This window comes from Patagioenas fasciata, chromosome 17 (genome assembly GCF_037038585.1).
Source record: "Patagioenas fasciata isolate bPatFas1 chromosome 17, bPatFas1.hap1, whole genome shotgun sequence".
Classification (NCBI taxonomy): Eukaryota; Metazoa; Chordata; class Aves; order Columbiformes; family Columbidae; genus Patagioenas; species Patagioenas fasciata.
Window position 1 is genome coordinate 1876696 of NC_092536.1, and position 144179 is coordinate 2020874.

General features: G+C 41.6%; 2 protein-coding genes and 1 long non-coding RNA gene across 19 annotated transcripts; 1 reads left to right on the top strand and 2 right to left on the bottom strand.

Annotated features, from left to right (window-relative positions):
- Positions 1 to 208: 208 nt before the first annotated feature.
- On the top strand, positions 209 to 78667 carry RIMBP2 (RIMS binding protein 2). 17 transcript variants are annotated; one of them, XM_071815854.1, is made up of 25 exons: positions 209 to 346; positions 25246 to 25335; positions 31518 to 31640; positions 35049 to 35153; positions 37748 to 37798; positions 39026 to 39046; positions 41664 to 41868; positions 45468 to 45619; positions 47402 to 47478; positions 48049 to 48158; positions 48556 to 49365; positions 53017 to 53168; positions 53529 to 53996; positions 55986 to 56135; positions 57269 to 57427; positions 60081 to 60797; positions 62470 to 62587; positions 65600 to 65752; positions 68621 to 68805; positions 70912 to 71080; positions 73010 to 73075; positions 74070 to 74173; positions 74448 to 74519; positions 74598 to 74732; positions 77120 to 78667. In XM_071815854.1, the coding sequence occupies exons 4-25, from the start codon at positions 35052 to 35054 to the stop codon at positions 77306 to 77308; spliced, it is 4365 nt and encodes a 1454-aa protein (XP_071671955.1). In that variant the 5' UTR covers positions 209 to 346; positions 25246 to 25335; positions 31518 to 31640; positions 35049 to 35051; the 3' UTR covers positions 77309 to 78667. The 17 variants fall into 17 exon arrangements, with proteins under 17 accessions (XP_071671955.1, XP_071671948.1, XP_071671952.1 ...); XM_071815843.1 differs by lacking the exon at positions 209 to 346 and adding an exon at positions 21257 to 21330 and having other exon boundaries at positions 75278 to 77259; XM_071815838.1 differs by lacking the exon at positions 209 to 346 and adding an exon at positions 21258 to 21330.
- Positions 78668 to 78918: 251 nt separating this feature from the next.
- On the bottom strand, positions 78919 to 94755 carry PIWIL1 (piwi like RNA-mediated gene silencing 1). The gene is made up of 21 exons (XM_065851492.2): positions 94593 to 94755; positions 93856 to 93944; positions 91433 to 91583; positions 90689 to 90814; positions 90134 to 90348; positions 89409 to 89530; positions 88739 to 88819; positions 88105 to 88302; positions 87627 to 87738; positions 87008 to 87128; positions 86281 to 86398; positions 86039 to 86153; positions 84906 to 85093; positions 84231 to 84303; positions 83691 to 83891; positions 83327 to 83430; positions 82877 to 82947; positions 82195 to 82348; positions 81490 to 81618; positions 81064 to 81211; positions 78919 to 80450 (listed from the first exon to the last, which is right to left on the bottom strand). Exons 2-21 carry the CDS (start codon positions 93934 to 93936, stop codon positions 80334 to 80336), a joined length of 2625 nt encoding a protein of 874 aa, XP_065707564.1. The 5' UTR covers positions 93937 to 93944; positions 94593 to 94755; the 3' UTR covers positions 78919 to 80333.
- Positions 94756 to 116027: 21272 nt separating this feature from the next.
- On the bottom strand, positions 116028 to 116945 carry LOC139829299 (uncharacterized). The gene is made up of 3 exons (XR_011741748.1): positions 116778 to 116945; positions 116520 to 116657; positions 116028 to 116284 (listed from the first exon to the last, which is right to left on the bottom strand). It is a non-coding gene; the product is annotated as an uncharacterized lncRNA (long non-coding RNA).
- Between the last annotated feature and the right edge of the window lie 27234 nt (positions 116946 to 144179).

Consider the following 144179-nt stretch of genomic DNA (forward strand, 5'->3'; position numbering starts at 1 on the left):
TATTTATTCAGCAGGGCTGAATTTATTGGTTTAGATTGGTTTCTATTGTATGGAATGTATAATTAACCATCACTTTCTAGCAGGTGTTCGGGGTGCACGCAATGAAAATCATGTTAATGAAACGTGTTCTAGGCAGAGCAAGTGGTAGTCAGCTAGTACAGATGCAGTTTTAATAATCCAGCCGTTCGACTTGTTTTATTCTACACAGTTTGGAAATGCTCCATCATGTCTGCAGCCTGCAACATCACAGAAAATATTTGATCAGACCCAGCTTTTAGAAGACACACAGATTTCGAAGTCTCATGTCACCACCTTAAATCAAGAGCATCAACACTGGCAGTTTTTAGTAAGTCCTGTCTTTGCTTTTACTGTTTTATGGCAACGGATTGATGTAAAGAGAAGTCTGGTTTTGCAGTCCGTGCTGTGGCTGTTGGTCGGTCTGGTCTGTGTCTGCATGGGCACTGACACCAGGGAGCTGGGCTTTTCTGAGGAGACGTGTTTAGGAGATGGGGGTTTTAGCTCCATGATCTTTGTAGAAATAGATTTTCTGTTGATATCTTAGGATCTTGTAGAATCACAGTAGTACTTGGATAATATACATATTTACTTGGGACATAATTTAAGCATGAAATGGGAGTTTAAGAAACAAAGATGTGATGTAAATAGTAATTCTGTGCATCCAACATGAATACAACGGTGCAGGATCCAGTGCTGGATGGTTCTGATCAGCACATTCCCATCTGTCCTGGTGTGTATGTCCCCACGCTGAATTCCTAATGTCAGATTTTTTTCCGGTTGGATCTCAATTCTGATTTTCGGGCACCCTTTGCATTCAGGGAATGACTGAATGGAACGACTTCTCTTTGGTGCCACCTCAAGGCATATCAGGGACAAGAGGGTCATTAGGGGCAGTCAACATGGCTTCACCAAGGGGAAGTTGTGCTTGACCAACCTCATTGACTTCTATGAGGACATAATGAGATGGATGGATGATGGCAGAGCGGTGGACGTGATCTACCTTGGCTTGAGTAAGACTGTGTCTTTGGCTCCAGAGTCTGTTCTCACTGATTGGTCTGTCAATAATTAAGGGGAGCACAAGAAACCTGTTATAAATGGTTACCGGGTAGTAGTATCTTTCTGGGTAAAGGGTAAACTTGGAGCACCCAAAGAGCCTCTATTGACATCACTGTTGTGTACACAGTGTTGTAGTATGGATAGCGAGAGTGCTGGATACTCTGATGCCAGGATTAAAATTTCCTAACCAAATATTAAATAATGTTTATATCCTCCTGTAGTTACAGTTCTTGGGGGCTGAATTTTAACTTAGCACTCACTCCTGTTTAATTTTCAATGGATTGCCACAGCTATACCATCATTTACACTGAAGAAATAGGTGCGATTTTCTCCATTCTGGTGCTGTAGGTTTCAGCAGTGGTTTCACTGTCTTTCGGTAAACAGAGACCAAATTTTATATCTACGGACAAATGTTCCCTTCGTCTTTTGTCATTAGCTTTCTGTGTACATAAATATAAGAGCTTTGCAGCAGTTACCTGTTAGTTACCAGGCAACAGCAGCATTTGCAGGGCCTGCAGCTGCGGGGAATGACGCGCGGCTCCTGGGCTGGGAATTAAAGTGCTCTGAATTTTGAACGGAGGTTGATAAGAAGGACATTAGTGCGGGTATAATGCCACTTCCAGTGTGGGAGCAACATGTCAGCAGAGTTTCTATAACAACAGCAGTTTGCTGAGGTATAGCCCTCTAGCACATGTTCGTGATGGATGGAAAAATGGTAATTGCTTTGGTCTCCTGCAATACGTGGTTTTCTCTGCAATACACGCTGTACTCCGCTTAAACCTTTCTGCTGCTGTGCAAAGCAGGAATCTATCATGCTCCCCAAATATTCACTTGGATTTGTTATTACTGGCGTCAAAGCACTAGATGTTTGTAATAATAGGGAAAAATCTGCGCTGAAGGAAAAGAAAATAGTAAATAATTTGAGTATTGGATGCTATTCAGAGGTGGTTTGCAGTCTCTGGATGATAACTGAACAATAAGGCTGGATATTAGTATAATAATGAAAATCATGAGTGCTTCTGCTGGAAATATTGAGTATTTCACCTGGATAGTTGGCTCTATGAAGGGAATTTGATAAGGTTACCTGGATTCCCTGTGCACATGTGAGATTTTTATCAACGAAAGCAACAATATCCACAGCCAAAACCGGTATCAGCATGTTGAGAAATGCTGCCGTCAAATCATAATACATTTGAATTTTTATCTTTTTACATCTCTTCTGAGCATTTTTAACCATATGGCACTGAGTTCTATGAGCTATTTAAATAGTTTATTTCCCTTTACCATTCCATCATCAGTTTTCTCCTTCATATCAATAGAATGACTTAAATAACCTTTTATTTCTGATAATATTTTCTACGTTAACTGTTGCCAGTGCAAATGTAGAATTCTGGTTGATTCTGTTGATACAATGCCAGTGCAAGAAAAGCCTTTCCTATATGCAGGCTATGAAGAGAACTTCCATCAAAAATCGATCTTAATGTGGTTTTAAAAGCCCATTTTTTCTACTCAGAGTTGAAGCAGGTTGTGTACAGCTCTCTATAATGTACCTGGTGCTTGCTTGGTTGGTTCTTGAGTGTTTTTTTGTTCTTCTTCAAAAAGTAATAAATTCAGACACATTCAAACCATTGGTTCATGGTTACCTGAGAGGCAGTGGGTGGATGAGGGAAATGAGTCGTGCTCAGCATAGCAAGGAGATAATGAGCTACATAAATAATTAGCAACACATTTTAAAAATAGGCTCATATAGAGACAAAAGTATCTTGGCTCGAGTGCAGGGCCTCAAGGATGTAATTTAGACTATTCACGTCAGCGAGGCAAATATGATTTAAATCTTTCTCTCTGGAGGTCTTTAACATTCATAAAATGTGAAGTGTGCTCATAAAGGAGCAGAATTGGATTTGGAGCAAAACGCACTGAGGCCACTCGTGAACGTGTTCTGAAAGTTTGTGGTTCCTTGAGCAGTAATGGCATGGGTGGTGTGGCTGCCGTGGAGACTGGCAGATTCTTTCTAACAGCTGGAATTCCAGAAAACAATGCAATAGGTGTCTTCACCTGGAGAAGAAATGAATGCAAACGCTTAAAGATACTCTAACAGCTCTATCATTTCCATGAACAGAAGAAGAAACGCAACTCTGGACACAACCAGTGCTCCCAAAGAACAGAGGCAGCTCAGACATCAGTAAATAAGAACATTATGTATTAAAAGGATGTTGAATGTGGAAATTTATGAAAGACATAAATGTGGCAATAAGATCTACATATGGCTGTCACGTTAAGGAGCAGTGGATGCCATTGACACTTTAAATGGTGGTGTTCCCTTTTCTTAGCCTGACATGCGTACCCATCAGCAAAGACATTAGAGACCAAAGTCCAAAGAAACAGCGATTAGCATATTTTGAAGTTTCCTGCACTGACTGCTTAAATACGTTTATATTAATAGCAAGATGAGATTCCTCACGATGTTCTCTGCATGACAAAGGCTAAAAATAGTTTTATTAGAACTTTGGCTGCAGTTCTACCAAATTTTAACAGTTCGGGGGAAAGGAAAACACTTTTGAAGGGTTTTAATTAATGAGGTATGTGTTGTTGGTGGTGAGGTTTTTTTAAAGTATACCAAAATAACATGAAGAAATTGGGCCAAGCATGCTATTTTGTGCCTTTGGCATTTGGATGGTTTGCAGCTCAGCTTCCCACTTGAGACAGGGCTGGAACCACAACTTATGCATCCACGTTTCTCACATTCAGTACCTAAAGCATCATTCTATGTAGTGACTTAGTGCTGCTTTGGAGGTATTGTGTTCTGTTCTGTTTTGAGAATCAATAAGGGGGGAAGCTTTGAGGTTATTAAAGAAAAGTGAGGGGGACAGACTTAAAAAATGAAAGAATTAGAAAAGAAATAGGAAAAAAAAAGACAACAAAAAGCAGCATTTGAATGCAGCGGTAGCGTTGTGTCAGGTGTGATGCGCATATGGATGGGTTGCAGAATGGGAGACATAAGGATGGTTCATAATATTAGCAGGGGAAAGCAGTGGAACAGGTAAGCTGCTGCCAGGGCGTGGGGTTCAAAGCTCTTCTAGGAGTTTCCTCTGCGATATTTTGACAACCAATGGTAATTTGCAGGGAGTTTGGAATATTTTGGCCCAGCTAAACACCCCATGTGAGTAGCTTGTTCATATTCTTTGAAAGGCTGGAGCCTCCAAGATCATTAAAACCTGGTCTTGAAAGCTCAAGAGAAAAGCTTTTTCCCCCCTATTTCTGGCAGAACATATTATCTTTCAGTACTTAATTATCCTATCAGTTGGCTTCTAGCAGAAAAGGTGGATTGATTTACTTTTTAAAGAATATTCCAGATCTTTAAAATTTCAAAATTTTAGCAAATAAAGGGTCAGTTCGTAGCTAATTTTATCTTAACTTATTTTCAAAGTTTTAATCTCTTATTTCCATCTTCAGCTGTGGTCCTATAGAAAGAACTCTGTAAATCACACTACACACTGTAGGGAGAATTCTGAATAGAGCTGAAAGAATCATTTGTAGGTTAAAACTTTTTGTCTTTCTCTTTTTAAATTAACAGTTTTTTATATTTCAATTATGATTTCAAAAGATGAGAGAGAATGCGTTAGTTACGCGCTGGCCTGTATTTACGTGCTAATCTTGGTACTCATGCAAATACAGTTTTCTTTGGGAGATTTAGTTGGAAGAGGAGGAAAGAGTCAAATGTCTGCACCCAACTCCAGTCCAGGAACTGTAACTTCGTGATGTGAGTATTAATCTTGGATTAATCTTGGTAGCAGCAGTTCCTGATCACATGAGCAGAATCGTGGATGTGCTGGCTGCTGATGCTGTTATGGGTCTCTGAAACCTGGCTGCAGATGCACCAGGCTCTAGGGCAGCATTAGGCTCCAGACCTCCTTCCCAATTTCATAGCAAACTTGATTAAGCCATTAAATTGCAGATCATTGCTGACAGTAAATTAATTCTTAATCTGAGTCTTATTCTGCACTACATTGGGAGACTTTTGCCAGGAGGCCAGTGGCTTGAAAATGGGTAATTGAATTCTACTGTAAATACATTTATATCTACCCTTCTGCTTGCAGGAGCTGGCAAACAAGCGAGAGCCATTAATTAATACCTGTAATTTGATTTGGGGGAATAAGCTCTACTCCTGTCAGATTCTGAAATGTAAACCAAGGCTATGAAGGGGGGGAGTAAATAAAATGTAAGGAAAGCTGACCAAAATGTGTTCCTTGGAGAATCTGTTCTTCTTTCTCTCTGTAAAAATGTTGGCTGTTTGCAAATTTTGCAATACTTTGGTCTGAAGCCAATGTAGCAAAGTTAGAAAACCCCTGAATACGGGAACAGTAACAATAGTGACAAGATGTATTCTGGGCATTTCGCAATTATGTAATGAATCCCTTGTGACCCAATTTAACAAGTTCAGGAGGTAATTTCAGCAGGTTGATCATCTCTGCTGCACATCGGGATGTGCATTGGTTGTCACGCAAGGTTTTTATTGCTTGAAGGTTGTGTTCAAAAGTATCGGAAGGAAACTAGAGCCTTGCTTACCGGTGCTGTGTTAACACTATTCTCTTTCTGAAAAAAACTCAGTTTTCCTACTTTTCTTGCATAGTTTTTCCATTTCCTGAGAGTCGGACAATTAGGAGACTCACTTCTTGGTTACAGGAAGATGCCTCCTCATTCTCATTAAAGAGAAGCAAGCTCCTCCACATCAGTGGCTTATGATAAATAGCTTCTTATACCTATATAATTATAGGGTACTTCCAGTTCTCCAAATTGGTTTAAGCCCTTGGGTCCATATCCAAACAATGGAGGGAACAATCTTCATTGCTTTCTAGTACTCTTCTTAAAACTCTTTCCACCGTTTTGTAATTGTGTGGATAATTTTCTAGAAAAGTAGGACCAAGAAGCCCGTGGGGATGTTTTAACATCATTACTGACTGGCTGTCTTTAGCTGTGAGTCAATCTGAATTATACTCTAAGTATCTCTTGGCAACCTAATGACATTAGCCTGAGCCGTGTTGTGGTTCATTTACTCTTTTGTGGTGAACATTGCAGATAGAGCTGAGCTTTTGGAAACTTCAGTAGGAAAAAGGTTTTCTTGGCAGCAAACTTGTCTATAAAGTTTATCTGAAATGAGCAGGTCATAACAAATGGAAAATATCTGACAGCGGCAACACCAGGAAAACTTCAGTTTTCTGGCAAAAATCGTAAGAGAAAGAACTGTAGTTCAATAAAAAGGAATGTTGCTGTGCTTAATAAGGTTGAGAAACCCAGGCAAGGGTAGAATTAACTCGAAGATGTAGCATGTAAAGAGGGGTAAGTTGTTAAAATGCAAGCTGGGGCAAAGTCCTAACAGAGAGACAGGGAGAGAACATCGGTGCCCCTGGTTTAGGCAATAAATGGTGCATTTAATGATCTCCAGTGCCAATTAAACTTGTAGAAGTGCAATTTTTGTTCAAACCTATGGAGTCCCAAAGCATTCTGAGCTTAATCTCTTTTTTGCCTTTTAAACAGCATGATCATGAGAGGATACATGCATGAAAACATTGTCTTAGGTCTACATATTTTAGAGAGAGAATTTTATACAAATATGTATAGAAAATATAATCTATGAATACACGTGCATGTAATATTGCACATGTTTAAAATCCACAGTCTGAGATTTGTGGCTTTGCTCTCCAGTGTTATTAAAAATTTAACCGTGACTCCAGCTGAGACACTTTGCCATTTTGAGAGCAATGCAAATGTTAATAATTAAAAGCAATTAAGAAGTGTGCTAAAAGTCATGGAATTTTTATAGGCTGGTTGACTGAATAACAGACACTTAGATTATCTAGAGTGCCCAAGCATCACTAAACAAAGCCTTCTCCCACCCTACAAGTCCTGTAGCAATGAAATAACCTCTTTTGTCAATTTGGGAATCCAGCTGAGCTTTTGGAGTGAAATTATAAATCCCGATGCGTCCCATGATCACCGCGCTGTGGACGACTCCGAAGGAGCTCTTTCCTTCCAGAAATCCAGATGCACAGGATTCCAAGCAACAGATCAAATGTGAGGAAAATCCTGAATATGTTAAGCTTTATTCATCTGGTAGTGACCATGAAGTCTACACTGTCACCACATTTTACAGGGCTCAGTGCTCGGAAGTAAACCCTGCATTTCTAGCAAAGGGAATATTTTATCCCTTCTTCTGAAAGGACGCGGGAAGAGCTGAGAAAACAAAATGCCTCCTCCCCTCTCTGCGTCTAAAAATAAATTAATAAGTAAGATATGGCTTATAAATTAATCAATTTATGTTATCTTGAAGGAGCAAAATATTCTCTTAGCTCTTCACTTACCAAAGGCCAACGATGGGGTTAGTTCGGAAATCTGCCTGGATTTCCTCATGTCCTTGCAATGTCTGCACATCGTGTGAGCTCTGTCTGGTTTAATGCGTGTAATGAAACCTTTGCCAGCCTTGGAGTCAGAGTCTTGTAGATTGTGATTTAGAGAACACCAGATTTCCTGTGAACTGCAGTTTGTCTTCGGAAGTGTGTTTAACTGAGGGGGAAAATCTACTTTTGCGAAACATCACCAATACAGAAAATTAGGATGAGTTTTGCCCATCCTGCTCCGCTTTGCTTCTGTATCTTTGGGCTTTGGTTGGTTTGTTTTGTGAGCTTTTTCAGCTTCAAGTTTAGAATTGTATTGCAGTTCTGTTTCTTGGTTTCCAGCCGTGTGAGCGCAGCTTCTTGTCACACGAAGCCGATCAGATTGACAGATGAGCTGGGACATTCCCTTTACGAGATCTCAACTGTTCAGGTTCTGGAAATAGTTCTCCTGAAATAGGACTGCGTCCTTATTTATAAAATGAGTAAGACTGCAGTCCTCCCATGTAACAGCATTTTTAGCACATTACCATATAATTGAGTTTAAAACCAAGACAGTCCTTCAAGTCTGATTGGGAAACCTCTAGCTCTGGGAAAAGTAGCACCATATCTAGTAAGATGAAAAGAATAGCCAGGAAGGCACCGGAAAAATGTTGTTAAACCAGGTTTAGGTGGCTGGACGTCCCATGGCAGGTTAGCTGGGCATGCAATTTGATCCAATACTACGGGGCCTGAAGCCCTTTTATCTCAGGGTCAGTTTTAACCATGTGAAACTGGATTTTAATCTTGCTCTGTTAAGTTTCTCAATAGTTAGTTTTCAGTTTTCTTGAGTTGAGTACTTACCTGCCCTTACAGAAAAGAGGTAGTAAGCAGGAGAAACAATATCGTAGCATCTGTAACTCATTATCTATATTATGAGGTGTTTTTTTTTTCTTGTTGTGGCTATGTCCCGTTACATTTCTATGTTTTGATGGAATTCTTGTACTTCAAGTGACCTGCTATGTTGTTTAACCTAAGCAGCTGTAAATACACATGGTACATCAGCCTGACTTCATAAACCGATCTCTGATGAGTTAATCTACTTTGTTTTAGAAGACTTATAGCAACTGATGTATGGTTAGAAAGGACTCAGGTTGCATATTCAGTATCTCAATTGCTAAACCAGATCGCTGCTCTGCTGGAGTTTTGCCAAAGGTCTAGAGAACACTAAATGTGGGTTTGCTTAAAACTGGTACTGGAAACTGTTTTCGTTGGTAAGATGCTGCCTGAACCAACAGGACTCACCTGCCATAGTTTGCACCCTGGCTTTTCTTCAGTTCCAAATATCAAATGAGTGAATAAACGTGAGATAGTTATTTCTCCTACTGAAATACTTACCCCATTAGTCCCGTTTTTCATCTTTTCTTCAGAACACTGCAACAAAAACCTCAAGCAGGTTTGATTCAAGTGACGTTAATGTCTCCCACCCTGCAAACGCCTGCTGTGGTTCCGAAGCAGGATGAGAAATCAGAGCCTGGCTCGAGCTGGCCCAGCACATGCAGAGATCTGTGAAGAGACCGCAAGAATAGCGAAAAGAAGAATAACGATGGAAGCTATTGCTGAGCAAAATTCATTGTTTTTAGAATCCCTGTTCTCTTGGCTTACCCGGTTGAAAAGAGAAACCGTTCTGTGCCCATGTCCCTGCCCGGCACTGTGTGGTGTGGACATGCTGAGTATGGATAATAAAGTGTGGATAATAAATTATGGATAATAAAGGTTTTTCAGAAGACCGGAATTTGCCCGGTGAAGCGTTTTGTGCAGCTCTTGTAGTCACGGCAGATCCAAAATACTTGTGTGGCCTTGGCTTGTGTGTACATACGGATCCTTTAGTGCACAGAAAATGTATTGGAAATCTCGTCTCTGGGGTTTTTGTTTTATGTTCCCCCCACCCCGTCTGGATTGGTGCCCAGTCCTGTGAATCGTAAAGCCACAGTTTAAATGTGGAATGTGTTTGGCATTGTATATTTTATTCTGTATTCGCAGAATATCAAACATAGGTGAGGTTAAAACCTGTACATGATAAAAGCATGCAGACCACTGCGAATACTTTCTTATGATCAGGAATGATACTGTTAGCTGGTGGAGAATTGTCAGTGTATTGGAAGCGCACATTGCAGGGCTACTGAAAGTGGAATTTAAATGGATGTATGGCAATCTATTCTGTTGCCAACTTACTTGCTTGGTTGTTCGCTCTGGTCTCTTTCAGGTTTTAGAAGCTGAGAATTCAGTCCTCTGAAATTCCTGAAATCAAAGACTTAGTGCTCCCAGCATTCAGGTCGGCAAGGAACTGCCCTAGGGCAGCGGTGTCAGGTAGATTGTACTTAAAACAAGAACCTTTTCTTCCTTTCTTCTGCACAAAGAAGTTGGAAATGTCAAGTTTTTGTTCAGAATTCTAATAATACCATGACTGGGAAAGTCAAAATCCTCCGTGAACAGGAATATTACCCAAGAGAACTGTGTAGGTTTATCTGCAAAGCACTTTGTAGCTATGGATTGGATGACATTTAAGCACTAAATATTGTTATTTTGTGTTGTGATACAGAGCAAGTACCAATGAAAACAGTGAACTGCAGCAATGCAATTGTGCAGCTTCGTTTTTTTCCAAAGCTTTGGTGTTTGTGTTGGCTGAATTGGTGTTTAAAATGAGGAGCTGCCCAGAGGAGATTGTTGGTTTTTAATGTACATTTCACTGGACAGCAAAGCAATTAATTCCTAAATTTATAAATTACTCCCTACCACATTATAGCAGGATTAGACACATTTTGGCATTTCAGCAACTTCCAACACGCACTTTGTGCATGAGAAGAAATAATGAGATTTGACAATCTGGCAGAGAAAAATTGTTCAGAATGTGGATTGTTTTCCAGCCTGTCCAGGGAGCAGGACGGGGATTTGCAGATTCTCTGTGGCAGAGAGTTCATTGCCACAACATCCCCTTTGCCATCTTTCCTCTGCAGAGGCGAATCACCTCACTGTGGGCAATTTGGGACCCTCAGGGAAAAATGCTCCTTCATTTTGTGCGTGGGATTCAGCCAGCAATGGTCGGGAGCCTGAGTTGAGGAGACAGCATTAACTTCAATCCAGTCACTCTCAAAGAGAGAATAAAGCGATGTTAAGTCATTTGGTTAATTACGTAGTTAAGCCCCATTTAAGGTGATACAGCCTTGGCAGCATCAAGACTGAATTATGCTGAAAGCAGTAAAGAAAAGGGCCGGATTCTGATCCTCTGAATCAGGCGTGAAAACTGAATATAAAAGGTGCTGGCACTGAGTTTCCTTTCCTCTGGGTATATCAAGCATCATTGGCGTGGTCGAGGGCCACAGGAGTTTGCGTTTGGTTGAGCTCCCAGTCAAGTGGCAGTTTCCATTTTGACAAGGGCTGGGACAGAATTGGGAGTTTGAAGAAATGGAGTTAACAAGCTCCTCCAGCTGCCGCCTTTTCAGCAGAAAATAGAAGGAGGAAGGTAACACGGATTCCTTGGCTGGTTCCACTGGCCATAAGAGAGGTAACGCAACATTTCTCCCTTGTAGTTCAATTCCACTACACTTTAATAAACCACCCTAAGGCTCTATGTTTTTTCTCCTGACTCGTTTCCTGCTTTGTGAAGGGCTTCACGGGTCTGGTAAGCAGAACTGAACTCGGCATAGCTGCACGAAAACTGAAATGCCAGAGTGAAAGAAATGGATTAAGCAGATTATCTCCTATCATACTTCAAAGAATTTGAAGTGTAGGGGTTTAAAAAGCAATAACTTTATATTAAGATTTTTTTTTTAATGGAAGGTTATATTCATGACATACTGCCGATAAAGAATAATATTCTTTCCTTAAAAGAATTTCAGAGCGCTTTAAGACAATAAAGGAATGTCTTTACATATCTGCTTGGCCACAATGAGAAGAGTTTATTCTACACCTAATTCAAACGAATGACACTGATTTATTTCTAGTTCTTCTGTCCGTTCTTCACCATTTGGTAGTATTATGTGTGAAAGAAGGAAATATGTGAGGACTTTGTGCCTTCTGCCACATGCTGGTGTAGTGCTGGGAAGGAGGAGTAGAAGGGAAAAGAAATTGTCTTCTGAATAAATATCACTTCTGGCCTTCACAAGTTGTTCCAGACCAAATCTTTTCTTTGAGAATTAGCCAAAGATAGACAGGAAGAACAATCCTCTGAACTATAATAAGCATAATCGTCAGGATGCGATCTTAAAAATAATTTCCACCCTTAAATGTAGTGTAGATTGAAGGAGGAGAAAATGTGATTAGATCAGACGTGGAGGAGAAAGCCTGTAGCATCTTTTCCTATAGAATTCAATTTAGTCCTAATTTTCTGGAAGCTTATGAAATAGGACAACAGTAAACCACTAGTGGAGGGGAAGAGTGGCTAATAAAGGGATGTGCAAATCGAGGAGGAAGTCAGGTGTTTTGATTTTTGCCTGACATATTTTACAAGCTAATTGTTGTTTGTTTTTCACAAAATGCCTTAATTGCAAATTCCATTATATGCTTTAAGCTGGTAGCTAAGTGACTATTTTCCTTTGTTTACCACTTGCTGTATCCTTGACTCTGCCATGCAAAGTCCTCTTTCCTATGAGATGTTGCTATTGGGTATGTCGGGTCCTTTAAAACCCCTTAGTTTCACGTTGTTGAGGTTCACCAGGTTTTGAATACATGACTTTGAGTGTCCTGGGACCATATATGCAAAGGTAGAAATTCAAATTGATAAAAAGCTCATTTTGGTATTGTCTGCCATCTCTTGTCATGTTTTCCTTGTCTTATTTTTTTTTTAAGGAAAGTCAGGAGAACACATGCAGAAATGCAATTAATCTATTTCTAGCTTCTGCAAAAGTAAATGGAGTGACTGACTTATGCAATGCTTACACAAGGGTTTTGCACTCGCATTAACGAGTGCTAGCCTTTGCAAGTAGGAAGATAGTAGTTTATTATGGTGCTTGAGTTTGCATTCCAAAAAGCAGGTTTGGTCGCTGATTCCTATCACATAGGCTTCGCACCAAACTGGCACCAGAGGAGAGAAGGAATTGGCAGGAGTGTCCAAAGTTGTCCTTTAGTGAGCTGGAATGTAGGTTCACTGGCAGAGTGACAGACTCTTAAAGAAGCAGCAAAATTGTTAAATCATGTGTTCATGAGAGTCTCGGTTCGAGAGAGAGGAGCTGAAATCAGCACTTTACCTATGGAGGGTTGGAGCCTTAAATCAAAAGTGGATATGCATGATGAAATGCAAAGTATTTAATCAAAAGCAGCCTGTTTAGTCACAGCTTTTTGAGAATAAGGCCCTGATTTTCACTTATTTACACCGGATTTTCCACAATCATGTTTCCTCCATGTTGAAATGTGCATTAATGCTGAAATGCCAGCTCAGCAGAGGCCTCCTCGCAAACACAGAGATCATTTGCAGTGAGGGCCTAAGAACCGGTTCTCATGAATGTACTTTCTCATCAAAAAGTTGTTTTGAATATCACCTAGTTTGGTACTGACAGGCAATGGAAACACTTTAAATAGCCATTCCAGAGCTATATATTCTACATGATGAAATTTAGGAGAAATATTAATCGTTCTGAGCTATTATGCCTGTTAGAATGACAGACATTTAACTGGAGCAGGAGGATCTGTCAAGACATTTGATCTCTGGTACCTTGATGATCCCTGTTAATCACTTTTGCAGGCAGGTGTCAGTCCTCAGTAGACAGTTGGAAAAGAGAATCAGTGGTGTGAAACTGATCACAGAATCCCAGAATGTGAGGGGTTGAAGGGACCTGGAAAGCTCATCCAGTGCAATCCCCCATGGAGCAGGAACACCCAGCTGAGGTTCCACAGGAAGGGGTCCAGGCGGGTTTGAATGTCTGCAGAGAAGGAGACTCCACAACCCCCCTGGGCAGCCTGGGCCAGGCTCTGACACCCTCACCATGAACAAGTTTCTTCTCAAATTTAAGTGGAACCTTTTGTGTTCCAGTTTGAACCCATTCCCCCTTGTCCTACCATTGGTTGTCACCGAGAAGAGCCTGGCTCCATCCTCCTGACACTCACCCTTTAGATATCTGTAAACATGAATGAGTCACCCCCCAGTCTCCTCTTCTCCAGCTCCAGAGCCCCAGCTCCCTCAGCCTTTCCTCACACGGGTGATGCTCCGCTCCCTTCAGCATCTTGGTGGCTGCGCTGGACTCTCTCCAGCAGTTCCCTGTCCTTCTGGAACTGAGGGGCCACAACTGGACACAATATTCCAGGTGTGGTCTCCCCAGGGCAGAGCAGAGGGGCAGGAGAACCTCTCTGACCTACTGACCACCCCCTTCTAACCCACCCCAGGTCCCATTGGCTTCCTGGCCACAAGGGCCCAGTGCTGGCTCATGGTCACCCTGCTGTCCCCAGGACCCCCAGGTCCCTTTCCCCTACACTGCTCTCTAATAGGTCATTCCCCAGCTTATACTGGAACCTGGGGTTGTTCCTGCCCAGATGTGCATGTGCTGGTTTGTGGGCACACAAACCTTGTTAGTGAGGATGAGGTCCAGCAGTGCACCTCTTCTAGTCGGTTCACTTCATGAAAGTGCAGCCACATAGTATAGGATAACTCTTATTTTTTAACATTCTTTTTACATTTTTTGGTGGGTACCAATTTGGAACAGAGGACACAAGACAGTCTTTGTGATTGGTGTTTTTCAGTATATATCTTTTTTTTTCCTATTCTCAAAGTCTTTCTTGGGAACTTCCACAAAGCTTCAAATTTGCAGCTGCTGCAACAATTGATTTTTGTGAACTGAAAAAATTAAATATGACAAGCCCTAAAGCCAAATGTTATTAGCATTGGATTTATTTTCTTTTCGATCTTTAATTCAGCGTGAGAAATTTTCAACACTTAATTTAGTGAAGTGGAATACTATATTCCAGTGGTAGCAGGAATCCTGTACATTGTCTCACCATTTTCAGAGGTTTCCTTGAGTAGGGTTATTTTCACTGTCCAGAGTTGATGGGTTTTTTATTTCCCCTTTGTATATCATTTGATTCATTTTCAGTCGGTTCACAAATCAGAAGTGTTTTGCATCATTACTCCTCCTTTTTCTGTTTCCTTGCATAAGATTATTTGCTAATCAACTGGTATTTTACGCAGAAGGTGGATTCTGTGCTCTGATTACCCTCTTCCTGGGTGGTTGTCCTAATGGTGTTCAGACTTATGAGCTGTTTTCAGGTTATTTATATCTTAAATAGAAAACTTTGGTTCAACGCTAGCAAATGTACAAATCACGACAACAAATATTGTCTCTGGTTTTAACCAGGGCATAAAATAATGTGAATTTTCTATGAAGTGACAGCAAAAAAGATTTAAAAATATATATTCAGGATATGAGTAATGCATGCTCATATTAAAAGGTTTTTATGGGCAAAGAGAAATTGAGTTTCCCAGTGTTTAGATTGTTTCGAGTGACAGAAGGCAAAATCCTTGATTTTACACATCTCATTTAATAAGTGAGCAAGTGGCAACTCTCATCATGCTTCCCTAATGTGCCAAGGTTTTACCTTGGAAACAACTATGAACAAGTGTTATTTAGATTAATGCAGATGTCTTAAGTCCCAGAACGTCCTGGTCCAGCTCAGGGATGCGGTGACAGCAAAGCTGGAGACGGGAGCTGCGTGAAATCTCGCAGCAAGCAGTTAATTATTGACTTCTAAAGAATAAACCAAAATGTAAATATTGACTGATGTTACAGAGCACAAAAAGCTTCCCTGCCTCAGGTACTCAAGGAAGCACAAGCTGAGCGTGGCTTGCCACCCGTCCTTGTATAAATAATATGAATCATACCTTACCAAGTTACAGTTTGCAAGGGGTCGGGCGCAGGACCAGCCCACGGGTGGCCCTGGGAGCCACGTTCTCTCTGCCCATGTTAATTTATCATGTTAATTTAACAGCATGATGCGGTACAGCTTGAATGGGCAGAAGGAAGCTCCGGTTCTTTCTGCTTGCCTGTGTCATTAAGGAGGGAAGGTGGATGCAGCCGCACACACACAGGACGGCTTTCTGAGTAAGTGGGGCTGAGATACGTTCATTGCTACCGCATGTGACTCTAAGTAATGAAATAATTAGTGGTTTGAGACTGGGGGTAATTAGTCACGTCAAAACAAATTTAAGATTAATTGGCGATGCCAAATAATATGTTTGCTAAGCCTTGGAAATAGCGAAGAAATAAGTCTGATTGCAACTTTAATGCAGATTTCTAGCTGATGATTTCTGCCCTATCAAAAGCAGTCAGGACTCAGTTTGGATTCGTGTCGGTTTGATAAAGGGAAGAAATACTGGCAGGTTTGGATGAATTGCTTCAATATTCCAATGCTCTTAAGCAATTAGTTCCCTGTCTGAATTGAGACCTTGATAATTTAGTTTTCTTTTGATTTTATACTAAGCAGAGTAGTATATAAATATCTTCCTGGCAGCGTTAATTACATTTAGGAAAGAGAAGATAAGAAAAAGTACCGTGGCAAATGTATTGTTTGGCTTTTGTATTGTCTCTTATGTTAGCACAAAGTGCTTTGTCTGTGCTCTGCTCTCCTCAAAAAATGCCTGGAAAAACGGTCCTCAGAGACCACAGAGATGTAGGGCAGATTTAGGACAGCAAAATAAGAAATGGTGGTAGTTCTTAAAGGCTTAAAGACTTGTATGTTTGTGTAGAGCGGGATATACAGGGGGATTTTTGTGTTAGGATCTGTTTCTGACTCCACTCTCAAATTGCTGTTCAGTGCCAGTGATGCCCAAAGGGTTCAGTTTTCGGGGATGTCCACAACCAGCAGAGCAATACAGATTTAATGTTGTATTACGAGAGAAATCATCTAAAGTTTCTTTTTTTTCGGTTTGAAAACGACTTTGATTAATAGAACGAGGTACAGGGTGATTTCCTGTTGTTTGGAGCCCTGCGGATAGAAAGTGCATTTGTGATTTACCTGTGAGCTCCTTCTCCCTAACGAGGGAACGCGAAGTGTTGTTGCAGTCTCTGTAAATGGGGACGATGTGGCCTGAGGTGGGCACTTTCCTGTAGATCACCTTAATTAAGGAAGATTGGCTTGGACCACAGGAGGACTAACACACCGAATTATACAGCTTTTCTTAAAAATGCGGGTAGGGAAAGCAGTGGCCAGTAATACTTCGCTTTGATCAACTCATAAACTTTTTTTAGTGTTCATATATGTCACCTTGGCTTAACAGAAGATGAAGAATTGATTGTACAGTCTTACTTGAAGGCTTCAGTATTATCTGTTCTGAAAACAGAACTTCTGGAGCATGAAGAGCTGTTTTTGAACGATGCTTCTGCCATCTAACCCTTAACATTATTCAGCACCTTTTTCTTGTCTCTGTCTTGAAATGAAAAATTACCTCCTGTTTTCAAGTCACTTTTAAAAATTGTGCTAAACTTTGCATAGAGATTTCCAAAACGATGTCACATATCAATGTGAATTTCTGCCTAGCAAACTGCTCCGAGACAACTGAATAATTACTGATGTCACCAGAGTTTACTTTTTCCCTTTTTTAACATTTGCGCCTCTAAACGCGCTGCATAAAAAGATGCCGATCTATGAGAAGAAGCCCGTTTAGCTGGTAGAGCTGCGGTTGCTGTTCTGCTGGGGCTCAGCACGCTGCATCCTCAGTGCCACGGGCCCAAGTGCTCACCTGCTGGGCCACCGCGTTGCCATGGCAACCGTTGATCTTGTTTGCTGCTCTCTCCCGTCGTGCACGACAAAAATGAAAGCTTTTTGAGAAGCATTGGTGGAAGCTGATCTAGCTAATTGCATTTTAATGATCAGTGAAACAGAATAAGAAACGGCTTGCTCTGTTTCAATGAGAAATTCCTATTATAAGAAATAGCACAATGAATTGACAATTTAATCAAAGTGGGCAAGGTCTCTCCGCGAGCTCTTCCTATATAAATGTGTCTGCAACTGGTGTGTTGGCAGAATACTAAGCCCCATGGTCTTTAGAAGATCTCAAAAGGTATTCTACTGCGAGATCTTGCCATTTACCCGTCTTCTCTATACGTTCTGTTGCTGAGCAGATGGAGACCATAAAGCCTTAGTAGATCATTGAACAGACACTTTCTGTTCCCTTATCCCTAATGAGCTCCAGTGCTGATCAGAACAGTTTTCTTCGTGTTTTTTAGCTGGTGAATTTTGTTTGTTCTGCCACTGGTGAAACTGAAGTCAGTGGAAAATTTGGGTAGCAAGGTCCTAATGAATGATCGCAAAGTGATAGTGGAAATGCACACAGGTGCAGAAACCACTAAACCCACAGTATGTATTTTAATTATTTTAAAATATTCGATGCATTCGGATTGCCCTGCATAAATGAGTTAGATCTTTGACGCATCCGCTGGACACTAGGCAAAAAATCAATTTACTGCCAGTTGAAGATGTGAAACAAAACGTATGACAGTAAAATAAAAAGGATATATTTGCTAAGGGGCCGTAGAGATGTCTCATTAAGCTGGTGCCCCATCTTCAGCTTGGTACCAGTGTTCAAATGGGGTTAATGTTTAAACCATGCTGTGTTTCCTTTGTGCCTTCATACAAACCAGGGACCTTTTTGCTCCTTTCTCCCTTAGCAGTGATAATTGAAGGCTATTTTTTTCTTTCTCTTGTGTATAAGTTGCCCCTGAAGGAGCTGGAACTGTGCTATGGTAAATGAGTGTTTGACCCTCCCTCCGTGTCTCACATCCATGGGTTAATTTATTGTGGTGAGGAGTGAGTGTAAAAAAATAATTGAAAGAAAAACCTCTGGATAAATATCGATTTTTTGCTTCAGCCCACAAATCAAATTGATTAACTTTCTAATACCGTCTGAGGGAAAACACGGCTGTAATAATAATTTTAAGGCGGCAGAAGTGGGTTTTCGCTGTATCTTTGGCTGTGTTTGCCCTCAGCAGCTGGGTGTTATTTGACAGGTGGAACACGAACGTGCTTGTTTTTAAAGGAAATCCTCAGCAGCAGTTGTGTTAACGTGAGGTGAGGGGATCTTCAGCCTGCACCAAAACTAACGCACAGCTACATCAGGGACAGCTCTGTTGGTGGAGGGCTTACTTTGATATAAAGCTTCTATTAAAAATTACGCTATCAAAATAGTTTATATCTGGTCACTGATTAAAGCATTATCAATATTGCATAATTTTAGTTACTGGAACAGTGTTAGGCTGAAAGTATTAGTGTTAACACATATAAATAACTCATTATTGATGAGAACCGACCTCTCTCTCACCCCTTATTTTTCTTTGAAGTTGACAGGCCTAAAATTACCTTGAATTGATTCTTCAGTTATCAGCTATATATTTGTGTGCTACTTTTCCACAACAAGATTATGCATGATTTTGTCATTAAGGAATTCAGCCGTTATCCAATAATAACATTTTCATTGCAAATACTGAGAAGGTTTTAAAAGATGGTGCTGAAAACATGGATTATAGGATTGCCGTCTTTGCTGGTTGGGGTAGTTTGGTGCTTTCTGCAGAAGCCAACAAGAACAGGAGGTCAGAGGCTTCATTCCCTCTGAGTTGTAGCTGGAACGTGCAAAGACGTTTGGGCTTTTGCTTTTGGGTGCAGAGTTTAGTTGATGCGTTCCACATACCTCATAGAGGAAGCAAAGAACCTTAAAATACATACATAATAGCAAAGACTAAATGATGCTATCATGAGGAATGTCTTTATGATTACATCCTTCGGCCACAGTAGGTGTAAAGTCCACAAATAATGTCTGGAAGAGAGCTTGGATTTTGGTAATTCATTGTGAACAGCTGTAGCTTGAGTGTCTGCTGTGTTATATATTCATGATTATGGATACTATCATAAAACCATTGCACTTAGGTGTCTCTAAAGTTATCGCCTTACGCATTTTCATTATTAGAAGAGATGAGAGGGTCTTGTCATGGGACGTAGGCGAAGAAAATAAGATGGAGAGTGTGATGAACAATTTTCAGTGATGGCCATGGGCTGAGCACCGACAAATCAAATATGGTTACATCTGATTCTAAAACAGCGGAATCTTCCAGAACTTCAGCTGAATCAGATGTTGATCTGCCCTTTTCCTCTATGATCCTACAAAACACGGTAGTGGATTCTTTATCATGTAAACCAGGGTTCTTAGGGGGGTGACGGGTTTGAGGTGGCGGAAAAGATTGTGTGGACAAGCTATGAGAAATAATTGTGTGAAAAGCTGGTACTCCAAGGGACGAGACAGGAGTGTGAATGAAATGAGTTGGTAGCGCAAAGCTTGTTATCTTAAGAGTCTTATTGAAGCGAAAAATAATACCGTGCATTAATGGTTTGTGCTTCCTCCACAACATCTGGTCCTGGTTGCTGTGGTGCCAAGACACTGGTGGTTTCCAAGCCCAGTAAACTGCTGCAGTCCCTGCGTTCCTTATTTAAGCAGTGCTTTTGAAGAAGTGCTATTTTTATGTAGGGTTTCTTATCCTAAATTCAGCCTACTGATTAGAGAGGTTTGTTTCTTTTTGTTTTCTTTTTGTTAGAACAAAGCCTAATTTGCATGAAAATGTTCCTATTTTAAAAATTTCAGAAAATCAAATAGTGGAGTTATTTTTATATCAAATGGAAGCATTTCTGAGCAGATCTTCATTAATCTTAGGGGCGGTAGTGGAAAAAACTTCTGTATGACCGTCAATATTCTCTGTAGTAATTCCTTGGTTTTTCAATGTTGTCATTAAATGTCCAGCTGCTTTCTGCACTACTTGCTAATATGTGCTTCATCGTGACGGTTGAGAGGAAGAATCAAAAACACCTAAAAGCCCCCACAACCTTATAATATGTAATGTAATAACAATGCAGCTTGCTACCTGCCCAAGTTGATAGTGGTGGAAGCGAGTACTGGCGAGAACTGCGTCCTTCATGGGACAGGAGGGGACATTCAGCATCCTTCGGTGCTTCCTTGGATCCCACCTGTATCTCCTGCTTTGCATCCAGAGCTGTCACATCCAATGGAAGTGCTGTCAGGACACGAACAGAACCGCAGCATCTCTTGTGAAACCATTTTTCTCCACCTGCTTCAGGTTCCACTTTGCCATTGCTATGTCATCCAGCAGTTGGGATTCTGCAGGACAGCCTGGATTTTTTTCACATCACCAACATGCTGATTACAAAGAGAAAATCAGAGTGGTTTTAACAGCCGTTTGTTGTACGGGCTGTGTCTCTCAGCCGCGCTCTGTTCGTTTGCCTGTGTTGAGGTTCCTAAATAGTTCTAGTGCGTACTGTTCAGGATGAGTCAGCTTTGCCTTTAAAACCGAGCTCTTGCAGGAGGAAAGAATATTAATTCGTGGTGATGAACCTGACCTTAGAAGTGAGTCATTTACAGGGCAAAAATACACAAGAAAAGATCAGAAGATTCTTCGCTTTTCCTTTTTAAGTACCTGTAGACTAGAGGTCTTCACTTTTCCCTTGGATTAGTTCTATTCATGTATCATCAAAACAGAGAACTATCACAGGGGATTATAATCAGAGTGTTCTAATACAGTCATCCCAGGTTACTGGCAACAGTAAGTCTCACAGAAAAAGAGCTACAAATAAATGAATAGTGTATAACGTTTTTTTAAACAAAAATAATTGATGGATGAGCAAACTAGCACACAGGGCAACAGATGCCTTTCTCCAGGCAATGTAGAACCTTGTTACCCAGACAGTGGTGTCAGATTGTATTAAATCCACAGAAGTCATCCTCCTACCGCAAATTGTTGTAGCCAGTCCTCAGATCCATAGGAGAATTTCTACTTTTGCTCTGTTACGAACACACATTTTTGCCTTCATTTCTGCACTTAGGAAGATGCAACTTATATATAAGGTAACACAATTTTTATGTGTTTTGGTTTTAATTTTTCGTGGGGGGTGTTGTTTATTAATCGTCTGGCTCTGTGCAGTATGCACTGGCGTGTGAGCCTTTGAATCAGCGCGGTGCTCTGGGCACCCTCAGAACATGGCAAACCGCAGCGCTGCTGTCTTTGTACCCGTTTGGGAGGGATGTCCGTTTCGCGATTCACTTTACGTTGCAGGTTCTGAAAAGATCATCCTTAGTGTTGTTTTCTTACATCAAAATGCCTGTCCGAGCTGAGAACGCCTGGAGCATCCCTGACATCCAGCACGAAATGCTGGTTGGGATTTTGTCTGACATGCCAAAGACATTCCAAATTCTTTTTGCAAATTATGTTATTTGTGGTCCCGACGTGAATACAGTTTGATTGACACGCCACTGCATATGTAAAATAAGTAAGTACGGTTTATGCTTATTGTATTTAACTTGGTAAAAAAGCTGAGGCAGGAGCACTCTAAGCCCTGTGCAACATTAGAGAAGGGTTGGGTCGGGTTTGTTCTGTAGCTGATTGATGCTGATCTGTGGCAGAGCTTCCAGCTTTTTCTGGGGTAAGGTGAAGCTTCTATTGTATCTTTCCTTATGATTAATTTTCTATGTTTGCTTCTCTGTAAAATTTTTGGGTTTATGTTGGATTAGTAATTAAACTGCTTCAAGGCCTTGATTTTTATTTTTTAAATGGGCATTGTGTAGCAACATCATTAGAAAGAGGATGACAGACTTCAACTAATAGCTGAAACCCGCTGTCAAGAGAAGCTCTTTTGGAAGTATGCAGGGTTGCTTCCTTTCCACTTGGCACGTTAGTCTGATACCATTTGTCAGCATTTGCCATTATACCGTGTCTTGGACTGAGTGGCACGGCGAGTTCTTCATCCTCACTCCGCTTGTCTTTACGAACAGCTGCGGTGGGTTGATTTGCATGGGTTCTACAGGAGACCTCATTTGACCCCGGTAAAATGTGGCTTCTTAGGCACAATTAAATTGTCAGCGTTGTTACATACAGTGGATAAATGAAGAACAGGGGAGAGGGCAGCAGGGGGAAAAAAGACACAACTCTCATTAAATTTGTAAAAAGTCAAAAGCTATTTGTGTAAGAATGTAGAAAGGATGAGGGAAGAGGGCATGGCAATGCTTCCCACAGGTTGGTTCTTTCTGAATCGCATCAACCTCCAAAATGAACTGCAAAAAAACACAAAAATTCCTTGTATGTCCAAGGAATATCAGAGTGGCACCTCTTTGTGTGTTCCCTTTAGAACTGGGTAGAGTTATTCCATAGGGAGCGATGCTGCCCCGTGTATTTACTGACCTCTGCTTGCTGTCGACTTGAGGTTCTGTTTGGAATTGGCAGTTGTAAGAGCTGAAGCGGGAAGTGTCACCCTCTTGTTAATGCATTCGGTGCTGGCTGCCAAGTACAGGAGGGAAAATGGAAAAATGCTGGTATTTATTTCAGTGCAGCATCTTAAGGGAGTGGAGCCTTCGTGTGTGAGAAGCCGGAGTTTTCAGAAGGCGTCTGTCTCCCTTGAAATATGTTTGAAGTTTCAAAGCTCTTTCAGGATACAACCATCAAATCCTAACGAAGACAACTCACACCATAGTTATTTATGTCACTTCTAAACACGCTGATAATACATACAAATACCTTATATCCTTATTGCAAACAGTGCAATTGGCAACTTTGCACCTGAGTTTTAGTTGCTGGGCGTCCGTCTGTGTGTATTTTTTAGGCTAGAAGGGTGCCAGGAATTCCTGCTACTGTTTCAAGTGATTCTTGATCTCTACAGATTTGTTAATAGTTGGGATGGGGAGCATAGGTGGGTTTGTCCTGGCAAATGTGAAAGAATACTGAGAGCAGTTGCCACTCTCACAGACAGAGATGCAAGTGAAAAGAAATAGGCTTATAACTAAGAACCAGTGAAATGGGGATAGTTACTGCACCACTTCTCTTCATCCTTGCAAACAACATGATAACATGTATTTTCTTCAGGTAGGACTAACAGCCAGCCCAATTTTGGTGCCATCTCTTAGAAACTGGTTTCCATCCCAGAGAATTGAAGCAGGGTGTGAAAGATGCTGGCCTAGATTGCCATCAATTACTCCTCCTCTCCTCCCACTCTGTTTCTGCTTGAATTCCTTTTAATAACATTATTAAAACCTGGTAACTCATTGTCCCTTGTTCCCCATTAAAGTCAGCTGAGCAGTATTGATTTGTAACAAATGCAGATTGATCCATTAAAGTCAGTGTCAAACCTGGCTCAACAAACGCCTGCACTTGCAGGGGCTCCAGAGCAGGTACTGGAGCTTATTTTCAATTCGTGAAGTGCAGGAGATACACGCAATGCTTTACAAGCGCGTTTCAGTAATTAGTAGCACGCAATGATTTATTTTCATAGCCAAGGAGCCGTTCTGTGCAGTTTGTTGATATTATAAAAATATTTACTGATTTAATTCGCACCTTCGAAAACGAAACGTGAGCTAAGAAATTCCTCTCGCTTTGGCCCTCAGAACTGTCTGGCATCTCACGGAGCCTGACTGCCACTTCTAATCGCACCCTGAACGGCACGTTTAACAGACTTGAGAGATGATAATTGCTGAGCTCCTTCTGTGCCAGATGACAGGTATAGCTGCAGTCAGGAGACGGGCAATATTCCGCAGTTGAGTTCAGAGCAGCAGCGATTAACGCTTCCCCCCGACGATGGGATGTGCTGTTGTACGGGGATGGTGCTGGAACGTGCCATTCCTTCAGCTCCATTTTCACTACGCTTCGTTGATGTCCAAATTTCACTACCAGGCTGGCATTCCAGGTGTGGGCAGAAACGCAGGATCTTCGGTGGAATGAATTGTCATGTTAATATCGCTGTTACTCAGGATGGCCTTTTTCTGGGTGAAAGGTTTTATAAAACTGATATTTTAAGCTCATTTTCTATGAAAAAAAAAATGCCATGATACTATCTGTTTAACTGACAATACAAATTTTGAAGCCAGTGATCAGTTTCGATCAGATTTGGATGTCACGACTTCTCAGGTGTTCGTCAAGCAGCCATCACTGGGAATGCTGGTGCCCAAAAGAAACTGTCACAAGAGTCGGAGGATGCTGCTGTTTTTTCCTGAGCTGATGTATTTTGATTCGTGTGACCTGACAAGGCATTTCCACCCCTCTAGTTTGACCTTTGACTGTATATTCGGGTTTTATTTACTTTCCTTTTTTCCTCCTTAGAGTGCTGTCTAAATAGATAAAAATCCATTCCCGAGGCTGTAGCTGATACCTTCATCTTTGGGCATAGGTTACAAGCCTTTTGACTTTCCATTTGCATTTCTGATTTGCCTGCATAGATGCTCTACCCAGATTCTAAAAATGTTGGTGTTAGGATGTGTATACATACATATATTATAAATAGATATACATTATAAATAAAGTGAAATATGTGAATGTAAGAACATGTACATGAGTGAGCATTCCGGTTGTTGCCTTTTGCCCTCAAAATGCCTTCTGAAGACTGAAGTTCAGTAGCATTATTTGTTTCTGGGAGTCTCTTTCTCTTCCCAGCTCTAAGTGTGGCAACCGCATTTGGGCTCTTTATAACACCCACAGGGAGATTTTTTATTATTACTATTTTTATAGGCACCAGGCCTGTGAAGTCAGATCATCTCGCTTTGCTTGCACATCTTTAATCAGATCAGCTACCGAAAACATGTGGGTTTGCGGCAGAGCCAACTGTAATTGCAAACTAATCTGCTGCTTCTGCACCTTCCCTGCCTTTGGCTACGGGCCTGATATTACTTTTAATAGCTTGTTAATACCAAATAATGCAAAAACATTGCTTCCTTAAGCACTTAATAGGATGTGCTGTAATGGAGATGAATGGTCTGTAAAACTCTTTACTTGTGTTTTAGGGAAATGAACTGAAGGATGCTGTTCAAGAGAAGAATCGCCTGAGCCTTCAGTATGCGAGTGTGTCCCACAGAGCTCTGCAGTGCGACCAGGTAACACGGGCACGGGCAGCAGAACTTCACTTCCTACAGAAATTCTGCTGCAGAGTGGCTAAATTGTCATTAGCCTTTGGTAAAAACACCTTTTAATGTGGTTTTGATGAGATTTGATTGAAAAATACTGATAGAAAAAATTGCTGTCCAGTAGGTTTTTCCTGCATTTTTTCTTCTCATTTTTAATTTTCTTAATAAAATGTTGAAAAGCTGTTGTCCAGCGGCAAGTGTCCCAAACTCTATTTAGCAGTTGTTATTCCCCCTGTTGCATGGCACATGGGGTAGTCTCGGCTGTTCTAGGTCCTGATATCAAAGTTGTTTTAATAGTAAGCACGTTTCTTCAATTCTTTTTTGTGCCTGTTATGGGACAAAATTTATCCTTCTGACTCCAGGGGGATTATATCTGTGGCAGATCCTGCACGGCGCGAGTAGCATGGGAAGAGAGGTTGAGGTACCGTACCCCACCACGTATGAACTCGGTGGGAGAAACATCACAAACCGGCCACTTTATAGGGCTGCATTCAGCTAAAAATAAAACTCCAATCTGGGATTTCTACAGGGCTTAAGTGAGTTGCTCGGCAACCTCATTCATATCAGAAGAGCTGTAACTCACCCTGGCTCTGATGAAAGCCCAGCCTTGGAGCTTGTGAACCAGCAGGAGCTGCTCACTGTGGTAGCTGCTCGCTGTGGTATCTGCTCACTGTTGTAGCTGCTCACTGTTGTAGCTGCTCGCTGTGGTATCTGTTCACTGTTGTAGCTGCTCGCTGTGGTAGCTGCTCACTGTTGTAGCTGCTCGCTGTGGTAGCTGCACACTGCGGTAGCCACTTGCTGTGGTAGCTGCATGATCACAGAATCACAGAATCACAGAATTGGCTAGGTTGGAAAAGACCTCAGAGATCATCAAGTCCAACCCTTGGTCCAACTTCAGCCCATTTACTAGATCATGGCACTAAGAGCCATGTCCAATCTCAGTTTAAAAACCTCCAGGGACGGTGAGTCCACCACCTCCCTAGGCAGGCCATTCCAATGCCTGACCACTCTTTCCGTAAAAAGATGTGGTATCTACTCGCTATGGTATCTGCTCACTGTGGAAGCTGCACACTGGTATCTGCTCACTGTTGTAGTTGCTCACTGTTGTAGCTGCTCGCTGTTGTAGTTGCTCACTATAGTAGCTGCATGATGTGGTAGCTGCTCTCTATGGTATCTACTCACTGTGGAAGCTGCACACTGGTAGCTGCTCGCTGTTGTAGCTGCTTGCTATGGTAGCTGCAAGATGTGGTAGCTACTTGCTATGGTATCTGCTCACTGTGGAAGCTGCACACTGGTATCTGCTCACTGTGGAAGCTGCTCACTGTTGTAGCTGCTCACTATGGTAGCTGCATGATGTGGTAACTACTCACTATGGTATCTACTCGCTATGGTATCTACTCACTGTGGAAGCTGCACACTGGTATCTGCTCACTGTGGAAGCTGCTCGCTATAGTAGCTGCTCGCTGTTGTAGCTGCTCACTATGGTAGCTGCAAGATGTGGTAGCTACTCGCTATGGTATCTCCTCACTGTGGAAGCTGCACACTGGTATCTGCTCATTGCGGAAGCTGCTCGCTGTTGTAGCTGCTCGCTATGGTAGCTGCATGATGTGGTAGCTACTCACTATGGTATCTCCTCACTGTGGAAGCTGCACACTGGTAGCTGCTCGCTGTGGTAGCTGCTCACTATGGTAGCTGCTCGCTGTGGAAGCTGCTCTCTTGGTATCTGCTCGCTGTGGTATCTGCACAATGTGGTATCTGCTCGCTGTAGTAGCTGCTCGCTGTGGTAGTGCTGCCATGCATGTGTCACCAAGTAGCCCACCGCTTCATTTCTAAACCCAAGCGGGTCTGACTAAGTCCCGGAGACAATGCAAACCACTAAAATCTGCATTTGGTGTGTAGCCCCTGGTATCGAAGCAGACCTGAAACTTCCTGTGGCTGAGGAATTTAACTGGCTTTTGTATAAAAAGGCAGTGTGATAATACTTTGTGATAGGAGGAAGCCATGTGTATCATAGGATTGCTTGATTTTATTCATCCATCTGTCTAGAATTTCTCCCCTTCCTAATGTTTCTCTCTTTACTGGTGTTTACACGTTGCCTTTACTCTTTGAAATCCTGGGCAGTTTTCTATTCCAGCTGACACAGGAATCGCATGAAGCATTGATTTGGTGAAGGGTCAGTACGCTGGTGACGCTAAACATATTAGACCCCTTTCTATCAGAAACTAAACAACTATGGGGTTAGTAATACTTTATTAAAGGTGATGTTTGTATCTTACCATAGCGAAGAGCTTGAGCTACATTGAAAAGCCTAGTAAAAGCAATTTGAAATACAAAGGTAAAATGCCAAACTTTGACACATTAGACACTCGGTAATAAAATTGCCTTTTACTATTGTGTGTCAGAATTTGTCATACTATAGGTGGTTGTTATCCAAATATATTAAATACTGTGAAAGGCACAAGGCAACAATTCTGGATACCTGTCAACTACTTGACTGTCAGAGCCTCAGTAGGATTACGTACCCTCTCACTTTTAACAATACAAAAATACACAGTCTTTGTGTTTTCCTTCTTGCGTAACGGGTGTTCTGAGCGAACTGGTGCTTTTGTTTCGTTGGTGGTGTTTTGGTTTTGGTTGGTTTATGGTTGGTTTGTGTGGTTGTTGTTTGTTGGTTTTTATTCTTTTTTACGGTTGTCGGTTTTATTTGGGTCTTGGCTTTGGTCAGGTTTGGTTGGTTGGTTGGTTTTTTACCACACACAATGAGGTTGAGGGCAGATTGTGCAGTTTAGATCACATTTTCTATTCAGAAAGTGTAAAGCACAACTTTGGATGTGGCGGCTGGAGCAGAATGGTAACAGAGTTCGGGCTCAGCCCCGAAGGGGAAAACCTGCCTGAAATGATTTATTCTGTTTCACCCTTGAGAGCTGGCCTGGAAAACAGACCAAGTCCAGCCAAACAAAGGGAGGTGGGCAGTGTCTCCGCATTCTGTTATGGAGCACACATAAAAATAACGCTCATTTTTGTACAATACAGTTGCTGAAATGCAACTCTAGGAAGGAGTCGGTGGGAGGCTGGCTACCTTTAAATCCACAAAATAAAGCTAAAATTGTCCAAAACTTCCGTGGTTTAGTTTACAAGAAGCAGGTTTTGGAGTGGAGAACTTGTGAGATGTCATATCCATAGGAGTGCTGTGACACAGGGCTCTCGCTGTCCTGCTCAGCTGAATATATATGGGCTAGTGTGTTTATGTAAGGATAGAATAGGCATTATACATTCAGAATTGACTTCCACTATACTGGAAATCAGACCATTGTCATGGCGGTTTCAGAATAACGTTTTCTGCACAGCGTCATTTGTTTGAGAAGCTGGCAGGACAGTGAGGTGAGTGCTGGGTTCTAAGGCTGAAGGAGCTTTTCACCAATGAAATAAACTGCTGGTTTTTGGTGTGCTGGTTGTCAAGAACCAGTTTCTGTTCAACGGTTTGGGAAGCGCAGTATTCTGGCCTTCAGAACTGACTCAAATGAGGGTGTGAGTGTGAATGGATGGGATGAAAAATAAACTGGTTGATGCATTGAACAGCGAAACGTCCCAGATCAAACTGTTCTCTGTTTCTGTTGTGAAATTAGAGCTGTTTATGATGGCATTCTATTTAGGTCAGCTGGTTTTGCCACTGGGAACACTGATGTTTTGATGTGCTCTGTGTGTAATTCGAGTTCATGTATATCCCATATGTTGTTAAACAGGCTGCTCAGAGAGAGCATTAAATTCACATTTAAGAACAAATGTTGTTTAGACAAAGAAAAAAGGGCAAATGCTAGGACTCATCAAGCTTTATGCTACCTTGTGTGTTATATAAATGTGTATATCACAGCATTCTATGTGATGCACAATCTTCAGAGGCAAAAGTCATGGCAAGAACGCCCTGTAGAAATGTTAACGTTTATCAGTGTTGCTGGAAGTAACAAGAGGAGTTATCGGCAGGTGGTTGGCAGATTTGGTTGTGTTCTTTCCAACCTGCAAGATGGAAATCTACACAGAAGTTTGTTCAGAAGCTGCTCTGCCTAAAGAGAAAGCAGAGAAATTACCAGAACCATCTCTGTCTTCCTAAACTTTATTTAATTTAGATACGTGCTTGCAGATCGTGAATGAAAGATCCTGAGATGTGTAAAATATTTGCAGTCCTACCTGTCTCTAATTCGCCTTTTTCCAAAATGACACGACAGCCTGATAGGTCCCATTTGTTCTGATGGCCCCTTCGCCGCCCATGGGGACAAACGCCCCACAGAAAAGTGCCGTGCTCACTTGCTCCCCAAAATTATTCAGACTATAATGACTGATCAGTTTTATAAAATCCTTTACAAAGGTGGTCAGTTGGTATCAGTTGTTTTAGAGACCAGGAAAACTGAAGTTTGAGGAAAATGACCTTTTCTTGAAGCTTGTTCAAAATATTGTACTTCATTCACCCACAGTAAATTAGCTGAGAATCACAGACAATATCAGTTGCATCGCTGATGGTGAAACCTCATTGCTTCCTTTTTCCGCTTCATTATTCCTCAACAATATACATTGAATGATCTGAACAATGAAATACAATATAAAGGATGCAGGAAGTTAATAGATTCTGAAAATCCATTGTTTAATAGTTTCCTCAGTTATAAAGCAATGGGGGAAAAGGAGAAGAAAAATCTGTGCACCGAAAAAAAATCCTGAGCTTGACAATAATTGCATCAGTTCTTGTGGAAAACATGATTTGTTCCATTTTCCTCTTTCTTTTTTCTAGTCCATTGCACTCCAAAGAGCCCTCTCACAAAGATGATACAAGGGCTGGCTCTGACCATTTAGATTGTTTGGTCCACGGCAAAATTTGCAAGTTAACAAAGTGGAGCCAGAAGGCAAATAGAAAGGCTTCCGAAACATCGCTTTAGAAACCATCCAGGAGATACCCATGGCATTTGCTCTCCTTCTTTTCTAAACCAAACCCAACAAAAGCAAACCCAAACCAGTAAACACACACACTAAACTCCAAACCAATCCAAACTCGACACGTCTTTAACTGGAGTCGGAAGGAAACGTGAGCTGCACCGTAATTAAAACCTGTTCCTTATGCCACCCTTTGCCCTGCTTTGCTTCTCCTGCCAGTGTTTCTGCTTCTGCACCGCGTTCAGTTAACGAAGGAGAACGGATTCTTCTGTTCACTAGAAATCCGATGGCTCTTTCTTTGCTTTCCTGCCTCCCACCAGCATTGCAGGGAGGAGGAAATAGAATGTGAACATCTGGTATTGTTTTTACCCAGCTGTTTATTGCTCGTGGGTTTTCATTCTCAATGTAAAAATTGCAGTTCCCAATATGATACAAGCTGTGACAATCCTATTGTTATATATCAATACAGGACATAAAGTCATAATATAATCAGTGATAAGAAATCCAATTTTCAACTGATATGAACTTTTCCATGGCAGGATAAAGCGGTGTAATGTTATCTTTTCTTATTTTCTATGTGCGTTTATGAAGTCGCTATTGCTGATGATTCACAAGATGTTGTATAAAAAGAGGTAGTCATACTGAAATGGTTAAGCTCGCACCAAGTCAATTAAACCAGAAAACAAATTCTACTTGATGAGTATCTTATCCTCCAAAAACCTGCTGTATGTAAATATTTTAAGGAAGAGAAAGGATTTTGTGGCAGAACACCACCTATTTTGGATTGTGGAGACACTGATTTCAAATGTTAGCAAGTCAATTTACACCAAAGAATAGTCCAGAAAAGTCTACATGTGAGTTATATTTCTGTATATATGTTAGGTCTGTCTCTTTATATAGAACTCTCACTTCTGAGGCCTCTGAGATCCAGAGAAATCAGGAATTGTTTGATTGTCATTTATTTTGTGCACTGTAGTATATTTATTTAAATTTGCATAACTTATGCATTAACTGCAATTGAGTTGCCAGAGTGTAGTGCTTGTCAAAAGAAAATGTGTTTCACGCATACATGGAAATGAGACGCACACGATTTCCTCAATAAACATTCCCTTCCATTTCTTTATACTTCTTTCCCATTGTTTGAACTTTTCTGCTTTTCCATTTTAACGTGCAGCAATGTTTGTGTCAGATACAGTTTTCCCTTCATTAATCAGCTGTTTTGTTTTTTCTAGGTAAAATCAGACTATGTCCATCTTAGAGAGACCCTTCTCAGAGTGACCAAAGAACGAGATTTGGCTCTGAAGGGAAAACACCAGCTCCAAGCCAAGCTGGAGAACTTAGAGCAGGTCCTAAAGGTCTGTATAATGCTGTAAGGCCCAACAATCTGGTACTCCTATTGCTTGTTTAACATTCCTGGTGTTCATTCGGTGAGTCACAGAAGCATAAGTGCATTGTGGACTAGGGGACTGAAAGCCCCTATAAGTTTATCATAAAACATATGGAATACGAATCTCCTTTTTAGCACTAACCATGCCCAAGCATATGCAGTTAGTTGTGTATTTCATGTGTGTCCTCATATGCTCGGGAAATTAGTAATTTGAAAAAGTGGTTTGCAGCTTTCCAGCCTCTGGAAGGTTTTGAGAAATATTTAGCCCAGTTTCCTTCTCAAAAGAGAAATTCAGGATGTATCAACAAAGCAGAAGAGGGGAGATGAAGAACTGCTGAATGAGCTCACTTGTGAGAATCTTCCCAGTGCCTCTCCCATAGAACAGTTCTGATTTTCTGATGTGTTCAGCCAGCTTTCCCCATTCATCTGCTGTAACGGTGCCCACCCATCTGCAGGCACGGATGACAAGTCCTTTGATAACAGTACTTGGGTGAGAAATAAATTTGCTCCCATTCAGCCTCATGTATGAGTTTTGTCTCATAAACAAGACTTCAGTACTTGAAAGCCATTTGAGTTTGTTCTGGCACTAGCCAATGGCATATTTTAGAACAGTAAAAGTCACTGCTATAGGAACGAATGGGTTTGTTTTGTTGGCAGCTGTAGGTAACCCTGTGCACCCACTGAAATGGCTGCAACTATTATAGGATGGGCTATTAACTGTCAGACCCCCCTGCTGCCCATGAGGAAGCCAGCAAAACACGGACTGTTTGAGCAGGTCCCCTAAGTGCTATTTCAAAAGCAGTTTATGCTATACAGCTGCCTGGCTCTACAGTTTGAAGGAAAACTGAGATATGCACCATATCCCCAGATCATTCTCTGCTGCGTAGCAGGATTCTTGCCTTGAATCTGAAAGGCACATTGGAAAGTGTCCTTCCTCACGTTTTCCTTGAAGGTTAGAGCATTATTTGCCAAATGTTTTGACACGGGAAGTCCTTGCTGTACTTTTTTCCCGTGCTCGTTTAGATGTGGATTTGCTCTCTGCTGTTAGTGTACACTATTAGAATCTCTAGAAAGGGTGCGAAAGGGAAGTGCAAATTTGCACGCGTAGGAAGTTGCAACCTGCCTCCCAGGGAGGCCAGTGACAGCATGGACAGCTGGATCGTCACCACAAACCGTGACAATGTCGGTCCTGACGGAAGACGCAGAAGGATTTGACAGCTCAGGGCTGTGTCCCTGTGTCCCAGTGATCTCTGCCGTCCTCTCCCACTCCCCAACCGCTCCCTCGGGCTTGGAACACGGACCGGCAGCAGCTGATGTGCAGATCGGGAGCACAAACCAGATTTGCAGGCAAAAACAATTTGTGAGCAGAGGGGGAGGGGGGGAATTTCTTCTGGTTTGGGGGAGATTTAATTGCTGTGCTTGGGGAGGGACAGATGCTGGGGTGAAGAGATCCTTGCTGCTTTAAATACTAAGTAGATCATGACAATACTAAAATGACTGAGAGATACTTTGAGGTTAACATAGATGAACAAATGGTCTTTTCTGACCCTAAAATCTGTGAACCGTAGCTCATTAAATGTGTATTTTAGGAAACAGAGAAATGAAATGCTGGGGAGAATCACAGTTCAAGTATCACAATCTGTTTCCTCATCACAATTTATAGATTCACTCTATGGTCACAGTACTGATTATTTATTGATCTCTGCAAAGGACTAGAAATGCCCTGTAGTAGCTTTTGTAATAGTAGTAGGAATGTAACAATATCAAAATCTGCTGGACAAAATCTGGTTCTAAATCTTGAGAGAGTGAAGTGAGACCTTTGTTTCTGATAATTACAGGTTTTAATTGAAAGTGTGAGAATGACTTGATTGCCTCACAGTTTCCTCAATATAAGAAATGTGCTGATGCTCCACCAGTGTCAAGTTTTACGTAAGAGTCGATGGAAGCTGCTGAGCTCAGTAAACCTGGCATCGTGCTAATTTAAATCATGAGTAATACCAGTTCACAAAATAGGTTATATTTGTTCAGATGAGATGCCAATTGGAACCGTTATTTTTGGTCATTATTAAATAACGAGAATAGATGTCACCCGTGAACAGATCCATTTAACTTCTGTACAATACGCGGTTTGGAAATGTCTACAGTCAAGACACTGAATTCTCACAAAACCCCTGGAAAACAAACCATAGTTGAGAGTCAAAACTGATGAACTGGAAAAATCTTTGAGTTGTTGTTGTTGTTTTTAATCAACACATCAAATGAAAGGAAATAGATCCCAAGCAGAGGCCAGCTGGAGTTTGGAGATGTTTCTGCTTCCTTCGCAAACACAGGCAGATTGAGAGGAGTCAGGGCGGCCTCTCTGTGCTGCCCCTCTTGCTTAGGATTGACATTTAACAGGGAATAACAGCTCATTAAAGGTTAGCAATATGCTCGATAACGTTTTCTCTTCTACACAATAAGAGATTTTTGGGGGCTGTTCTTGTCAATTTTAGCCATGCATTTGTGTTTCCAAGCGTTGATTCCTAATAGGTTTTTGTGTAATAACTCATGGTGCTGCAGATAAGGCATTGTGCCTCTGCTCTGAGAGTATTATGGGAATTATATGTAATTTAGAAAATATCTTTAATACCAGTTTCACCAAAGAAGAGATCAGAATCTATAAAGAGATCTTTCTTAACTCCCATTTATTAACAGGGTGTTTGGAAGTCATAATGACACTGGGAGAATAATACTAACCTGTAATGAAAAAGATTTTTATCTGCAAAGGGTATCTTGACATTGTTCCGCTTGTGCTCTTCCCAAGAACCTTTCTGATATTGCTTTGAATTATTAGTAGCAACAGAACTTTAAAAGTTGGTTTTGAGTCAGCATAGCCACTTTTGTCCAAATCCACCTGTGTTTGTTTTGCTCTGTGCAGTTTGCTGTAAATTATAGGCAGAGGTTAGCAAAGAAAAGCTCTTTCTTTCGGGCCAAAACAAATGACAAAACTATGTCCTAGATAAAGAGGCATTTAGGGAATTGTCAAGCTAATTTTTTTCCAGGCTTTTAATGTTTTAGCACAAAGCCACATCTGAATGTGCGCCTGATGGATAACATGGGTGCTGCTCACTTGTGCATGGCAGAGGCCACATTGCTGGCAATGACAGAGTCATATATCCTAAAAGAGGTTGCTGTCAAAACGCCCGAGTTCAGCGTTGGCAATATGCCTCTGAGTACTGACCGAATTAAAACCCTCTCCAGTTTCCCGCTTGCCTGTCAGTGCTACCGGAGAACTTTGACGCTGAGATGAGCATCTGTGAGCCTGGAACGGCAGCGTTTGGCTGCAGGTAGGAGATGTCAGAGCCTCCTGACTGGTTTTCTGCTTCCTTTGACCCAGCATATGCGAGAGGCTGCTGAACGGCGGCAACAGCTGGAGTTGGAGCATGAGCAAGCCTTGGCTGTTCTCAACGCCAAACAGCAGGAAATCGAGCTCCTGCAGAAGGTGAGCGGGGAAAGGGCAAGTGGGGGGAAATGGGAGATTGCAGTGATGGGGCACAGGGCACAGAACGGGGCTCCTGCTCTGGAGGAGCTTAAACCATCGCTGGTTCCTGTTTTGCATGATGGCCCATGCAGGTGTAGCAAGGGGATGGTTACTGCTGGATTTACAGGACTGCATGAATTCATCTATATTGTGCCAGTGAAGACTAAAGTGACCAATATATATAAACCCTTGTATTTCCCAATAGAGAGGGAAGTGATACAAGTACGTGCATTTCCTTTGTATTTGCATTGCTTCCCTCTGTGTTGTGGTCAGAAATATTTTGGCATTCATTAAATATCAGGAAGGAATCTGGTCCTAATTTCATGGTAATCAAAATGTGGAGCGTCCACCGTTTCCTTGTCAGATTGCTGGATGAGTTCATCATCCTCACTGACACACTCATGTCGTGTTAGGATTGCTTTGCCCTCCTCTTCCAGACACTGGCCATCCTTATGGCCTTTCTCCACTAAATTAGATTCAAGTCCTTATCAAGGTACTTACACATCACAGTTGATCTTCTTTTCCATCAACTAAACAGTTGTTTAAGTACCTCATTTCCAAGTTCATTCTCTAATTCACAGAGCAGTTTAAAACTTGTTTTTTTCCACACTGCAACTTCTTAATATTCATTAGAATATCAAAAATATGGTACTGAGTTTGAGTCTTTCCAAAGCCACTTAAAGCTGCAATTGTCTCAATGCTAATGTTGATTTTTCCAATTGCTTGACTAGATCAAAACACAGAAATAATGGTGCTAATGATGATTTGGTAGAAAATTGGCATGGACAGACCTTCTCAGCAGAATAAAAAGATATATCTGAACATAGTTTGCTTGAAATAGAAAGCTGCACTTGACCAAATGAAATATTTCAGTTAATTTTCTTTTAACCTTTTGCTATTAATCTATTTAGGCGTATTTCAAAATGCCATTTCTGGTTATTTGCAGCTGTTATTATTTAAACTTTCACATAAATTTTGGACTTAAATTTCTTGGCGTATCTTGTTACTGTCGTAGAGTTGCTGATGAACCACAGAAATGTGCAAGTTACTGTTAGCCTGATGCATTTGCTGTCACTTTCTGATATTGTAAAGAAAAGTTCATTGTGTTTTTAATATATGTACAGACTGATCAGATTTTCAGCCTAAAGGGAAGAATATAATATTGTTCATCAAGGGTTTGTGTTGATGGGGAATCAGATGGTCTTTTTCTCCAAGAAAGCCGTAATACGGGACAGTTCGATGTAAAAAAGAGATAGCTATTGATGCAGGTTTCCCAGTCATTTATCAAGAACTCATATTCTGGGTAGATTTTATTAAACTTGTAATGATGGATAACACAATGCTTTCTATTACCTGTCATCACATCTTTGCTAATGCTCATTGAACCAATATTTTATCAGGTGCTAGTGATAAGACTTATCACTGTAGTACAAGAAGAAATACAATTATACTTTCAGGACCAAAGCAAGGCTTTACTTCTACACATGACAGTGAAGTATAGTTTGGGTCTATATTTTTCATTGTGACTTTATGGGCTGGCCCTGCTTCCACTGAAACCAGTAACGGAGCAGGGTAGCCCTCATAGATGAGGAAAATGAGGTTAAGGTGTGAGTGTCCACCATGGGACAATCTTGCCCATGGAATCAGCAGGTCTGTGAGGTGGTGTCCTCTGCTAAACTGGAGGGTTTAAGACTTTTCTCTGAGTAATGTGCAGAACGTGGTCTCTGGGTTACCGTGATAAGGAGCTAAGAGGCAAAGTTTGTGCATCACAGACTATCGGCCTGATACAAGGTTAATAAAGAGTTTTGCTTATCTTGGGAAAGCTTCAATAAAGAAGAGAGTGAAAACTTAAACAGAAATAAGCGAGGACAGCACAAAGTTACTGAGTCCTATTTTTTTGTTTCTAAGGTTTACACTTTTCCTGACCAAAATTTGATAACTGAATTTCTGAGCTACATAAAATACACTTTTCTGCTCTTATTGATTCCCTCTTTTCTTCTTTGACCCCGTTGATTGGACCCTAAATCTTGCACCTCTGTTTACAGACAACCTTTCTTGTGGTTGCCTTGAAACGGTTTGTGAGCTACTTATTGAGATGATCAATACTGTTGCTGCATGTAAAGAATAAGCCTAAGTTTGGTGGCGCTTTCTCCTACCTGGTATGGAAGGTTTCTACACTATGAACCTCCTGCAATGTAGAATAACAAGCTGATTTTTCAGCTTTAATTTAGAGGGTTTCAGAAATACTTCTGGTGTGTTCACAAAGTGTGTTGAGCATGTTCATCTTGGTCCAACAAAACACCGATGCTATTGAGCTTCACTGAGATCCAGTCTCCTAAAACAAGTAGTTATTTCAGTGGCTTGGAACCAAAGCTCTGTAGTTATATTGACGGAGCCATCCCTTCAAGACTCTAATTGGCTTTGGATTTGAGTAAACGATGTGCTACTTTATGTAGTTAGAGCGAATGATATGTGGCACGACCGATTGATTGTTCCTTTTTCTGTTTTTGTTTTCTGTTTTCCTTCCCCTGCCTCCTCTCCTTTCTTAAAACAAGGCTCAGGTTGAAGCTAAGAAGGAACATGAAGGAGCAGTTCAATTGCTAGAGGTAAGAAGGGATTCTTTGTCTTACCTTTGCTTGTGGAGGTTCCATTATGAAAGTGATAAATTTACAATAGCATCACTTTTAAAAGTTTCAGGTAATATGTAGGCAAATAAGGATGTTTTTCTCTTCTAATAGCATTGCATTCTTTAAAGATTATAATTCTGTTAGGGATCATTATGTTGAGCTGCTGGAAGTGATGTGTGGAACTCAGTGTCTCTTTGTATAGAATGGAAATTTTGGTACCACTTTTTGTGAAATACCATCAGATATCTGAAAGTGTTTCTGGGATTCTGTGATTTCTATAATTAATCCAGACCACTTGAACTGTTTGCAGTATGTAATGCACAGCAAATAGCACACTAACTGCATCCAGATTTCCCTTTGTTCTTTTTTTCATGCAAAATAGGTGTCCACTGGTCACTACCAAACTAGTTTTCTTGTCTAAGGAAAAGGCATTAAATGGTTATTAAGTCTTAACAAACAGTACATGTCATAAAGAACATGCGATACCATAGACTGATAACGGCAATGTTGACAACGCACTTAGAACTCTGTTTATAGCAGAACACAATTTCTAGTCTTTTCACCTTCTCACAGTGGTTCTTGTGTCTGTGCCTACTGCTCATGTACTGATGGAAGGTGGTTTGGCTGGTGCATTGGTCATCTTTTAAAAAATCTGGTTTTATTGTTTATTTATACCTATAAAAGTTAATGTTCCCACAGAAGGTGTTTTACTCATATGCGTTCATTATCATCATATATATTACGCTTGTCTTGCCTTTAAGAATGTAAGATTAAATTATTATTTAATGCCTGGTGGAAAGTAGATGATGCAGGAAAACGTAAGTAGAAATAAAGCAGGCAAGTGATTATTTACACCCCCTCAAGCTTATTAAAATTTCTATTTAGCCGATTTGTCTGCAACCTCTGATTTTGCAGAACCCTATCAATGTTTCCTAAGATTTTGCTTTTCATTGCCACGAGCTCATTATTTTTTAGCATTTTATTTAATCTGCCTTTTGCAATTGAAGACCAGCAGCGCTATTGATTTCTGCAACGTTCTATACCGTGTTTTGCGTTAATGCATGGTTTTACCCGTGTTAGCTGTTCTAATATGTTTTGCTTTGAAATGTAAAAAAAAAAGTGTTCAACCCTGTTTTTATTTCTTTATTTCCCATCTCTTCGTTTACTGTGTCTTGTTTGGAATTTATTGCTTTGCACTTCATCCAGAACACCTTGGACAGCATGCAGGTATTTTAGGGCATTAATTCTCCTTTCCTTGTCCTGAATCCTGCACTTCTCCTATTAAAGCCGGACCTTGCATGGGATGTGTGTTAGAACCATTGTTATGCAGGCATGCTCAGCATTTATCGGTCTAACACCAAATCACCAAAATATGGGGTTTTTCCTACAAAAGAGTAATCATCAAATACGATGATACGTGATTTAATGAGAGCTCAGATACTGGTTTTGAAAATGAATTTCTTACGAGCATGCCCAGTAAGGATGGTTTGGTAGTTCATTCTAGAATGTAGCTTTCTGATTGGATTTTGTCTGAATTCAGATTGGCCCTTTTTTAATACAAAGATAATTTCATGTGGCATTTCCACCTGAGGCTGCTTTGTTGAGCCATGCACTGAAAGCCATCGATGCTACACAAACAATTAAACTATGAAATGGCATCTCTGTAACAGAACCTACGAGCTCATCACCAGTCTGAATTCCAGCCTGTCCACCTGGAAAGTTGCTCATCGTCTTCTCTGTCTTGTGCTAACAGTCTCTGTCTTGTAATGGATGAAGTTTGCTTCATTTTCCCTTTAAGAAGCTGTTCAAACTTTAGAAATAGCACAATGTACTCCATGAGTCACTTGGAAAGTCCCAAGTGAAACGCGTCCATTCTGGTCTGCAGTGGAGAAGGTCTTTCCATCCAACCACTGCTCTACGTAGATCTAGTTTTAAGGAGTTCTAGTAGACTTGGCCCTTTTGTGCCATCATTATTAGGACAGGCTATGTGGGCAGAACCATGATACACAATACAAATTCAGCACCTGCCCGAAGCCAAGAGACAAAGACAGGGATGGGGACGCCTCCTGTTAGTGCTGTTGTGAATCTTACAGCAATTTGTTCTTTATAAAGTACCAGCGTTGTGCTCACTTCTAACTCGTAACCTTGATTAAAATAAAGCAGTCAAGATATTTTTCTTCCAGGCTTTGTACTGTCATGAGAGAACAACTTGAAAATGAAGATTCTAGATAATTGAAAGAAAGTCAAAGAAGACATATTCTGAGATGAAAATCAGTTTTGAATTAATAAATGATAATAATCCATTAAATTTTTATTTTCAAAAATATTTTTTAAGGCATCTTGTTGGGTTCTGGATGGTGACTTTTTATTTTCCGTTTTATGCTAGAGTTTCCATACTGTATGTGGAAAGGTCAGTATATGTTCTTAGAGAGCTGAATAGCACATCCTTAAGCGTTCCATTGGGAAGAGAGGACCCAAAAAACAGAGCACTTTACTACTTTGTTTAATGTTCTTTTAAAATTGTGACTGGATGCCTTATTCCTGCAGTGAAGTATCAAAGACTCACGTTTTGGTTGCTCAAAGCCACAGTGAAAGATGAAAGACCAAAAAAACCAGAAATCAAAGCATTTACTGTTTGTGTAAAAACTCCCACAAGGTCTCTGTATCTTATTGTTTCCTGTTTCATAATTAGTCAGATAAATACTGTAAGACTTCTTTAGCAGAACTGAATTAATTTGTGTCTTATGAGTAGAAAGAAATTTTGTCCTCAAAATTCAGCGTTGCTTTTGTTAACCAAAAAAAACCCAAAAGGAACAAATAGTACCGTCTTCTGTAGTTGGAAATTTGGACGTTTGTGTTCTTCTGAGAACTGTTTTGTTCCGCTGTGCTAAGATCTTTGTATAGGTGGTATGTAATATACACCATTTTCTTGAAATGTAATATGTGCGGTGTTTCTTACATGAACTGAGAACATTTTTCTCTTTCGAGAAAAAGAAACCTGTAGGACAGTTGGATGAATTTAATTGGTGTCCACTCCTCCTTTGTTAGCACAGTTGTTTAACTAGGCGTATTCCATTAAGGGGTTTTTAATGAAGGAAAGTGGTGTCTGTTCATCATAAAGCATCACATTAGGATATAATGTACCAGCTTTTCATATAAGGAGCCTATTAGTGCCCCTGAGCGACTTCTGCTTGCAATGTTCGGGTCACAGCACCTGGGACACGAGTGTCCCCTGGGTCTCAGCCTTTCTTTGGCCTCTTCCAGAGCAAAGATGTAAAAATCTTGGTTGTCCAGGTTACTTTCAATGTGGTTTGGCAACTTTAGTGAGCAGCATTACTTTTGGAAGGGAATTAAGCCAGTAGACAGAACTACATTCTGCATGAACCATTGTGTGAGGGCTCTTGGTGGTATTTTTTAATACATAAATACATTAATCTGATAATTCAGGAGGCTTCAACTTAATAGCCAAGGATGGGCAAACCCCAGAAATACACCTGAGTTTTAGAAAAAGACGGGAGACTACACAAAAGTGACATTCGGATGTTAGTAGAACTCAGAAATCTATAGGATCTATTTACAGGAGTTGTTGGCAGTGACTTTTTTGCCAAAAAATGTGATGAGGAATTTCCACTTTGGAAACGGGGGATGAGAAGGAGCCCTCACTGCAATATTACAGGGCTGCTAAAAAGTTTCATTCTAAATATGGGTGAGAATTTTGGGGGAGAAAAGTGTGACTGTTTGTCCTAAATAGTTTCCCTGTCCTGGCTTCCTGGTACTTAGGAAAAATCTGAGAGTCGCAGCTGGCTCTGATCTCAGCCCAATGTCTGTGTTGTGTCTCGTGAAGGCCAAGGTCCGAGAGCTGGAGGAGAAATGCCGGACACAGAGCGAACAGTTTAACCTCTTGTCCAGAGAGCTGGAGAAGTTCCGACAGCAGGCGGGGAAGATCGATCTCCTGAGCAGCAACCCGGTGGCATCCTCGGATATCTCTGGTTCTCCCGCTAAATCTCTATCCCAGTTAATGAATGGAATAGCCACTTCTATAGGTAAAGGTAAGGACCAGCATTTTATTTGTAGATATCTATTCCGCCTTGTAGGTTTTAAGATACACCTTGATGATATCAATAGAGTTTGATTGCACAAATGGAGGATAGAATTCGCTCCTGTTCCCGTTTTGTGACTGATTTAAATTTCAGAGCATCTCTTAAGCCTTCACTGAGGTTGTTCCAATTTGGGCGCTGCTGTGAGCAGTTCTCTCTAATTGCTGTTGGGTGTACTGATGAGAAACCTGTGTTAAAATGATGCATTCCTTATGTAAATATCTACTTCTGTCAGAAGAAGAAAGTTGTTTTAAAACAAGTATAAAGAAGAACTGGAAAAATGAAAGTGTTTTGACTTTTTTCATTTCATCTTCTTAAGCTTCTGGGAAACTTCTGAGGCATAGGGCCTGGAAATCACAAATCATTTCCCCGTCATTACAGATGAGCAGTTATTTTCACTGAAGGGTGCTAAACTCGATGTGAACCAAGTCCAAGGGAACCAAGGTGACATTCTTCTTTCATTTCACTTCAGTAGCTTTGTATGCTTTGGGTTTTTGAACACAAAATTCAAGCTATTTGCAGTTTTGCCCACTCTGGTGTATATTAGTTCATACGCCTTTCTGGAGCTGCAAGTTTTACCTAAGTAGATATTAAAGTGCAATAAATTGAGAAATCAGAAGGCATTACCTGATAGCTGTAAGAATTTAGTAGTGGCTTCTTTAATATCAACAGGACTAGGTCTTCATGTATCTAAGGAGAGGATTTTCAAAGCAACACTTGGTTTTGAAGGAAAGGTAATTAGCTATTGAAATGTCCCTGAAGCAGCTGGTCAAGGTCCAGTCTGTATCTCTGCAAGTTAAATAGGCTCCAATCCTCAAACAAAAACCAACTAAACTTCTTGAGCTCCTCGGACAAACTCTTCAAACTACCTTACGTTTATTCTTCAAACGCTAATGGAAACGGCTTTTGAAAAAACCTTCAAAACATAACAAACAGAAATCTTCCAAGAAATACTTGACGAAAACCACAGAAAACACAGCCAGGTTGGTACTGACGTAATTCTAAGGCAGTGCTCTGTAAACAGTTTCTCATAATCAGGTGATTTTTATGCCACTTGGAATTCAGGGTCTACAGCACTTGTGTATAAACATCAGAAACCCGTGGACAATATTCGTTCTCAGGATGAATGCACTGATAACAATAAAGTAATGTGTAAGCAAGTGGGCAGGATTTCTAATTATTGAAATCAACCCTTTCATGATAATGACGGTAACGCCACAGCAAGTTCTTCAAACCAGAAGTGTAATTATTTTTATTATGTGTAAGGAAGAAAGAATAAGAGGGAACACAAGGGCAGCTTTCAAAGCAGAGCAAATGATGGGAATGGGATCAGTTTGTGACCAACTGCTTTGCCTTCATTGGTGATGGTTGAATGTGGCAGGAAATGAAATAAGCCCAGAACCGATTAGGATGTAAAAAGTTCACTCCAAACATGTAATAATGTCACTATCAGATACAGAAACCTTGCGATTTATTATTCATCAAAGGCTCATTTAAATGGGCTTTCTAGAAAATTTAATTAGTCCAGGATGAATCAGCAGTTCCAATAAATAAAACTGAGAGTCTAATGGTTCTTCCTTAGCTCTTTCGTTGACAGGGTGTTCTTCAGACTCCTTAACAGATATTGGCCAGTCATGGGAAAATAAAGGCCATTAAGAGCCTGTATGGATTTTACAACACTTTGTGGACAAAAAGCATCTCATGACCTTTTAAAAAAGTCCCCCGTACAGATTACACAGGAACTAACTGTTAATTTGTACAATACAACTTGCCCCAAATTCTGTTCTTTCAAATTTATCACAGTTATGAGACTAGCTTGAAAATACAGTGATTTTAAAGCTGCTTTGAGAAACAGATCACATTGTGGTCCCAGATGGAATCAGTACCACAGTAAAGAGGCAGGAATAGGTGGCAGCCAGTGCAGAACTGATCGAGGTAGGAGATGTTACATTGCATACGTAGCCAAATGAATAAAGAAATGGACACTGAAGGTGGCAATAAGTCCAGTTAGGAAGAACAGATCCATTTTGCATGGCTAGATCTGGGGCAGAAGCTGTATTTCTGCACACGTTGGTGGATGTGGGTCCAGGCTTTCTCTGCACCTGAGCAGGGACGGCTGTGTCCTGTATTCAGCACCATCTGCAGCCCCTTCATGTGATGCAATTACAACTACCACACAGTTTTCCCATTAAAGACTCCAGGTAAATGTTGTGTACCCCATTTTACAAGTGGAGAAAAGACGACAGTTGAATATCTTCCAGCATCTCGGTATTCCTGGAGTTCTTGTTAATGTGTGTTCCTGTCCTCGTTATCATCCTATATATGTGCAGAGCGAGGGCTGTATTGTCCAAGAATCTTCCTCCACATTTTGTGTGCAGTGCAACTAATTTACTAACAAAGCCTGAAAAATCCAGGAGGTATGAGACCAAACAGCAGTTTCCTTTGAATGAATAATTACAGTTGGACCAATTATTTATAGACTTGGCGCTGACAGGCTGATATGGCAAGCACATTAACAGCAAACAGAAGGAGCTAAATTGGCTAAAGGTTTCTGAACGGGGATGACTTTTCTATTATATATGTGAGAAAGGTTCCAAGAATAAAAAACGTGTCCTTTTCCAGCCTGGGGATTGCTGTGAGCAAGGCTGCTTGTAATTAATCTTTTGTATGATGACTTGTGTATTTCCCTGCTGTCGATGTGCTTAAGCTGTCCTGCTGTAAATTACAGTGATGCAGAGAAAATTAATCATGTTGGACTAAGGAGCACACCAGACAAGCCCTCTGATGATATGTTTTGGAGCTTATTCTCCTCTGCAATATGAGTAAAGAGGTTCCACTGATAATTCCCGGTGATGTGTGTCTGGGAAGCTTGTAATTCAGGAGCAGAACGTTTCTGTCCAGACTTGTGGCACAACTGGAGAGGAAATGCTGAACCTGAACATATCCAGGGGCTGGAAAATCAGAGCAGAGGTTCATTATGTTAATGAGAGAGAAAGGAGAAGGCATTCTGCATATCTGATTGTGTCAGCAATGCTCTAGACTCTGCTTTGCTGTCACTTCTGCTGATGCTGCAAGTATAATTAGGACGTTGACACTTCACTGCTCGTTTTCCTGTGGTTTTGGGACTGAACTGACAGTAAAATGGAAAAAACGTGGAAGTATTTTATATTACACTTTATTGGTGTCTCTTGCAACCTTGATGGAATTGTTCCTTTTACTCGTGTGCCCTCACCCTTAGGCCTGGTTTTGACTGGAGTCAATAGGAGACGTGTGTTCAGCCTGGGGTGAGACTGCCTGCTTGGGTCCTCACAATGTGCAGTATAAACTCTCTTTTCCTATTTATTTTTAAGTGCTTTAAAAAAAAAAAAACCACAATAAAAATATTCAAAAAGCATTTCTGGAGATTTTTCCCTATGTCTTCTGTTTTTGTAGAAACTGGAGAGATGGAACTGTGCTCAAATTATGTGTTTTAGTACTGGTGTTAACACGAAGCTCTTCAGAAATGCCTGCTAACAATTACTTATTCCTGTATGTGTTTCGTTCACCGCCAGGTCATGAAAGTCCTTCCGGAAGCCGTTGTGTGATCTCAGAGTTTATACGACCCCTTCAAATATCTGGAGACAAACCAGAACAGTTGTCTGTCAAACCTACATTCCTGTCCAAGTCAAGATCTGGTACCCCAAGATGCAGATTTGATTCAGACGTGAGTCTTTTGGAATTTGGTGCTGACAATGTACGTTATGGGGCCAAGACTTCACCAGGGCTCTGATGCAGGTGGATCCACCTGCTTTTAGTCCAGACATGAGCGTTCTCATCTTGACACGTGGCTGTTGGTATTTAGGACAAATGTTAAATATAAGGAGGTATAGGACACATTTTGCAAAGGGTGTTATTTTCTATGAAATACCACAAGGTTGTTTTACATGGGCAAACAGCCATGAGGAAAGGCTCTTTAGACCTTACCCTTTACCTTACAGTCCTGAATCTAATTCTTAATCTCTACAGAAGAAATAAATTGAAACTGTGTGCATATTTTCTCTCTGATTTATATTCATTGCTGCTGTACCTGTGAAAGCTGAAAGAATCAAAATGTTTTTAAAGGGATCACAAGCGTGAGTGTGGTGCAGGATATTCAAGAAAACATCAGATTATTTTATAGCAAGAATTGGGCATATCTAAGGATTATCCACAAATAAATGTGTGTATGTTTGTGTGTAGCAACATTACTGCAAAGTGGGAACATCCACTGCTTTTTGAAGAGGTCAGCTTAGCAGCGAGACTTAGGGAAGCAGAACTAACAGCAAGGAACAGGAGAAGTACACGTCAAATTTAATTCCCTTTTTCTATTATTTTTGAGTTATCTCTCACTGAGGATGTCAAGCCCTCTTTTGCAGAATTGTTCGTTGTGTGCCTTCTAGAGTTTAATTACGTGATACATACTTGCATTATGCAAGCTCACAAAAAGTCATCTCCATTCTTTTTTAGAGGTATCCAGACCCAGGGGGGAGAGTGTGTTAATACAATCTAAAAATGGGACATAATGCTGTGAAGTCTGAAGCCCTTCTAAGTAAAATTAACATGGTGAACATAACAAGGGCAAGTGTAGAGCCTTGCATCTGGGTAGGAACAACCCCAGGTTCCAGTGTAAGTTGAGGAATGACCTATTAGAGAGCAGTGTAGGGGAAAGGGACCTGGGGGTCCTGGGGACAGCAGGGTGACCATGAGCCAGCACTGGGCCCTTGTGGCCAGGAAGCCAATGGTACCTGGGGTGGGTTAGAAGGGGGTGGTCAGTAGGTCAGAGAGGTTCTCCTGCCCCTCTGCTCTGCCCTGGGGAGACCACACCTGGAATATTGTGTCCAGTTGTGGCCCCTCAGTTCCAGAAGGACAGGGAACTGCTGCAGAGAGTCCAGCGCAGCCACCGAGATGCTGAAGGGAGTGGAGCATCTCCCGTGGGAGGAAAGGCTGAGGGAGCTGGGGCTCTTTAGTTTGGAGAAGAGGAGACTGAGGGGGGACTCATTCATGTTTACAGATATATAAAGGGTGAGTGTCAGGAGGATGGAGCCAGGCTCTTCTTGGTGACAACCAATGGTAGGACAAAGGGGAATTGGTTCAAACTGGAACACAAAAGGTTCCACTTAAATTTGAGAAGAAACTCCTTCTCAGTGAGGGTGTCAGAGCCTGGCCCAGGCTGCCCAGGGAGGTTGTGGAGTTTCCTTCTCTGCAGACATTCAAACCCGCCTGGACCCCTTCCTGTGGAACCTCAGCTGGGTGTTCCTGCTCCATGGGGGATTGCACTGGATGAGCTTTCCAGGTCCCTTCAACCCCTGACATTCTGGGATTCTGTGATTCTGTGGTTTGTTCCATGTTAGAATTTAATTTTGTTGTTCAGTGTTGCATGTCTGATTTTTACTGCCTCTCAGGAACACAGTGAATGCATCTTTTTTGAAATCACGTAATCACATTGTCTTTTTTATTTTCTCTACAGATGGATAATGATCAGAATTCCAATACCTCAAAGCAGAGATATTCTGGGAAAGTCCATCTTTGCATTGCCCGTTATAGGTAAAAAAACCCAGCTTATTACATATGTTGAAAGTATTTGCGATAATCAACATTTGGTGTTACTTATTCATGCACTAAATTATTGCCCAGGACCAATGTTATGGATAGCAAATGCCTTTCAAGAATTTTCTGTACATGAGTACCTTGTTTTAGCTGTAGCTCACTGTTTTAGTCTTTATTTAACTTGTCTCTGCTGAAGTGAATAAACTTGTGTAAAAGACTGCCATGTAAAACAAATGGAAAAGACACCCACAACTGAGTTTGCTCTAATTAACTTTAAAAATTAAGGAGTATTCTAAGAGAGAAACCTGTAAGTAAATTCTACAGAAAAGGATGAGATTTTAAGTGCATGGAGCTAAAGCAAACAGGTTACGTGTCCTGGCAGCCTGTGGGTGATGCAGTTCAGTTCACAGCAACAAACCGACCTGGACTCGGCTCAGAACGTGTTTCACAAGGGAAGCAGAAAGCTTGAACGGAGGAATTGCCTCCCTGTGCAACCTTTTTCTGATTCCTGTTCGGTTGTGCGGGGTTGTCAGTGAACACAGGTTTTCCATCTGTTCTCCACTGCAGTTACAACCCTTTCGATGGACCAAATGAAAATCCAGAAGCAGAACTCCCCCTTACGGCAGGAAAGTACCTTTATGTGTATGGAGATATGGATGAAGATGGCTTTTACGAAGGTAATGTTTTTAATCTGTGGATACATGCTAATTCATGCAGATTCAAATCGGCTCATCTGTCAAGCATGCTCCCAGTTCTTCATCTACTACCAAATCAGTTGCTAAAATTACCCCTATCATCATTGTGTTAATTAATTTGCACCAGCAAAGCCTCTCCTTGCAGGCAAAGCTAATTATAAGATATTTTATGTTGTCAGCTTTTGCTACTGGCAAGATTTAAGTTGACAAGAAAGCTTACTGCCTCTGGTTTTTGCCGCACTGAACCTTTACGTTCTCAAACTGCAAATGTTGTTTATGTCCAGTTTTTGCTTGTATCTTCTTCCTTTTCTTGCCCGGCATTAGCATGCAAGATGTGTGCTCCTCCCAGGGTTTTAATGGCATTGTTCTTTCTCACCAGGGGAACTTCTAGATGGACAAAGAGGATTAGTCCCTTCAAATTTTGTGGATTTTGTTCAAGACAATGAGACCCGGTTATCAAGCACATTAAGCAGCGAACAAGATCAGAATTTTATCAACCATTCGGGTCCTGCTTTGGAAGGAGATCTCTTGGAGATAAGTCCGCCAAGTCACATAGACTCTAGTGTAATCACCAATGGTTCAGGGACTCTGGATGTAAACATTGATGAAATTGGAGAAGACATTGTGCCTTATCCTAGAAAAATCACCCTTATTAAACAACTAGCCAAAAGTGTCATTGTGGGCTGGGAGCCACCGGTAGTGCCACCCGGATGGGGAACGATTAGCAGCTACAATGTTCTGGTTGACAAGGAAATACGGATGAACATAGCCTTGGGAAGCAGAACGAAAGCTCTTATAGAAAAGCTTAACATTTCTACTTGTACATACCGAATATCAATTCAGAGCATCACAAACAAGGGTAACTCAGATGAACTGCAGTGCACTTTGTTAGTCGGGAAGGATGTCATAGTAGCCCCCTCTAATCTTAAAGTGGACAATATAACCCAGATTTCTGCTGAGCTGTCTTGGCTCCCTACAAATAGTAATTACAGTCATGTGATCTTTCTTAATGAAGAAGAATTCGACATTGTCAAGGCTGCTAGCTACAAGTACCACTTTTTTAATTTGAAGCCCAATATGGCCTACAAGGTGAAGGTCATGGCGAAGCCCCATCAGATGCCCTGGCAGCTTCCCCTGGAACAACGAGAGAAAAAGGAAGCCTTTGTGGAATTTTCTACTTTGCCAGCAGGTTTGGTGTTTTCCTCCCTACCCCAAAAGTCTCCAGTTAACTTTGTCTGAAAATTGTAGATAAATTAATCTAACCTTCAGCTTTGCGCTGTAATCCCTCTCACATTCACGAGCGGACTGGGGATTATTAGATTGCTCTACGGTATCTACAATGAACTCCTGTCCTGTGTTAGCCTCTTTGTTCTTGGGTAAGGACTGAAGCATTAAAAAAAAAGCTGTTGCTTTGGCCATATTATTTGTATGTTATTAAAGCACTTCTTATGGGGGCGATCCAGGCATTTTCTGCAATGAAAAGCTACACAGACATCTTAGAGGGCCACACAGTGATTTAGGGGATGTAAATTCCTTTTGGTGGTGAAGCTGTGATCACGTTGTACAATTTGAATTTGTAAGGATAACAAATTGGTTGTGTTTTGACAAGCCAGAGGTGTTTTCCCACCTTGCTTTTACATTAGGAATGTTGATAATTGGTACCAGTGACTTCCCAGTATTTAAGAACAGTGAACGTTGAAAACTACAACTGAAATAATGTAGCTGGTTTAAAGGATAATCCCATATTTTGGGGGTGTATGGCAGCACCTGAAGAATTTGAACATCTCTGCTTATAGATTCATCTGGCCAAGGTCATCTAATCAAGGACAAGGAGAAGGCTCTAAGTTGTGTCCTCTAAGCGGGGACAGTCAGGTACAAGTGACTCCTGGCCAGGGGAATTTCAACACCATGTGCTGTGCTCTGGCTTGATTGATTGATCCCTGCTGGGATTTGGTTCCAGCAAAGGGGCTGGAGTTATTTCTGGTCTCTTCCTTGGCTTGCGTGACTTAACGTGTAAGGAGGCGTGCGGGACAGTGATGCTGGTTGAGTAGGGAGCGAGTTAAACTTGCATGTCTGCTGCTTTTCGTGCTGGTGATTTATAGTTTCAGTGAAAATGTCCTCAGCTCGGGTGTTTACCCTTGTGTCTTAAATCATTTCGGTGAGACGAGTGGTGATGCTTTCATAGAATCTGCCAGGAGGGGGGATATTTTCAACTTTGTTCATGTTCTTTGGGCGTTGGGAGATTGTGGCTTGAGCTTATTGGATGTGTTGTCCTCTTTGTTATTTGGGAAAGGCCTTGTGAGTGGGGTTTTTTCAGGGCAAGCACTCAGCGTGCTGTATCTCCCTCTAGTTGCTGCAGTGTGCAAAGCAATAAAGGAGCTGCTCTCTGTTGAGGAGCTAAAATACAGGGATGCCTCTGCTTCTAGATCCGGAGGTCCCAGGATCTTCCCAACCACTTCGCTTCATAGAGAGCATTTTTACATCAATTCTTCCCTGACATACAGCAGAATAAAACAGCAAAAGCTGAAGTGATTAGAGGCTGATGCTTTTATTTCAGAAGTCATTGAAACAAGGAGGAAAGGATGCCCATGAAATCAGGGTCAGCAATGGGAGTTAACATCATAGCGTGGCATGTTTTTCCTCTTGCAAATAATACCGGCTTCAAGTAACCACAACAAACTGCAGTTAAAAGAAAGAAGTTTAGAAAAATAGCTAAAATATCTTTAATGTTATTTGAAGCCAAGAAGCTTTGCTCTTTGCTAATGGACACAGTGGTGTCCCCATAAAAAGGATACCATCAACCACGTATACCAAAAAGGGAGTGGGAATCAGTGAATATTTAAAATTTTTGACATTGTATCAGTCTCAGGGTTTTTTTAGGAATACGTGAAGCAAAAATGACCTTGAGGTAACTGCTCACATTTCAAAGTTAGAGAGAGCAGGTGCATGAAAAGCACAGGACAACTAGAGGTCACTTTTTAATGTTTCTCTTTGCATAGATATATCACGTTTTGCATGATTTACACTTGAACACACGTTGCTTCCTGTCAGACCACAGCTGAGTGACACCTCTTTAGTTGCTGGGCAATTGAACTCCTTGACTCATCAGAGCATTAGAATCGCTGAAGTTAAAATAGAAATGGTTCTCTTTTGGGTGCGTGGGTCTAAAAATAGACATAAGTATTAACAGGATTGGGACAAATGGGTTTTGAGCTAATTTAGCTAATAAATTCATGAAGACCAAACCATAGCAGAATTCTGAAACAAACATTTATGTTGATGAACAAGACCATCAGAAAGTTATAAAGAGTAATTTCCCATTTAATGATGGAGGAAAATAGAAATCATACTAAGCCTTGGGCATTCCAGTTTATTAAACCTCCCTCTCCTGCAGCCTGTGAAGGTCGAGATAGACTCCCTGGGGATTGTTTGCTTTGGGAGAGTGGGAGGAAGGTGACTTCTGCTGCAGGAGCAGATTAATGTCATTGTCATTGACGAGATACTGGACTAGATCAGATGTGTGCGTTCTTCTGAACTGAGGAGCTTCGCTGGGTTGGGAGCACGGGCTGTCGATAAAACTGGATGGTCAGGGGAGCTTAAATCCAACCTTAAATCAAAATATGCAGCTTGGCCAAGAATAGTATTAGGTCAGCTTGCATGCTTTGGCCTTGCAAGTTAAAAATACATTGTAGGTGCAAGGGGTGGTATAGGCAAAAATGTCATGTTGTGCCTGTGGTGTCCTGAACATGACCATAACTTTATTTCCATGCCTACCAGAGGGTAAAATTCTAGTGACAGCAAACTACTGAAATGCGCTGATGTTTTTGCCAGCATATCTGGAGGCTGAGGCTTGTGTGATATTTACACTTGTATCGTGGTCTGGTTATTAGCAATGAATGCGCACAGTTAAATATTTGTGGCTTTTGGGGGCAGATGAACAGGAGCTGGTTGTGCTCAGTTCACTGGCAAAGCAAACTCACAACAAGCAAGGTTTGTGCTCTCCCAGCTATGACACAGAGATAGGACCCTGCTTCGGAAATGTCTTAGCACGAAATACTTCTCAGGGTTTGACTCAAATTAACACAGCAGGATGCCTGAAATATTCATGCACTAATAATCTCTATGATATTTTTACTTTGGCTTTCTGTCCAAAGTGAAGCTATTTATAGTGGGGTAATAACATCTTTTAATTAAGGCTGTGTTTGGTTGGCTATGACACTAACAGACTGTAAATGTCTCAAAAGGTTAGCAGGCGTACTGTTTTCTTCAGTGCAAAGGCTTGAGTTCAGTTCTCCTTTAAACCAGCATGTTGCAGGTTGAAAAGCTTCAAGTTTTGCCTTGTTGTCCATATCGCACTTTAGTGTCTATGTGCTTCTGGCCCTTAAATCATGACCTGGAGCTATCAATGGTCCAGAGTGTGCATTCAGTGCAGAGAGATAGACCAAAAAGGCACTTGCTGCCACCTGCAGCCGTTTTCAACTAACAGTGCCACTCCTGGGCCTTTGTCCTCCCTGTATTTTTCTGTCAACATCTGCTGCATTCAGAGTAAGCAGCAGTGATGTAGCCTGGAGGGACAAAAATAGGTCCAGAGCAAGTTGCAAGCACAGGCTATGTTGCAAAGAAACGCAGCTTAGTTACTGGTTGTAAGCGGAGGGTCAGTTCCCAGCTCCATGACCTGTCCAGTGTGTGCTTCTGTTTTTACATCATAACCGCAATAACGATATTTTGTCTTAAAAAAACAGAAAGCTTTGAGATGTGCGTTTTCCAAATCGCATCTCTATTGGTTGATGTTCATACCTCTGCCCCAAGGTTCAACAGTGACCATTCTTGGTTTCTTTAGGTCCTCCAGCTCCCCCTCAAGATGTGATCGTACGGGCTGGGTCCACCCCAGCAACTGTACAGGTGTCCTGGAAACCACCAACTCTGACAGCAACAGGGACATCCCACGGCGCCACTGTCACCGGCTACGGGGTCTATGCGAGAGGTCAACGGGTGAGTTCTCCTTCCAGCCTTACATTGACCATCTCCAGTAGGTGAATTCCTGCAGGTAAAGGCAACAGTGACACCACCTGAATGTGTCCAGGGTTTCCTCACCTTCCAGTAGAACTCACCCTTTTTTGCATGCAACTTGCTTGTTAGCTTCTTTTCCATAAGCACTTGAGCTTTTGGACAAATCAGCTGTAGAGATTAATGATAACTAATTGATGTGGAGCCCTCATGTGGCTCTTTCAGCCTGCTCTGTGTTGGCAATGGTTCTGCCCACATTAAGACTTCGAAGGTTATAATTTAGTGGGATTGGCGGGAGGGAAACAGATGTCATCGTGCTACTAAGTTGTTTGTTTGTGTACTCAGGTGGCCGAGGTGATCTTTCCAACAGCAGAGAACACGCTGGTGGAGTTAATCAGACTAAGGAGTTTGGAAGCAAAGGAGGTTACAGTTCGAACGCTCTCTGCGCAAGGGGAATCAGTGGACTCTTCTGTTGCTGCCATTCCATCTGACTTACTGGTGCCTCCAACCCCTCAGCCCAGAACTGCTCCCAAATCTAAGCCATTAGCAAGTGCCGGAGCCCCAGAAACCAAAGAAGAACATTTAGGTCCACATTTGAAAATGGATGAGTCGTGGGAGCAGACTCGTTCGGCATCCCCCGTTCATGGACACACGCTCGAGCCACCCGCCCCCAACTTCCACGGCCCGCTCCAGGGGAGGAGGTCGCCGTCGCCCAACCGAATCCTCCCGCAGCCCCAAGGCACACCCGTCCCAAACACTGTCGCAAAAGCCATGGCAAGAGAAGCTGCACAACGCGTTGCAGAGAGCAACAGGGTAAAGACAAACTTAAGGCTTTCTGGGAGCTGGCTTGGTTCACTTCCGCACCTTCCATCAAAGGTTTTATCGTATCATATGCTTTAAGGAGAAGCTGATCACTCCTAAACCATGAAGATCTGTATTTTGAGAAGGAGCAGCATGCTAAAATTCTGTGCCATCGTGCATACTTGTAACCATAAAAAGCATTGATCTGCCTTTGATCAGCAGTAGAAACCCCACAACATCAGTAGAAATGTTGTCTCCACAAATGCAGAGCCTCACATCTGGAAAACAAGCAAACAAAACCACAATAGCAATCCGAAGTTTGCGCTTGGGTCCTGCTGGACTCACGAAGGAGGCTTGCACCTATGCGAGAAAAGTACTTTGAAAGAGATCTAAACAATAAAGGGCGGTTTGAAAATGGGTCTAATCTTTTTGACGGCTTACAAAATGAGGACAAAGTCTTATTTCTGTAAAGGAATCTAATCAGCTGTCAGGCAGGAGAAATATTTGTATTCTAAACCCATCTGCTTTTTCAAAATACCAAATCACAGCTCAGATGCACACAAATCACTGTATTGCATCTTGTCATGGAGCCACAGGCAATGTTAGGGATTTGCCCTTCAAGAACGAGCCTTTCTCAGTCCTACGCCTTCACAGATGTTTACAGCTGCTTCAGCACAGCTGCCGTGTGAGAGCGTTTCGCTGCGGCTCCTCCTGTAGCTACTGGAAGCATTGCTGCCCAAAGGAGACTCCCTGGTTTGGAGACCATTATGACCTATGGCTGCTGGAGTGACTTAGACATTTCCTAGTTAATTTAAATCCCACATTTGGGGCTCTTGGGTCAGCAGAGCTGATGCGTATACATCCTGACAGTGTGCTCTGCCTTCCCTACCCAAGCATGCAATATTTAAATACTCACAGTGCTCTGGGCAGTTACTTTCTCATCACAAGCTGCTCACAACTGTCCATTTCTTTATTTCGGTCTCCAGTGTCACTTTTTTCATGCGTTATCTTGGTCCTTCATCTGCCAGTCATCTGTTATGTCCGGTCTTTCCTCTCCCTTTGTATCTCCAAAATAGCTCCATGAATCTTGACAGTTCACACATGTCTTAACAGCCCAAACTTATTGACTGTTCCTGTTTTGGGACAGAATTGAGCCAATGGGTGATGATACAGTGTTTGGGAAGATGAATAATTCTGGGTCAATAAGGTCTGCTTAAATACATATGTAGGCATGTGGATATTTCTGCCTTTTATTTATAAATAAAGCAAACTGGAGCAAATGTAATAGAGGGAGAAAAGGCTGTTAGTTTATTTGGCACCCTAAAGTGAAGGCTGATTTACAACCACATAGGGAAAAAGAGCTGAAATTCCGGTTTTGAAAACTGCTGACGTAATACATGCTCTCAAGCATGTTTAATTACATTAATTTTAGTGATACTTGAAATGTTTAATTCAAGGATCTGGACAGAAGTTTACAGATGGATTCACTGTGAATGAGATCAAACCCCACTGATGATATTTGCCGTGTTTGGTCCCCGGTAGCAGAACTTGCTGCCTTGCTGCAGCAGGAGCTGCCTGTCACCCCAGAGCAGAGGAAAGCATGAAGTCTCACTCTATAGGGTTTTTGTACAGAGGTAAAAATGCTGTGGTGTCTACGTCTTCTGCTAACTCTCTGCCAAAGGGAAATTAACGTCTTCATTAGCAACATCTGACTGTGCAATGCTGAGAATTTTGACATAAGTGGTACAGGGAGGAAAGCCAGCAGTTGATTTGATGGTCACGTAAAAGCATAACACTGTTTATGAGCAAGGGTAACACGACAAGCAAAATTTCTTGAACACTCCTAGAAGGTTGCAGTCAGGGGAAGCGAACATCGCTTTAAACCATGACCGTATTTAAACGCTGTGTTCTTCCATCCCTGTGTCTTGTATTTGCAAATGCTTCTGTTGGTTGCAGGAACAGGTCTGCTTCACAATTTTCCATTTTTTGTTGCTTTTCTAGATGGAGAGGAGGAGCATTTTCATCGAAAGGAGCAGTGCAGCCCAGTACGTGAACTCAGATGATGAGGAGGATGGCTACGATTCCCCCAATGTCAAGAGAAGAGGGGCTTCAGTTGATGATTTCCTGAAAGGTTCAGAACTTGGAAAGCAAGTAAGTCACGTCGTCTTGTTATTGTGTCACGCGTTGGACATGAAACAAGTGGTCTATGAAGTTCAGCAAGTTCACCGTCTGGTTATTGAAGTCATATTGCTAATCTATACAGACAAACAGCTAAATCGTGGGCAGGTAGATGAATGTCCTGGTGCTGGAGTGTAACGCCATCCGATGGGAACTGAATGCTCGGCACTGTGTGTTTAGAGATCGTTAGCCCAAGCAGCAGGCTTAAGCACTGGGAAATTTAAAAAAACGGAAATAGAAAATGTGACTGCAATGTCATGTGCGACCTCTGGGATGCTTCTGTACGATGTGTTACTATTGCATATGAAAACAAGCTGTGAGAAATAAAGGGAATAGGGGAAGGATTTTTGTGTTCCATAAAAACCATAACCTGTAATCCAAATTAGCAGAAAACCAACTGAATATGTGCTTGGCATGCTGTAATGAATACATTACAGATGTCGCCAGAAGAATTTTGCACATCTGCACAGCTTTTAGTCTGATCCCACTGAAAACATGTATAAAGTAATTTATTACATTACTGCACTGTTTATGAAAGAAACTTATAGGGACTTGAAATATTTGGACTAATTTTAAAAGGCAATTAAGGCTTTAACCAATCTACTCCTCCAATGTTAAAGAGATAAAAGCTTCAAATTCCATCAGCTAGCTATATCATACAGTGATGGTAAGATCCTGCAAGAATTAAGTTCTGATCACTTTTAAATTACAGTGTGATGTAACAAACAGCTGTGAAGAACAGATGATACGTGAATTATCCCAGGGTGTTTACAATTTGGTCAGCAAGTCCATTGATGCATGAAGGGCCTCTTTAAATCAAGGGAATTTAATCGCGACTAGAACTAGATTTGGCGCTGTGAATGTAGGCATCCTTTTCTGTATCATCTATGCCATTAAAACTGGTTTTCTCGAATGGGAACTATGAATTGGAAGAAGGAAATTACGCGTGATGTCTGTGCTGGAACAGAGCAGCAAGACGCATGATATAATTTATATGTGGTTATTAGTGTGATGTGCAAACGTGGGAAAGGCTGTAGTACTCATTGGCGTCACGCAAGGGTTTCGGCTTTGCAGTAAAGGTTCTTGTCTCCCGCTCTGCCCGCCAGCCGCACTATTGCCACGGGGAGGAGTACCACACCGAGAGCAGCCGGGGCTCCGACCTGTCCGATATAATGGAGGAGGATGAGGAGGAGCTGTACTCGGAGATGCAGCTGGAGGAGGGAGGAAGGCGCCGAGTCAGCGTGTCCTCGCACAACGCGCTGAAGGTGAGCGGCGCTGCACACAAACCTTCCCAGATGCCCATTCTTGCTTCAAAGCCTTTCTTTTAGTCACGGGTTTTGCAGACAGTTAAAACTCACACTTTCCTATAGACCTAGAACTGAGGTGGACATTGTTGATGATGCCAAGGCCACTGTAATACATTACTTTGTTTTTTTGCATTATTTGGTAGCTAATCTTTTAACTCATTGACTATTTTCCTATATGGAATTGTTGAAGTTGCAGTTGCTTTTCTATACCTGGGGACATTTCCCATGTCTATACGACAAAATAGTACACGTGCCACCCAAACAATGAGCAAGGAGATTTGTATAAAAGCACATCTAGAAGGAAACAACTTGTGTTTTTCATGTCTGAGTGAGTTGTCCCTGTTTCCAGTGCCAGTCCTGTCTCTTCCACAGGCTGTAAATCATGCTCGTAAGAAAGGAGGCTGGGCCAGCCTTGGTTGATAAACACAATATCAGAAATTGTTGTGCGCTGATTGTTAAGGAATCACCAGAGACAGCAGGAAATATCTCTCAGGGATATTGCTTTAACACTACCCAGGAATATTCGTGATGAAAGACAACCTAACAGTTAAAGTATACATAGAATGTTGAACCTATCCAATACAGAATATATTTCTTACGGTATATTTGTACATGTAAATTATATTTGCCTTTTATGTGTCTAGCAATTATACTAAATTGTGTTGTCCTAGAAAGTTGGATTATTTGAACAACAAGGAAACTCAAAGGTTGATTTTTCTTTAAATATGCTGTGATTTAACTAAAAATACTGTTCTCTCAGGCATACAAGAATTTTGATTGTTCTTGTAACAGCTTTCATGCAATATAAATTCAGTCCTTCTATTCTGATACTACCTGGAATGAGAAAGGTACTTTTTCAAAAGAAAAAATAAGCAGTGTTTCTATTATTCCGCTGACAGAAAGGTTGAAAGTGAAATATTTCTGCATGCTGCTCCTGTCCCTTTCCTCTAGGGAAACAAAAAAGTGAATTATCTCTTGACTGTTCTTGTTCTTTATGCATCAGAAAAGATATTTACTTCTTGTTTGTAAAATAGCGTTGCCAGTGTTGATATTTTAAAAGACAGGTCCAGCTCCTTGGCTGGTGTAGGCAATCACTTTAGCGCTGTTATAGTCTGCAGGCACTTCTCTTGCTGTAGAGTGAATGGGAAGGGTAGGGCCGGTTGATTCATCCTGCAGAAATGGAATTCAGTGTATGACCCTCCCGGATGTCCGGAGAATCCAGCCCACCATGCTGATGAGTTTACTGAGATCAAATGCAGGTCAGATTTGGGAGATCGTTGTTCCCCCCAATGGTTCCTCAAAACAAAGGCTGACATGGGTGATCAAGGGAAGACTCAACTCGCCTGACCAGCATTCTGAAATGTGGGATATTTGAGCTCAAATCAAAACTATTCTTGTTCATATTTATTGAGTTTTTTTCCACTCCTATGGCAGTTTGTCTCAAAAGTTTCACAAGTGTGACACACGCTTTAAAAGTGAACGAAAATAGGTGAAACAAATACAGTCATAAAGTACATTTAAAAGTTCCTAATGCCTGAAAGGGGAAGACATCCAGAACCCCACTGAGTTTAAGGTGGTCAGAGGGAGAGGCGTTGCTGAAGGCTCCAAAATGATCCTGTCGCTATTTTGTAGGTGCTGTTGTGTCCAGAGACCCCCTTGATCTGGGCATTGAGTACAGTACGAGGAGAGATGATCTCCAAGATTAGAATCTATAAACCATGTCAACCATGACACGCGCCATTATTCTCTTGCCTCTTAGAGTCCAGCTAAGATACTGCACAGGATTCTCCTGCCACACCAGCCTGTGTTTTGTGTGAATGTAACAGAAAAACCACAAAATGCATCTCCCATGTTCAGAATACTTATTTGATCCAGGCTGGGATAGTTATTACCCACTTTTACTTCTGCTAATGGGCTGATTTCAAATATTGGCTTTATTGAGCAGGTGTGAGATGATGATGTGAGGTCAAGGGCCACCAGAGAGCAGCCGCTGCCCAGGGCTCATCCTGTGGCAGCCAAGTTTTCCAAATGGTGCAGGTTCCCTTCACAGTTTTACAAAGGACACTAGAGCTCCGTTAACGCTGTCTGCAGAACAGCTCTCCTCCTTTAGGACTATTTGTTACTCGATTTAGGAGGCTTTAACCGATGCAAAGCAAGAAAGCTTGCTGGAATAGAATTTTCATTCTCAGATATGGGCTCTGGTTACGAAATAAAAATACATAGCAATTTGGCACGGGGCAAGGACCATACGAAGCGTTAGTGCTGTGTGTTAATGCCATTCTCATTCACCATGCTGGAACGTGCACGCAGCTTTTATTGCTTTGTTTTAAATGCATGGGTTTATTCTCGTGAAGAGCATCACCCAGTTGTTTGTACTGACCTCTCATGTATCTGACACCCAGCAACTTCTTAATCACGTATTTATTTTCCACAGATTCTCATTCACAGCATGACATCCTTTTCACTAAATAAGCTGCATGTATTATGTTTGCCATTGCTCTAAAACTAATTCTGTCTTTATTTTTCTTTTCTTCTCCCTCCTCCCTCCCATTTTATTTTTATCACACACTATTTGTTCCCTGTCTGATTTTTAACATTACATAACCTTAAGGAGTGCGATAAGAATAAGACCACTGAAGCCACTTTTTTGGAGCAGCCTGACTTTTCACAGCAGATACATCACAGTAAAAAGCTTTTCAGTATTCCAGAAGTAGCTGAAGAGGATGGTGAATACTCAGAGCTGCTGTACAAGCAAGGTTTAGGTATGCCCTATAAAAAGCACCCCACAATAGCTAGAGACTCTAGACCACCTAGGCCCTGCAATCAAGACCAGCAGCACAACTTCTGGTACCCAGCCAAGCACAGAATTTCAGGCGTGGAGGATTTTGCCGCAGACGACAAGGGATGTAAATACAGCCGGTCCTTGTCGAGGAGCCCAGACAGCGGACTAGACTGTGGAAGCGAAGAGGAAGAATCCCGGTTTAATTTCAGATACACCTGCGATGCGGTTTCTGCCAGCGTTGCCTCCAGCTGTTGCGCAGAGGCCACCGCCTGTCCCTGCAGGAGGAGCGCGAGGCCCCTGCTGGCGCGCAGGAAAACCCTGACCAGACAAACCAGCATCGAGGAAGATTTTGGTGACTTGGGTCCTTCCCTGGGAGAGCCCAGGACTGAACAGGTCAAGCCCAGTTACGAGAAAAAGTATGAGGCTCAGAAATACGCTAGGACAGATAATTTGGCTAACGAAGATATTCAGGGGGGCTGGAAGACCGACTTAAAGCTGGCTGACTCTAGGGCAAAGCCATCCCACAGAGACGCAGAAGACTCTCTGGTGTGTGAAATAATAACTCTTCCTTCTAACATCTGCTTGCCAAATCAGTTTTCTTTCTTTTGTTCTTTTTTTTTCTCCTTTTTCCTCTTTTTCTGAGTTAATTTTCAGGTCCATCCTTGGGACCTATTTGCTTCATTTTTCCTTTTATTTTTCTCTCTCCCTCCCCATTCATTTTTGTTTATGATTCTGCATTTTCCTTTACCGTCCTCTTTTGTGTCACGCTGAAATCAGTTTAATTTGCTTTACAATTATTCTCCTACAGAACAAATTACAATAATGGCTGCTTTTATTAAAGGACAACTGAATCTAAATTTTAATTAAGGGTTAGCTGAACTATAATCTTCCCAAAAGATTGTTTGTCTTTATTTTGCCCATCTAAATGTTGCTTAAAAAACAAAAAAAAAGCTGCATTTTAGCTGGAAAAATATTTCATCATGTTATTCTTTTTTTGAAATGTCAAGGAATTCATTTCATCCTGTTGTTTTTATTCACCTCATTCCCAGAATGTTCAGGACACGCTCTTTATCATAAAACATCTCTGAACAAGAATCAGGAGTCTGCCCCCGGTGTGACAGTGACCCAGATTGATGGAGTCACAGCGTTCATCATATTTCCATTTTCTGCCTTCTCTCCGCACCGTCACTACTTTGCCTTCCTTTTTGGACCATCTCTTCTTGCCTTTGAAGTTGCCGACTGCATCCCTGCGTGAGGATGCGGGCGAGCAGCTGCTTCCAAAGGGCCAGGCCAGGGCCATTCCGTATCTCGCAAGGATGCCCCTGCGTGATCCTGCCTGTTCGCCTTTCTGTCCATTAATCTCTAGCAGAGCCTCCACGCTTTGATAGATGCATCCATAGGCTTCCCTGCTCCCTACAGACCAAACAAGTTCTTTACCCTCACGGTCTGCAGCCGTCCAGGCTGGAAACCTCAGAGCTGATGCGTTTGATGTAAGGGTAGAAATCAGCAGCCTGCTCGTCTAGTTTAAGCTGAAACGACCCTTAAAAATTTCTCCCACTAAAATTGGTACGCAAGCTGTATTAATCTCAATGACTGCATGATAAACTCTGGAAAGCATTAAAATAGTACCATTTAGCTATTAAAATAGCGACATTTTCCGCAAGGGTAGTGAACAGAAAGAGGCAGCTGTGATGTGAGATGGAGCGTGTCTACGTTTCGATGACCTTTAAAAGGCTTTAAGAACCACTAAAGAAGAGCAGAGTGCTCACAGACAGACGGACGTACCCCTGCTCGCGTGCTGCAAACCGGACAAGCCGTAGAGCTGCCCATGCAAAGCCTGGCCCGGTGCGGGCAGTCCCAGCGCCACAGCTCCCGCCACTGCTCGCACTGCTCTTCGGGACATTAGAACGGCACCTTAGCAGCAACGACAAAGGCAAAAGAATATGTCAAAAACTATTCTTTTTGTTCCTTTTTGTTCCGATGTGTGACTGCCGGTTACAAACTCCGCCATAAATCAGGGAACCATTTTTTCTTTCGCAGGTTTTCCAGGCAACAGTATTTTACTTTTCAGCTAACCTTTCAGTTAAAAACTAAGTTTAGTTGCCTTTAGAGCTTACGCTTCCAAATGTGATTGACCTGATTAATGTCCAACCGTATAACCGTGATGCTACCACGCGTGTAACTTACGAACCTGTTTTTTTCTGTTGTGTTTTTCTAGCTTTTAGGTAACCCGTCATCCGCAGGACGGCCTGACAGGGCGGATCACGCGGGGCGAAGGTCCTCCCATGGCAGTGCAGTGCCGCAAAGGTCTCGGCCAATGTTGGTCCCTTCCATTGGTTAGTTGGACAGATATTGGTGCATTTCTGTTCTTTGCAGCCTCAGAGCTGGGGAGGCGGTCCTTACAAAAGCAACGAGAGGCGCCTGTCTCGAACCATGGTTCCTCTTGGTTTAAATGGGGTGAAACGGAATTGAAACATCTCCATCTAAACGTGAGCGGACTGGGGTCTCACAGGGGCTGAGTCGGGAATCATTGACATCACTGGGAGTCCTGTCATTTAATGTAGTGGGTATTGGGGCTTTTTGAAGCTTGGTTAGGCTTAGATACTGTCAGATCTCACCTAAGAGGAAATTTGCAGGCAGGCTACTATATATATGATCAGTAAAACGAACGTACCCATTCGGCCATCCATTCAGCCATCCATCTTTTCATTCACCAACCATCATTTTGCATTCACTTTCCATTTTCTTGACTACTTTTTGGAATTTAGCAGGAACAATTGAAGCTGTTAAATGCAGCAAGTTACTAGAACTTGCATATATTTACTAGATTTGATCCTTCTTGCAGAATCATCCCTATTCTGATTTACTTATGAATTAAACTATACGCTGGTGTATACCAGAAAATCCAAAAAGTAGTGCAGAAAAGATGATGGAATCAAGACACTATGGACAAATACGTATCTGTTAAAATTTGCACTGCATACTGGCAAACAAGAAACACTGACAATTAGGAAACACGTGCAAAACAAATGCAGAAAGAGTTCTGGGAGCAGAACTTTACTCCATGAAGACGTAAAGTAGGTCCTGCTCCTGTCCCTAAGCTGGGCTTTAATTTGTGAAGGCTGTAGCATCATCAGGAGGAGAAGGAAGCAGTGCCAGGCAATTCTCACCTCACCTTCATGTGAATAAGATGTCACGAACGGGGATTATCAAAAGGAAAGAGACTGATAATTAAGGAATGGGTTTGATTTTAATTCTTTTTTTCCCTTTTCATAGAATCACACTGAAATGCCTGTACTGTAAATTAAAAACATATCCCCCTAGTGGGCACGATTATTCTGATATCCAATAGATAGTAATTACTATTCTTGAAACCGTAGCTCAGCAAACATGCCCAGCTGGCACATGGAGGAGTCTCTTAGTGCCTTCAATATAGCAGCAGCAGTCAGAGGCCGATTCTCATCCCGCATCCCGGGGTAAATAAGGATGATCTCCACAGACATCAATGGGATGACACTGGTATGGAAATGGTATGGGGGACAATCAGCTCCAGGGAGGCTCTCGTGCTTCCATTGACAGGTCATTGCCAAATAGCTTTTGGATGATGATGTGAAAACCTTCAGGTTTTTCTGTCCTTTTCCTTTCTCTGCAAGTAGCCTTGGTTTTCCTCAGGAGTAAAGATTGCTGCTTTATGTCTGGCCTACTTAAAGCAAGTTCTTTTATATTATTTGCTAAAGCATTGTTTTTAGAAATAGCGAGAGAGTAGATGAGTTTGTTTCAAGTAGTCCTCTGGGTTTGCTTTTAGTTTTCATTTTAATTAAAAAATAAGGGAAGTGATTAAATTTATCAGACCTCACTTCCTATCAACGAAGTTAGAACACAGAAACCACAAAGTAATAACTTCACTGTTTAGTTCAATAGAACAGTTCAGGAATCAGCTAAAGAAATTGATTTCTCATAGTCAGTCTGTGCTCAAACGGGTAATTAAACAGAAAATAAAACCTCAGATTTTACTTCTTTCAGTGTAACTTAAAGAATGAATTAGCGCATTTTGTATTCTCTGCAATCCACAAATGCTCTTTGGGGAAGTTCCCTTAGGAATAAATTGCGATATCGTTGAATGCTGGTAACAAGCAAACTACTGAGCATTATGTGCAGTATCTAGCAAAAGTATTCCTTGCTGTGATGCTGTTGAAAGGCCTTACGTGGCTTAGAGTTCAAGAGTCCTGATCGCTGACTAAAACACTAATGATTCCAATCGCTGAAAGATGTGTATGCACCATTTCTTGCTTTCAGCGTCACACTCGAATAAATAATTCGATGGTAAATGAAGCAAATACAAACACTCGATACAACTCTGGGCAAAAGCTGCTTCCTGTAAGCCTGCTGGCAAAACACCTAGAAAATGTAAAGTGTCCCAAAAGGGCAGATAAACACAAAACATCCAAAAGCAGATAATGGAACGTTGTAGGAACCTGAACCCGCTGGCCAGGACTCCCAGGGACAAGGAGGTTTCCCATCAATAGGGGCTACAAGGACAGGTTTGGGAGAAGGAAGTTGTAACAGTTGAGTCAGTACAACAGGTGGTTCCACAAAGTGAAAAGCAGAGTAAAGTAGAAGGAAACAAGAAAATAAGCTTGAGCCAGGGTTTAAGCTACTTAAATACACGAAACTGTAGGTCAATAATATAGATTCCAAATTTCTTGGCAGCAATTTCCTCCTTTACCTGCCTGCCTGGAGTTTTTACTGAGTTCTAGAGCTAAGGAAGGTTCTTAGACAGCTCTGGGAGGTTGAATTAGTGGGAAAGACCTTCAAAATTGTGATGTTCTTAGGATTCCAATGATAAAACCTTTTTCCAAAACGCTCCAGGACTCAAATTCTTTGAGGTATTTTTGCCGTTAATCTAGAAATACTTTGGATTCATATCTTCTTGCAGGTAGGATTTAAGTAAATGAATTAATTTTTGTTTTTAGGTTGATACTTTAGAAGGTGAAACACAGTTTACAGTGCTCTTGACCTTGCAGATCTGGCAGGTAGGATTGTTTAAACCTCATACTAAAAGATGATTCCTATCCAAAGGTCTAACGAACAATATTTACGCTGTATGACTTTTTAAAAGTACAAAATTCAGACGCTTTGAAAAATTCGAGGAGGTACATATTTCAGTGATTCCCTTGCTGAAGGAGGATTTTTAGAGGCTGAGACATCTGGCAAAGCTTGTGCAGTGTTTAGCCTTCCTACTATATGCGAGTCAGAAAAATAAAGGGTAGGCAAAGCCTGCCCACAGGAGCCTCCGCAAAGGCAACTCTACAATATGTTTTAATAGATCATTCCCTTTTTCTCCATAGAAATTACAATGGACAGTAACAGTGAAGGCGGTCGGTCTCGGTCAGGTAGTGAGGGAAATATTTCACCTGTAAAAGAAGAAGCTTATTATCGCAGCATTGGTGGACACAAGAAATGGGCCGAGCAGCGTACCATGGCCTCTCAATATAGATACGGTATGCCGAACATTATTCCTCCTTTCTGACAGACACGTTTTAGAGCTGCCTGTTTCTGTATGACAACCTTGCATGCGATGCCGAATGCCGGGGCGCTCGCTCCCGAGTCCTGGCTGCTCCCAGGTAAGTTTCTCCAGCCCAGCTGTGAGGGACAACCAGCCCGTGGCCCCTGTCCCCAAAGTGCTCCGCAGCTCCTCCCCGTCGGGCTGAGCCGAGCCCAGTGCATGGCATGAACCTCTGTGAAGCTCTGCTGCTGCCAGTGCCACCCGGTATCTACCAACACACCCCAACCACCACCCAGCACGACGACCGCGGTGCCATTGATCCATCCAGACCGGACAGGCACAAGCAGTAGCTGGTATATCACAACCCAATGTCCTGGCATAGGAAGCAGTTACCATATGTTAATCTGATTAACGGCTTTGGCTAAATGAAGATTTGGGTTGTTTTTTTTCAATGACCACACAGGACTTTGGCTGATCACTTGGCGAAGACAAAAATATATTCTTATTTTTAGGAATAATTGCATCATAGTGACAAACCTGAATTACATAAGGCAATTATACCTACTACTGATAGTATTTGTTGCTTCATCAACATAGAAATCATTGCATGATCAACAACTCAGTTTCATAGTTCATAACACAGTAAATTGAAGTGTGTGACACTTCAGCCATAAAAGCAGCCCAGGCCATATATAGAGCTAAGAAGCACGTCAGGGTTTTGTTGATATCCAAAATGAAACAAAAGGGGCCCTGAAAGTTTAGGTAAATTGCAATGTAATGTTGAGTTTCAGAGCAAACAGAGCTGACTGCCTCACCTGGTCATCACTTTGTGTTTATCGGTGCAAATCTCAATTCAATGCAATTGTGGTTGCAACCGTGTGTCAGCTGGAATCGGGCTGGCCGCTTCCAAAGAGTTTCACATACACTATTGTGTGTGTATGTATGAACCATGTATATAACTCATGAAAGAATGAGTGGCAAATGATCTAATCAAGAGATTATTTGCTTTCTGGTTCACCGAAACAAATATGACTATTCTGAGTCAGGCTGTTAGAGGCCGGTGATACTTTGGGCTGTAATACGCCTCTCCCCCATTAGCTGCAGTTGGAGTTGGATGCAAAAGTTGATATTTTTAATTTAAAAAAACAAACAAAAACCAAACGACCCCCCCTTACCCACCCGTGTGACGTTGCCTGGTGGACCTGAGTGTGACCCCAGCGCAACTGAGCCGGACTGCGCGAGAAGAGCCCAGAGCCGAGTCCCACCCCCTGTGTCCCGTGGCTTCTGTCCCCCGTGTCCCCCACACTCCTGTGCTTCGTGCCTGCATAAAGCTGCTTGGCTGGACTCTTTCCCTGCCCTTCTGCTGTTCTCCATTTCCCTGTCCACGTTCTTTCTCGCGCTCTGGACCCAAGCGTTAGCAGCTGTTCCCTTAAAGCTGTGACCATCTGAAGGTTTTTATTCCTGGTAGTTTACAAATATCAAATGTTGAATGGAATGTAGCTGGTGTAGAGGCAAAAAGAGGAATTTTATCTATAATGTTCTATATTGAATGTTCAAACAATTACCAAAAATGGGAGTCTTTAACTTATAAGAGGTGATTACACTAAAAATTGTATTAATATGACAACTATTTGGAAAAATTTTGATATAGCCGAACTACATTTTCATCATAATTTATAACGTCACTTTCTCAATTTATTCATGGTGAAGGATCTTGTGAAGTGACTGATAAGTGCTGATTCAGCAAAGAGCAGAAGCACGCGGCTCCCACTGAAGTCAGCGGGATTGCACAATAAGCCGAGTTTTCCAGAAGTGGCTTTTGATTCTGAGAGCTTAGTTTTTGAGGCTTCAACTTCGTATGCCTTGAAAGAGCCCATTTTTTGGGAAAGCACTGCCACATAGTCTTTCAAAACAAAATTAAGAGCCTTTGAAGCCTCCTAATCAAAACACTCATTGTTAGCCGTTTTGGCCTAATTGTCTAATTCAGTTTTACTCAAGTCCATCCTTGAGTATCTTGTTGAATCATGGACTAAGTGTGTTCTCCAGCTCATTTGAAGAGTCTGAACGATATATGAGGTAAAACATCAGTTCTCATTTTTGATGTCCTAACTGATTTGGTCCCCTGCAGTGGACAGAGTTCAGTGCAGTGTCAAGCTGGGATATTCAATGTTGATCTTTCCTAATGAGCTCCTGGTTAAGCGCAGCCATAGCTAAACTGGGTTTTAACATGGCGTGTTAGTGTCGGGGTTGGTTTGGGGCACTGCTGCTGATGTTCAAACAAACTCATATGAGTGCAGTGCCCACCCTGACTAACACAACTGAAATGTGGTTGTTCTTGCCTGTCTGGAGAGAAGAGGTTCTCACCATGTTTTAAACCCAGTCCCTAAAACATGGTCTGTCAACACAGCTGGGATGTGCTTTCTTGTGTCCATGACGAGCAGAAGCAGCTGTGCTGGAAAACAGCTGGATCCAAAGCACGGTTATTTTTGCAGTTGTGATAAAGCCTATCAGACTCATGCTTATGTCACCCTTAACATGCTTCATTAATTTATGGCAAACTCTAGTAAACCTAACAAAAATTGCTTTCTTACCCGAGCTGTATGCACATGTGCAAGTGTCAGTGTGGTCAGGAGATCAACACCATGTTCAGTGCATGCAGACTGTGTATGCTTTAAAGAAAAACAACAAAACCAACAACTTGCTAATTAAAAACAAACAAAACACCAAGCTTGATAGGACATGTGTTAAGTTATTGGGTGTTTTCACTGAAATGTCAAGTATTATTCAAATATTAACTGCAATAGTTGAAAGATGAGGCCAACTTGTTTTACTGAATTGCTCTTTTTTGCATTTAATTTCCTAGATGGCTATGGTGGTCATGACCATCTCTCTCCAGATATGTACGAAGAATCAGAAACAGACCCTGGCGCAGAGGATATTTCCACTCGAATATTTGTTGCACTCTTTGACTACGACCCGCTGACAATGTCCCCAAACCCTGATGCTGCAGAAGAAGAGCTGCCGTTTAAAGAAGGACAGATCATTAAGGTGGGACCTAAAAGCAAAGGAAACAAAGGACCCAGGTTTACAAACAGGGGCTGCTTGGAAAGCAACTTGTGTGACTGGAGTCCAATGGGGGTTTTGCTCCGGAGGTTCAGGCTGTAAATCTTGCTGGATCTGGAAGCTAACGGCTTAAAAATGGGCAAAAATCAGAGTCAATGAAAGTGCCAAACCAAAATTGTGACTCTGAAGCCCCCTGTGTTTATTGACACGAACTGCAGGAAAAACTGCTTGAGAGAGGAGGTGTGTTCTGCAAAGGGACCACAAAGTGCTGATCGTTACCCCTATCTGAGCTGGGTGGGCTTTTAAATGCTGAAAGCTCCTAGAATGCATACACTTAACATTAATTAAAGTCCCAAAATTAGGTATTTCTCTTCCAGATTCATCTCCTGGAACGGGGAAAAAACGCTTCCTTTTCTGACTGTTTGGTGTAAAAAACACAAACTGCTGTTAAAAGAAGACAAACCTCCCCCCAGTTTGGGTGCTGGGGCCGGTGGTTTTCAGCCAGCCCTGTCTCCGCTTGTCTGAGCCCACGGTCGTGCAGCTGCAAAGCAAATCTGCTCCGTTTGCTGAGCTGATTCTAGAAAGCCAGCAGATTTTTCTGCTGAGTCAGCACAGGCGAGCATCTCCTGCAGCCTCGTGTGGGATCTGATCGGTCGGTGCAAAACGAGCAGAAAAGAGAGGGAGCAGGGACAGCTGCCGGCAGCCCAAGGGTGATGGATTTAAGTGTGAACTGGAACAGAACCTGGAAAAATAGACTCATTTGTTATAACACCCTACCCGTTTCAAAGCAAAAATTGTCACTTAGGCTGTTAAAATACCGACTGGCTTCCGTTGTGTTGGATTGGAACTCAACACCAATGTCCATATCCTAAAGCACAAATTTTTGTAATGTTAAATACTTTGTTAGATATCTTGCCTAACTCCTTATGTGAGGTAAGTTTTGTGCCAAAGGTATGGAACCGAGGGGCTTATTTTTCTTTGCAAGAACATTCATTTCACTGAAGTATTTTAATAATTTTTGCACAACCATGTGCACGTTTGGCTCTGAGAAGTTCACGGAGACCCCATATCAGCTCTTTACTTTGTGACGTTTATTTTCTGTTTGGGACCACGGTGATTTCTGTGTGATCTGCTGCTTTGAATTCCCTATCAAATTGTTGTGAAGATGGATTGGTTTGAATTTCCAAAGTGCTGAGCAGTGGGGCGGTGGGGGGCCAGTTCCACAGTCCCATCGGGTGTTATGGGCACGTTTGCTGCACTGTGGGAAGTCGTAGTGGGGCCAGGTAAGTCACAGGTATATAGTGATTCAAACTGCTCTAGAAAGCACCATTTTTAGTGAACTCTGATTTGAACTGAAGGGATTTGGATTTTGTTTGAGCCTAAAACAGGAACCACCTCAACTCAGTCATCAGTTTGGCCTTCCAAACATCATTTCTGTTCCGTGCAGTCCTTGGTCGAGGCCTTGGTGTCATTAGTAGCCTTTATGAATTGACTGCACTTTTAGAACTTAAGAGAAATTTTGGGTGTACCTGTTCTCATGGATGAAAATTCCTGCTATTTTTAGACCTGAGGTCATGTTTTCTGGAAAGACGATAGCAGAGCTGAAGTCAAGTATATCAAGTATATATCAAGTATAACAAATATAAGATAGGCACTGTTGATCATGTAGAAGTTGTTCTATTCATAACAACAATACTTGGCACGGTTTTGCAAATGCTTCGTTTTGAATATAGTTCACATGGTACCAGAAACGGTGCAAAGTGAATGATTCCATAAACATCAGTGTAAACCATTGAGTACTTTGGGCTCAGCACAGGGCAAAACTGATGACTTTTAACGGTGTCTCTCACTTTTTGTGCATTTCTCCGCTAACAAAAAAAAAGCCAAATTCTGCTTATATGTCTGAAGTCATAATTCAAATTAACATAACAATTCCAGTTTAGTAACGTAAGTCAGAGTGGTCAAAAACTAACATAATTCCACATCCAAACTGTAGTTGTCTGCCTGTGCTCTAGTAACCATGTAGCTTGCATTAAAGTTCCTAAATGCTGAAACCTTTATTGACCAACATTATCCCTCTTTGGATAACAGGTTTATGGGGACAAAGATGCTGACGGATTCTATCGTGGAGAAACCTGTACAAGAATTGGCCTTATCCCGTGCAATATGGTCTCTGAGATCCAAGCAGATGATGAAGAGATGATGGACCAGCTCCTCAAACAGGGCTTCCTGCCTCTGAACACGCCAGTCGAGAAAATTGGTGAGAGAATGGGTCCATGCTCCACTTCCCCTGACTTTTGGGTGCTATTAACTTGGCTGGATCTGCTTTGCCTTTTGTTTTCACTATGTGCAGATGCATCTCGATTTTACAGCAATTTACTACACCATGGGATACATTCTGTGTCAGTATCTGGATGACTTTATTCACCTAAGATTTAATCTTGGTCACCTATTTTGCCAGAAATTAGGACTTATATCTTTATTCCTCCACTCGTTAGTTTCTTATCTTAAAAAATGGGGCTTGTCTTGTCACTGGCGAGATTTCTGGACACAGAACATGATCCCTGTGCTTTGGAGTGTGCTGTGCTGAGGTGCCTTGTGATCCGCTCACTGCTGCAAAGCATACAAAGAATCACTTGTTATCTTTACATTTTCCTACTTTACCAGTAATTTAAAGGCAAAGGGTTATGTGCAGTCTCATTTGAGATAGAACTACATATTATGAGATTTTATGATCTTGCGGTAACAAACACTTTAAAAAGCAGAGTTGGGCCAAACAATTCTGTGTTACGAAGCACTTGTGTTGCATCGTTGGTCCAATGTTGTGCACAGATGCACAGTTCAAGTGTCTTAACTTAGATTTCTTTTTAGAAATAAATTTCATACAGCCATCTCAATACGTTTTACAATTTTCAACGTGATGCAGAGTGTAAAGGGCTGGAATTGGTTCAGTTTAAACGTGAACTGTAAAAGTGGTTGCTAAACAACCAAAGAAATCTTCCACAGATGTTTTCTTAGGTTGAATGAAACCTTGCAGTTTCCAAACCTCTATTAGTAAATTAGAGACAAATTATTCATTTTTTTTTTAAGACACTGAGACATTTGAAAATTCTCCATTGTCCGTGAAAGGGAAGGATGAAGTTTGAAAAATGCTTAATTGCGTTCTTCATTCAAATCTCTGTGTTCTTTTACGAACGCCACATAAATCCAACAAATTCTCGCCCGCACGCACACTCGTAAGCCCCAGCGCCCCTGTGGGTACCGCACACCCCCTGCACGGACAGTGACAGCACAAGAACTTGGGCCGGGTCCTTGGGCCGTGCAGCATCGTTAGCACCAGGACTCGTTTGATCAGTGCTCTGCAGCGTTAGATTGAGACACCCGGCGTGCCCTGGGTGCAGCTGCACACAGCTGGTGCGGGTAACCACTGCCCAAATAGGTTTCTCATTCTAGCAATGAGGTCACCTGCGGGTACAGAACATTTCTGCCCAAACAGCGACAACTGACACTTGCTCCGTGCTCTCAGTCCTTAGCAAAGGCAGCAGGTTGTTGATGCAGAACACGTGTGAAAATTAAACCCCCAGTCTGCATAGCACCCCAACATTTGAATATTTTGGCTGTCCAGGGGTCATGTTTTGTGAATATAATTGGATTTTTTTGTTGTGCTCAGCTGGTGGTGTCTTCTGAAACAGCCTAGAAATCAGAAAGCCGTTATCTGGGAGAGAGGTGATTTGTGACCGCAGTGTTACCCTGCCTTGCATTTTTAAGCGATTCTTTTTATTCTGGGATGTTTCTGAGCGAGCTGTTAGCAACCTACCCCCAGCAGTTCACCTTTAAATATGTTAGCACTTTAGGAACATCATGTATTTTCTCTTTAATATTTACTAATGGACTTGGAAAGAATAGTGAGACTTAATTTTAAACCAATACAAATTCTAACTAGCAGAGATGCACGTGCTCAGCCACTCGCTGTCAGGCTGCCCACGTGGATTTGTAGCAGAATCAGGCTCCGATTGCCAGTCCGTCTCATATTGTTACTCATTTTTAATGTCACATCAGACACTTTACATGCCGTGTTCATATGACTATATTTTTCTTAATCCTTTGCCCACATTAAATCCTTAAAGACAGAACTTTGAACAGCTTCATCTCTTCTCTTCTTTTATTTGTATGCATTCCTTTCCTGAAGTCACCTGTGACCGTTTCAAAGAGAGCACACGCTCTGTACACCGCAGATCCAGAAAGTCTAAAAGAGGTCTGTGCTAAGAACCAATCATTTGATTCAAGCTGTCAATGAGCTGAAATGATTTGAGCTGTCTAGATTTATACTTTTTTAATGCCTTTGAACTTTTTCGGAAGCCAGAAGTTGGAAAATACTGTCCCGCAGCACTGAGGCAGAATCCCTTTGGGATTCTCCGCTTGGTCGCAGAGAGGCCCTTGAGCTGTGGGCACCGTCTCTACCCAGAGAAGTGATTCAAAGGGGAAAGCGTGACTCTGATTGTGATGTAGGTGTGGGCTGAGCCAAGTTTTGGGGAGCCAGGGGGTTACAGGACACCCAGCAGCCCTGCCCGCAATGCCAGCGGCACCAACCAGCATGTTCCTAACCAGCCACCATCTGCAAGAACCATGTGAGTCGCATTCAAATTGAACGTGAAGCCCATTTCGGACTTCGCCGTAAACGTTTAATATCCACCAATAAACACTTGAGGTGGTTCTAGGAGAACTCCAAATTTTACTCCTTTCCTTCTGTTCCTCACAAAGGAAACTTGTAAAATTAAGCAGGACTTGAGGATGTGGTTTTTTGCAGTCAGAGTCTTGGCAATATTGCAAAGCACTTGCATGACAGGACAGCCCCTGTTGTCCGGGGACACCTGAGAGTGTCCGTCCTGCTCCAGTCTCCCAGCAGAAACGTGAACAATAAACCCAGGCACAAAAAGGTCCTTGTGACAAGGAGGGGGGAAGGGAATAGACAGTAAATGTGGAGGTTTGAATACAACGAAACAAACACGAATATCGAGTGTTTGGCTTTGTATACCCTGCTAACCTCTGATTCTGACAACCAAAAACGGCTGAAAATTTCAGAACATTAGCTTTGCAGATAAATACCTTTCAGAGCAGCAAACCAACAGTTCTCTATGCTAGAGAAATATCCACCTTGTTACTCACTGGTGGGGAAAGTTGCACCTTGTTTTTCTTTTCAAGATAACTCTGATAGTTTTCCTTCCCTTCCTCTCCTTTGATCGGGACAGAAAGGAACAGACGGAGCAGCAGACAACAGCCGGTGGCTACGAGGAGGATGGTGGCCCTGTATGACTATGACCCCCGAGAAAGTTCTCCTAACGTTGACGTAGAGGTACCGACATCATAACCGTTCGCTGTGGTTACGATTTACGGAGCCGTAATTGAGTTAAAACACAGTTGGTATTGATAAGCACTATTATACATTTACAGTGGATGTGCAAAGAGAAAAAAGAAATAAGACAGAAATTTTGCTCTCAAAGTTCAATTTGGTTTCACCATCTTAAGATAAAAGAGAGGAGGAAAATATTGATGGGTTTACTATGGCTAAAGAAAATGTTGAGCTTTGCCTACCAAAATGTGCAGTGTCCTGTGTCCCTCTCTCCCAGGCTGAGCTGACATTCTGCACTGGGGACATTATCACCGTTTTTGGGGAGATCGATGAAGATGGATTTTACTACGTAAGTTGGTTTCCGTTCGGTCGGTTCAAACTGCTCCGTGCCGGAGCGCCCGTTCCTGACCCTCTCCCCGCGCTGCAGGGCGAGCTGAACGGCCAGAAGGGGCTGGTTCCTTCCAACTTCCTCGAAGAAGTGCCTGACGACGTCGAGGTTTTTCTCTCCGATGCGCCCTCGCGCTACGCTCACGACACACCGACCCGTGCGAAAGCAAAACGGGTAAGCAACCAACTAAGAAAAACTTAATCTGTGTTTTCCATTCCATTCTGTTTCATGCATAATTTAGACATTACTTTTAACATCTTAAATCCATTTGCCCATTTAGAGTTAATTTTCAGACATTTAAAATAAAACATAAAGAAAATGACTTACCCTTCCACTAGCTCGTTACCTTTTTAACTAAATTTACCATTTGATGACAGTCATTCAACTATAATTTGAGTTGAAGCAGCTTTTCCCTGGCGAAAGTAGTTACTTCCTATTGCTTCTAAATTATTCTTACTCCGTGCAACACCCAGATGAAAGCAAAAGTTGCTGTGGATAAAAGACGGGTACAAGCATCCTTTAAATGCAAACTGCAACTGCAGGCAGTGCTCAGCTTTAACCACCGTGTCCTCCTCTTAACTGCCAGGGACTTCTCTTTTATGAAAGACTAATCATGTTTAGAGTATCTCATTTTTGGTTTTGTTTCATCACTGCAATACTTTTCTATATTATATATTTTATATATATTTTTATTTCTTTGCTCATCTGCTTGGAAACAGAAGAAGAGTGTTCATTTCACACCTTAATAAGGCAATGTAGCCTTCACGTAAGTGAGCAACTGAAGATACCAATAGAGGTTTCAATTAAAGCTACCTGGCTATCTAATGCAAGTCTGGAAACTTAATTGTGGGGGAAACAAAAATATAAAAAGAGAGAAAAAGAAATATGTCTCCAAAATCCTTGGCCACAGAAGAAGCGGCTGAATGCTTTTACTGTATCAAGTCAATTTAGTATTTGTAGGAGACAAATCCTTTAAAAAGGAATCCTTAGAAATAAGTCAATTGGACCTCACTTTCAGAAGGTCTTTGGAACATATTTCTTCCTGAGCGAAATGTTTCTGTTTACATAGAAAGGCGAGTTTGATGTCTGCCGACCCTCCCAACAGCTGCATATTGCATTGTTAGCCAACCGGGGTGGAAAACTCCCAGTGCTAGAGCGCGAGAAAAGCACAACCGCCCAACCTGACCGAGCACCCAACTGAAAGAGGAGCTGCTGCTCGCTGTAGTTTACACGGGTATCGTTGGGTCTGAAACTCATTACCCTCAAATACAGCCACTTAAATTGTCTGCCTTAAAATGTGGTTTCCATGATTGGTTATACCCCAGTTTGCCTAAGACCAACCATTCAACAATTCTGAAAAAGTCTCTTTGTATGGTACAGTTTCCTGGGGTTTTCCTAGAAAAAGCACATTTGAAGTATTACCAAGTGTTTGGTTTACCAATGCAATAAAAGTCTCCTATGAACCATGCAGCTCACGGAATGAATGCATTAGACTCAATATCTGGTATCTTCAGGTGTACGTTGGGGTGCTTTACCAAGTTGGTTTTGGTTTTGTTTTTTTTTTAATTTGTTTTTTTCATTAGAATTAGACCTTGATTTAAAAATCAAAGTAGGCTTGAAGCCCCTTCGCTTAACTCGCTGTTGCACAAGCCAGTGAATTGCTGATGTTCTAACTTGCGCTCCACCAGGGACCCTCAGGCATGGATTCTACTGCAGAAATAGCATCTTAACCGATCCAGCATCACATTGTGTCACCAGGCACTGTACTTAGGATAGGCCGAGTAGAAGTAGTTTTAGCTTTTTCATTCAAGTGCTTTTGATGACTGAAAAAAAAAAATTAAAAAAAAAATATAAAAATAGCTGTTTAAAATATTTAGGAATGCCGCCATCTGTATCATACCGGTATTCACGCCATTCAGCAAGCCCATAGCTGCAGCACATGCATCCAGCAGCCAGGGTCTTTAAGCTTTCTTTGATTGCAATTAAGGTTCATTTTAGCTTTTTCTTTTCCTTTTTTTTTTTTCTTTTTTCTTTTTGAAGCCAGTGTGCCATCTTCTCAAATATGTACATAAAGTTCACAGGCCAATTTTAAAGAAAAGGCATTTAAAAATAAATGATCATATAGCATCTCTAAGTAATTTCTTCTGAAAAGAGTTTGGCGCCTATAGATTGCTGATCTGTAGTAATTAACATATTTATTTTCCTAAATCTATAGCTATTATGTCCCTCTTCACTTTTGTACTATCAGAGTACTGAAATGCAAAACCAATTTTGTGGCTTCTGTGGCCAGAACTGTGGCAAACTAAGCGTATCCTGCTCTTTAAAAACCAAAACAAAGGTCTAACCAAAGAGGGCTCTATTGGCGTGTTTCCTATTGTCTGCGCTTCTTAAAATTGATGCATTTTTCCATGAGCCCATATGGTATTTTAAGCCACAAAAGCAGAAAGGAACCAGCCCTTTTGTTAAGTGGGTAATGGGACAAATGATGTTACCGACTTTCTTGATGCTAACAGCTTTCAAGCTTTCAAACATTCAATAAATGATAACAATGTACCTAATAGGTTCCTCCTGAGAATACAGGTACATCCCGGCGAGCACCATCGCCCACAGTCCATCTCCATTCCGGGTCACCTCCATCACCCGTGGGGCCGGGTGCTCCTGGGAGAGGCAGGGATATGGCCTCGAAAAAGAAAAAGGGGCTGCTTTCCAAAGGCAAGAAACTGCTGAAAAGGCTTGGTGCAGTGAAATGATTCATGTGCTCCTGGACAACTTGTAAAGCTTCCAGTCTGTGTATTTCTTTTAACCGTCCAAACTAGGGCTTTCATGACTATGCAGTACAGCTTGACCAAACCTTTGCGTTTTTAACTCTAGCACCAATAGAGTCATGTGAATTGCTTAATCAAAACAGCAAGAAAAGGAAGTGGATGTGTTGTTGCATATACTTTTTTCTTTAAAAAAAAAAAATTAAAATGTGGGATTAAGACCAGAAGAACATGGTTTGATTTGAAGTCAACTCACCACCCGCAACTCCATTGGATAAATCTCAGCCTTTGGTCTCCTTAACCATGAGTGGGGGGAAGAAAACTTCACTGATCCCTGGTTCAGAGATCACTCCCCTGTATCTAATCTTTATCAGTAACAAAAATGGTCTTGAAACTCCTAGTTTAATCAGCCTTGATGTTTTGCCTTATTAATGCACAATGATTTGTACTGTCTAATAAATATACCACGTATACTTTGTACGTACTGTGTATTCCGCTGTCTTCATCTTCCTCAGAACATGGTAATTTCAGATCAAGCGCTATGTTACTGACTCCATTAATGTCTGATGGAACTCTCGGGACTTTGGAAGTGCTGTGCAAAACGCTTTTTCGTTTTCTTTTTTTCCAAACCAAAACCTTTGTATTGATTTTTTTTTTGGTCAACCTTCTCAGTAAACTGAAATCAGATGCAGTGTAAGTTATTCAGAGACTCACACGGTTTCAACCATACAGCCTCCAGTTTTGGAGCTCCTGGTTCACTGCTCTAAATCACCAGGAAATAAAATAAAAAAGAATAATTAAAAAATAAAAATCACACAATAAAAACGTTTACTCCCCACCTCCTTTTCCTGTGGAGGTCCAGGCCTAAGTTAAAAGGCATTTTCCTATTGCTGATGTCAGATCCAAGATAAAGTGCGTGTCTAAAGTAAAAACTGTGTTATAAAAGCCGTAGCCAGTAAAAAGGCTGGAACAGGTGATAATCAAGTATTAATTGCAATATTGGCATTTCCATTAAAAGACAAAATCTAACACATTGATGGCAGTCATTGGCTGTTACTATTTTGTAATTCTTGTCCATTTGTAAATTGTTTTTACTGTTTATACATACTTTTCAGACTGCCTTTCTTTTTGTAATTTATGGAAGGTTTATAAATGAATGATCAAAGCTTCCCCATTGTGTCTTCAGAGGATAATGTAAATTACTGTAAGATACCGTGTGCTAGATTATAACATTTAATTAAAGAAAATAACTGGCCTAAATTTGTGGTAAAGTACTGTGTGGGTGTGTGCATGTGTCCAACTGTTGTGTATTATATTTTATATAAATAAATTATTTGATATTTTGTAGAGTGCAGTATGTTTCATGAATCACCTGTATCAGCTGCTTGATTATTGTGTTGACCTTCCCTTCCTTTCTGAAGGATGGGACACAAGCGGTAAGATCCATTACCATAGGATAAAGGCTTATCTAAATCCAAGACTCCAGGAGCTTTCCAGAGGTAAGAAAAATGGATAGAAAATTACTCTAGCATATATCACATATTATGCCCAAAGCCCAGCCTTGAAATACATACACAAATACACCTAACACAACAAAATGAGCAAGAATTACAACTTTATTTAATCTCACAAAGAAAGGAACGCGGTCCACAACATGTCAGCTAAAAAACAAATCAAAACAAAACATCGAACATCAGCACTAACCCGACTTCTTGCATATGGACTAGTTTGATTCTGTGTCTCGTAATGCAAAAATCTGAACTCAACTTCCGTCAACACAACTGCTATTTGCTTTACAAATAAACTTTTCCTGCTGAATAAATACCAATGAAAATCTTAGAAGTAAAACACAAACCAAGGCCCAAGCACTTCGCATTGCTTGGAACTGCACAACTGAAAAAAACCCATGAACAGTAAAACCAGCTACAGTGCATTCTTTGATGGAAATTATTTTTGTTTAAATGCAAGCTTGTTAAATGAAAATCCCAACCAAGAAATTTAGTTCATTCCAGCTATGAATTTGCAGTTGTCTAAAACAACTATTTTTTCACACTACGTAGCAAATGTGAAGTTACAAGACTAAGCAAACCCATGTCAATAGGTTGGTCCCGTACCAGCATCGCAGCTGGGCGAAGGGGAACACTGTGGCTTTAGATAATCCAGGTGTTCCTGTAGCTGTGCTAAGATTGAGAAAGAATTTTGCCTCTGAGACATTCCTGAAACTTTGGTGTACACAGAACTTCATCCCCAGCTACAGCAGTTTGGACATGTCCAACTTCACCCCCCCTGCTCCCCGCAGACAGCAGTGAGCACACCGAAGTTTCTACTTGGTTTGTGAGTCACTTAAAAGGGCAAAATATTACAAACCCTTCCAGAGGCTTTGCAGCTTAGTGCAATCTGAAAACAGAGCCTGGATGACCAAGAGCAGCTGACAGCCTTTGCAAAATAGAAAATAGTTTAGGAGACAAAATTTTGCCCTGGTTTCAACAGCCAAGGAAAACAAGGAAGCAACAATTGCATTTTGAAAATTAAAGGTGTCACGTGCTAACAGCAGAAGTTTGGGTTATAGTCTGCGTAACTACAGAACTTGTGTGCTGAATAATAATTCTGTGTAAGACTTGTCCAAAACATGAATAAAAGCAAGAACTGACCACCTTCTGTGAAGAATCCCACAAGCACTTTAGTAGATAAATATTAAAAAATAAGAAAATATTAGAGTTTTTGTAGCAAGCGGAGGCCTATTCAAATGCTCTAGCTTTTTCCTGCTACAACAAAACAGAAAGTTTCCCACCTGCACATATCATCACCCCACGCACGCCTCCTGAGAAGAAAACAAAAAGCAAAAACTAAAAACCAAACACCAACAAAAACCATTCGCCAACCCCCCCCCCAAAAAACAAAACCAAAACAACCAAACCAAGAATAAACCAACGCCACCCCACCAGCAGCACCCAGCCAATGCCACGTTCCCTAGGCATGAACTGCACGAGTTTTTTTGGCTGGTAATTTAACTTCAAAGATAGTAAAGTCTGTCTGAAAGCAATAGGTTTGGTTCTCTGTGAATGCTCTGACCTACAAGGAAAGCCAGTTTGTGAGCATACTGGCAAGGAGCAGGTACTCTGATGACACCCTGCAAAACAAAAGAAAATATTTCAAGTCATTTAACTAAGCACGCACTCACTGCAACTGAGTCCTGCAATACAAAAGTTTGGATACATGTACTTTGTATTCCCTGTAGTTTATGCAGATTTGTGAGAACATCACATAAATGGAACAAATTGAACAAACATGTACTACAGAAGAAGAGATGTAAAAAAACGTCCCAACACCATTCCCCTCCTCACTCCAAAAAAGCCTCTTATGCAGGTTTACTTTTGATGCTGGATCTCACAAAAGGTGGGACACGGCTAACTCATGTGAAACATTTACAGTTACTGCACTGACAAATGCGAAGCACATCCAGGCAGCATCTGGGTGCTGATCTTGGCGTGGAACTGAAGTTCGGGGATAATACTCAAAACAAGTCTTGTCTAGAGAGAATAAAGATTACTTTAATCTTCAGACTTCAGAGAAATCACATAACAATAAAATGCCGAGCTCTCAAGCTACCACTCCAGGTCTAGAAGCACACTTGCACTTTCTGGATCTGCATGGCTGTTTGAAGGACCTTTTCCTACCTTCTTGTGGGTTGTAATTGTACAGAGACGCACAATCTTAGATAAGTATTATCAGGAAATACTTACCGACCAGTTATAGTACATGTGGCAAAGTTTGTAGGTTAAACGTTGTAGATGATCCGGTTTCAGTTTTCCAGTGTCATAAATTACATTATAATGAGTGGGTGAAACGCAGCCATTTCTCACTGCCTGACTCACAATAAAGAAATCGTACCTGGAATAGAAGGAACAAAACCCCAGAAAGGACTGAAAAATGTTGATATATACAAACACTACATACTGTAAACCAGGAAATAATTGCATAATGAATTCATAAAATTTAAGCTTCTCCACTTCTTTCATTTACACATTCACTACGGTTTCTTTTGAGAAGGACATAAGTGTGGAAAGGGTTATTCTACTTGATCTCACAGCCCATTTAATATCAGATATATTCCCTCTATTATCAAGCTGCCAGCAAACAGAAGAAATGTTATTTACATACTGACTTACCATTCTGGTCTGGTCACCTCCACATCCACAACAGTACCAGGGGGTGGGTTTTTCAGTCCTCCTCCGCCACACTGAGCAAAGAACCTGGTATTCACTCGCTTCTTCACAACTATCACAGTAAGTCTTGGACTAAAATAAGTAAAAAGAAGACATTAAAACAAAGAAACCCAAAAATATCCTGAAAAACTACACTGACAGTATTTCAGAAGCAGATTCTCTAGAGCTTCAAATTAAAAGCAACTTTGGAGTTCTCCAGGGCATTAACTTCACATGTAAGTCTTCACTAATTAATTGCCTTAGACTAAATAGAACATTGTTCATAACTGCAGATTTTTTTGTTTCAAGTGTAACTTTCATACTATTTCTCACTAATCCAGCTGATATTTTACTCAACAGGAGACAAAATAGACCAAAAAGGGATCTTCTGACCACAGATCTATTTCTACTGTCTCTCTCTACCTCATCTTTTCATAGAGAAAACACTGGTTTTTAACAGTATTTTTGGTAAAGAGCAAGCCAGAAACAGAAGCTAGGTAAGCAGTTTAATTCCTACCATGTAAGCAATCATTGGAATAGTAGTTATCTGAGCTCAAGTAAAACAAACACCAAAGAAAAGACAACACCATCTTCATCTGTAACTACTTTTTGTACCCCAGTGTATAATCCTCTTACATTACAAAACAGGAGGTTGGTGGAAACACTTACTTGTAGTCTTTACCGACACTCTTCAAGCAATCCAGAAATTGAGGCACTTCATAATTAACCAGAGTATTTAGTTGTCCGTCTCCGACACCATCACGATACACAATAATACGAGAGGGCAAATACTTATTCCACTTGTACCAGTCTCTTAGAGCAGCTTAAAAACAAAAACAAGCAAAAAACCAGAGTAAAAGCTGTGAGCTATAACGACAATTCATTCCAAAACAAAAATGGATTTTTCTTACTGGAAAGTACAGCAGTAGCTTTTGAAACCTAAGGTCCTCAATCTTTCAGTAACCTAAAACAGGTATGCACCATGATACACAAATGTCACTTGCAAAGAGAATTCTGGTTTACCTGTGTACCAATACATACAAAAAGAAACTAATGAAATTATCTACTCTGCTGGCCTCTCTTACAGCAAGAAGCTGTAATCATTTAAATCCATCTCCTTTGAAGCACTTTGAAAGGTAGTATTTAATGATTGTTACGAAATACAGTACTGAATAACAGAATGTACACAAAATGCTATTAATTTTCAGCAATATTTACAGCTGTATTTTTCACGTTTTTATCTAAGTGCAAGTTGGTGCTGCCTCCCCTGAAGGCAGCTGACGTGTGTTTTGAGGCAGCTGAACCGTCATTCCTTAGACCTGACTCAACACGAGCAGAAAGCCGTCCTTACTTTGCAAGCAGGCTTTAAGCCCGTCCACAAGTTCTTGCCCACGACTTTGAACAGCACAGCGCGAGAACCACCTGTGAAGAACAAAATGAAAGATGGCCTTCAAAGCACTTCCCAGGCTTACAGAACAAAGTTATTTTTAAAACGGCTATGAGCATTTAGTCTTTATGGCAGTCAACCAAGAGTTAGTGTACCATGGGAACATTTCCCTTGCAAAGCCCCTGTGGGAGACAAAAACCTTATCACCCTGTGCAATTTCTCTCTATCAAAACCAACTTTCACCCAAGCCAACTCAGAAGGCAGAAGAGCCTATCACCGTGATGCCTTCAATTCACAATATATAGTTCTTTATTAACCATGTACAGTAAACCAATGCAGACACTTTTATGATGGGCCACCACATTCAAGCTACTTTCCAGTTAATGGAAAAATAAAGATTTATTCAAATCTTACCGTGTCATTGTGTGATTCATGCTGGCAACAAATCCTGCAATTGACTGCTTTCCAGCTATAGTGTCATGGTAACAATCAATGCCCACAACCATCACCTGTTTTAGCTTAAAGGGAATCAATACAGAACATGTATTAGTATGTGAAGACCTGCTCAAGCACCCTATAGTCTAACAGGATCGTGACATAAGCTGCATGGTTTCAGGACACAAAAGTGAACCACAGAATGAAATGTCTCCTTATGTCACATTTAACTTCATGCCTCTTCTCACAGACACAAAACAAACTACACAAAATATACTCAGTTTTATTTTTTGGGGGGAAAAAGTTTTGCTTTTTAAATAAGGCTCAATAAAAAGTTACTTACTGGGATCTCAACACTCCAAAGTTCTCCGCCCATTTTACAGTTCATTTGTAAGGCAATTTTTGTTGCTATGGCCATACAGCTCTGCGGCTTGCTTAAAGTGCGAGCAAGCACACACTGACTTGGAATGGGGCAGTCTGTACATAAATATTTCTTGATGGCATCATACTTATCCTTTCGGGAACTAGACAAAATACAAACCACCTTTAAAGGGAAAAAAAAGAAATCTTTAGGCAGTTGCATTCTCAAAATTACATAACGGTTGTAGCTCTCTAAGAAAAGATTCTTGTGCTCAAGAGAAATATTCAAGTGTTCACCACGAAAGAAATACCCGCACAGCCTCAGTGTCTACACATCAGGGTCAAGTACAGAGGCTCTTTTCCCAAAGGATACTCATGGTTATTCTGGGGTTTGAACAGGAATATGAGTAGACATGTAGTACTCAGGAACCAAGAGTTTTACTTCTGAGAATGAATCCCCCTAGTTTTAAAACACCAGTTACAGTGATTAATGTGATTTGAAATTATGGATTCAAATACATACTATGTTTGTGTCACGGGTAATACTTTGCTGTAAAACCCTTAAATAAGCTTCTGTTCTATCATCTACTTCAATCCTGAAAAGGAAGAGGAAAAAAGTGTTTACAGAAAAAAAAAAAATCTAGTAGCTATTAAAACTTCAGCAAGAACATAAATGCTCATTGTGAATCAGCACTGTAGGAAGTGTCACATTTATAGCTATTCATAAACATAGAACATTCACACGTTTTTAAGATTAAGAGGAATCATCCCCAACTCAGGCTTCCAAGAGCAATGACATTCAAAATTAAGAGCAAAGAGCAAGCACGGGTACTCAAGGGAAGATATTCGCAATGAGAACACATGAGAATATGTCCAAAGTCAGCAAGAAAATATGTATTCCTTCTTGTATTACTTATAGCTCCACTTGAGGTTTTGCTCAATGACTATATATATGCCTAATAGTTTGGTTGTGGCATCCTTTAATCCCCAGCGAAAGCTCTCAGAAATAAAAGTGTAGGAAAATCAGTCACTGGAGAAAACCGAACAATTGGCATACTGAAAGCAACTTTGTTTCATTAGAAATCTCAGTAGTGTGACATACTGTACTATCTCCTCATTTAACAGCCTAAACTTGCTAACAGACATACCTTAGTAAGTATTAAAATGATTTTTCCACCAGCTTTCTAAAGACACTTACATAGTTGCCTTGTTCATTTTGATTCCCATAGATGGCGTGACTTTAAACAGATTTTGAAGTAACGTATTAGCAGCATCATAGTTGCGCCGTGTGTATATTAATAACCAGTTGTCCAGAGGCTTTGCGCAGATTAAGGGAGCTCCCCTACTTTCCTTTGACCAATCACCAAACTGAGGATTGTAATCAAACTGGAAGTAAGAGATGGGAGAGACAGAAAAATCAACACTCAATCAAACAAGCTATACTACAACTACTTCCTGATGCACTTCGAGGACAAACCGCAACACTTCTGTCTAGAACAAATGACTTGATTTTATCTGTTCTTTTACTGCTACTGTCCCTAATTTACAATAAGCCTTATCTAGTCCTTTCAAGAAATCCTACTCTTCAAATGTTTCATTCATAATTATGCAAAGATACCTATGATTTTTAGCCCAGATAAGTTGTTACTATTTGCTGCACGGATTTTGTGCTACATAGTTATTTATGTATTGATTTTTCTTCAGTTTTTCTTTCTAATAAGGTAACTGCTTGATAAAAAGAAAAATATTATTACAAAGAGGATATCAGATCTTTTCAATAACAATAAAAAGCTTTACCGAATACAGATAGGCAGATCAAGATATTGTAAAATGCCCTTTTCCATCAAGCATCCATTCAAAACAGAAGACTTCTACTACAGAGCAAATACATAAAGTTTTAGGGCAATCTGACTTAATTGAAATCTAAATTATTCATACTGAAGAGTCACCTCACCTTTGAATGCACAGATACTGTATGTGTTTTACCTACTGAACTGAAATAAGTAGTGGCTTTTCATTTGAAAGCCTTGGTAATTCAATAAATGGCAACAAGCCAGAAACGTCTCTAGTGTCCTAGTTTGTGTATCTGAAAGGATTTTGTTATGAGAGACAGACTGTTAAGGAAGACACTACTGTAATGCAAGGCAAAAAGTCTTCCGGGGCTCCTAAACAGAACCTGTAAACAGTTTGCGAGACTCCTGTTTGGACAAAGACTTTTGTATAATGTATTCTCTCAATCTTTCATTTATAAATCAACAAGTAGTATTTCCTTCCTTAAGAAATTACTTCATTGGTGAGAGATCCAGGAGATATTAGAAGTTATTTATTTACCACATTTCCTGATTGAAGGATCTTTTCTCCTTGAACAACTCTTCCCGAAAAGGATAGTAAATTAGAATCAAAGCTTAAACCCCAGTTTCGGAGTTCCTTCTGAACGTTGTCATCTCTGTTTCAAGACAAGATTGAAATTAAAACAAAGAAATCTGTTCTTGCTGAGACTTTTCTTTTTTAAAACCAGCAGAACTTCCAAAGTTTCACGACAAAGAAGTACAGAAGATATTAAGGTAGCATACTTATGGATGTAGTCAATAAGTCTTCCAATTTCACGTTGCCTTTGCTCAGGTGGCAGTCGTGTATGAATTGCCAGGTCCTTCATCATATTAAAATCATTACGCATCTTCTCAGTTAATCCTGTTAACAGCAAAATCTTTTTCTGAGTATAAGTTACACCAAGGACTAAGAAAACTAAACTGCAAGTCATGCAGACTAACTATGCATGTACTGCAGACACATGAAGTGGTGTCAGCAGTAACCAAGGTTTCCAGTTGCTCCCTGCACATACATTCCCATCTGCACAGAAAAAAAGTCTGGATTTCTGCACTTGAGAGGAAACCACCCAAGACATGCAGCTCTTTATCTGCATTTCCAAAGCAAAAGAAAACAGTACTGAGGCAGACAGGTACTGCTACTGCAAAGTGAGTATCTCAGAGGAAAATAAACATTTATGTATCTTACAAATTATAAGCTTACAGGAAATTTCTCTTTTTCAACAGAAGTTCTACCACCAAAAACTCTACAAGTTTTAAGTGGACCAATGCTGAACACCATATGTAAAGACTATGCAACATTAAAACCCTTCAAACTTTCCAGCTTCATTTAAACATCTAACTTGTTTCTAAACTCACATTTCTACAAACAAAACATTTCTACTCAACTTGGCAAAAGGCTGCTGTCAAAACACCAGTTTCAGTAGGCATTATGGTTTGACAGATGCTTTGGTACGAAAAAATACTACAGTACCTGTTAAGAAGCACAGTTCTGGAATTAGAACCACAGGTCCTGGCATCAAGTTTCCTCTCTTCTTCCTAGACTGACTGATCAAGACGGGCTGGTTCAAGTCGGTAATTTCTTGATTATATTGCTGTATGAGAAATATATGTTGTATGTTAGTCTGTTCATAACAAACACTCCGTTTTCTTAATAATAACACTCTCTTCAGAAAATGAGTACTCTTCCCAAAAGAAAGCAAGCCAAAAGCAACCTGGAACTTTTTTCAATTAGCACATCTAACTGGAGGGGAACTGGTTTTGTCAGAAAAGACCAAACAAGGAAGCCACCAAATTAATGACTTTTAAGAGACAGCAGGAACAATGCTCTGCCTTGCTTGAGACAGCATCACCCAGAGTATCTGACTCAGGATTAGGATGCTCATTCCACATAGGTAATGGACAAGGTTCCTGCCCTATAGAGCAATTTAATTCAAGATACCACAAGAATCAAACAAGATTCCAAGTGAAGTCTCCCAAAATCAACCATCCCACAATCTTTTCTTGTACCCGGAAAGAGCTGGTCTGTCAGGCAGTCACTAACTTTGTGTATAAAAAAAAAAAAAAAGCAACACAAGCTGACAGTTTCATACCCTTTTGTAGTAGTCCACATAGCTGATCTCAGAACCATCTGCTTTCCTAAAGGTACATTGTGGATTGGCATCCCAGTCGATGTCATCAACTCTGTATGTTCTGTTATTGTACCTGAATAAACAATTTCATCAGGTGTTCTTAAATCTTAAATAGAAAATAAATAAAACTGTGGGATGCAAAAGTTAACAGCAGTATTCATGCAAGTTGAAATTTTTGCTCCTATCAGCAGCAGTAACTTTGAGTTTTCAATTGTAACAGGTTATCAATTCTACTAAAAGCTAAACTGTAAAATCAAACAAAACCAGAACTAATCCAGTATGTACTTTCTGCTTTCATAAACGCTGTCACCTCGATTAATTTGCTAGCTCGACAATTATATCATTTTCATGCTTTCTGATGCTTCATTCTATACTTCAGGACACAGAACATCCAAAATAAATAAACAGCTTTCTAAGACAAGAGTCCAAAGAGACTTACTTTGTCAGAACAATTACACCTATCAGCTCTTTAGCACAGACATCTCTAAATTTTTGCTGTTCAACCTGGTAATACAGACTGTACATAAAATCCAACGCTGTTTCACTGCGAAGAACCTTGTGGCTCACATCTGTACATAACATAATGCTTTCCTCATACTGGAGGATAGAACTTGTGAAGCCTGGCCAAACCATCAACCTGTCAAAAGAGAACATACAGAATCTTAACATGCTTTAAAGCATCTCTATTCTCACCCCTTAAGTTACTATACTTCTGTCCACTTCCCCAGACACTAGAAAGCAGGAATTTACATGTCAGATTAAATGGCTTTCAGAATGAAGGCTGGACACTCCTGAGCTTTAGGATTAAAGCATTCAGAGATCTCAGCCCTACAGACAGTTAAGCGAGGTTTCTGACACTGGAGTAAAATGTAACAGCAGAACACACACTGGAAATGAGTAATGAGATCTTAGACACACAAGACACTAAGTCAGGAGAATGAGGTCTCATGCCTCCCAGGAATACCAGGTTTTAGGTCCATGGTTTTATTACAAGACAAACCATCAGAGCAACATCAAAACATTGTTCTTTCTCCCTGCACCCCTCCTGAACCGGAGTATCCATTTTGCCGAACCTGTGATTAGGGATGCTGATTGGGTCATTGGGGTTGTAATAATTACGTCCAATCTGCTGCAAACTCAACATCTTCAAAATCCTAGAAGTTGAAATACAGGTGTCATTTACCATTATTACTCAGTTTATCAAACTACGCATGGTCCCATCCCTCCACACAACCTAATTTCTTGTTCATCTGACTAGATGAAACAGACATGAATGTGAACTTTTCATTTAACTCAATGCAGAAAGGCCACGGACACTTATTAACGATAATCAGTTCAGAACAAGTTAGCATAAAACCCAACCCTTCACCAACCAGTTGAAGGTAGCAGTCTCAACAAGCGACATTTCAGATCAACCATGTAGCCAAGGTACCAAGGTTAAGTGGAAAGACTCCAGCAAAAAAAGTAATTTGTCAGTTCAAGGCCCTGCACTACTGTTTAATTTAAGAGCTTGCTCAGAGAAAAGGTATAAACTCATTTCACACCAACATGTGCCAGAAACATGCATCTAACTGCACATTAAAATGTTGCCACATGTGGTTGGCCACATAGTAAAGGTAGCCACAATGGCTTAAAAATTTACATATATAAATATTGATTTGTTGTCCACCCTTCAGAAAGGAAAAACTTAAGGCAGATACTTTCAGAATGACTTCTTACAAAGACATAATTTGGACAGCAAACCTTCTAAAAATGATGTTGTAAAACTGCAGACATGTAGGTGAATTTGGTGGCAACTCATTAGTCAATGTGATTGTTATCTTCACATCCTCTCCATTTCGGGTTCTACTAAACACTTGAGTAACCTGAGAAAGTGAAGTTAGGTTAATAAAACTAGAGGCAAACAGAGCTACAGTTGTACTTTGCTCAATTAATATCAAATTGGACTTGCACCTTAAGATTCTAAGTAATCATTCAAGACTTAGCTGAAACAAGAATTTGATTTCCTACTATGATGGTGAACTACAACCTAAAATGCTTCACTTTTTTGGGTGAAGACGACTAATAGAGTAGAATGGAGACTATTCCCAAAGCAGCTGAATTCAAGACGAAAACAGGGAGATCCCTTACCAATTGCCATCACGGGAAAAAGACTCACCTTTCAGGAAATAAACTTAATTGCCAATTAATATATATTTAATTACTGATGCAGGTACCGGGAGGCAACAAGGCAAACATTAAAACACACAGTGAACACACCTTCCCTCTCTCCCTTTTCCAGGCTCAACCTTGAGTCCAGACTCCTCTGCACCCCTGCTAACACCACCGGTTACACTCAGTCCATTCGGTGAGGCCAAAAGCAGCACAAAGCGCATCAATTCTCTACTTTCACTCAGATGGGTAAGAAACAATAAGCATCATAAAATGCAAGTCAAAAAAAAAAATAAAATAGCATTCTCATATCACACCTTATTCCCTAGTTTTTTTGGCAAGAACAATATTGATCCATCAAATGCATGTGTCTTTCCAATTAGCTCTTCATGCTGGAAGAGCAAAGCTGATCGAAGACGGCGTGCTTCCATCTCTGGGCTGTAGCCAACGTGGTACTGATACAAAGCCCACTGCGGTCGAGATGTCAAACGAAAGTAATTTGTAGTTAATTTTATCGCAAGACCTGAGGAACCTAAAATGAGAGGCAAACATCTCAGTAGTTACAAAATTTTACCACTTTACAGTAATTCAACAGCTTTGAGAAATTTCAAAAAACTAAAGCATTCAAAGATTAGAGGTCAGTTGTGTTCTGAAACTTCTAGCTTAGTAAGCTGGAAGAAATGCTCACACAGGCACAGTGTTATCACAGACACCTGCTTATGAGAGATTCTTATAGTTCCTTCAGTAGTCAGGAAAACTCCCACACCAAATGAGGCAAGCATTTAGATCAGTAACCTGTCTTCCAAAGGGTTAGTACCAGGTACTAAAGAGATGAGTTTCCACCAAAACATAAATTTCCTTGGTGGACATACCAGTTTTTGATTCTTGAACGTGTTCTATGGCTTGCCGAGTATTTACCCCGAGGTCATGGAAATCTCTACGACGTCCACCTCTATCTGCTAAAGACAATTCCTGAAATCCTGCAGAAATCTGTAATCCTGTTTTGAAATTTGAGGAAGAATTAAAATCAAGTTGTATATACAAATAAGAATTAAATACAATTCCATTTTGAAAGTCAGATACATATACAACTAAGAGAAATCATGAAATGTTAACTTTCAGCTTTTGCTATATAGTAAATTAATTTTAAAATAGCACTCGTGTAACACATAAACTTCCTCAGACTTACAGTTAGCTAGTAAGAAAACAGAACAGCTCACTAGCCAGATGAAAAAAAAGATGTAAACCCTTCAAATCAACAGCCTGATCTGCAAATATAGGGAGGACAAATCTTTCATTTCAGCTCCAGGTGGTACTGAAACCTTTAAATACACTGTAATATGAAATAGGTAAGAAAGCTTAATTTCCTTATCAAGACTGAGGAAAACAATGAAATATCAAAATGAAATTTACTGTTGGTATTAATGCAGTTAACGGTGTGAATTACTTTCTTATTTAATGTTTAAACTATTTTGATGGAGGAGATGGTACAGATGGAGCAGAGCACACAAGGTAGTTTTCAAAATTCCTGGTTCAGCTATACTGCACCTCAGAATGACAATATTATCATCACAAGGTATGTACAGTGAACTTTCCACTTTTTCACTCTTTCTGACCTTCTGGCTTTTTCACATCCTGGCTTTGTGGAACACCCTGAGGGACCCTCTGTCGTCCACGGCCACCAAGTTCTTCTGATACTGATGGAGGAACATGTGACTGCTGAGGTTGCTGACGGCTGAGCGGCTGACCTGGCAAAGCCTGCTGGACCTGCAAGAGTTGGGAACAACTCTTGCCACTGCAACTGAAGAAACAGCACACTTCCCAGAGTACACCAAAACAATGTCACCAATCAAGTGCAGAATATTCAAATATCCAAGTGTAGCAGTTAGATAAGTTTAAATCTTTTTTCCTATATTAAAGAGCAGTGTTATTACTTTGTACTTCAAACTCCAAAATAATGGGGTTCCACTTTTTTGTAAGTTAATATTCACTTAACTACTAGTAAATGTACCTTTTCTCTTTCCAATCTCTAAAATTTCCAGACTTCTCATTTTTAACAACTCCTCTGACACTTCGAGTAGATGACATACTTTTTTTAATTTTACTGTCTAGCGAATAAATAATATTAAAAAGTTTCATGACTGGCAGAACAGCAAAAAAGGAGCTTCAGCCATGAACAATCCCGTAATTCAGTTTGATGTTACCGACTGCTGTCTGCCCTACAAGTCAGCAGTTCCCCCAGGAGTAATCAAGTTCTCTACTTTAAGTGTAAGGAAGCAAGAGGCCAGTACCAAGGACAATCACAAAACCTGAGCTAGCAGGAGGAACCCCTGAAGCAGTGTCACACGACCTGCCAGCAATCCATTCCTGGAGTTCCTCTGCTCCTTTGCTCTCAGAGCTCTTGATACAGGTCTTCTGATTCCCATACGCATGTTCTGACACTGAACACATGATCCAATAACTAAGCAGGCCTCTCTGTTTAGACTGTCCACCTTGTTTTTACACATTGTAAGATCTATCAAAAGTATACTTTTTAAGTCTGTAAATACCCATAAGCACTACTGCAAAGATCAAATACACACGACTCTAAAGAGCATATGTGCTAGAGTCCAGTACTGTCACAGTAACAGCATGTTATCACAAATTTTGTGTTTCCTGTAGTATTCATGAAGGTAGTTCAGGAAAGATCAGTTCTGCTTTGCCTCTCTCATTTATATTCCACCCTTGCTCCTGAAGGTAGCCACACTATCACCTACAGAGATTCTCCAGCCCAAGAGGCAGGCAGTGAGCCCTGTTGTCGTGAGCTGACTATACCCCTTCCCCATCCATTAAAGGATCAGAGCAGAGCTCAACATCAAGTCATAAACTGACAGCAGAGATTATGCTGGGATAGGGTTCACTGTATGGGACCCAAAGCAAGATCAATCATGAGGTCTGATCAGGTTGCTCAGAAATTTATCCCACCTCCAGGGATGTAAACTGCACAGCCTCAGTAGCAACTTGTTTCAGAGCCTGACTGTCCTCATCATGAACACATTTTTTTCTGTGTCCAATCAAAACAACTCTTGCTTCAATTTGTAACTATTGTGTCTCATTCTCCCACCATGCACCATTATGAAGAGCCAAGCTCTATCTTCCTGGTATCCTCCTTGGTGGCTGCAGTCTCTACGCTGAGAAAGAGTTCTCAGGCACTGAGCAACTAATCCTCTTTCCTGCCTCTGCAGCAACACCACAGGGTTGACAGGACATCAGCAAGGAGAGAGAGGCCCCTGACCTCCTTAAATCTCACTAATGCTTTTTGATAAAAACCTCAGTAAGAACAACTTGGGGTATTATAATACTTCTGTATCAGTACAGTGTAGAAGTCAAATGATAAGGTTCAATTCTAAAACACACAGCTAGTTGTTCCCTGCCATCAGCATAAATTACGTTCTCACTTAAATTGAGACAGAGCGCATGCCTAAGCCCTCATGTTCCAAACACCTAATATAAAACCTCTTATTCCTTCCGCAACCTCTTTTTAACTTGTCTTTGGAAACACTTCTGGAACTAACCCTCTTGGAGGGAGATACACACAGCTGACAAGGTAGAACAGTGGCAGCTACACAGAAAAAAAAAAAGCCAAGACAGACGTGTCTCCACTCAGACTGCATCAATATTCACAGACCATGTCAAGCACCCAAGCCTCACCATTTCCCTTACTTTCCTCTTCACCCGCAGCAGGACACTGATATCACCTCCTGACTTCTGCTAACAATTCTATTCAAATTCAAGAGACCAAGTTTGAAGTAATCAGGTCTATTAGGTTTATAAATTCACTATTTCCACTAGTTCTGTAATGCCAACTGTATTACATCAGAGTACTTGTAAGCATGCAAAAGTTTCCTTTATAAAAAGAAGTTAATGTAACAATACCCCTAACACAATATATACATACACACGTATCATCTAGCATATTCATCTAATATTAAAATAAGAAGCAGCTGAGCTGTGACATTGCAAAGCCTAGCTGTGCTCCTTAAACAGAGAACCAACTTACAGATGCAGCTCCTACAGAAGGAATCGCAGCCTCCTGTCCCGGAGGTCTTCCTCTTGCTCTGGCTCTCGCTCTTCCTGTCATCTTCTCTTCTAAGATAAACCACCTACAGCATTAGTGTTCAATCTTCTCCTTCCCCTATCCTAATTTCAATAAATATTACAAACACTATTCACTCTTGGTTAATTTCATCTGGTTCAGTAAAACATACCCCCTTCTGCAAACTTCCCTGTTCCTGGATCTCCACACCAACACAGCCACAACAGGGACTGTAGGGAAGTTACATCTCTTTATAGTCAAGTTTGAACCTACTGGCACAGTCCACCACAAATTCTGAGGCTGTGAAGAAAGTCACCAAGGCTGGAGAGCGCAGCAGGATCTGAAACCTCAGCCAAGCGTAACTCGGGGCTTACTGATGTTACTTTCAAGTTATAATTGAGACTCAATTCAGACTAATTTGCTACCTTACCCTGGGAGCAGCACATGCTTCACCCACAGCACACACCAACCCTTAACACCTGATTAGCTTCCCGACGGTGGAAACCAGCCCAGAGTCCTGTCCATCCCCTTCTCTCCACAGCAACCCTTCCTTCTTCACAGGCTCGCCCCCAACTTCTCCCTCAGCCTCCGGCAGCTTGTGGGGCCAGAAACCGCGCTCAGAGGCGCCTCCACCGCCAGCCCCGCCGGGCCCTGGGCGTCCCCTCAGCCTGTCCCCGGGCCGCGAGCAGCTCTGCTCCCACCTCACGACACACCACAGGCCGCCCTCTTCACGACGCCAGACGACTCTGTTTCCGCGAGGGCCAACTGTCACTCCCGCAGCCGAAGGCGCCCGCAGGCGAGTCCCTCGGACACAACAGTGCCCCGCAGGGACCGACGGCCCACCTCCGGCGCCACCGCCCGCCGCTCAGCCCCGGCGCGCAGGCGCAAGCAACCCGGGCGGCACGCGCTAGCGGTGCAAGGCGGGAACGCACGCTCTCCTCCGATTGGCTCCCGAGTCCCGAGGAGCACCGAAGAGTCCCGAGGAGCACCGAAGCGTCACCGAAGAGTCCCGAGCGCCGCCGAAGCGCCGCCGAAAAGTCCCGAGCGCTGCCGAAGTGCTGCCGAAGAGTCGCCGAAGAGTCCGGAGCGGAGCCGAAGGCGGCCGGAGCGCAGTGGCTGTTCCCCCTGCCCGCTCGGGAGGCGGCTGGCTCGGGTCCCCGCTTGCTTCTTCGGGCGGCGAATAAACCTGGCGCTGAGCGGTTCACCTGATAATGGTGACGCGGTGGTGTCCAGAGTGTGAGGGTCGGGGGTCCCCCCAGGCCACCCCCGGGCAGGCTGGGGCTCCGGGCTCCCCAGACACCGTCACGCCCGCCGCCTCCCGGGGGCCGTGCCCGGTGTCCGTGCTGCCCCTGGGCAGAACCGGCCTTTTGAACCACGTTGATCACCTGTGTGACAGGAGAATTCTCCCGTTAAAAATTATTTCCTCCTCATGCCACTTCTTGCTTGAAAAAATAAATTTAAGTTAACCAGAAGGTGGAGCAATAAAACAAGGAATAAAAGTCTTGAAAGTGTTTTTCAGTGAAGGACAGTGTCAGCAACATTTACAGTGATGTTGCTTAAAATTCTTTTCCAGAGATACAGGCAGAAGTAGTTGTCCATGGACATGATGTGCATAGCGTGGAAACTGTGGGCAGGAACAACTTCACACAACCCAGTTACGATGAGCAGTTCTGAACACCAGCAAACATCCTTCCATGGGGATATGTTCAGCAATCACACAGAAGGAAAAAGACATTTTCCTAAGTACAAAGGCTGATTTAACTGCTATGGCTGTTACAGAGAACCAGAACTTGTATTTTAGATACTTCACGACAGAACTAATAAATCTTACAGCTTGGAAGTAGGCAGCGTTAAGTGGGAATTAACTGTACACAAGCTTTTCCACACTTCTCTGCAAGGACAGGGTGTCCAGACAGCACCCAGGCTCCTGGCACACACTGCTGCTGGTTTTAAGCGTGCCTTTGCTTAAAGATTAGATGGCTGCAATGCACCTGGAGACACTGGCTTCCAGGGACAAGAGACAACACTATCTAATAAAAAACCTGCCTTCATAAAAGACCAGTCTGATCTCATGAGGTCATTTACAATTTTGCAGGTACCTGCAATGAAGAGAGGACAAGGTTCCTTTTCCTTTTTAACATTAACACTTAAATAATACAAATATCTCTTTTTGTTTTATTTAGATTACCAGTTTGTCCCTGAAGCCAGTTTTGTGCTTCTCATTGATGTCAGCATAGCAACCCACTTAGGAAGCCAGATTCTCTTTTACTAGTTAAAAAGAAGAGCTTTTGAACTATGAAAGTGTGGGTATCACCGCTTAAAAATAGCTGAAGTACTTTGAGCATGTGATTTTTTATTATTCACATATGTAAGTGGATAAATACTGAACAAACTCAATACCTACACCTAGATGGAGCATGTTCCTGCTTTTAGGAGCTGTGATTTCTGCTCGCCATGGGCTCCCCATCCATACTGGGAACCCTCATTGCTCTGTCGCCTGCACAGCTTCCCCAGTGGGCAGAGGGTTAATGCTGCAGAAACACAACATGCAGATTTTCTTGGCTCAGCAGTATTTAAAGATAAACAGAATATAAAGATGTTGTCAGAGTCATTTACGTTATGTAAATCATGAGAAAGCAGAATGTGTGTGTTGGAAATAGTTATGTTTGTTTATTCATTTAAAATATCTGCTGTACTTAATGTTTATTTTCCTTATGCCAAATTCCTTACATTTCACTGCAGAACTTAATTATCTTTAGACGGGAGTAGTTGAAAGTACTTAATCAGGCTGGCTACCTACAGCAATTCCTTCTAAAGTGAAAATAAACATCAACAATAAGCACGCTCATTTTTATATGTGCGCTGTCTGACAGTTAATTAGTGCTTAATAAAATATAGCTTCCAATTTGATTTTCGCAGTCTTTCAGACTTTTTTCCCTCTTTTTAGCACTTGTAGCCCTGTTCAAACTGTGACTCCACAGGTAGGCTCAGTGAGTTTTCACAGGCAGAGGGAATGTGGAACTGGCACCGCACCAATTACAACAGGTGCATCGTGTCCCACTCCTGGCTGGTTTATCAGGAACACTGAGAAAAACAAGATTTTGAAATTGGTAGCTGTTTGTATTTTATGTTTCCCATGTTGCCAAAAAAACCTACCACCGCTGGACTTCCATACGTCGAAATATCACATATGAAATAACTTTTTCACAGCTACTTGGCTTGCTCTTTGCTTTGATGTTTGCTTTACCCATCATGCAATGATTTTTTTGCCTTCTGTCTCCTGTTGCTACAATGAGCCATTTCCCATACTTGTCATCTCCAAAGGGGAAAAGACCATGTGGAAGCAGAACAAAGAAAACAGAACAAAAGAAAATCAGGGATTTTTCCAAAGGCCCATTTGATGTACAAGCATAAACAGGAAAAAGATGCCCGAGGAGGCAGGAGCCAGGAACTGTACGAGCAGACAGCTGGTAACTTGTGTGGTTAACAGCACTTTGGGCTTCTGAATGGTAAATAAATAAGTGATTCCAAGGCACACAGTGAGGAAAAAGCTCACGTCAGTACCTTTAGTGTAATGTTGAAGTGTATTGCAAACTCCTAGCGATGAGAGCTGGACTCTTCATGTCTTTCTTGTAACTCCAAGTCCAGGTATCAATAGCTCTTTTGGTTGTAGCCCCAGAAAAAGCAACACCTCAGGATATCAGAATAAAAAGTATTGTCTGCTGCGGTGAAGCAAGAAAAAATAAGGGACACTTCACAACAGAACACAAATTCACAAATCTGGACCACAGTGTTTTTACATTCTCGATTAGTTTTTTTTCTAAAGCTAGAGAGGCAAGGTTTTAAAGACTGACTTACTATCCGAAATAATGTCTCACGAGTTAACAGTCTTGGTTCTTCCCAGTGCAAGTTTTTAATGCCACATTTAATTTGCTGTAATGATGCTTGGGATAGCGGGATGGATCTGCCCATGGTTTGCTCACCAGGCTGAGGAGCAGGGAAACAAGTATTCACACAGCAAACCAGAAAGCAAAAGGCATGTTATGGGAAAAAAATGCTACTAAGGAGATAATACCCAGTTCGCTGTATAACAAATACAATGCAACTATTTTCCCTCAGGAATACATTTTTCAACTTTGTGTTTCCTCTGCTGTTCTCTAGACTATTTCATCCCTAATTTCCGTTTTTCCTTGAGATCCTCACTTCTTTTTCTGAGTCCCTATTCTTTGTAATTCTTCTCCTAAAACATCACTCACTCTATTCTTGGCATCTGTGTAGGACTCTCTCCAGCTCCCCTTGACAACAATGTGTTTTGCTCCAACAGAAGCAAACTGGCTTTCTGTTCCACGCTCCCTGTTTACCAGGGTATCTAATCGCCGCCCTTATCATCGCTACCCATTCCAGGCCCTGTTTTGTCAGCCTGCGCCCTCTTTTCCTGCAAACAGCCTCGTATGTACAAACCATCATATCCCTGCCAAAATTTCCTGCGCTGTATCAACCTAACTCTTATTTTCTGTTAATTTGTGTCCATTACAAATTCACATCGGTCCTAGCTGGCATTTAATTTGTATCCAAATCCTGAGCAAAGTGACCAAGCAGTGATTTAACCTAAGTCCTCAATAAACAGTCACATTAAACGGAGAGGTTACATTAACTAGGCAGGAACAAGGCCTCCAGAAGCCAATACTGTAATTAGATTTGTAAAGTGCATTGTATAAAATCAGAAAATCTGTAAGATGTGGGCCTATCCTTTATTATCTGTATTTTTAAATAATTAGAGAAGATGGAGAATTAGTGTATCAAGAATGTTAGACTAGAACTGAAACAGCCCTTTGGTTCAGGTGTTATATAGTAGAACTTTGTGTTATTCCAAAAAGCAATGGGACATATTTCAGGAGAGAGACTAACAAGAATTCTCAAGTTTAGAGAGATTGATTTCAGCTCATTTAGCAACCCAGTTTGATCTAATTGTCTTTTTATTGCTCTGAACATTCCTGAATTACGCAGAGAATTTGGGTTATGTGATTTAGTGTTGGATTAAAAAATGTCACATCTTAACTTTCTTTAAAATAGTGTAGAACTTTGTTCACAGTCAACGAAGTTCATTATTTTTGTGTTCAAAGCCCAGCTGCAGGCCTGGAGCATTTCTCATAAATATCAGGAAGTACCCGGAGCCACACTCAGAATGAAAGAGTTGATCTGAACCTTAGATCTCAGCTTTAAAGCTGTAACGTACAGCGAATTTGGTTTCACGGTAAAGGAAATGGTAATTGCCGGAGTATGTTTTCTTAAGTTGCAAAACCATTTTTGAAATGCTTTTGCTGAGACCTTTGTCGGGGCCGTGCGTGAGAACGAGTGGACGTGCAGCCCAGCGTCTGCGCCCACCACAGCCCCCGGTTTGCACATCGGTGTCGCTGGTGCAGGCGGAGGACACGGGGGCTGCTCCCTCGTGCGCGTCAGATGCACAGGACTAGCGGAAAAAGTGAACTAACAACTCCGGCCTTTCTTCTGGAAGGTGGCTCAAGTTCTTGGTTATCTGGCAAATTTCCTTGTGAGAACCCAGAACACAAACCCGTAAGTGATATCCTTAGTTACAAAAGTGCAGAGCAAATTCCTCAGTGTACTAATAAAGCATTAGAAAAGGCACTTTTCTCCCTACAAATCCAGAGTCTGGTCTGCAGGGCTGAAAGGAATGGAGGAGCACAACTACCAAACACGTTTCTACATGTCTTCTACACCTGGGTAGCTGCATCAACCAAACCACACACCCCGTATTCTGTTTCCATAGCAGTTTATTTAATCTGAACATTTTACTGCATGAAGGTGACTGTCTTTATTGTAATTACAGGGAAAATAAAATACGAATGAAATAAAATTCAGTGCTCACTGACCTTTTTCAAAGGATGTTGCATCTAAACATGTACTTCTTTCCACAAGTGGCGGTGTTACTCACAGTAAGTGATCCACGTAAAATATAATCCTTAAGACTGACTGCTGTGCTCTTGCAAACTTGGCTTTCTTGGGTACTGCATAGAGCAGGTGTAGAAGGTATATTTCATATGGCCTTGCACAAACAGGAAGCCGGGGCAAAAGTGTTATTATTTATTTGCAGCCTACATAAGCAGAGACATATGTCTGTTTTCACAGTTTCAGTGAATCTACCACAAGCTGCCTACTAGTTTGATTTTCATATTAGTTCAGTCTCTCATTTGTGCACTTGAATTACTGACGCAGATGTCGATAAGGGGGGGGAATAGCAAGAGTTATTATCTGGACTCTGATGGGAATCAACTCTCATGACTGAACTAATTTTGCTGTAGATGAGCAACTGTTTTTCAATTTCTCTACCTTAACAGCTGGGTCATTTTGGTAAGTGATAGCAGGCAGCGCTTCGTCCAATGGGACACCAGCAGGTTTCTGCAGAGCTCCGAATTTATTCTAAGCACTTCAGAAATAAACACCTGGGTTTTCATTACCTAAATGGTTTACATGACAAACTTTCAGTTGAGGTGGATGGAGGAACAGATTATGTGCTTCTAATGCACAATATAGAACTTGAATATCAAACTGATACTGGAATCTCCTGCTTGGATGCTGCCTGTTCTTGAAGGGGCCTAATTTCCTATGCACTGAAGTTTTGACTGTAGATTCCTCAGCTGCTCCAAGTTACTCTCTTGTAGTTGCCCGGCACAAAACTCTTGACAAAACTGATCAGGTTCTTCGCAGCCAAGGGGCAGCTTAGGAGAAAACAAGTCTCTCCAGTCACGTGCACACAGGCTGTGGGTCACATCCATGGCAAGACAGGCAGGAGACTGAAAGGCGCATAAAAGAGACGGGAACCAGGAGAATGAGCAGCAGGCACGGTCAGAACATTCACCTACTGACAAGCTAATTTCTGTGTCCTCTCAAACTCAGCCTAAGCAAAAGATATGTGGGCTACAGGAATTATTCCTTTAGGGGCAGCTTAATATCAGCCATTCATCATCTTGGGCATCTTTGGAGCGTGCACTGGCTTATTTGCGTGAATTACCTGTGAGCTGAATGCACAGTGAGTCAAGAAATGAGAAAGCAAGAGAGAAGAGGGACCATAAGCATCAGCTCTGCATGACTTGTACGATCAAACAGGATGGACACCACTATTTGAAGAGAAGAGTTGGAGGGCATTCAGTTGAGAGGGGGTTCAAGTGGAGTCTAAATGGGTGACAGCGGCCCTGAACAAGGCCAGGTAGTAATTTCTGAGTTGTGGCAAAGGGGGCTGGAGCCTCGTCCATGGCGTGTGCTGGGCCAGGCATCTTTTTTACATTGAGACCCTCGTTGCTAATCTTAGGTGCAAAGCTTGCAATACTTCGGTAGCTTCTGCTGTAGCTATAAAATGCTTGAAGTGGATCTTTTGGGTAAGACAAGAATGATACAGTGATCGAATGTGCAGGACGATGTCTGCGATGGTCTGGGAAGCTCTGGAAGCGGCTCTGAAGGGTGTTGGGTCTGTACAACCCCCTGCCCGCCAGCGGGAATGAGAACACGGGCTGGTTTGTTGGGTTATGTGCACAGAGCCAGGCAAGAGCCAGCTCCCAAAAATGCGGGCCAGAAATGCCCATCGCCTTCAGAATTCTGCCAGGGAAACAAAACCCCATCCAGAACACAGGAAGATGTTTTCAAAACAGGTTCTCCTTCACATCGCTTTGTTCTGGTTTTCTCATTCTCAAACATCCTGTGCTATGCAAAGGCAACTGGCAGGCGCTATAAAAACACAGCAAAATCTTCCAGCCTCCCAGTAAGATAAAAAGCACCAGCTTCCAGCCCTTGGAAGTCATTAAGTACATTTTTAAAAGAAGCGATTTTTTTAGGACACAGAATTTTTCTAAACTTCTAGAGTTTTTAAGGGTTCCCGCCAAATCCAGCTTTATGGTCTTATAGTGACAAACAGGACATCTAGTTGTACAGAGCAAGAAACACAAATCAGTCCTAATGCCAAAACATGAAAATCTCTGACCCATTTGTGATTGTTCTGCACTGTTAGTGGCAAAAGATAGAGCATTAATTTGAAAATAACTACAAAACTAATTCTTAAGGTTTATCCTTTATGATTTATGAAGAAAAAAATCATCATTTTAAGCCATGGTTTCCTTATTTCTGTCTGACTCACTTCTCTCAGAGATGCTACAAATAAACGTTATTTTAAGCAAAATTTTTACGTTTGTCTCCGTCAACTGCTCTTCTTGCATTCAGGACTCAAGTACTGTAAGTTTGCTCTACTCAGACTGCATTGCTATTTCACTGTTGGATTTGCACAGATTCTCGCCTCTAAGTATCTTAATTAAGCAGAAATTATGAGCCAGTGAATTCATTTGATAGCATCTCCTGAACTAAATACAAATGGGTGATGCTAAAACTGCTTACTCCATGGATTTTAGCTGGGAATCACGAGCTGAATTTCATTGCTACTGTTCAGGGAAGTAAAATAAGAAAAAATATATCCACTTCCGTTTTTTCCTTTCCCTTTTTCTTCCTTTTTGTCCTTTCAACAGGAGGACTTGTCTGGACCATTGCTTTTGGACCACATAACTACCTAGATAATTAAAACTGTAGTTGTTTTTTTCAGCTGATTAATTATAATGGCTATATTGATATTGCCTGACAATCTGTTTTATTATAGCCTAAACTAATGCTAATCCTTTGTTTAATTAAGAAGATATATAGATGAAGGCAGACGCAATGTCTCTTTGTAACAAAGGGCCTGCCCAGTGCTTTGGGAAGCAGACAAAAAATAAGACACGTCACATTTCAGCCAAAACTGCAAGTAGGGCATTAGTCCAATGCTTTTGTATTGTGCATTTGAAAGTTTGCACCCGGTGGGTGGGGCAAAAATAAATCAGGGCCTCCTATGGTGAAAATGTATTTGGGATTCAAGCATCTAGAATCTGACCCCATCTCCTGCTCCCTGGGATTGTCAGCTGCTTCAGGGCTCGTCTGATATATCCCTCCTTTTCTCACTTCTGAGAATTTTTAGCTGGGAGTGTGTTTGAAAACACTTCAGAAAAAGGGTGGAAAACGCAGAGTGCCTGCTTTGAAATACATTCCTTTGTTAAATTCCTTTCCCAAGGGGAAAGAGACTCTCAAACACCTGAGGGCAACAAATGACTCTATTCAATCCTCTCACAAATGACCTAATAAACTCCCAAAGGGTCACAATAGCTTATTTGTCATCATTTCTTGTCAGCTATTTATAGCACCAATGTAAATTGAAGCAAAACAATAAATACCTGAGTTATTTTCTTTATTTTGAAGATGCTTTAAAGGCCAAATGGTGCTTTGCAATTTAAAACCCCTAATAATTAATTTTGCAATCTAATTTAAATCATTCTCACATATACAAAACGTTATGTTAAACCAAGTTTCTGTCGACCTACATGCAAAACATGTCACCATTTCAGCCGCCTCTCCTGGGATATTTGCAGACAATGAATTTATAACATTCTGGTTTGGTTAACTTTAAAAATGACAAACCAGAGCCTGATGGACCATGTTACAAATGATCCTGCTGAACAGATCTGCCATGGCCTTCGGTGAGAGGGCATGGGGCTCAGTATGGTAGGAAAGATCCTGGTCTTAGTAACAGCAATTTGAAGATGTAGTAACTCCATTGTATTTAAAATCTGTTCTGGACTCAATTCTGGTCCACGGTCCTACCCGTTGCTCTTGTGTGTATCAAATATGGATGTACTATCAAATATATTTGATATTATTATATATTTATCCTATCAAGTAGGTGATGTACTTATGTACATGGCTTTACTGGCTTGAACTGAGTTGGCCAGGTCCATGTTAAATGCGTCTGGTATGAACGGCTTTACCACCATCACTAGTGCTTTGTAAGCAATACTGAAATATCTCCATGCCTCTAGACACAACTGGGCACAATGACGGAGGGCTCATTACATTTTCTTTTGGTGTCTCTTTCGTTGCGATTTATTTGCTCAAATCAGTTCAAGTTGGTGGAGCTCTGCCAATTTACACTCTCCTGCCGAAGTGGCCCCAAGATTTGCCACATGCTGTATTCTCTGAGTTCTCTCTAGAGTATTTTACAAGGACTGCATCATTTGTAATGCAGCGCAGTATGCAAAATATGTCTTTCCATCTCTTGCAACATCTTTTGCAATATCCTTTGACTTATCAGCTTCGTTGTCATCCCCACCTCCTTCATCCTTTGATGTCTGTGATGAAAACACCCATCTCCTGGCTGCAGGAGTCAAACACCTTGGTTACTAGTTTCACTGGTCCGTATACATATGCATATATGTATATATATCTATGTATGTATTTAAATTTTTGTAGTTATTACATGGATTCCTCCTGGGAAAAAGAAGAAAGAGCCAGAATTCACATGAGGCGATTCCGAACGACACTCAGATGCTGCTGTGATTGCGGCTGCAGCAGATATAACATTGAGAAGAGTTCAGAAGCATTAAGGGCTGTCAAAAGAAGCCTCATGTGCCCAAACAAGTTTTAGAGAGATTTGGGCACCTAAATCCTCAACTCCAGTCTGCGTAATTCCTTTAGCATATGTCTAGGCCTGGATAGGCCTCAAATCATTCTTTGGCCCCTCAGTTTCCAGATGCTCATGGTCCTGTCTCCTGCCTGGGCTCCCGGGATATGGGACCCAGAGGGAGCAGCAGTTCCTGGGGGGACGCATCTGTAGCCCCGCGCTTGGCACAATGCATGGTGGTCGTGACCATTTGACCATTCGTATTTGTAAATAACACACTGGACTTTTGCATGCAGTGGTTTGGTGGTGAAAGAGCTCAGTCAGGAGGTGTAAGTTTATATTCATCAGGAAGTGGGCGCCCACGTGGGTGTAAAGAAGTTCTTGGTTTCAAAGTCTGCATAGTGCTGTGCTGTCTCTCACTCCTACAGAGCTCCTTGTAAGCAGATTAAACATGTCCCAAAGGAGAAATGTAGTTCACTACAAGTACCAGAGAAGATAGATCTTTTTCTTCAGAGTTTTCAAACAAAAGAGAAAATTCGGCTCATGGTAGCTGTTAATTTTAGGAAGAAGTAATGATTGTGAGCATTGCACCCAATTATCCTGTGTGTATAAGCGTGTGAACCATCTAACCCACTCTCTCCTATCTAAAAGTCAGGAGTCTGATGTGAACTGGTTATCTGGATTTCGTCAACGGGGACTGGATCTGCCTTATCTAGAGGATGTTCTTTCTCGCCATAAGTATTGGTAGGGTGCTCACATTCTGCAGGTGCTGGTTTCTTTCCATCAGCAACAGATTCTTCTAAACTCATCATCAATGCTCATGCCTGGTTCAGATGGCTGAAGCTAAAAGAAAGCGATTCTGCCTTTTTGTAGACATTATAATTTTGTGTGTAGTCCCTGTGCTCAAGGAAGGATGAATGCCTTTAGGCTGTTGGAGACAAAGGAGCAAAGGAAAATATATATATGCTCGCTAATGTCTGGAAAAACTCTTCATGTTGCAGTTCTATTCCTGCGCCCACAATGGCTTACGGGACGGAGAGATCCCAGGTTTGCAGGGGACGCGTCTTTGGTGAGCTCAGATGACACAAAAGTGGGCTCGATTTCAGGCACACAAAATTGTCTGCTATTTATTCTTGTTCTGCACAAGGAGAACTCCTTTTCACTGCTTCTGAGGCATTATCTCAGTAGAAATGAAGAATAGAAATGTACTAGGAATGAAATAATAATCATAAAAATATTACAAACATACAGAGGTAGTTAATGTCAAATAACAATGTTGCAAAAGGCTGTGCAGAGCTGGAGTGGCGCTCAAAATGACAACTGCAATTTTGATAAATGCGGTTGAAATATTGTTAGCACAGATACATCCGAACATATGTCCTCTACATCTTTTCCAACTTAATGTATGATAAACAAAATATCAGTCAGACCTGAGGAAAGAGATTCTATAACATGGCCATAACATACTGATAAAATCAAGTGCTCTCCCTGTCTCAATTTTTGTATTTAAATGATTTTTGCCTTAAACAATGGTTGTGCCCAGACAGACATATGGTAAATACGTCCCGATCCATTATGTGCTATTCAGACCAGGAAAGCTGGTTGGGGAGGGGGCAGTTTGGTATTAAAAGTGATCTGGTGTTATGTACACTCAAGCAACCCCTTCATGGGGGGAAAAAAACCCACCAACTTTGTGAAAAGGGAACAAAAATCTTCCAAAGCCGAGCAGAAGCCTTTGCTGCTGTGCAGGGAAAGTGAGAAACGGTCCCTCCTGCCGGGGAGGCTGATGAATAATCCGCAGATCTCAAGCTGAGCCTTGGGCTCCGAGCGGCTGGTATCCCATCCCAACACTAATCAACCAGTATGAAACATCCATTTTAAACGCAAATGAGGGGGGCCTTTCAAAGAGACCCGGAGAGGGGAGGGAGGGGGAGTTCAAAGCTCAAAACGGTTCTTTCTTTCTTTCTCTCTCTCTCTTTTTTTTTTTTTTTCCTAAAGAAGACAGAAATATGGTTGGTTATTATCTAAGTTATTGCTACAAAGAATTTTGAAATTAAAAGATAAGCTTTCAGAGGAAGCTCAGTAATTTTCATAAAGAAGGACTTAAAACAGATGTGCCCTCTTTAATCGGGGTGCGCTTGAAAAAATATAAATGCATTTTTAACATAGCAGGGGGAAAAAAATCATATGGTTACACATTTGTCTCCTGGGCAAAAATAATTAAAAAAAAAGTCTCAGTGCATGAAGTATCTCACAAATAGCCACCACTAGAACTTCCTTATCTACCAGAGTGGGGTGAGTGATTAGTCAGTGTTTAGAAAGCAGAAAATATCTTGCGTTGTTTGCTCTATTTTTCCTTTTTTTTTTTTTCCGCTCTGTCTTTTTCCTATTCAAATAACCGCTAAAGTGGATTAACATCTTCATCAGGGTCAGGATGTGACTGCTGGTAAAACCTCAATATTTACTGATAGTTTTTTGGTTGTCTTTCTTCCCAGTAAACTTTTTGCTATAATTCCTGTGTCCAGCAGCATGCTGTGACAAATACATTCTCTGCCGAAAACTCTGCTCTCTTATCTTTCCTCTGGCAATATGAGACTGGGCTTATAGATTCTTCCCAGGAAAAGAAAAAGGTGCCACTGCTAGCAGAGACGTTTTCCTTGAATAAAGGCTGGGGACTGAGATCTTACGAATGCCACGTTTTCTAAATGTTCTTCCTAAACATGACAAGCTTTAAATGAGCTATTTTTGCCTTGTTTTCCTAAATCTATGTCGGAGGAGGGTGCGTTTTTGGTAGGAAGTCATTGCTAGAATATGGAATAGCAAAGAGCTAATATGATTATCTGGAATAAAATAACACAACAATCCTCATAACAATCCTCTCCTCAAGAAGATCACATGCCCTGACTAGTTGCTCATAACAAGCCTGACAGCTGCCACGGGAAAGGTTTTGTAGAGAACGTCACTGACGTGTTTTGTTAAGTACACAAAGGACGAGTAATCCTGCGGTATTAAACTTGCGTTGAGACTGACCATGGCTGCACGGCCACCCCGTGCCCGTGCGGGGGCCACCCAGCCCCGTGCCCTTGCGGGACACCCGGTGAAGATCCACCTTGGGCTGGGCAGCTGGACCCTCCTGTCCAGGACGTCGCTTACGCAGCAAACAGCTCCAGCACAGCGAGATTTTCTAGCAGGCCCTGAACGGGCGTTGCTACCTGGAGCCTTCAAAGAAGAGACATTCCAGGAGGGGAAGGGCCTGCCTTACTAGTTATCAGACTTTTTGTCCTTCCAAGTATCATGGGTGTTTATAGATAGAGTCTCACCTTTCAAACAGCAGCAAGACAGGCAAGGTAGAAATGGCTGTTGTATTCTCCCTTCGAAAAACACAAATCAGAGCCCTCTGCCTACACAGGGATAGGCTCCCAACTGCTGCAGGGGGGTTTGGTTGGTTGTTTGCTTGTTTACTTGGTTTTAGCAAGTTGCTAAATTGCGTTAGTGAAGAGAGAGTGTTGCCCTGTGTGTGATTCCAGGGAAGGGAGAGTTCCCAGCTGGCTCGTTCTTCTGAACCAACACAAGGCACACACATAACTGGATGGAATGTCCAATCCTTCTTATCTTGTATAAGCACAAGTTTTTGGTATTGAATACAAGTATTTAACTGTACAGTCACATAGGTTCAGATGTTATTTTGCTGTGCACAGCTATAGTCCGGAACCTGATACCGCAAATCCGATGGCTGTAAATACGCCATGAGCGTTGAAGGGAGTTGTCTCGCTATCAGGAATGTGGTGCTTCCATTACTGGTTATGTCAGCTGACAGCAGTACTCACAACTCAGCCACCGAACAATAGAACAGCACCTAATTATTAGAGGGAGCCAGGCACAGCAGGAGACTTGGCTTGACATTTGCCCATTTATGACTTAAACATTATGGCCACCCAGCAGTCAGGGAAAAGCAAGACAACCTTTTGACATAAAAAGCACCTATTGTCTAATTTTTCATTCGTATAAGCAAAATAATGTTCTCGATACATACTGCAGCTCTTCTAATGAAAAAGTCAGAGGAAAGAAATTCGCTGAAGGGAGATGAGATGCCAAATGCAAATGTTTGTGTCCTCAGCATTCAGAAATCACAGGCGTGAAGTGTGGCAGTGGCCTCGAGAACTCTGTCCACTCTTCTGTAAATACGAATATTTCCGTTTGGAATTCTTACTTTAATATAATAGTGGCATAGTTTTAGCATAACAGAACTATAACGTTCCTTCTGACTCTTATTCAAGAGCCCACTCTCAAGGTTGACGACTTCTAATCTCTGTACCAACACTTCACGTGTTTACACAGAAACAGCTGCTTCCCATCCATTGTTTGTGGATCATGAAGTCCCGCATTAGACTTCATTCATGACCAGTCGTCTAAGAATGGACCAAAAGAAAATGTCCTGAACATAAAGCAAGTAGTTGACCATGATCAGCCTTTGGGTGAGCCAGACAGAGGGGACAAAAACCAGAGTGGCCACAGAAGGGCCAGTTGTCACCTCTCAACCCGCTGTAGTAAACTAAGGTCTATCACTCTTCAATAATTACAAATTTGAAAATGTTTTGAAATGCTGATGATAAATGCAAACCCACTGGTGTTTCGGTGTTGTTTCTGATTCAGGACTTTGATACTCCAAAATTTGCTCTTTATACACTATTTTGCTTAATACCTTGCCTAGTTGATGACATTTTGTTGCCGTATCGGTGCTGTTACAATGGTGCATACTCAATAAAGATACAGGATGTCAATGAGGCCTGGTCTAAAACTAAACACAGGAACTTAAAAGAGTTGTTGTTACTGATATACCTGTAAATTAAGGATTATAACGATGCAATGTGCTCACTTTAGTTATGCAGATTTCTCTCACATAGACAGGAATTTACTGCAGCTTTGCACTTGTAGCACATTGCAATATTTACACTTCACAATTCTGGAAAAAAGGCCAAATCTTTTTTGCCATATTCCTGTGAGATGTCTCATTGAGGGAGAAAGTAGAACAGCATTTGGGCCACAATCCGATGTATTTCAAACCAACCTGTTGCTCTGTGTGCCTCTCAAATGCCTTTTCATTCAAAATTCTTTCAGTTTCTTCAGCTTCAGCACAAGTTAATTCTATAATAGAACAACACTCATTAAAATTAAGAAAACGTTAGTTACACTGCAGCTGTAATTAAAACCTGTCCTTGATGTTATAGGAGCTGTACACTATTTTCCTGATATAATTGATACCCATGATGATTTATGCAATCTATCCACACCTTTTTCTAAATCTTTTAAACTCTTTGCAGTTTCTTTTCAGGGAACAGATCATTAAAATGGAGCATTTTCTGCAGTTTAGTTCATACACATTTTATGGTCAACTTCATTCAAAGTTCTAGTATGTAGCATAGTCAATGTCTCTTGATTCCATTTATGCATTGGTTTGAGTTGATATAAGCTGTGTAGTTCTTAAGCGCCACTGATCGCCTCTACAGAACAACAGTCTATTCCTTGGATGTCCTAAATTTGTAAAATAAATCAGTGCATGTAAGCTACATTTGGTTTCTAGTCAGTACAGTGTTTGTAGCATTAAACTCTTGATCTGTCATATCAGTTGTAAAAGAAAACAAGTATGAAGTCTCCTTCATGATTTGCTTTTAAAATCTAATTGAATGCTACAGCCAAGTGCATTAATCACGGTCGGTTATTTAATAGGAGTTTTCAGATTCGTGAAGTCCTTTCTGAAGTTCATGTTGCCACCCTGTTTTTCTTAAGAATGATTATTTGCAGGCAGTTTGGATGGGGCTGCCCAAGCAGTGGGGTTTATCCTCCAGCCAGAGAGAAGAGGGGCAGCTGGTCTCTTATTTCTGCAGCATTTGTCTGACAGGCCGTCCCTGGAGAACCCGAGTCAGCTCAGAACTCACAGCTCTCACTGAAATGAATATATTATTAGTTAAAGTTTGCTTTCATATGGTATTTTGCAACGTCTCTGTATGCAGGCACCTCCCGTGGTGTTTTTCCCACGCACAAATGATGCTACTGTAAAATCCTCGAGTTTAAACAAAGGAAAAATACTTTCTCATAATTCGCATTTCAGCACTCGAGGAGGACCTTCCGCTTCTGAACCCAGACTCATCTTTTCCCCTTTGCTGACACCACCATCCTGGACATGTCACTATTTCTGTGGTCCTGACTCCTTCCCCGACAGAAAACGCTCTCCTGGGTTAAGATGCAGCTGCACACAGGAGGTGTAAACCAAACCAAAGGAACCCAGGAAAGGAACAGCAGCTTCGTTTGGGTTGGAAAAAAGACCAAGACATACCTGCCTCTCACATCAAGCAGAGATGAAACAGAAAAGGCAAGACAAAATAGGGATGAAACAGTTTTCTCACAGAGTGCTTTCTCAGCATAAAGGAATTTAAAGGAAATTATCTGTTGCATTCCGTGGAACTGTGAGGGAGCTGTGGCAGAAACAAGCAGCAGCGGGCTCAGAGCAAATGCTGGTGGGTACGGGGCCTGTATGGAGACCCGGTGGGCTCCTGTTCAGATTTCACAAACTCTTTTGTGAGAAGGTAAACCTTATTTTCAGAGAAAAAAGCCATAGAAGCTCGGTGAGAAGATACTTTCAGTGTTTTTCCTCTGATTTTTTCCGCCCCACAGATTTCTGGTGATCTAAGCAGGGATCCAGTCCAGCGGCAACCGGAGAGGTGACTTTCCACGTAACCCCCAGACATCCTCGTTCTGCTCTCATCTGTGTTTGTCTGTGGTAGTGCAACTGGTGGCTCTTTTGTTTGCCTTGCACTGGAGCCAAAGGAAACGTCCCCTCTTATCTACGACAGTGGTGTGGAGCAAACGGAAAAAGAAGCATTTGAGTAACCAGAGAAATGGCCAAATGTATGCAGGTTGATCAGTGTGGTGGAGAGCGGTAAAAGTGGGGAAGGGGAGCGTAGGTCTGCAAAATCATCAGCTTCAGCTCTCTCCTTCTAATAATGGAACTAGAAAATGCATCTTAATCTCTTGCATCAGTATTAATTTTAATCAAAGAAGCAAAACTTGCTCAACAAGCTTATAAACGTGGGTAGGAATGATGATTGTTTCCAAAAATACGCCTGTATTGTCAATTTTCCAAGACCCGAGTCCTCTAGTGCCAAAAATGTGCATTGCTGCGCGCCTGTGGCCGTAATTCCTTATGTATGGGAAGGTAATTGTGCTTCTAACAGGAAAAAATGAAACAATATTAAATGACTCTATAGCTTAATTAGAAGCGTAATAAAGGGACTTGCATACAATGAGACTGAGAATGCAGATTGTCTGAGCAGAAAAGTTTGTGGATGTTTGGTATCCGCTCAGACACGGGATCCTCGGTGAGCAGCAGCGGTGCTGCACTGGAACCTGTGCCAGGTTACAGCAATAATTGCAAACCCCCCAGGATCCAGGCTCAGAAATTTTTGTATGTTCTCAGGAGACAAAGATGAGTGATCATCAAAGGCAGAGGAACACAGCATGACTGTCATAAGCCTGAAGTTACAACTTAGACATGCAATAGAAAATATCATTGGTACCTCTCCAGTGCATAGCCTGTAGTAATTAAAAACTTGATCCCTGCTGTTTTATCATCTCATTAGCAATGGGGGCACAAGACTTTTATCCTTGTTTGTCAGGAATCAAACATACCAGAGGAACTCTGATTATAAATTGATGAAAGTAAAGTTAAACTTTTAAATAAGAGCAGTTTCAGTTCACAATGTTTTTAAAGCTGATTAAAGAGATCTCATTTAAGTAAAAAATAATACCTAAGTCCAGCACAGATAGCAGAGGTCATCACTGGGAACTGGATGTGAAACAGTTCTAAAAAGTTGGCATACTTTAAAAATGTACTGGCTGAGAAGTAAATACGAGCCCTTTCTGATAGCTTCAATACAACAGGCTTCAAACTTTTGATGAATTTTAACTCTTCGGATATTTCAAAAGTCTGAAGTTTGTGGTGGTTTTCATTGCACAAAGGCATCAGACAGGGAGGTGTCGCTGCCACGCCAGTGAGTCCACAGGGCTATTTTCTTCCTATTAATGATAAATTCTGTAGTAACAGTACCAGTGACTTTCTCTCAAATCCTTTGCCAACAACCAGTTCAGCGTTTGCTTCTGCAGTGCAGGATTATGGTATAATTGAAAGCCTCCTGGTACCAATGCAAAAGATCCTGTTTACTTTAGCGGACTCTAGATCAGTCCCTTTAAGAAGAATTCTTCAAGTACTTCCAGGATGGTTCCAGGTTTCCAGAAATATCATCACTTTATTACGTTTTAATAAATCTCTGGCCTGCGCGGTGGCACCAGCATTGAACTGGGCAGAGGCAAATTTGGTGGGAGAGAACTGGCGGTAACATTCTTTTCTTTGTTTGATACCGTCTGAAATCACATATTTCCCCCTTTTTTCTCCCATGAATCTCTGTTTCTCCTTCCCTTTCTTCTGCTTCTTCCTCTTAAGATCTGTGGCTTTCCTGTTGGGGGTCTAACAGGCAAACGCACCTGAACCACTCTGCTCATTTTATTAACAAGTGTTTTATCCCAATGAAAAAGCTGGACCTGTGTCTTTTCCTAGTGAGTAGGAAGCCACCCTTGATGTTTTGAGTCATTAAAAGAAAGGACACCATTCATCATCTCATCTCAGAGCAATGGTGAATCAAAAGTAAAGAATCTGAATAATGTTCTTCTTTCAACCTGGCAAAAGACAAATCCTTCATGCCACGGAGACTAATCAGGAACTCGAGGGCTTCTTTCAAGTGAAAAAGGCAAAGCCATGAGAAACAAAGCAAAAACGATGATCCAGTAACTCATTATTTTGCTGTGATTACTTGGTGAGAAATGAAGTTATCAGATTCAGCAGTCATTACATCCAAGCGAATGATCCATCAAAGACAAAGAGAATTACATGTTGAACCAGCTTCTTTCACAGAAAACCGCGTCTTTAAAATACGGTTTTTACAGCAGATAAGTGAGATGGTTGCTCAAACAATCTCTCTTCAGTGTAAAAGCTCAGAACTATTTCAAATGCAAAATAAAGAACGAGGCTATTTCCTGAAAAGTTACAGCAAAGGATTGATTTCTCAAGATGGAAAAAAATATAGTTTAAATTTTGACTATTTAATTAAATTGAAATGGATCAAACAACAAAAAATTGACAGAAAGGAAGTCTCCTTGGTCACTGAGCATAAGTGGCTTATTGAACCCATTGTCGCCGTACAAACTGTGCAGGCGAGAACTTAAAGGGACTCTATGAAGAAAGAGAGCTTTACAAGAAGTTTTGTGAAACTCTGATTTTTTCATACATCAGTTTTTGACGGGATATAAAACTTGATGCTTCGGGGCATAACTGAGTTAACTGAGTCTCCAAGTGGTGGGGCTGGAGCAGAAATCTGTACCCGGGCGGGTTCCTGCCTTTCTCCAGCTTCCCTCCTGTCCCCACTCGAGACGGGACCCGGGAAGCTGCCCCACGGCCCCGCGCACCTCTGGAATTCTGACTATGCGCCTAAATGGAAACAGAACTCAGCCAAGGGAAAAGCGCTGAGCAGCGGGATATTCTTTCTCTACAGGGGTGTTCGGTCAGGATTGTGCAGTTCCCAAATGGACAAAGGGGTAAGGAGAAACATATTACTAAAAAAATAAATATTTACACTGATTTCTGAAGATGCAGTTAGGAACATATGTTAAAAGCTTGAAGACCATGAGCCTAGATAGTTGGGCAGATAATAATACAGGCCTGAGGTTTCTACTGCAGTAACAAAAGCAAAAAGAATCTTTCTGAAGCCTTAAGTATCTGGATATGTGCATGATTTCTTCTTAGCGCTATTTATCATTATTCCTAGTGAAACACAAATAACAGTGTTCTCACACTACACAATCTCCCAAGCAGAAGATATTTCATTTTCTCTCTATGCACACCTAAAAACTTCCCATTTTTTTTGTGATCTAAGGTGTGAATTATCTTTCTAATAACCTGCTGCACAGAATTCTAATGGTAAAACTTGGTCCTTTTGTTTTTCAGGTTGAAGAGAACTAGCAGAGAGAAGAAAGCAAAGGAGAGCCTTCCACCAAGTCACTTTGAATGCTCAGACTGAAAACACAGATATCTCAGACTAAGTTAACCCACACGGACCAGCACGACACTTCCAGAATGTCCTTTTTTCAGCCTCAAACCCTTTAAATTAACACCAGTTGAGGAATGCATCATGGTATGCGCGCTGCAACTACGGAAAGAAAAGGGTCTGACAAGATTGCTGCTCAACAATATGTTTAACCTTTCCTAATGTTCAGCATTAGCATGAATGATTCATTACACGGGATGTGGTCTCAGGTCTGTGTGAGGGGGGATTGGTAGGAGAAGCAATAGGAAGCCTGTTTATTCATGTATGCAATTTTTTTCAGAGTGGTTAATAATCTTCCTATTAGGCCGAGTGGTTTGCTTCATTAAGTTTCTGTTTGGTTTCGCAGGTTGATAAGAATAGGACGTGCACATGTTAGCAGTTTCTTAAACAAAATATTAAAAAAAAAGTATTTTTACTTCCATTAATTTCTTCAACCCATTAAAAATTACTCAAAGGCAGCTATGAAGGAACGTCTTATTTTCCGTGCATATGTTGTGTGCTCAGAGCTATGTGCCTCTGTAAGCAAATTTGAACACAGGATGGGCAAATGAAAACACAAAAAAGAAACATCAGCTAAATAGTCCAGATCCTATCTGAGAGGATAGAAAAAATTCCCAAGAAAGGAGGATAACAATTAATTCTCAAATCTTCAGTCTTTTTCTCCCCATCATTTTCACTGGAAATCCCCTGATACACGGGTTATTATTTAGTCCTGCTGGTCCCTCCACGTCTAATCAAACCCCGTTTCCTCACATGTGCGTTGTTTTGGGGTTTTTTAATCAGCACAGTGGAATTTCCTGTCCCTTTGTCCAAATTTCCCATCCAAGGAGAGTCAGGAATATTGGAAGTAGCAGCTCCTGTGGTCACCTTTGAGTCCGGCCTGGATCCCACTCCCTGTGCCAGCGCTGATCCCCAACTGAGATTGGCCATGGCACTTAGTGCCATGATCTGGTCAATGGACCAGAGTTGGACCAAGGGTTGGACTGGATGATCCCTGAGGTCTTTTCCAACCCAGTCGACTCTGTGATTCTGTGATTCTGTGAATTGCCATTTCGATTGTTCAAGATTCCAAGAGCAACTGCACAGGGATATTGCAGACCACTGCTTATATTCCCCGCCTGCTCCATGACCCTCTTCTTTCAAATGGTGCATTCGGTTACAATAAGTAAATTACAGCTCAGAGTAGTGCTTCTAAAGTATATTTAATTTGAAATTTCTTCTCTCTAGTTCAGCTGTACCACAGTCTAAGAAAAAATGGGTAATTGAAATAGTAAAGAAGGGTGAAGCAAATATTACTTGCTCTGAAGTTCAGAACCACGGGCCACCAGCCACGGGGACACAGGAATTTGCTCTCCAAGAGCGTGGGCATACCTGTCAGAGCCTGAGAACCAATGTGTTCCCAGGGTTTTCAGGCTTCTAAGCAGTTTTGTTTCCACCAAAACTGCAGAAGGAAGCAGGAAAAGGATGCACAGATCAAACCATGCAAAATCTCAGTTTATTCTCGATACGCGTTGACATTGTGATGAGCGCTGCATTTGGCTTTTCCCTTGGGGCATCAACAACAAAGCTTCATTGGCCCATCTTAAACTGGGGATTTCCAAGCTGCCTCCAGGACTTGCAGGCCTGCTGAGCTCCCCCTAAACCCAGGGATGGTTTTTCAAGAGGATTGCTCCCTGAATTGTTTCTTTTTCCTTTCACTACCCGACAAGTGGTCCAGATTAAGGCTTGAGTGCTTCCTGCAACTATGGAATGCCTGCAAAAATAAAACACATCTTAAAGAGGGTGAGTACTAGGTCAAGTCTATCTGCTGTAACAACCGTCTGAGCTGAGCTGAGTTTAGAACCAAATCTGGAGTACAGATCTCTTTCTATAAACAAACCATAAACATTGCCACGGAGAAACTAAAGAAGTCTCTTAAAATCTTATATGTACCAGCAACATATAAATCAGGCTACTACAGAGCAGGTCAAACAAACAGCTGTTATTACCTTTTCTTTCTTGTTTTTTTTTCTTTTTATTTAAAAAGTCTCCTTCTTCTGAGCTGAGGAGAAACACTTCATTCCCAGGCACAGAAGGAGAACTTCAGAGATAAATCTGTTTCTGACTCATCCAAATCAAAGCTGACCCTGTGGTTGAAGTTGGTGATAAGAAAGAAGAAAAAAGAAGAAAACTGTTCCCCCTTCACTATAAGCGGAAAAGAAACTTCAGCCAAGATAGTGTAAAAAGGAAAGAAAAAGATTGCTCACCCCTGACCGGTTCCTTTAGGACCTTATCATCAATATAACATTTAACAGACAGCCGTCTCGAGCGTGAACCAGCCATTCCCTCTCTTGAGAAGTCTTTTTGCTTTGCCAGGCTTAAAAAACTTCTTTTCAAGATAAACATTACACAAAGTGAGGCAGAAATTCAGTAACAAGTCGCAATGATGCCGCACGCAGCCAGACTGCATGGGATGTTAAAGTGCAACCTTTCCTTACGCTTCTGTCCGTGATTCACGCCCGGGGCCTGACCCAAAGTCCACTGAACCCACCAGGGAGAGGAAAGGTTGCTGACCAAAAACCAGAATAAATGGCAGCTGATGGAACTGCACAGGTGCCATGGCCAGGGAGGACACCTGGGGTGTTCTGGTGTAACCTCCTCAGGTTCTGGCAGAGACACTTCCATAGAATTGATTCCCTCTCGTGTCCATCTGGAAACCACACCAGGAAAAATGAGAAATGGAGAAAATTCATTTTTCAGGGACGGAAATCCTTTTGTTATGTAATAGCCACTCTACCCAAAGCAGATGCAATTCATAGAGCTGCTCAATGATATAATTGCATTTTGGATTGTTTGCATTAGTCTCTATTATTTATTACACGCACAGAGAAACAAGTTAAAAGAAAATTATTCAGGTCAAACTCAAGCACTTAAAACTACGAAAATGCCAGGAGTTGAGATGCTCGTGGGGCAGTATTAGCCTCCTGCTGTTTATACGTTATGGCAGAGTTCTTAATTACACAATTACTTCATTTTTGCGGAGAACCCACGCCTCATTCAGCACACAGAGACAGTTGGGTGCTGTTCGATGCTGCGCTTCCCCTCCAGTGTTCAGTGTGTAGCTCCCTACCTCATACACAGCACATGGACCGGCTTTGAGACAGAATGATTCATTTCCTAGTGCACCTTCCTGTAGCACTTATCACTGCGCTATCAGTGTCTCAGAAACAAGACTTAGGCTTTCAGGCTTTGCGTATAAAAATACTATTATTGCCGCTTTATTGGCCAGATTTTTTAAATACAAAACCACAACATCCTTCATCTTTCTCCCAGGAAGGACTGAGGCATCAGCTGAGACCGCACATTGCAGGGCAGTTTGGTAGAACTGGGAGCAACTGAAAGGTGTCTCGTCATAGGAAGCGTTGGGCAACTGGCTCCATTTGCTATTTTGTGCAGGAAATGTGCGCTTCCTCTCGGAAAAAAACAAAAAGGGTCATGGTCATGCCCTTTCCTCCTGCCCCAAAGAATTTATGGGCTCACTCAGACAAATAAAATACATAGTTTATTAGAAGTCAGGGAGACATTATTCATTATAGCAACAGTATAATAGACTTTCTCTGAAAAGGGTTTTAAAGAAGGAATTTAAGGTATCTGTCATATCTAGAATATGCGAGAATGTATATATGCCTTACACAAACACTGTTGGATTAAATGTAAGTTTTCTGATGAATGTTGAATCTGGCCCAGAGGGAACAGTTAAAAGAGATAAAGTCTATGAACATGTGGGGTGAAATACATTTTGGGAAAAGTAGCCAAATTTATTTACAGTTGTTATACATTAATGGCCTGGTGTAATAAGTAGAAAAAGAACTTCATGGGGACAAATGGGATATAGCTGCGTTATTCAGTAATATGGATTCGAAAGGGCAGATCCAGCAGCGCTGCCTTAGGGGAATGAATGACAACAGATCAAATGAAATAGATACTTCCAATTACCCTATGTTTATATAGTTTGTGTTCAAAAAAATCTCTACTCCCTTTATGTATAGAATATTTCTATAAACTTCCGGGAAATTCTTAGTGGGTACTTTCTCATCCCACTTTATACCCACGACAGGGCAGGCAAGTTCAAGTCTGGAGTCCAGTGCCCATATGTTAGAAGTCGGCATCATAGCAAGAGCTGAGAGTGAAACCGCTTTGCCTGTACAGGAACAGAACACTTTCAGCTACTATAGGACTATTTTAGCTCAAGGTTTGGGTTTCCATTTGGTCTGTGTAGAAGCACAAGTGGGTTTTTTGTCTCCCAAGTTGTGCGGTCAGTAACGGGCAGAACCAGGCGGGTAGACCTGGGAACGTCACCCATCCTCGGCTCCCAGCATCCCCCTTACACACAGCACCTATTTGTGTGGATGGATGAAGGTCCCTTGGGCCTTCCAGTTACTCTGCCCAAGAGGAGTCGCAATGAAACCTGGGGAATGAAGGTGCTCAAAGCCCCAGGAGGCCTCACTTTGCATGGTCAAGTCTGTGTTTCCTCACTATCCCCTTCAGGAAAAAGGCTGAAGGCGCGGTGGACACTGAGCTATTTCTACATCTGAAAAAGAGAGCATCATCTACCTAATGTTTTCTCCCTTTGCCACACACACACACACACACAGCGCAATGTGGGTTTCCATGAGCCTGCACCGCTGCACTCAGCCGAGCACATTAAGCTATCAGCACATCATCAAACCATCACAGCCACCTCCCGCCTGCCTGTTCCCTGCTTCTCCTCATTTACCCTTCGCCAGGCAGCGGCAACCACAACCTACAGCTTAACAGCTTGCACGACACTGAAAAGAAACCCCCGCACAAAGAAACGTAACCACAAAATTATGTCACTCAGTAGCAATTAGCTTTTGTTTTCAATATACACAAACTTTGGGGCTGGGGAGGAATTAAAATGTAATAGCGGTTGTGCAGGGAAGCAGGTGAGTGACTTCATGGCTTACGGGAGATCTATTACTTCTCTTGGGATGGGTAAAGTCCGTATTTCACTGAAGCCTTTGCAAGTCCAAACGCTCTGGTATACAGGGAAAAGTTGTGATTTGTATCTGATCCGAAACCACAGAACAAACAGGAGCAACGTTACACACTTTTGCCCTCGTGCAGTGGCTGACACCATTTTTTGAGCAGCTATTACGTGTCTGAAAATGGACATATTCCTGGGAGCAGCACAAAAGACAGCCTCTTTCAACAGCTGCTCCTCGGCAATCAGTGTCCAACCCTTAATGTTTTCTTTTGTTGAAAAAAAAAAGAAGAAAAAACACAAAAATTAAAGTAAACCACAATCTGGTTCTGTGCCAACAATATTAACCAGCTTCTCTTAGAGCCTTTGAAGTTAGCAGGGGGCACCCAATCTTGTGGTGCAAGTAAAGAATGATACTTTAAGCGATTCCTTTTCATCCCTTTAACTTAATGAAAGATTAATAGCCTTGTTATTTTTGTTTCTGCTTTATTTTTTACATTCGGGGGGGTGGGGGGAGTTTTTGGCACTTGTTGAAACTGAAATGCTGCCTGTAATGATTTTACGGATCAGTGAAGCACCGAGTTGTTTGGGTGCCGGGTGCTTTACTTTTTGCTCTGTGAATCCCGTTTAACAATGCAAGGCACAGACAAAGTTACGTACTGTAAGTCCAGAAGTATAGCCATGCATATACTTGTGAGAAGTAGGTGGAAGAAGGTGGCGAGAAGCTTTTGGAGTGCACAGACCTAAAAGGAAAAGTAGCGAGGGAGGGCTTAGCAAATCTTTTCAGTCAAAGGGCTGCGGATTAGTTATAAAAATGTAATCCACTTCCTAGCTGAAGAAAGCAGCTTTATGTCGCTGCTGGCTGTGAAGATACAATGTGGGTTTTATAACCACCATTTATTTAAATATTTTCAACCGAAGCCAACAAGGCCGCATTCCTGGCTTGTCGCTGCCATTAAGGGTGCAGGAGATAGGTAGCTTTTATTTTGCCTTTCTGCTTCCATTGCAGATCCCTTTCGCGGGGTGAAGGGAGACTGGAGGTCTTACAAATATCCCCCCAAAATATTATTGCAGCCATCTATTCCCTCTGCTTCTGTATTCCTGTTTTCTGGGATACATTATGTAGTTATGTGGTTCCATGTGTGCAAGCCCATATGAAGAACTAGTGCCCTGCAAGAGTCTATTTTGCTGGCTGAGGACCTGGCCAGACACCTCTGAGCGGGCACAACGGGGAAGCGTAATTGCTATTTTTAATATTATACCCCGGACATTTGATTTTGAGCGTGGGGTAGGACAAACACAAAGTGGCCCATGACGACTGAGTGAGACTCCTGAGAGTGCTGTAAATAAACCCATGATCATCACCACCTGTGATGTGATCTTAACTTTGGATCTTGTATTCAACAGCTCTTTCCACACAATAAACCAAGGGCAGAGTGTGCACATTCACTCTGGCTTGAGCAAAGCAGAAGAAGAGTATGTATTTGTAATTTCATTTTATGAAAGCAAAGTCATTAGTGTTTCACTTCCACTGCCAAGGGTGAGGCAGTTTTAGCCTTGGTAGACCTTTACTATAATATATTTTATACAATATAAATTATAGTAATATAATTATAGTATATTTATAAAATATTAAATTACTATATTCCTTACATTACTCTCTCAGAGTCATACAGAGCTTTTTGATGGAGGCAGGACCTGATTCCAGATCTCTCATCTCCTAAGCCAAGGTTTTCTCTATTGATCCAGCATAAAGTTTCATTCAGAATTTCGCACTAGCATCACAGTTAACGAGATCCCTGCAGCATCTTATTGCCCATATCTACAACATCGCCAAAATTTGTTATCATTCTTCGGTGGTTGGTTTTTCCTCCAATTTCCTGTTTATCCTGGCACTAAATTTCGCATCTGATGTCCGCTTTAATTCTTCGGGTGATGGCAAAAAAGAGTCAATAAGATACATTAATAGAATTTCCACAGGCGGCGAGTGAACACCGTCCATCATAAATTGTCCCTCGGCATCCGACAGATAAAAAAGATGGGATCCAGTGTTCCCAAGGGGGAGAAGCACTAAGCAAAGGGATTGGAGAAATGCAGGAGCGGGTACCACGCGCACGACTTAACTAAGCCTGCGGTCCAAGGCAGTGATGCGAGGCAGCCCTACGGGTGGCAGCTCCGCCGCCCCACCGTGGAACGGCTGACGGGCAGAGCACCACGTTGTCTTCATCAGGATTCAGAGGGAAGACGGTCCCAACGTACAAAATAAAACACATCGCTGCTCTTGATAACCAGTCTGTTTCAAACGAGAAATCACAGTAGTGTAATACTGGAAAAATTAAACAGAATTTTCCTGCTATTATACCAAACAGCCTACTTAATAACTGGGTAATGAAAAAGAATAATTTATTACAGCTTGTGAATTTTGACAGTTCTAAAAAGATGTTCTTAGAGTTTCCCCAAAGGGAGAAGAAGGATGTTTCTTCCTTAACACGCTGGCGTTAGATGTAATTTCTCTGTCTGTAGAATTTTGCTCCTGCCTGGTGGAAGGGATTAGAGTTTTTTTTCTTACATCATAACCTATTTTAAGCAATTATAATCTACGAGTAATAAATCATTTTCATTCACCTCTCATGGGGAGAGAAAAGATGTGAGAGAGCGTTCTGGAGTTTTAATTTATATCAATGTTTGCATTACTATTAAATGAATTAAACGGGTTCTACAAATGTTCTCTCACATATCTGCAATAAATTATGGAGCATCTCAACCTAAGACATTTAATTGTCTCTTTTACCAGCTTTTTGTTGTGGTTTGTTTCGTTTCTTTTTTAACTGGATGCACAGACAGTTATAAAACACACACGGGAAAACTCTAAAGACTCTTGGGTGTTGCAATCTAGGCCATAACTTCAATCATTATAAAGATTGCGTAGCCATTTGAATTGCAGGGATTTGCAGAGGCCGGGTTCTGATTCGGGAGCGGCAGAACCTCTGCAAGAACGGACACCAATACCAGCAGTTCTGAGAGGGACCATCCGTCAAATAAAACACTAACCCCGGCAAAATCAACTGGGACTTTTCACCCATGGTTTATTCCTAGATTATCTTTGGATGAGATGGCATCATTATTATGAAGGTGTATCTTTTAAATGACAAGAGAGAATAACGAAGCTAATCTGACTGAACATACAAAGGTAGAGCTGGGGAAAAATATACATTAAGAGAAAAAATGTATGAATTTCCACATCACACTATCTTGTTGTGCTTTTGAAGGAACCTAGAGCACGTGTTCAGGGGTTCCATAAGAACTCCAGAAGTCTACTTAGAATGCAGTGGCAGACGTTTCTCAGCAAATTACAAGAGATCACACGCTGAACAACACTGTTATGATCTGCTGACGCCAGATTTACACCTTCATGCATGTACCGTGAAGCAAACCCTTTTTAAGTTTTCCATTTCATCCTATTTAACCAAACATCACAGATTTTCACTCACTGCCCCTTACTCCCTCGAAGTTTTACTGTCATTTATGTATCTGTTCCAAGGGGTAATGGCTGGTCCTATTTATGTCCATTTTTACCCTTTGTAAGAATTGATCTTTGAAGAAGGAACAATTTGACAGAGAACGAGACTGCTAATCTCAGACATATTTCCTTAGTCCCATTTGCAGTCGCTGTCCTAAACATCCTATTTCTTCACCTTTTCCGAACCGCTTTGCACTATGTAACACGATTACTTTTGAACAGCTGAAGAGTTTCTCTTCATGTCTTTCCTAGCACATGGCTTTATTGAAGGTTTTACTTTGCTTGTTTATTGGATTTCTTTTATCTGCCACTGCAACACAAATCTTTATGCTGAACATGTTCTATACAGGCAAATGATTCCGTTTCAGAACCATCATTTTAAATGGTTGATCTGACGCAGAAGAGCTACATAATCATTATAGGAAAAAAAAAGGCTGTGTTTAAATTTAGACAATCATAACTCAAAGTTAGTTTTCTAATTCTACTTTTATTTTACACCTAAATCTTTCGATGTTACGTTGGGAATCATTACAATCTAGGTTTGATCTCAGCTTTGCTGGAAGTGACCTTGTCCAGCCTCTCAATTATCTTCCTGAAAGGAAAATCAGCAGTTACCTGATGAATTAAAAACACGAGACCCGGTTCAATAGCAGGTTTGTTAAATGTGCACAATTACCAATTACAGCCAGAAGAGCTGAGATTTGAATTGATAGTCTCCTGACTTCCAAATTAAAGAGTAATTTGAGGGCATGTTTTTCTGTTAAACCACAGCTCTATGGAAAGGAGAAGGGGGCTACGCTACCTAAGATTTTGGACCGGCACAGTCGTACCAGGGCACTGCCCACGAGGACCGTGTGTGACTACAGGAGCAGTCACAACGTGTGGGTTCTTGCATGTGACATGAGGATCCGTGAAGCGGACGACTGCAGATCTTAATTTGCTTGTATCTAGCACTGATGGGAAAAACCCCGTGTGTTCTATATCCTGTCCTACTGCATACATTTCTGACATGGGTCTTCAATTAGCACTAATTACGTATTCAAAGGAAGAGTAAGGATGTTCCTGTTTTTCTAGAGGGGGTGAAAAATCATGTTTCTCTGAGCTTAGCTTTAATATCTCCGCATCCTCATTCTCTATTTCAAAAGCAAAGCTGATGCCATGAGGCACTGCAGGAATTTGGAAAATATGCTTTGCTTTTGAAACAGAAGCTTCAAATCCACTTTAAATCCCATATAAAAGTTAGTCCAAGGAAGTCAATGAATGGATCATGATCAAAGTCTCTTTATTGAATTTTCTAACAGCTTCCAACAAAATATGTTTTAAAAGGAATTGACTGCATCAAGTGCTTTCCAGAAAGCTGAAATGATAGCTCTCGGTTCATGGTAGATGAGAGAAGGGAGAGGTGAAACCTCTGCCTACACAGCATATGGGTTGTTTTATGTGAGTTGCCAAACAGTTCTGAATCCCAAAATATTCTGTGGGAAATTTATCACTTCAACTTTCAATGAAGAAATGGAAACACGGTGTTTCGTAAGGACCACTGCCAACCAAAAATACTCACAGCGTGCGGAACAGTATTCTGGGGGTATCTTCAATTTACCTCTGCTGTGCTATCACTAGGCAACACTTTGCTTATGAAGAAATGCCCTGGTCCTTAATTCATCGAATCCGTTTTCTCATTTTGAATATTTTACACGTTCACACTTCATACAAGATGCTTAGAATGATTGGGATGAAGGATCTAACAACCAGTTTGCTCCATGATGATTGCTCCAGGTACAACGCAAAGGAGAATGTGCTGTGATGCTCCAATAGCTGGTTACTGAGCAGCCATTTTAGTCTAAAACCTTCCTGAAAAGCCTCAGGATAAAATACTTCTGTGGTATTTGTGCCATTCTACAGGGTTCTGTACATTTTACAGAACCTTACAGGACAGATAAAAAACCCACAGTCCAAATAAAAAGCCAAAATAAAAATTTGTACCTGTTGAATTTTGCAGATTCAAGTCCAATGACACAATATGACTTTCATCCATATTTTTTTCAGGCCTTGTTAACTGCAAATTAAAAAAGGATTTATTCCTCAAAGTTTAAACTGGAATTAGGTTCACGAAAGGCATGTGAAGTCAGCTAAATTTAGTTTAATCATTGTCGTTTCACGGGGTTTATTTATTGAGTAGGACACTTGCGCATGGCTGATTATACTGAAGTTTCTTTTATGTCGCCTTTATATCAATGTGCAAAGGACAAATGTTTGTGTTTTGCAGTAACTTTGATGCTGTAACAAGGCAAAGCACTGCAGGCTCTAAAGAGGTTGTACCTATCAGTGAGCCTCAGGAAACAACTCCAAAACCTGCTGCCCTGACAGGGAACACAAGCATTGCTGAAGTCTTTACAACCTAAACCACGTGAGAAGATAGAGCCAAAGGTTCAAGCAATGGTGTGGAATACATGGACATCCCCGGAAAATGACAGATATTCATATTCACCTGTACGGAAATTGAAAATGGTGAGATCAAATAGAGATGGTTGAGATTGATTCTTATAAGGTCTCTCCAAAAGCATCAGGTTGAGCAATTCAAGGGCCAGCTGTGGATTTTTTGTTCTGTAGCTATGAACCCAAATACCGATACCTTCCTTCACATAGAGTTGTACCACCTTGAACAACGTTCTTGTAGGACTCTTCATAATGGTAACCAATAACAGCAAGGGTGCCAGGTTCCAGCCTTTAATCTTTCACTAACTGAGTCATTGCTGAGGTGAATAATTTACTACGAGGACAGAAAGTTGAGCAGTGATAGAAGGAATTTGCTGAATTATGATTTCTGGTTCCTTTCTACAAGCCTCTGCCAATAAAGATTCTAAATGCTGAGTTAGACAAAGTTAGGTTCCATTTATTGTTTCAAGCCTGTTGTGCCTACAGCATTTTCCTGCATTTAAATCGCAATCTAGGAACTGTACTGCACAACAAATCTCTTCACAAGCATTCACAAAAACATCCCCTTCTGAAGGTATGGCCCAATGTGAAACCCTCCCTGTGCTTAGATCGGGCCTGTGGCTTCGCAGGGAATTGCAAATCTCACCTCTTCAGTGGCACTTAACGTTTCTTGGTGTTTAACAATAATGCCTCCGTTTCTCTGAAGGTTGCCTATCTGTTCCCTAAAGATATTAGAAGAGAGATAATTCTATTTGCAGAATGCAGTGTTGTGCTAAAATGGAAGATGGAAGAGGGAGAGAGAAACACTGAGGGGTCAGGAATGGTCTTCTAGTATAGATTCCAACCAGTATGGATATTCCTGAGCACATTTCAAACAAGTTTTAATTTCAGATTGGTCCAGCAATTGAGTTTATGTCCCATTTACTTTTCTGTTGTCCCTAGATTTATATCCTGTCCTGTGCACAATCAGCTGTTCCTTGGTATTCGGAACTCTAATAAAATTTGATATAAAAAGTAATGTTTACCTTGAAATCATTTGCCATGTAGCCGCTTTTCTTCTGTGTATTTTGTGTTAGCTTCAATAGTTGAGCACCCTGCGTTTTTAGCTGCCACCTCATAGCCCTGACCTATAGCATTCCCCATATTGTATATAACCACAGAGAGGACTGTGATGTTAAATACAAAAGAGAAATAGGAGTGTTGTAAGGTCATACGCTTCTTGCATAAGGGATTTCAAAGGAAGCAATTGTTTAAAGGACTGGAAGATGACAGAAAATAATCTGTGTAATCCAACAATCAAAACCTGTATTCATTAGCACAGGGAACTTTGTTGGGTGCCTCAGAAAATGGAAAGGTGAGTAGTCAAACCGAGAGCGGCTCTTTAATTTCCCACATTTCAAGGTGCAAAGAATAGGCTCTGTGTGTTTGGACTATTGTAGTTCTGACTTTCATATTTCTAAACCTCAGGATTTAGATCTGAATCTTGAAAGCAATTCAGACTTTGGCCAGTTCTCCCGTCCTCAGCTGAAATACAATGTGGAGTGGTTTTGAAATAATTGTGCAGCTATGACCATTCCTTCAATAAGGCATTTTCTACATGAGCAGAATTCTTTGAAGTGCGGAGCCATGAAGATGGTGAGGGCCAAAGGTGAAAGCTGTGCAATAGAAGTTTACATTCCAGTCAGAGAACGGGTTGGAGGGGTGAAGGAATTAGTCTATTGATATTCAGTGCTTTGACCCGCTAACAATAACTGTGGCGCAGGGGTTATAACAGCGGCACATCCCTACATTGTGTATCAGTGGAGAGAGACAGACCTTATCTGCTTTAGTTCGCTTTGGAGGAAAAATCAGCAGGGCTTTTGCCATGTGGTCACCAATTGCTGCTACCGGGGAGAACGGGGAAGAAATTGTTCATAATTCCTCCATCATTGCATTGGGTCTAATAATAAGTCAGCTACAGATCCGCAATGTGACGGGCATTTTTCAAAATGTGGTGCTGGGAAAGAGAAAATAAATTAATAGGGTATTCTGTGCTGGATTTTAAAGGGCATATAGACTAAGGAAAGCAACTCCCTGCTGCTTTTTTCCCCTTTAAGATAAAAAAGAAAATCCTCTTTTTCACTTTGAAAGTATTTTTTTTTTTTTTCAGAAAAATAATCAAAGCAACACCAACAATTTTTTGACACCAGAGAATACTTTTCCCTTGGTATACAGCACATTTATAACCCAGCTCAGCTAGCCCTGCGGGGGAAGTTTTGTGCTGGGGATCTGCAGTTTTCCTAACACAACCCAACGAGATTTAGCCCGTGCGCTGGAGAAGCCACGAGGCCGCTGACATTGAGCGAGCAAGGCTCTGGCTCTGCCTCCAACCTCCACCTCCAGCCATGGCTTCACAAATCGCTGGGTTTGCTTTGTCTCCCGCCCGTTGTCACTACCTTAGCAAGCACGGCTTATCAGCTGAACGCCGGCATAATGCATAGAATGAAATAGCAAAATATTATGTAACACGAGGCACAAATCAGCCAACAGTTTAGATTCTGTTTGGTCTTGGGTTGCAAAATTTAGACATGTAGGTAACTCGACTACATCACCTAGTTCATGTTTTTTGGCCAATGCAGGACAGTTTTCAGGCTCCGGTCTGGCCAGGGATCCCAGGTGAGGAGGTGAAATAATCTGCTATTTTATTAAAGGGCAGACAGACCGCAGCCAAAGTGCTGTAAGAAACGGGCTGGTGAATGCAAATTATACTAATTCCCATGGATTTTGAAAAGAAAATGAAAAAAGGCTCTTCACTTGGCAACAAGATGCCAAGATTTTGGAAATACGTTTTAGTTCTGTGGCAAAGGCTCAAGATTAAATGGTATCCTTTATCTCCAGAAGCTGGTCAGAGGTGATGCAGTGACTCAGAGAACTGCTTGGTACTTTATTTGAGCCAATCTGCATGTTATTAACAAGGTGATCTCCAAATACCTCGACTTGCTTCTCAACGAATGTCTGAAAACCCCAGGCCAGAAAGCTGCGTAGCGCCTTTTGTTCAACATATTCAAGAAGTGGCTCCATAATGCAGACCCAAAGGACAGAGACACCACCTTTAATTTTAGAGGTGCTTATTCAAAGGCAGCTGCAGTCAGGAGATGTGTTTGAGTAGGAAGGTTTTGGCGTGGTGGTCATTGCAGGTGAGGTGCCACCTGGGCACGAACCAGCCTGATCCCTAATGCAGCACTGAACACAACAGCGGCTGCAAAGCTACTGCAAAAACCTACTCCCCAACAAATAAGAACCAAGAACAGATTTCCATTCCAAACAGAGATTTTAAATCCTGCCAGTGTTAACTTGAATCATACATTAAAATCAAGCAAGCCTTACAAGCCCCTTATTAATAATTCCTAAACATAACACTGAATGAACTAATATGCTGAGCTAGCAAACTGTGAGCTGTTTGAATGGCTGGTGTGGAGCGTTCAGCCCAACCTGTACAAGCCGTTTTCTTCAGAAGAGCATAAACCCGATCATTTCAATAATGATTTGATACGTGCTGCAGCCCCGTCTCTCTTTGCGGGGCCTCGGACAGAGCGGAGTTGGCTCCAGGCACCAGTGGCTCCTCCGCACATCACGCTGTGGGTGCTCCCAAAAATCACAGCCTGTGCCCAGTGTGCTGTTTTGCTCCTTTACCCCGAGATGCACTTCAGAGAGCTGCTTTGGGAGGGGGAACACTCCTGATCTGTTTGAGCAGGGCCCTGATGTACCAAAGGCTATCTCCAGTTAGTTAGATAGACCCAAAATTGACATAGTGGTCAATACATCAGCCCTGGATTTCTAAGAGCTCTATTCAAACTCCTACCCTGCCCAGACCTCCTGTGTGACCCTGGGTAAGTCATTTCACACCTCCCTGCCTCAGTTTCCCATTTGTGTAATAGAGATGAAATCATTTGTCTGACTCGTAGGGACACAGAGAACAGGATGATCTGACGAATCTCTGTTTGGATTATTGTCTTTCGCATTTCTGCACTGCTGGGCATGTGTTGTCAGGATTCCATGGAGCTATTCCATGGAGCTCTTAGGCAAAATGTAAGAAAATGAGGGACTTCATCTCAGAGAGCTGTCGTTTGAAATAAGAAATGGATACAGACAGATAGGAGAGTCCGGTAAAAGAATGAAACAATATTAATCATTATGACAGGTTGTGATCGTCAAAAAACAGCAGCCAAAGAGTTAAAAACTGAAATTTTCAGTGGTGTGATGTAAGGCTGTATCGTGAATATTTAAGAGATGCCTCTCAAGAATGAGGGCCAGTGTGGGAGATAACACAAAGGTGTTATTAGGTTGATTGGTTAAAGCTCAGAATTGTTTCTATATATGCAGAATAAACAACGAGCACACCAGTGGGACACAGCGAACAGAACGCATCAGTTAAGCGTGGTTTATAATACAATCATGTTTTCAGCTCTGCTCTAATCCTTTCATTAAAGTTATCGGCAGAGGTTCGTTAGGGAAGTGCTGTTGTGAGCAGGGCCCAGCACAGCCCTGGGCAGCTACCGGTGTGAACCAGGTGGGAGAGCACCAGCCACATCTTTTCCTCAGCTGCCCCTGTTTTACTTCCCCCTCCCAACCCTGTGCTGGGTTTCTAGTGGTTTTCTTTAATTTCACATGTTGAAAAGACTGAGTGATCCTTTTCCTCAGATGGTCTTTCTAGAACCCCCAACAGAGTGTGAATAATTATTCCCACTCTGTTGGGGCTTTGATAAGACTCTTCTGGCTGCCTTTTGCTCAGCCTCTCAGCCTTTGTTCCTGCCAAAGTTATTTTCTTTCTTAGGAAAAAAAAAAAAAAAAGGTAAAAACTGTAACATGATCAAGCGGAATTGCAATTTTAATAATAGTAATAACAATAAAAATATTGACTTGAAAACTATAAATGCTTGGTCAAATGCCTCTGGTGAGGGGGTAATCATCATGTGTTTACTTCTGTCTTTAAAGAGAGCATAATTTAAGGAAAGAAAAAATAAAGCATTGGCTGGAAAGGGGTTTGAGAGGTATCCGAATGGGATCTCTGGGAGCACTGTCCATTCTGCTTTAGACCGAATGCAGTAGGCAACGTTTAATGGATGTCACAGGTTTGAAAGTGTTGAAGCCTCGTTGAGAGCACTGAGATACAAGCACGTTTAGAAACACATGTGAATAACCCGGGAGGCCCCAGGATACGGCAGTCCAAGCACATAGCTGCCTGCTCTCCCTGTTGAAAATGCCACAGAAGGTATTACTGTTGACTAAACAAAACGCTTTGTCTGCGCGTACGGATGCTCCGATGCTCACGGGAATGGGGAAAGAGCTTAATCCTAAATTCAAACATCCCTTCAAACACTGATTAGCCATCTTCATACAAAGGACCACACATGACAACGGAGACCATTTTAACCTTCCTACCTCAGTTCATGTTCTACCAAACAAACAGGCCAAACTCTGTTCTCTGCGACTGTAACTGCACCCCCAGGTAATTCAATGCGGTTTATCCAGGTGTAACCGCAGGCACACTGCGGCCGAACGCACACACAATGACAGGAGGATAAAAGGAGGAATAGCTTCAAGAACATAAGTTATTCCAGACTTTTCAAAAGCAACCTGTAGTTGATGTTTGGGTCTATTATTAAAGTTAAATACACCTGAAGCCTATAGGTTTCCACAGTCATCTTATTTTAGGCACTGCAGTGCTGGGTAGCGGCATGAGATCAAAGCAATTGTGCATACAGATATATTGGCGTTTTGAGATTGGAAGATAAATAATTCATACATTGAAAACAGAGTGGGGTTGTGGATATTATAGATTAATTCCATCTCACCCTCTTCTCCTCTCTCTCCCCTCCCCTTCTCTTTTTTCACTAGTGGGAGACCTGCTGCCCTTGTCCCTTTCTTCTGGTTCCTGAATCTGCCACAGGCACTGGGAGAATTACAGCACCGATAAGAAAAAATCAGGCGTGGGATTTGAATTAATGCTTTTAGACAAATCTCCATTCCATCTCTAATTCTAATGCTAATTACATTTGCAGATCAAAGCCTGTTCGTTAAAGTTTTGCTTTTGAATACATGTAAAGATTTTACTTTTTTGTTTGATTTTTCTTTCCATTTTTGGAGAAATGCTTCTTCCAGTGGAGACCAGATGTTCCCAAAATAGCCCTTTGGAACAGCGCAGCTTTCGTTCGCTGTTTTCCCTTCTTTGAATCTCCTGTATGCAGTGGGTAAAGCATTGTTCCCTTACTGTATGGCCATCTATCTTCCTGACTTATTTGATTTCTGTATACAAAAAGCCAGTGATAACTTAATAAGTGAGTGCAAATATGTTTAAGTGCACGCTCAGCATTGTCAGCTGCAGGTATTCAAAATCTGTATCAGCTTCAATAAGATTATGAGAAGACAATGAAGAGATTTAAAATAAATATACTGACAACTGAGTTATTTATATTTCCCTCGGACTCTCACATTTATATGACTTACGTTCGCTATCTGCTTCTACAACTAGGAGGACTACAAGTTATTTCTTCTCTTCCTTTTTTCTTTCTTTTCCCTACATGAAGCCAAACCTTTCTAACATGAACGCCTTATATTTGGATTTTCAGAAACATAAATACCACGCAACTCATGATAAAGCCATAAAGCGACGCAGGCACGAGTCCCATTGCACTCAAATCAAAGGCTGGTGTGTCCATACGTGTTGGTGGGATCAGAGCCTATTTTGCAAGTGTCAGATAATGAAAGTCAGGGAAAGTCAGAAATTTTTACCACCACCACATAAGTCAGAGATTTTTAACACCAGAGCCTCGGGGGTTGTAGCAATGTAGTACCAGCTCATTTCGGGAGGAAATAAAAAGGAGGAGAAAGAGAATGGTGGAATCGAAGTGTGAAAAGTGGGGATTAGGTGCTGAAAAGGGCTGGGCTGCATGCAGGAGGAAGCAGAAAAGGTTCAGAGGGTGAAAAAGCCAATTAGTGGAGTATAAATCTAAAAAAGCCAATTTCTGAAATAAAGAGCTGTTAACTTAAGGCCGCTAGAGAGAGGATTAGCCAGGGAAGCGCCAGCCTGCAGTTGGGAAAGATTGGGATACTCGGAGCTGAGCATGGCTGAAAACAACTACAGTATGTTGCATCTATTTCTAAGGTATTTAAAGCGTAGATGAAAGCTGGTCCCTTTGCGAGGCAGAGCGCCCCCGCAGCCGGATCCGCCGCTCCCCTCCATGGCTGGCTCAGGAGAACCGCTCCCGGAGCCTCCTCAGATGCCACGCAGTGTGACTCTGCCTACCTGGGCAGCCCCAGGAAAACAGTCAACAGGAATCGTCAGCTCAGCACCGCCAGAGCTGCTCAGCGCCCTCCATCCCCTCGGATCTGACAGGCGCCGAGTACAAAAGGTCCCCACTCAGCGTGGGGCGGATTCTCTGCACCTCTCCCCAAACACCTGGGAGGATTTCAGACTTGATTCTCATATAGGAGCTAAAATCTCCTGCATACATGATAGTAAGAGCATTATAAATGCCTATTTCCCTCCAAAAAGCTTTGGGGTCCCACCACTCGGATTTTTTTCTCCAACGCGTGTATTAAGTTAAAGCATCTTGGTTTTCCCCCATGGCAGAGTGTTACTATCTCCCTGCCACTGCTGCCTGCTCATCTGCTTGGGAGGGCATGATGTTGTTATTCATACCTGCGTAAAGAAGAGTAGCAGACATTGCTTCTTGTTGATTTGATATGGACATATTGTTTTGCAATGGGAAACTGAAAAGTCTGGAGGGGAAAAATCAAAACAAAATCAAATTCTGCTCGCATGCATCCACATGTATTTGCAAGCCAGGTTAGTTATTTCCAGTTTTAGTCAACACATGTAGAGACTTTGGGATACAAACTGGCAACCCTGAAAAAAGTCTCTCCCAAAAGCCTGTGTATTTGGCAGGAAACATGCAATTACCTGGGTGTTAAGATATCCCGTAACGTGCTGCCAGAAAAAGAAAGCTACTTGCAGTATACAGCTAGTTCTACTGATAGAAAATCCCCAGGAATTATAGTATTTATTTTTGAATAGCATTTGCTGCTCTCTCATCTCTTCCCTAGAAGTCTATATACATAGACATGAAGATCACACTTGCAACTATAGGGATTTCCCATTGACTCAAGATTACTAGAAAATATCTAACTAGAAGAAATCCTCTTCCCTTCTGCCTCCTCCAATGCTGCAGGATGGGAGAAGACACGTTAGCGAGATTCAGTGTGCCATCCTAAAGCTTATGGTTGGGAAACATCTGCGTGCGGTTGGAAGATCCAGATCCAGATTGAAAAAGAATAAATCAAACCAAGAAACGTAACAGGCCAAGCTTTCAGCTGGGTAAATTGGCATTTCTGCCTTAAACTCACTGGAACCGTGCCCATTTATATCATCCAAGGATCTAAACAGTTATCTGGGCTTGCCAGCTCACTGTAGGGATAAACATAGCTTTCACCAATTAAATGTTCATTAGGGGCAAGACAGAAAGGATAGCAGAAGCCAAAACGCAGAACCAGTCAGCACTTATGCTCTTGTTCTTTTATCAAATGAAACATTAACATTTTGTGGAACATCTTTTTCTGCATGGGTAAGCATAAAGCCTACTGTAAATACCAGCCTAGATCTACCAGGGAGTTATTTCATCTATGAGTTTGGGGACTTTTTTTGGCTTGCTGGTATGTCTGCCGTCTTAGCAGAGCACAGTTATCTTGGTATAAAGAACCTTACAGTTATCACTAAACTTACAGGAGTGATAGATGCGATATGGATACCTTAATCCGTAGAACTACTTCATAATAGTTTCAGACTAGCATACTGTGATACAAAATCACATGTATACAAGACCTAACCTGCAGCCTACCCGTAATATTAATCTGACAGTGAACACCTGGAAAGCAGAAAAGGACAGGAGCGGTTAGCTCGGAGTCTAATTAGCACATTATGCCAAGGAGACTGACATTTATCCTAGTGTAAACAAATAGCAAAAGAACTCGTACACCAGGGATATCTCATTTAAATCACAGCCAGCTTCGGGACCGCCTGGCCCTCCACAGTCACCCTTCATCATGCCCTGCAACTTAACGGTGGATTCTGGCCGCAAGGAATATAAACCAATCTATGCGTGAAGGGCCACCAGTCCCTGCCATTTCCCTTTGGCTGTGTTATCACTCGGGGCAGGTCCACATTACTGCCACAATGACTCACACCATCGCACTTGCAGACCTGGACATGCCCACGTTACACGCTGCTCTTTAAAGGAGTGCAAGAAAGCATCTCCTAGTCCTGAAGCAAAACTCTTTCCAAAGGTGAACAGCCAGAGCGTGTTGGCTGTTTGTTCCACAGGTTTGACAAAAGGCGATAGGAAGTAATGAGCCGATAATGCAAAATAAACAGAAAAGGAAAAGAACTAGGCAGATACCTTGAAAACATACCCCTTTTTTAAGGCTGGAGCTGTCTTTTACCCATACAATGTCTGGTTTAGCTGTCAGTGTGAAATGGTGTGGTTATCAAGGTTTTTCTCACTATGACCTTCTCTCCTGTGAGGGTGGCTGTGGCGGGCTGCTCACAACTCCATGACACTGAATCGTAATTAATTAATCACCCTTAGGCCATGCCTCTCCCATGTCCAAAGTCTGTCTGACTTTCCTTGTTCAAAGTTCGACCTCCAGATTTTCAAATATTCCGGGGTTGGAGGAGGACAGGGAGGTTGCTTTTGTGAGCATCGGGCTTCTGAAGGCACGAAGAAACAAGGCCAATAAAGAAGATAATATATTACAGCATTTCCTGAAGATGGCTGAACTTTTGTGTTTTTTCAGAATAGCTTTTATTATAAAGAGTAAATTGCTCTGCACTTCTGCAAATAACACTTAAGAGTCTCTGGTTAGATCTGGATTGGGGACAACATAAATGAATTACCTTTTCTGAAAAATATGGTTTAAATGTTTGCACTGGCATTGCCTTCTGCAGCTGAATTAAGTTCCCCAGGACAGGTTCCTTAACTGAGAAACCATCTTCACTCTTTCTGCAAAACTGATTAAACACACTTTAAATTCTTCACAAATCCTTCTTCAATTCTGGGTCCCATTGACTCCAAGTGCCAGTTTCCTTATCCTGCTAATTCCATTCTTATCAAGATCTTCATGCAATTAAAATTCTCCGAGGTCTTCACATCTTCCTCTCACCTCTTCTCTTTCTCCTGACACCGTACCTGCTGTCTCCTCCAGTTTTCAGTGTTCTTTGTCCGGTCAGTGTCAGGGATGGAGCAGCTGAGAGATTCAGTTTTGGGTTATAAACTCTCACAAGTTTCTACCACATGCGTGTGAACTGCAATTGCTCCAGTGCCTTTATCTTCTATAACTTACTGTGAGTTTTCAAAGGAAACCCAAAAAGCCCATACACAATGCAAAGAACTCCTCCTGCCAAATTTCAAGTCCTCACTCCAAAGTATAAAGTCTCTAAAGTAAATCTTATCAGATTTCAAAGTAAATTTTATCAGATTTCTCAGAACAGGATCATATTATGGCCAGTGTTGGTCACCTTTAATAACAGGTTGCAATACCAGCTCTGCCTATGATGCAAGCCTTTGAATCCATAGAGAAAGTTATATTCCTGGAGGCATATCTGCAGCTTTTATCTACATCCGTGCCTGCCATATGTGTGCATCTAAAGACAACGTTTTTCTTTCGAATTGAAGTCGGGATTCCAGTTTGCTTTCACTGAACTTTGCAATCTGGCTCTAACATCCCCACATCACATTTCCCCACATTATCAGTGAGGTCTGATCAGCTCACGGCAGCTGCAATATAATTGCAACAGAGGAAATCGTTGTCTTTTGAAGCGTCCATCCCTTCTGCTTTGCTCATTTTCCGCTTGCAGTAATTTCCTCCACCATACAAGCACCACAGAAGTTGTAATTGGCAAATGGGAAAGCTAATCTGGTTATTAGCTGAAGCTCGGGCTTTTCAGCAGCTTCCCAGGGCACAAAGAACTTCCCTACCATGGCAAACGCTGGCCTGGGCATTGTCGGATCTCTTGCAGAGACGGGTCAGGTGAGTCTGATCAAAATAAAGGTAATTATTTTAATCCAAAGTAGTTTAAAGGAGAGAGAAAAAAAAGACTTCCTACAGAAGACATAAAGCAGAATTCACATTAAGGGCTTTAAATGTGGACTTAGGTTCACCAAGATGGAAAATTATCATATGAAACATGCATGGCAATTGAAATTTCTCACAAACAAGGGCAGTTCACTGTTATCTTTTCCAATCTAGGCAGTTAAGAAACAGTTTAAATGTCTGGGATTTCAGGAAAGGCGCCAGTGTATAAAGAGCAGAAACACAGGCCAAGTTCTGTTCTCAGGGTGCAATTCCCATCTGTAAAATGTTGATGTATCTCCTCAAATAAAGCCAGGCTGGCATATGCAGGCTTGGCTTGGACTCTACATAATGGCCAATTTCGCTTTCAATGGGGCTTGGAACCAAAATCTGCAGCAGAATAAACACCGCTATCTTTTGCTATAGATTTCCTGTATATGTATTTTCATGCACCCTTTCAACCTGCTGGTAGTCCAAATATACCGTAAAATCCAAACCAAAGTATAAGTACAACTAGTTTATAAAGTCGTTACGAATGGACTGATTTCTGCAGGACAAAAGATATCTACTCATCTCTAGCATCTTCTAACCTAAATCTTAGTTTCCTCGTTGACCATTCTAATTCATAAAGTTTAGTGCTGCAAATACGATGATCACTCAACAGCCAAGTGCCCTTTTCTGTCATTTGTAACAACCAGCAATGATGTTTTGGATCTGGACCTGACGCACCAGGTTTCAGCTCAACCCTTCTATTACAACACGACATGCAAGAAACCTATTTTCAAGGAGAAAAAGGAATTGTTTAAAGTTGATGAACATGTATATAATGAAAGACAGCTGAGCTTGCACCGACCCAAAGGAAGGATGTTTCCAGCAAACCAACAAGCCTGCATGGCTCCCGTTAGTGTTGCAGGTTATGCACATGTAGGGTGAGGAAAAGTGGCTCCAATTAATGTATTTACAGAGGAAAATGCAGCTTCCAGCGTACTGTTCCCCAGCTGAGCTGAGAGTGACTCCCCAAGATAAGACCCGGTTGTTACTCAGCTTCTGAAGAAGGTAAGAGAAGATTGGGCGATGGGAGGTTCAGATGGCAAAGCGAATTTGCCTTGGTGAATTTGAAGTGCTTACATTGCAGTCTGCAGTTCAGCCATTTACCTGGTTTCCGGGTGCTTTTTTATTTACTGTCAATTTAACAGACCTTGTCCTCTGTTGATAAGGAGTCTTAGTGCTCAGCTTAGTCCACCAATTTCCCCTCTGCCGCCCCAAGCTTTAATAACGTCACATTTATTTTGGTGACTACAATATATTTGTTTGTAAGCCCTCACACTGGGCAGCAGTGCATGTTAATTCATTAAGCCTGACAGAATGTAAAATTACAACACAATAATAAGCAAGTTGTCTCTGTACTCGTGAATAATTAAAGCATGGTCATCCAGGAAAACCTGAGTTCCCTTCTTGAGGGAAAACTTTTGTAATTCAGAGCAGCTAAAACCACTAGTTAGTCAAGTAGGTTAATTCTCTCTCTCGTATCTTCTCTTAGATAGGTATCTTGTGAAGGATCTCTGATGTGGGCAAACAGTGTGATCTGCATCTACTCCACCTCGGGTTCTGATTTCACAAGCTGAACAAAGCTGGACGGGCTCCCTGCTGGATTAACAGACTTCTAGCAAAACCGACCTGTCCTACAGGAAATGTGGTGACACAACAAGTTTGGCTTGGTTCTATCACATACGCTCATCAGATGACTTGTTGGCGCTTTGGGTAGGAACAGAGGTGCTGCACACTCTCTTCTGAGTGAGCCTTTTCGGATCCTCTTCATCAAAACAGGAGAAGTTACACTGCGCCTGCTGAAAGCGCCCATGCAGCCACACCGAGATAAATGCTTCTTTCTCTGTTCTATCCTGGCTTGCTATGGCTGGCTAAACTTGAGTAGCTGTCAAGCCTTATCTAAACTGTAGATTAAGGAGTGTATTAAATTATCTAGACTAAATAAATACAAGAAGTATAAGAACAAATTTAAATTTGGCTCCTCTTCTGTTTCTAAAAGCAAATGACACAATTCACTAAGAAATAAAAATAAATACGAATGAGATAGGCCTCTTCTTTCAGAATGGTGGTATGAGTTGGTGGGGAAGCTGTGGGCATTTGTTGGCTAAAAGTACATTTTGTTACATCTCACTGTGGGGCCAACAGTCAAGTGGGTAAAGTCCCACTAAGCATATGTGGGTGATTTCAGCAGCAGTAGCACAGTTTGCAGCCACCTCGCCTGTGCTCATTTATGACAATAACTTCATATGCACACGAAGCACAAAGGATATATACCACTTCAATTCCAACATCCATGATGTATACTAGGGCTTGTCCCAGCACGCTGCAAAAGAGGTGAAAGTCTGCAGGAGAGCTTTGCTGGCATGGTCAGGAGTTGTCAGAGTGCTCAGAAATGGAATACTCTTGGATTTTTTCAGCAACACAAACTCAGCTGTAGTCTCATGGGAACAGAATAGCCCACTGCACAAGAATCTGCTGCTCAGCCCCATTCTGACCCATCTTGGAGCCCTGTGATTACTGACCAGAGCTGCTTTGCCTGCACAGATGCAGAGCTATGGAGGGAGCTGGAAGTGGCCGCATGAAGCAGAGCTGCGATGTCACACGTCCTCTTGTGACACCCCTGGAGATCGAGGGGACAAACGATCCAAGGGAAAAACAGCCCTTCCCTTCCATTTCTTTTCATTGTACAGCAATCTGGCTACAGATTCCATCTGGTATGAACACGGTGACTTCGGTTTACACTGTTGAAGCACCAGGTTACAACAGTGAAGTTTCAGGGAGCAAAGAATGAGGAGAAAATACAAGTAGTTCATGGGATACCACATATTTTAGGAAATGAGAAACTTCCAAGAGTGTCAGAACTGTTCCCCTTTCTTTGCTCTGACTCTTCAAATTTTTTCTCTGGCACCAAAATAGACTATTTGTTTATTACAGTAGGAACTAATATTTTCCCTGTAGCCAGTTAAAAGAAATACATCCTCTTTGTGGCTTTGAAAATCCCTACAGGATTATGAATGAATACTTCAAGAGCGTATTATAAATTCAGACATGTCTATTGGGCTTTCAAGTATCACAGCGGGAGCTTCTTACTGAGGCAACCTGAGGGTAAAGGCTTTCCCACCTTTCCAAAGTGACTCCTCCCACTAAATTTTCTTAGGCTGAAGTTAAAAAAATAAAACCACCACCCTACCTAGCTGAGCTTCTCAGAGCGAGCTCATTCTAAGCAGAACTGAATACAGATATAACTTGGTACAACCGCATCCCCAGATGTTGCTGAGTTTTCCTGCCACACGCAGTACCTCGTGTGCTCTTTAATGGCAGGTTGTTGTTTGAAACCAACGTGCTTTTCAACCTGAAGCCCAAGCGAGTTAGTGAAAAGGCTTGGTGGCCAGCACGTGCTGTCCTGGCTGCGCTGCGGGCCCCGTCATTGTCACCTCCAAATTCGGCCGTCGCCCCTCCTCGCCGAGCGGCAGCGGCGCCGCGTTGTGACAGCGATTGCAGTCGGATCAGACGGAACCCGCTTCTCCATCCCCTGCTGCGAGTGCTGAACCAGCAACTTTGCCACGTTTTGATCAGATGCACTCAGCGCCGACATACAAATCAGGGACAGGACCAAAGGGAGAGGGGAGGAATCAGCAACAAAGAGGCAAAATCAAGGGCAACTTGCAAGGAAAAAACAGGACTAAAGAGAGTTTAAAAAGCACATAGCTTTGAATCTATATGTACTTCTAAAGGGGATGAGGGGTGTTGCTACTTTCAAAAGGATTCATGCTTTTTCAGGTTTTGAAAGTACATTGCCCCAGTGAAAAAACCTCCAGTGGGCCGAGCCTCAGAATGAGCTGCAGGATGAAAATGAGTTTTAGCTGGAAACTGAAGGGCAGTTGTTAAGAAGTCCCGTCAGACAATCTTTGAAATTTAAGAAGCACCTGCAGCAACTGGTGTAGGTGGTACTTGTAATACTATGCATGATGCTGACTTAATAGCTCAGCAGATGTTGTGCATGGGTGTAGCTTCTCCATAAAGATTAGCAGAAAGGCTTAAAGACATAAATACATTATCTTTATGGATGTCAGTTAAAAATACAAGACGGTAACAAGAAAAAGTCATCGAGGATGGTGAACTTCTGAGGATTTTTCATGATCTGTTTGCTATCAGAAAAGCTGGTGCCAAGGTGCTCCAACATCACAGCAATGGAGGAAGATTTGGGATTGGCAACTACTCTTACAACATACAAGACACAGAGCATGAAGATGAGGAAACATGTTGCATTTGATCGTGTCTATTGCCTAAGCGTATATTCCCAATACTTCACTAGTGTTTTTGTGAAAGTAGCTGCCGTTAAAGAAATCAGCCTTCAAAAGAAACATTTGGAGTGCGGGGCATGAAGAAAGCTTCAGAAACAAGATATGGCGATGCCATTTGCCATATAGCAACTGCAGTTAAATCTGAGCACCTGTAAAATGTTGACTGCCTAAACCTTCGATTTACAACACAAAATCCCGTGAGTGCAGAAGAAAAACATGCGTATGACAACTAATACACACACACACTCCTCCAAATTCTTGCGTGTATACTCAACTTTGAACAGGTACAAATCTCTCTGAAGTCTCTTGAAGAACTACTTAACTATATTACATATGTAGGCATTTTACAGGACAGTGGTCTATGATACAACGACTCCTTAAATACCTGACAGTTCAATCTGTGACTGAGCTTTGGGAGGTGTCAGAGAGGCCCACGCATGTCATCTGACACAGCTCTATGTCATTTAAAATAAGTACAGTGACATGACAACAAAAACCTCATTTCATCCAAGCTTAACTAGTAGGGAAAAGTGTTCTCTTAGTGATTCCATTTCATTGTGAAGTCCTTGGTCTGAACACAGGGATTCTGCATTTCCACTGGTGACACTGAAGACAAGCTTTGTCCTGTGCTCTCGGACTGGCTTATTAAACCAGCTAATTTGTATTTATAGCTATAAATACAGAGATCATACCCTAGGTCAAGCATTTTCTAAAATTCTCTGATGTAGACTCACCCAGTACAATATATCCCTTAGTTTTAGTTGGCAAATATAACAGAAACAAGAATGAAAGCAGTAAGATCTTAGGCACTTGAAAAAACAAGATTGTTATCTCTATTTTTCAATTGCTATTAGTGAGAAAAGTAGCCAGCAATATGTAGGTCAGCATCAGTAGCTGCTTTGGTAGTCTGAGAACAGTTTAAAGGAAGGAAGAGGTTTCTCTTTGTGGTTGAATAAGTTACTCTATATCCATGAAGTAGCTGTGTCTCACCCCCAAAGGGAGAAGCATTATCAGCAAATGAATGAACAGAGCATTCTGTGTTATGCCAGTAGCACTGTCTTTGAAAACAAGGGAGACAAGAAAAGTAGATTCAGTGTGGCTTTTATTTTCCTGTCTACCATTGTGCTGGAGCTCCTCCATTAACTCCTTCTTGTCAGGTTGAACTGAAAGTGACAGTTAATAACTGACACCAGCATCTGCGCGCACTCGCCGCAATAGCAATAGAGTCTGCAGTGTCCTCAGGGGGAGGAGGGACCTGGCTGGTGGGAAGAGGTGGGAGCTGGTATTGGGTACAGCTGGAGGAAGAATACGGATGTGCTCTTGGGCCAACAAACTCTCCTTTAGGTCACCTGGAAATTCCAGTTCCTACCGGTGTGCTGGTAAAATCTGGTGAATATAAGTATTCTGCTTCAAATAAGTTGTGAGCAGTTCAATCGCGTCCTAATTATCTCTCCAGTCCCTTAGACAATTTGTATCCTTACCGGCGTCTATTATACCATCTCCTTGAATGTGTTCTAACCTAGAAAAAACTACACTAGGCATTGCTCTATCTGACCCAGCTGTGCAAGCTGAACTTTTGCACGGCTCTAAAATCTGTACTTGGGCTTTTCCACGAGAGCTTTTAGTGCTCAAGTGAAAATAACAGATCCGTAATTGGTTTCAAATCATGCTCGGATTAAGTCATTACCAACCGTAGCTTAATGAGATAGATCACGCCCCTCAGTCAAACTGTTGAGGCGTTCCTTAACATTCGCTCTTCTCGTTATACCTTCAGTCCTTTCCAAACATCGGAGACTGTTGGTGACAAGTGCTGCTTTGTCCTTCCATCGGTGTGAGGGACAGCAGGTTTTGGGACACCCCTTCATTCCCTCCATCAGGTAGGACAAATTCTGCCTATAATTATACCCTGCTGTAAATGAACACTTATGTCCAGAGTGCTGACATCTCCCAGTATTGCTTCAGAGATTGTTTCACAAACCATTTGGCTCGGTTTTCTCACATTGCCATGCTGCCATTTCTTGTGATGTGATTTGTAGTATTTCCCTCTCATCTTCACCTGTGCCCTTTTCTGAATGGAGTACATAGAAAAAACCTTCAAAAGTGGGACATATTTTCCCAGTGATGATCTTTACTGTTTCGCTTTCTTCCTTTTCCATCCTTCCCCTTATTTCACCAGATTCTCTTGCAGTGCCCTAGATTTCACATCCTTTCACAGCTGATCCTTGTAGCTGCAAAACCTGGCTAATATAGCGTACCAGTCAGAAAAAGTTATTTAGGGCAGGGGCAGTGTTTCTGGTCTATGTTAACACACAGATGGCCTGAGCCAGACTGCGACTCAGAGATACTGCTGCAATATGAATGGTAGGAGAGCCAAACAGATCTGTGTCTTTATATCTGTAACTGTATGGAGACAGGAGAAGTTAAATGTATACAAAATTTGAATGAAATCTCTTATGTTTACTCACTTTATTTCTGAACCATAATGACCCTACTCCTCTTTATTTCTTCACAAGTCACCTACTTCCTTACTTGTCCTTACACAACCCTCACCTCCACTTTATTTCCTGAATTATGGGTGCACTGTAGCCACCAGTCCAGCAAAAAGAGACTCCTGGTTTCCCTTCCAACAGCCGCTCATTCCTGCATGTTTGTCACAGGTCACCACCTGTTCCGTTGTGCCGATCCGGTGTTTGGGTGGTTGTGCTCTATACCAGACCTTGCATCAGTTTTGAAAGCAAAGCCAACAGAAAACAAACCTTACTTCTACTTTTTCCTGAGTTACTATTTTTAAACCAGACAATGCCACAGTTCTGCTTTGGGACACAACACAAAGCACCGACTCAGAAGAAAAGAATAAAGGGGCCAAGAGCGAGCGGGAATGAGAATTTCTTCAATCTGCTCTAGCAGGACATGGAACCACAGACTAACAGAATGTGGAGGAAAAAGAACAAAGCTTTGTTTGCAGAACTTACAGATAACTCACGAGCTGCTGTTCCCTTCCCCTCAATCAAGTGACTGTATCATCCAAGGGCTTTTTGCATCCATAGCACCCAACCAACTAGCTTGAAAGTCTCTTGAATTTCGATAGCATCCTCTTCTTGGATTTGGAATGGGGCCCGCTGGATGTGACACTGAGCTTTGTTCCCTGCTAAGCTAAAGATCCTTTTCTGTGTGTGTGTGTGTGAGACACAGTGGCTGTGTCAGAATAGATGATCTCAGCGTCTTGAGTGGCTTTAATTGTACAAGCTAA

Excerpts from the sequence above, each read along its gene's own strand:
- RIMBP2 (XM_071815838.1), top strand. Across the intron at positions 25,336-31,517 it reads GAGCTCTGCAGTGCGACCAG|GTAAAATCAGACTATGTCCA; the intron begins GTAACACGGGCA and ends TGTTTTTTCTAG. Across the intron at positions 68,806-70,911 it reads AAGAAGGACAGATCATTAAG|GTTTATGGGGACAAAGATGC; the intron begins GTGGGACCTAAA and ends TTTGGATAACAG.
- PIWIL1 (XM_065851492.2), bottom strand. The coding sequence starts at position 93,936 with ATGACAGGAAGAGCGAGAGCCAGAGCAAGAGGAAGACCTCCGGGACAG. Across the intron at positions 88,303-88,738 it reads ATCAGCATCCCTAATCACAG|GTTGATGGTTTGGCCAGGCT; the intron begins GTTCGGCAAAAT and ends CTCTTTTGACAG. Across the intron at positions 86,399-87,007 it reads AGAACTGTGCTTCTTAACAG|GATTAACTGAGAAGATGCGT; the intron begins GTACTGTAGTAT and ends TGCTGTTAACAG.